Genomic DNA, 144,179 nt, shown 5'->3' with positions numbered 1-144,179 from the left:
AAGCCGTCCTTCTTTGTCATCAACCGCCATAATAGCTAAATAAGAGAAATAAAAATCACAATAATTTTTTACCATTAGTAAAGCGTAGCTCGTTACATTGATACAATTCCTTTCATGCATGAATCATTAATTAGGCAGAATTAAAATACTTAAATAAACTTCAATCACCTTTACCTTGTTCCCTTATTGACTGAAGCTAAAACTTAAGTTGCCTTTTATGGATTTTTCTGCCTTGCTGTTAACCGTTTCTTTCTTTGCAGTTAACCTTCTCCGGTAGCTCTGTTGCTCTGTTACTATAGATACGTTATACAGAATGTTACCAAAATAAAAGCATTGGACTTTAACGGCAGTTACAAGAAACAGGCTGCAGCCTGAAGTGACCCAATTCCAATTTTTTGACGTAATGCGACCCGTATCTGACCTTTTCACTTTCAATCTGAACATCACAGGTCGGAATCTTTTCGAATGCGACCCATATCCCATACATATCTGATTCAAATGCAACTTATTGTTTATATTTAAAATGGGCAGCCCATGAGTCAGTGGGAAACTGTTTCACTGCAGCTTTCTTCTCCCTCTCATGTTTGTCACTCACCTTTTGGCCAAATTCCTGCCTTGGCCTTTCTTCACGTCGGTTTGCCTCAAAAAGAGTGGAGTTGGCAGCTTCTTTTCTCTTTATTTCCTCCAGATTGTCATCTACAGTCTTCTTACATTCCTCTTGAGATGGGACCTTTTCAGGAAGCTTAGGCCCCGTTTACACGCCAACAGATTCGGGGGGGGGAAGAGTTTTGTTGCGTTTGTAGTGCGCATTTACACGAAACCACCAAACAGCACAGATTGAAAACGAGTTCCAGAGTGCGATGTTTCTGAAACGTACCGTTTTCCGTTGTAGTGTAAACCTAGAAAACGGATCTTTTCTTCCAGAGAATCCCCAGCTCATGCATAGTATGACGCAAAACATAGCTGCTTCCTACAATCCACAGAAGAAGAAACTACTCACAATGCTGGTGTTACTGTTTCCCCATCAGATACGGTTCCCTCAGCGTCTCTTCACTGCTCCGCACCGCCCAGATGGCAAAATACACGGCTGCTTGTTCAGCGCTCTTATCTAGAGAACTACGGACCAGCCCTGACTCCAGACGAGTTTAACAGGGGGGCATCGACTTATTTTGGGGGACAAAATGAATCTACGTTGCTGAACATAAACAACAACATCAGTAGCCTACAGGCTACTTGTTAACAAGCTTAACGTCCTGTATTGATATTAGCTAGTCATCTTTTAGCTACCATCACCTGCATCCAACAGCTTTACTCAACTCAGTCGGTTAGTTCGGGGAAAAAACTGTGCCAAGTTATTTACGTTTTGCTGGTTTGCTGCCATGATTCTAACACACACCTGCGCAGCAGCAGCAGCAGCAGGTCTCCTTCGCTGCCTCAGGTGTAAACCCAGCGCAAGCGTCTCAGCTTTCATGTTGCGTTTGAAGGCGGCTCGGAAAAACAAGTTACGACTTGTTAGCAACGGATTAAACTGTTTTAACTGCTGAAAAAGGTAACAGAGGACACGGATATGGGACGTGCGGGAACTCCTATTTTATCACATTGATATAGGAATAACAGACTGTTGGCCATTCCAAGGTAAAAACAATAAACAGCTTCCAGTCCGGCCGGGGCCCGCTACGGATACCGTGAAAGCTCAAACAAGGTGTTTCAGCAAAGTTATCCCACTTTTTCCAACTGCATGCGCCCTAATCAGACGCACACAATGCGTGTTTTCTCACGCAAATCCACATGCCTTCAAGTACAACTTTTTTTAAACACATGCGCACTTTCAAAGTTTCAAAGAACCTAGCACCAACTAGGCGCAGCGAGAGCATTACACGTTTTCGATGTGTACCGTTACTGTGTAAACACAGATGTAATTAGAACGTTATCGTGTAAACGATCCAACAAAAACGGAACAAAAATTTGAGTCATAACAGGTCAATTGAATATCACATTTATTAGGGTTGAAAAAGAAAAAGTTGCCAAGTTTAGATTTAACAGAACTGATTACGGTAGTTTCCGAACAGTAACTGTAACAGTAAAAGTGCTGATCCTTCGTGTCTGCTACTAGCACATCAGTGGTCCCCAACTTTTTTATTACTGCGGACCGGTCAAGACTTGGGAATTTTTTTGCGGCTCGGGGGAGGGAGCAGTCAGATAAGGCTTCTGCATGTTGGTGTTTCCACTAAATCCTGAATATGCCGTATTTGGGTTGTCTTGGCCCTTTTATCGCAGCCTTTGGGGTTTTCCCTGACTTGGAACGAGAATACGACCTGTTGAATGTGACAGGTTCTTACGTCAGAAAGCGCAGTGACATAAAAACAGAGGGGAATCCCAAACAGCTGACATATCGCGCAACTGAGAGTCCGGTGGATATCGGAGACGATATGTGGAAATGTTCATTATTAAATCTAAAGGTCTTTATTTTGTTTATTAAGTTAAAAATGTTAACTGAAAAAACACAGTCACCTCCAAATCATAGTGCAGCAAATAGAGCGGCTGCTCCCGTCGTCTTTCATCCACCGCCTTTTCTATTTTATTTTTCTTTTCTTTTTATTGCGTCTTTTATCTCTTAAAATAACTCCACAAACTATCACTATTGCTTCTCCATCTTCATCCGTGTTTGGTTATTCTAAATTCCCGCTATGTTGGGGGTTTTACTGGATTATCCTCTGTAATCAGGATGTTCGTGACTGGAATCGGTTCGTGTTGCTCCTGCCTTGGACACACGAACCGATCCAACCTGTTGTACTTTTATCAGCTCTGTGGTCACAGAGGTTTGGAGAATCGGCCGACAATTCTTAAATCTTGCTGTCTAAACCAGACTTAAGACTCACAAGCTCTACTAATCTCCTCTCGACCACTGCCCAAACGCTCTGACTCTGGTCGCTATGGTAACGTTGTTATATCCCTTCGAGACGGTCCCATCTGGGAGTGACGAGAGACAATGACACCCGAAGTGTTGCTTGAGCACAGCGTGTTTGGTCTCTACGTGGCAAAGCAGCTTGAAGCTTCATTGCCTCTTTAGCAGCCGGTCGCTGCATGTCATGCAGAGCGGGCTTGTAATGTGGGAGTCACCTACCACTCCGGGATAAATCCATTCTCCTGTCTCTTCTCTGGGCCTTTTCCCCTTTGCAAAGAAACTTTCCAAAGACATCTAATCTGTTTCTTACTCATTTTGCTGCTTGTGGGCTCAATGTTGGCGCGAAAGTAACCGAGACTTCCAATGATTCACTTCCTGCTAAAGACCCCCTGGTGGTTGAAGAAAAATCCACATATAAATGGCTTTTTGTCCGGAAAATACGGTAAATGAAAAAAAATCTGAATGCTCTCTGGTATTGTTCAAGGGGCCGGACCAAATGTGGAGGCGGGCCAGATCCGGCCCACGGCCGTAGTTTGGGGACCCTTAAAGTAAGGTAAGGTAAGGTAAGGTAAGGTAAGGTAAGGTAAGGTAAGGTAAGGTAAGGTAAAAAACTTTATTAATCCCATAGGGAAATTAAGATAAAGGTAAATGGACAAGAGATGGCGAGTTGGTCAGTCTTGCTTCTCCGCAGAGTAAATATCATGATGTCGTGGCTGTGGATGGAAATATCGGAAAGGTGAGGGTGAATGAGAGGATTATGGATGGAGGAAGTTGGAGCGAATTTGGAACAGCGGAGGAAGACAAAAAAGGCTAAGAGGAACATGGATCCCAGGATCCGGTCTATGAGATTTGTAGAATAACCAGAACGCAGAGTGGAGATGCATCTGCGTAGGAGATCGGATGTGAGATGGAGACGCGGAATAACGCTGTTCAGTTCTTGCTTCTTGCATCCTTTAATGAGCATGTTCACGTGACAGTGAGAGATGGAGGGGCAGTTGACTCCTGCAGAAAGCTTGAAGAAGAAGTTAATGCCGGCTAGATAGGTCTGGATAGTGGAAGTACGGATCTTAAGGACTATACGAGAGTATGTAATGAAGAGGCAGATGGTGGAAACATCTAGGGACGGAAAAGGAAGTTTATAAGCGGCATGAAAAGATTTAAATTGGTTCCAGCCGGTCGAATAGACAGAAAGCATGCGAGGAGCTAAGCTGCTGAGGATTAAGTCTTGGGACGCTCGGTGAAGATCATGTACTGGAGGATTCAGTTGAATGTGGTCAAGGAATATGGAGGAACCGGTGTGGAACGTGCTTCTGAATTTCTGGAAAGAAAAGCGAGAAAGAGCTTCAGAAATGCGGTTTTTTGATCCGGGGATGTGAGCAGCTTGAATGAGAAACTGATGTTGGGCGGAAACTAAAGTAAGTCTGCACATAAATTGCATGATTTCTGAAGAGCGAGAACGGCCTTTATGAATGATTTCTACGACTGCCGTGTTTTCTGAATGAATGAGGATGGACTTTTTAGACCATTTGTGACCCCAGAGGATTGAAGCGATGACGATGGGGTAAAGCTCAAAAAGTGCAGAAGAAGGAGAGCTTGAGGCGTTCTGGAGAGACTTAAACTTCTCCTGAGAGGGGAACTCCCAGCTGGGAAAAAGCTTGAGTTAGGGCATTAAAACCGGATCGAGGAAGAGAAGATGGAGAAGGGTCGAAGAGGTCGTCCGAGTCCGAGTGGTTGAACTGGAGAGTTAGAGCATCTTCCATTGTAAGTAGATCCAAATCTTAGCAAGTCTGCCATGAAAATAGATTAATTGATGAAACAATGTGACAGACATGGAACGGTTCTCGAGCGGGGTATATATGGGCTGCTTAGGAAATTAGAAATGTGGTTTGAGGCGTGGTCCTGCTCCCGAACCTAAGTTGACACGTTAACTCCATTTTCTGGGTGTGGCTTATCATGAGGTGCGCTCTATAGTCCGGAAAATACGGTATCCTGTTTTTCCTGATGGAACAGAGTGGAGTCCAGGGTGACATGATTAAAAGCTCCAGATATTATTACGAGGGTTTCAGGATGTTGCAACGGAAGTTATGCTGTGACACTCTTTTGACAGACAGCAGCTGGCTCCACCGTCGGAGGGATGTAAATGTGATACACCATAAAGTGGGAGCATTTAATTATCACTTGTTGATAGTCCAGAAAATCTGTTTAATAATATAAGCCACCACATAAATTAATAGTATTGCAATTTATTATATATATGTTTTTTACACTTAAATTGACCAAAATACCCTGTTAAATAAATAAAAAAATGTAACCAAGGTTCGGGCATCGTCTCAGCAGGAGACCGGAAGTGAGGAGCCCCACCCCTTGCTCTTCAGACAGAGTTCACTGACGCTGTTCATCGTTACAGGTTCTCCACCAAGATCAAAGGGGAAGCAGAAACACATCAGAAGAAGAAAAAAAAAGAAAAAAACTAAACATTTGTTACAATTGTCCACTATGAGCTGAGACGTGTAACATAAACACAGATGGAGATCACATGACTGAACTCCAGGGGATGGTAGGACACAGGCTGACAGCCAATAGCTCCAGATCAGGGCTGTTAGAATTATTATGGTTGTTATCATTCTTACATTTGTAATTTTATATTACTAGGTTCTATGTAGAGGTTTAGTGTTCAAATTTGTTGAAACTGTGGAGACACAATTAAATCTTCCTTAATCGAGCATGTTTTTACAGATGGTGGCTTAGATCTTCCTGGGATAGTCCTGAGCTGTAAAACCTGTCTATGTGTTAATTTAGCTTCTGTGTCTCCCCTCTGTCTGTATGAATTCACATCCTACTGTGAAGATAGGCTGTAGAAGAAGTCCTTTTTTCTCCTTTCTCTCCCCTGCTAATAAAAGAGACAAACAAACTGAAGGTTTTCAGAACACATGGTGAGCGGCTTAGAGGAGCAGTTCACTGTGTCTTCTCCTTCTGACTCTGTAGTCAGCTCTTGACTCTGTAGAATCAAGAGCTGACTCTTGTGTGTAGACCTGCTGTTTCCAGATATAGTTTAAACGAAGGTAAATAAAGTAAATAAGACAAATAAAGTGAAGAGTGCTGAGGAGCGACTAGAGTTGCCGCCGTTATCTACAGCGCATTCCAGAAGAATGGAATGGCCACAGTTTGAGCTGAGTTAATAAAAAACTGTTTTTAATGAGAAAAACACCGATGAGCAGATTTAATGGGAAACCTGCTGATGGTGTTTTGCACATTGTAACGCCTATATCAATTACAGCCACATTGATAGATTCTAAACAATTTAGAATCTAGTCTAAATTGTTTAAAAAAGTTACATTTGTCTTAATATGAATGAGTTTTTGATGGTTTGAAACATTCTTTTACTAGAAAGTGTGAATCATTTCAGCACTTTTCCTGGTAACCATAGCAATAGCAACTTTTTTTTCTTTACACAAATATGTACAACAAGCAATAGCAACTAATGTTCCACAATGACCTAACTGATGATGGCACTAAGATCAAAGGATTTGTGTCATACATTCTATGATCAGCTCTCGAAAATCTCAGCTTTTTAATACCTTGCTACTTGTGTTCAGAGGTTGACTGACTTACAGTGAACTGTATTTTTTCCACCGTGAGATAGAAACGGAAGATGGATCCCCGTCGATTACCCAGGAGGCCTTCCTCTATTGTAATGACAATGAAGACACAACAAAATGAAGATCTGAACAGCTGTTTGGAAAATGAAGAACAAACTAATTTTTTAAACAATGTGGTCAGCAGTCCCCAAAATTTCAACCCTTGTCCCAATAATTCAGACTCTGACACTGTCAAGGACAAGACACATCCCGAAAAGGTACAAGGTACAAGTAAAACAGGTACTGAAACACCTCAGAGTGCCAGCAATCCTGGCACGCGCAGATGGTATGAGAGATGTAGAAATATTTTGCAAGACAAACTAGAGGCTATGAGGAAGAAAAAACCTGAAAACAAAGATCTATTGAATGACAAAGATCTATTGAATGACAAAGATCTATTGAATGACAAAGATCTATTGAATGACAAAGATCTATTGAATGACAAAGATCTATTGAATGAAGAGCAACATGAAGAAATGGAAAAGCAGGATTTTTGTCCAAAAGTTACGTTTGTACCAAAACAACAGGAGAAGAAAAATAAAGCTGTAATGCAAAAATCTAATGCACTATTGAGTGAAAAGCAGCATGAAGAAATGGAAGAGCATGAGTTTTGTCCAAAAGTTACTTTTGTACCAAAAAAACAGGAGAAGAAAAAGAAAGTTGTAATGCAAAAATCTAATGCACTATTGAGTGAAAAGCAGCATGAAGAAATGGAAGAGCATAAGTTTTGTCCAATAGTTACTTTTGTACCAAATAAACAGAAGAAAAAGAAAGCTGTAACGCAAAAATCTAATGCACGCAAGAAGAGGGGAATGGAGGAATTTAAAATGTTTTGTCCAATTCGGAAAAAGAGACCAAAACCTCTCTACTTGCCCACAGCTATATTAAATGATGATTCTGGAAAAGACAAACATGATGAACAGTTTAAAAGGCCTTTGTCATGTAAAACAGAACAGAAACTTGTCATAGATGTTACTAAAGATGCAGAGGACCAAGTCGTAATGCAATGGCAAAAATATAAGAGAGTTAGTGAAGGCATTCAGTCAGAATATGTACATGACGAGAGGGACAAAAATGTTCCTGAGGAAGTTGAATTTCAAGAGAGATGTAGGAAGATGGCCTATGATAATCTGGAGGACATAAGGAGAAAAGAATCTGTCAAAGACGCGTTAGAGGAGGAAAAGCTTTATAAAGAAATGGTCAAGCAGGAGTTTGCCCAAAGGTTACTTGACAAACAGGAGAGAGAAAAGAAAGTTAAAATGCAAAAGGCTTTGACTGATGCATGGGATGCCCAAGTTGAATATAAACGGCAGAAGATGGAAATGGACAAGGTTAGAAAGCAAGCGTCTTATTCCTTGATGGAATCAGAACGGTTGCATCGAATGGAGGAAATTGAGAAGAAGGAGAAGCAACGGAAATTCCACACAGACGAGACTGAGCAAAACATGAGGGACCAAATGATAGCACAGTGTGAAATGTATCAGAGGGTTGGTGACCCAAATGAAGGCTTTCAATCTAAATCAGTGTTTGTGCAACACGAGAGTGAGATGAGGCTTCCTGAAAAGGTCCCATCTCAAGAGGAATCTAAAAAGATTATGTATGGCCAACTGGAGGAAATAAGGAGGAAAGAAGCTTCCAGCTATTCTCTTTTGAAGGCCAAGGAAAGTGAAGAAAGGGCAAAGCAGGACTTTGGCCAAAAGTTGCGTGATGAACAGGAGAGGGAGAAGAAAGGTGCAATGAAACAGTCTCTGACTGACTCATGGGATGCCCAAATAAAATACAAACAGCAGAAGAAGATGGAAATGGACCAGATGGAAAGGCAACAAATGGCTGCCATAATGGAAGCAGATAGGTTGTGTCAAATTGAGGAAATTGAGAAGAGGAGACAAAATAAGGAGAAAGTCCAGAAATTTTTCAAACAGAATGAGACTGAGCAAAAAGCCGAAGACCAAGTCCCAATGCAGTGGGAGACGTATCAGAGTGTTAGTGAATCTAAATTAGATTGTATACAACACAAGACTAAGATAAAGCTTCCTGAAAAGTTCAGTTCTCTAGAGGAATGTAAGAAGATAGTATATGACAATCTGGAGGATCTAAAGAGGAAAGAAGCTGCCAATTACACTCTTTTGGAGGAAACGCGATGTAAAGTCAGGGCTAAGCTGGAATTAGGCCAAAAATTACGAGAGGAACAGGAGAGGGAAAAGAAAGCCAATTTGAGAAGGTCTCTAACTGACACATGGGATGCCCAAATTCAATATAAACAACAGAAGAAGAAGGAAATCGCTGAAATTGAAAGGCAACGAATGGCTGCCATAATGGAGTCAGATAGACTGCATCAAACTGATATATCATTCAAACATCAATATAACCAACAAAGGAAAAGGGCTGAAAGGCAAGGGTTGCTTCCCAGATCAGACAGGTTACAGAACAAGACTAAAGAAAATATGGACAACCCAGACGTAATGCAGTGTGAAATGTATCACAGTGTTACTGAACAAGGAAGAGATGATCAGTATGAATCTGGCTTTCTAGACCATGAGAGTGACAGCGACATTCCTGATAAGGACAGAAGTCGTGAAATATGTAAAAAAATAGTGCACGACCAACTATCACTTATAAAGAAGGAAGAAGCTACCAAAAGGGCTTTTATGGAGGATAAGTTGTTGAGAGAAATGAAACATCGGGAATTTGCAAAGCAAAAGCATGAAAAACTGGAGAAAGAGAAACAAGCTGCAGCTATCAAGTCTTTGATTGATTCATGGGATTCCCAGATACGATTTAAACAGCAACAGAATAAGGAACTTCGTGAAATTGAAAGGAAAGACATGCTTTCCTTAATTGAATTGGAAAGAGTGTGTGAAAGTCAAAAGATCAAAAGAACCCAGCTTCAGAAACACAAACGGGCTGTTTATCATGAAGTTCAGGAGACTCTAGCAGAAGCAAGATCAGGGAGAAGTTGCTCCAAGTCCTATTTGAGAAGATCAGTATATTCTGCTGACAAACATGACGCAAAAACCAGCAATGTTTGCAGAACTTTACTGAGTCGTCAGAAGGTTAGCAATACCAATCCTGTCAGATTTCTCTCACTGAACTCCAACTCTGAGCACCTCCCTGAGAATTGCCAACAGCAGTTTGCATTGTCGAATGAGAGTGACATTAATGCAGCTCTGAAGACGAAACAATTCCCATCCATTCACAGTCCCAAATGAATAACTGCGTTTCTCAGCTGGCCAAGGAATGCAATGGGATTCCCCTGGAGGAGCTGGCTCAAGTGGCTGGGGAGAGGGAAGTTTGGGCTTCCCTATTTGGCTGCCACCTCGCAACCCGATAAGCAGAAGAAAGTGGACGGACGGACCTTTTACTACCTGTCTCCCCCCCCATTTGAGGTTTGGTCAGTGCATTTTTGTAATTTCTATGCAGTATCTGGAAACTATTGGACGCAGAGGCTCTTCAAACCACTCTTTGCTTTTCTCTTCTTAGTATGTCTAACTAATCTTACTTCAACAATAGGTCAGGGTGCTCCAGTGTCCCTAAAACAACTTGAGGAATGTAGGTAGATAGATGGGTAGCTAGATATTGCTGTAATTTTCTTTACTAACATAAGTTCTCTCCGGGTGCTCCGGTGTTTCCACAAACATGAGAGACGAATGAAAATGAACTAAAAAAGCATTTTTCTAAAATGCCTGGCTACCTACCTACCTACATAGGTCGGTCAACCTTTAAACAAAAATTCTCTCCGGGTGCTCCATCTATTTACCTACATACATAGATATATAGGTAAATAGATAAGTATTGACTGTAATTTGCTCTTTTAATATGATGAACTTATTCTGCTATTATCTATACGTGTATACACACACACCCACACACACACACATATATATATATATATATATATATATATATATATATATATATATATATATACACTGCTCAAAAAATAAAGGGAACACTTAAACAACACAATATAACTCCAAGTAAATCAAACTTCTGTGAAATCAAACTGTCCACTTAAGAAGCAACACTGATTGACAATCAATTTCCCCTGCTGTCGTGCAAATGGAATAGACAACAGATGGAAATTATTGGCAATTAGCAAGACACTCAATAAAGGAGTGGTTCTACAGGTGGGGGACCACAGACCACTTCTCAGTACCTATGCTGTCTGGCTGATGTTTTGGTCAGTTTTGAATGTTGGTGGTGCTTTCACACTCGTGGTAGGATGAGATGTACTCTACAACCCACACAAGTGGCTCAGGTAGTGCAGCTCATCCAGGATGGCACATCAATGCGAGCTGTGGCAAGAAGGTTTGCTGTGTGTCAGCGTAGTGTCCAGAGGCTGGAGGCGCTACCAGGAGACAGGCCAGTACACCAGGAGACGTGGAGGAGGCCATAGGAGGTTCACTGAGGTGTGCAAGATACGTGACTTTATTTTGAATCAGTTGCTGGTTTAGACTAATGAAAATAAACTATCACCATCTTCCAGTCTGCACTATTCCCATATAAGTGTTGCTCTTCCTTACAAAACTCAATAATGAGGATTGAGCCAAAAGGAGACCTTAATGCTTTCCGTGCACTGACAGAGGAAGAGTGGAGTATGTGAGAACGAAGAGTGCAGACAGACAAAAACCAGAAACTGTGAGAGAAAGTGGCTGAAAAGTCATATAACAAACAGATGATTCACCCTGATGGAAAGCCTTGAATGAGTAGGAGCAGGAAATGAGAACAGTGAGCATAAAGGGAAGCAAGGGACATTCATGTGAGACCACATGTGGTGCATTTATCTTTGAGGCAAAAATGACTTCAGACTAGGGATGATAGGTAACCTGCAAGGAGACTGGGGAAAGCACCACGTTCCCCTGACCCTGTCAGAGAGACGCTCCTCACAGTGGGAAGCTGACGGAAAAGAAAAGGGAGATGGGGGACCGAGAGGCTGAATCTCGAATTTTTTTGGGATTTCTAATTGGCTCTGATCCCTTATATTTGGATACATGTTGAATTTTAGTTCTGCAACAGGATTAAATCTGTTTCTGCTGTGCAAGACTGCTAGATCTTTGCTAATCAGACTACAAATAATAGTGGAACTTTGCAGAAGGTGAGAAATTGAGAGGTGGAGGGTTAATTGTTATCTAAGAAGAATTTTATTGTGAGCAATCATCTCAAAGTATTCCCAGATGTCAGATTTTCCTCTTGCTGGCTCCATTTCAGACAATCAAGTTTATTTGTGTAGCACGTTTCAGCAACAATGCAGTTCAAAGAGATTTACATCATAAAAATATAGTTATAAAAAAACAACAATCTACAATTGAGAAAAGCGGTAACAAACATTACATTTTGATGAGTACCATCATCAATACACATCAAATATGTTGGTCAATGTTAATTTTATTTTGGCCACTGAAGACAAATAATCTCCTCTGATGCGCGACCAAACGAACAACCCATGATGCAGCGCGGCTCATCGCGCTTTTATTTTGAAAACCGACACCCAAAATGAAGCAGTCACGTGACCCATGCAATGCGATGCCTCGTTTGTTGTCAATCACTTAGTTTTCAGCAACCCGACACAAGCCTCGAAGCGGGGCTTTATCGGACACGCCCCCTTTTTACTCGGTACAAGCCTCGAAGCCTGGATTCAGATAGCCCATCACTAGTACCCTGTACATGTCATCACGTAGGTAGTGATGGGTAGATGAGGCGTCATGTATCGTTTCGACACATAGCAAAACTGTTGATACAGTCACTCAATAGTGACACCTGCTGGACATTAAAAATTCCTACAGGCATCATAGTGAAGTTTTCTGGAATTTTGTTCCAAATTTGTGGTGCGTAGAAACTGAATGCTGCTTCTCCTTGTTTGGTTCTGGTTCTGGGGATGGAGAGCAGAACCAGAAGATCTGAGGGGTCTAGACGGTTGGTACAGCAATAACAGATCTTTAATGTATTGTGGTGCTACACCGTTCAGTGATTTATAAACTAACAGTATTTTGAAGTCTATTCTTTGAGCTACAGGGAGCCAGTGTAGTGACTTTAAAACTGGTGTTATGTGCTCTATCTTCCTGGTTTTAGTGAGAACGCGAGCAGCAGCATTCTGGATCAGCTACAGCTGTTTGATTGATTTATTAGTCAGACCTGTGAAGACGCTGTTGCAGTAATCAATGCGGCTAAAGATAAACGCATGGATGAGCTTCTCTAGATCGTGCTGAGACATAAGTCCTCTAATCCTAGAGATGTTCTTCAGGTGATAGAAGGCCGACTTTGTGACTTTCTTAATGTGGCTTTGAAGGTTCAGGTCAGAGTCCATCACTACTCCCAGGGTTCGGGCTGATCGCTGGTTTTCAGTTGTAATAACTGAAGCTGTGCATTGATTCCAGTTCGCTCATCTTTAGGTCCAAAGATAATAACTTCAGTTTTGTTTTTGTTCAGCTGGAGAAAGTTTTGGCACATCCACACATTGATCTGTTCTAAGCATCTGTTCAGTGAATGGATGGGTTCAGAGTCACCTGGGGACATCGTGATGTAGAGCTGTGTATCATCCGCATAATTGTGGTGGCTGATCTTATTTCCTGTTATAACCTGAGCCAGTGGGAGAATATAAATATTGAAAAGAAGGGATCCTAGGATTGAACCTTAGGGTACACCACATGTGACCTTTGACCTCTCTGATGAGAAATTTCCGATTGAAACAAAGAAATCCCTGTTCTTTATGTAGGATTCAAACCAGTGGAGCACTGGACCGGAGCGTCCGACCCAAGTCTCCAGTCGATTCAATAAAATGTTGTGGCCAACAGTGTCGAAAGCTGCACTGAGGTCCAACAGAACCAGCACTGGTTCTCACACAGTCTATATTTATATGGATGTCATTGAACACTTTGACAAGGGCCGTCTCCGTGCTGTGGTGAGCACAAAAACCAGACTGGAGTCAAAGCGATTCATTATTGTTGGGAAGTTATTTAATTGTTTAAAAACTGCTTTTTCAATAATTTTGTTGATGAATGGGAGGTTGGAGATCGGCCTGTAATTCTGCAGTAGTGATTTGTCCAGATTGTTCTTTTTTTATCAGTGGTTTGATAACTGCTATTTTCATAGCCTGGGGGAAAACACCTGAAGAGAGCGATGAGTTTACTATTTGGATCAGATCATTAGCAACAACAGGCAGAACTTTCTTTAAAAAATGTGTGGGTAGGACATCCAGACAGCAGGAACTGGAGCTTAATTGACTTATAATTTCTTCTAGGGTTTTATAATGAAGTAGTTGAAATTGGGTCATTGTTCCTGCATTTGTTTTGTTGGGGCACAGCATTAGTACTGTCTTTGGAGTGGATGTACAGATTAATCGTCTGATCTTTTTAATTTTCTCTGAAAATTTTTTGTATAGAGTTAGTGTCAAAGTTCGTTTGTGGCCTTTTACCTCGATTCCAAGATATTCAAAAGACATAAAATGACCCAAAGAGATTTTACTACAATTCATGGTATTCTTAAATATTGAGGCTACGCCTCCTCCTTTTTTGTGTTTTCTATTTTCACTTTAAAAAATGTACGTAGGAGGCGTTGATTCAATTAGTACGATTGCTTCATTAAAGCGTCTCCTCCAACTTGCCCCGCGAGATTCACAGCTGTATCTATGGCAAAGCGATGGATCTTGTCAAGCGAGCCTCCGGTCAGGTTTTGTACTGCCTCTGGCCACAGTTTTTTTCCAGCTGGCATCCAAAGTTTCAGTTTCCATCTCCTGAATGGCCAATCTGTATACCGTAACATTATTGGCACTCAGGTAGAGAAGAAGCGCGGAGACTGTTTTTACCAATCATACGGTAAACTACGAGTCAATTTCAGCTGAATTTGGATTCAGATAGATCAAGTACAAACTGACAAGAACCGGATGAAACAACAAAAATGAAAACAAATTTATTTTCCAATACAAGATCAAATCCCAAATTGTGGGGCGCGCCCCCCTTCGGGGCGCGCCCCACAATTTGGGAACCTCTGCCCTAAGGGGACATGGAGAGAAAAAAAAAGAAAAAGAAATCCCGACTTATTTTCTTGAGATCCCGAGAAACTAAGTCGAGATCCCGACTTTTTTTTTTCGAGATTCCGAGAAACTTTATCCAGATCGGGATCAGTACATAGCCTGGACTTTGTGTGAGTCAAGATGATGTGCGCTTGGTGTTGAAGGAATTGGATCCCCGAGAAACTAAGTCGGGATCTTGACTTAGTTTCTTGGGATCTCGAGAAAGTAAGTCGGGATTTCTTTTTCTCTTTTTTTTTCTCTCCACATCGCCTTAGGGACTCTGTAGATATTTACTGTAAAATGTAGTGGAGTAAAAATTGAAAGTATCCAAGTGACGCTACTTAAGTACAGATACACGAAAATTGTACTTAAGTACAGTAACTTTGTTACTTCCCACTTGTATACAGCTATCATATGTGGCGTTTTGCTACATATTGCAAAATTGACAACTTTACATCCTTCAGGAGTCATTTATTTTGTTGAGCTGCATATTTGCAAACCTAAGTCAATATTTTGTTTTTACAAAGAAAGGAACTCTTCTAGTCAGACCTTTAGACTCTTTTTTTAATGTATTGTCATGGATGATAAGTCTGTTCCTAACCAGAGGCACCAGGGTTCTGGTACCACCGTGGGCCTATTTGAAATTTCTCCAAGCGTTGCCAAGCCAGACTTCAGGTGAATTCTGGGAATTTCACTCTAAGGAATTCCCTGATGACAAACAATTCCCTACTGAAAAACAACTTCTGAAACTCCTCCTCAGCTGATTTGGTCACACGTAAAATTAATCAAGTGTCTGTTATCACCATTACCAAGCTGATATTTTTCTCCTTCATAAATCATTTTAAATCAGGATAAAACGCTTTTTTTGTCCTTCTGGTTTTTCTTTAATAAATGATGATAATATGGAAAATCAAACATTTTGAATATGTGCAGATTCTATAACACTAGACTTGATTTAAAAAAAGAACAACTTTGTCTTTATCATATGGATGAGTTCATCTAGCTTTACTTTCAAGGCTTCCCTCAAATCCAAAAGGAAAAATCAGTAGCAGCAGTACCAAAAAACGCCACCAGATGGTGACAGACAATTACAAATAGAGCCGAAGCAAAGCGCTAGTTTTTCCTTGCAGGTTTTTCTTTCTGTAACGCCGAACTACAGTGGAATGGTGCAGTTGATATCCATATTTCGGATATAACTAAATGACCATCCAAACTTAAGTGTATATACGTTATGAAAACATGGATAAATTTTTTTTTCTAAGTGGCAAGTTTAGTAATTTGGGAAACGATATTAGGGGGGGAAATTATCCGTCTCAGTATTTCTTCTGTGTTGATTTCTTTTGATGGTCTTCCATCCTGTATCATCCTTATACCCAACCTTTGGAAGGTAAATATGCCTCTTTCTCTTCTTTCCACCTCTTCTACATATTTCCAAATTTCTCAGCCTGCTTTTTCCATATAATTGTACAACTCTTCCAGTAAGACTGAGCTGAGTGTCCGAGCTGAATGGCATTTGATTTGGTATTAAATGTTTCTAACGCATTTCTCAAAGCTTACTGCACAAAAGTAATTGACATATTTTTGGATTTTAGATATATTTTAATTTAAAACTGGTGGGAAAAGGAGCCTCATTTGCATATGTTGCACGCTTGAAAATTTGAGGCGCTTTAAGTCTCCTGCCCCATGCTTACCTGGCATTGCACACTGCTCATTGTTTCTTTAGTCTGTTGAAAGCCTTGCTTCTGTATGCGCGTTCTCATAACAGCTTTATTATTCACTGAGTCTTTGCAGCGCACTCCTTTTGCTCTACAGAGCTTTGTTTGCCAACCAAGGTCGCCTTAAGGCTGTAGTGAAAGCAATGAATAACTGAAAGGGTCGTGTTTACACTCTGTATACACTTCCCGCAACAGCAACTGACTGAAACTGGAGGAAAAAAAATTAGCATATTGCTAATTTGACCTCTTGAGTTTTCATAGTAACCTGCTAAAGCAGCTGAAAGCTGTTGTCCTGACGAACATTTATTTTGTCCGGATGAACATTTATTTTGTCTGGATGAATATATTTGTCCTTCACAAAGAACGCCATTGAAATGTGAAATCAGTGTTTATCATTGCATAAATGATGCCCTGAGTGTTATGAAATCTTAATTTACAAGAACTTTATAATATTTTAATATTTCTGACATCCTATAATGTGCATATCATGCCCATGTCTCATCTGGTGATGAAAAAAGCAACCAATTTTGTGTCTTTTCAGGGTTGTTTTGTTTGCTTTGTTAATCAAAAGGCTTCTGCTTCCTGCCCACTGCATGGCGCCCTGGGTGGAGAGCCAATTTGCCATTATTAAAAACTGACATTGAATACACTTTTCTAAAGTTTCAGGTCAGTGTGTCTTCATAATAATATGTTTTTATTGCTTTATGCATTGTGAAGTAAGAAGTGAAGTTGACCAATTTCATGAGGCCATAAAATTTTTCCCAAAAAATGTCTAAAACTGAAAAAAAACATTAAAAGTGGTTTTGAAATTGTCTTTTCAATTTCAAACTTGTTTTTCAGTTTAAGACTTTTTTTTTTTTAAGAAACTTTGTGGCCTTTATTTAGCGTCATACAAAAGTTTTAATCATTTCACTTTCAAGTTGGAAGTGGGAGACACAGCAGGGTTTTCTTACTGCTATTATCAAAAATCAGTTCAATCTATTTCTCTGTCCTGTACCAAGAAGTGAAGGTGAATTGTTGAGACACAAAGTGTTTAAGCAGTATTGTTTAAACTGTTATAAAACTGTGTCTTACTGCAGCTATCAGGTTTTTAAAAAACATGAAGCCATATGGGATTTTGAGTTGGTTGGCGAGAAACCTTCACTTCTAACATATCTGATTTCAGGGAACTTTTCTGCTCTTTTTTTTTTTGCCAACTTGGAGCTCTTTCTGACTTCTGAGCAAAGCTGTACCCTTTTACTAAACATGCAGTGCCAATGTTCAGGCTTACTCTTTTCTTTTTTGGACCCGCTCCATTTACTTCACATCCTGTTCTACTAGCAAGTTAAAATGTTAGTGTGTATGTTGTTATCCAATTTACATTTGAGAGCAACTAAATTGGATGTTTATTTCCAAAAGCAAAAGACCGAGTTGACCTACTGATGTGAAGCAGAACATATTAAACGTGTTTATGGGACACATATTTACAAGAAGTGAATCCTTAGATCAAAGACTAAGGATGTAAACTCCGAGGAAGTTCATGGCGACTTTCATGACATTGTGACCAACGGATGAACCTCTCAGCTCCTCTGCAGTTCTTGTGGTCAAGCAGTTAAATAAAAGCATCTGCTTGTAAAAATGTAAAAAAAAAAAAAAAGAACAAAAAAAGTGCCTCCACTTCTCAATCCATTGTATCTTAATCAGCCAACAAAGTGTTGTAAACTGGAACTGAACTGCTTGATTGCTGTTTCGACACATAAATAATTTATCACTGATTGATGAGCTGGGATATGCATTTTTCATTCATGTAGCAAACAAAACCCCCGTACAGTTAACGTCTCTCGGCAACATCGCTAATGCAATATCTTATTGGATCTATCGGCTGTTTATGCCACGTCCAGCCAGATGAAAGCTATTGGTGGGATCGAGGGGATAAACCCCCCTCCCACCCCCCCAAAAAAACCATCTCTATAAATCAAAATGTGGCACGATCATTAATAATTGTTGGTTCAGATCTAAATGTTTGTTCACATACACATGTTGATCTTTGTAGCATCGCAGACTAAATACTGAAAAGCGTACAAAAGCCTGTGTTTGTGTGCGTATCTTTATGTATTACAAGATCAGAATTACAAGGCGTGGGTGGCTGTGAGCCCACGCGCTCCGTCTATCCACGTAACCTCTCACTGTGGCCCCCACCTCCAACTCCTTTGGCAGTGGGCTAACATGGCATATCTGCTCCTATCCTTCTCAGGCCAACGGCTTTACAGAGGCTCATTATCGTATTCGCTCGCTGCTGAAGGAAATTATAGAAAGAAGGCACCCCGAGGCAAAGGATGGGAGTCTGGGCGTTAACACTCCCACTGAAGAGGCAGATCGTTAAAAAAAAAATAGAAAAAAAAAATAAACGTGCCTGTAAATCAAAGTGTAAACAGTCATTACCTGGAGCTGTGATTGAGTCATCATTTTCACAGGGATTTTGAAGAGATATTAAGTGGAAGTCTGACACATTTAAAGTCGATCCCTGGTAACCATGAAAACAAATCAGATTTAGAAAGTTTATGCAGCTTAAACACCCATCCACACCGCAGCATGTTCAGCATCAAGACCCAGCATGCCGTGATGTATACAGTAATTTAATAAGCTAGCTGCAGGCAGCATCTTTAGTTGAAAGGAAAGATTTGATCTGAGAGGGGGGGGGAAAAAACTCCCAGTTCTGTTAGATGTTCTGTTGTTTCATCAGCTTTGTGGGAAAAAATTCAAAAACATAATATTTGCTTCATGCTGCAATTAATATTACAAGATTAAAGGTTTGGTTTACCATGTGTAGGTTGTAAACATTTGACTGATTAAACCCGACTCTTTATGGTCCAAAGGCATTTGTTTTGTTGTTTTTCACAAATGTGTGTTGGATCTATTCACATTGATTCTAGCATTTTAATAGAAAATGACTTTTATTTTATTTGTTTTCTCATGTCAGCCAAAAACAAATAAAAAAGCTGAAAAAAAATCTGTGAATTACCAAGAATCATTCCCAAGGTTTAAAAGGTTTAATAAACGTTACTTCATCAGGATTTTTCAAATAAAAAAAAAAGACATTGCAAGACAAAAAAAAAATACACACACACACAAATAAATATATACACTGCTCAAGAAAATAAAGGGAACACTTAAACACTTAAGTGAATACTTAAGTGTTCCCTTTATTTTTTTGAGCAGTGTATATATTATATATATATTGTTCATTCAGATATGGATGTTTTGAGAAAATCTCAATGTTTTCTTCAGGAAATGAACGTTTCTGTTGGGACGCTTCAAATGTAATGCTTCACTAAATCTTGTTTCATCAACTACAAATTTTTTTACTACTTTCTCCTTTCTAATGTCATATTGAAACTCTACGAGTGAATTCTGATCTGAGACAACAATTTGGTTGACGGCGACTAGTAAATTTTATGGCGTTTTTTTTTTTTTTTGTTGCTATTTTTAAAATACTTTGAGAACGGTTTCAGTGTTGCTCTTGCTTAAATTCATGGTCACGAATTAAGCAGAAAAGAAGGACATTTTTCCTCCAGACCGGAGATATCTGCCTCAGGAGGAGGAAACCAAGTGCATTCACTGGCCACTTTATTAGGAACACCCTGCCAGTGCCAGGTCTGACTTTCTCTTCAGCCCTGCGATGTACGTTCAACGAGAGAAAAATTAAAACAGCGTTTTGCAGTCCATGCTGACATGAATGATGGTGTTATTTTCCACAGCCTTAAAACTGCAGTTGCCAAACCTCTTTTAAACAAAACTAAATATAGTTGTATCAATTATAGATAACTGCAGGCATTACATCAGGTCACTTTAACAGGTCTGAACAGATTTACTAAATCCTGCAACCTATGCATCATTCCTGTCTATGTTGTGAAAATCTCCTGACTTAGTTGTTGCCTTGTCCCTTTTATCTGTTTTTAGCACAACTATATTCATTCAACATAGGTTTTATGCATTCACCATCTGATTTACTCATAAGTTAGGCTTATTCTTCAGTGAAACATCTCTCCATCCATATCCATTATTTTTCTGCCTCTTTAAGTTTGTTAATCTGTTCCCATACCAAAAACAGTCTGTTACTTAATTTATCTCAGAGGTTCTGTGTGATTTCTGTTTGACTCGTATTGCTAAAGAGTCCTAAGCACCCGCTCAACTAAATTCTGTTGGTGCTGATAATCATAAGAGGAAGTTGATTTAACCTACATTAACATTTAACCCTACAACTACTATCCAAGAAACTGTAGACTTTTTGACTTCATGATTTCATGAATTCAAACAAAACAAGTTCAGAGGAGGGTTTTTTTCTGTGATTAATGCAACAGGAAGTCTAAAGTTTGCTACACAGAAGGTCCAGTGACAACAGGTAACCCCCCTCTGAAAGCAAAATATCTAATCGTTTCTAAATGTTCTTGTAATCTTTTGTTCCGATGCAGCGCTGAGCTCCTGGTGTACAAAAGAGGGCTAATTGTCTGCATTGTTGTGCATCTTTTTCACGCACAGACATCAAGGCTGGGATGATGTCACGTCTCGAGCTGTGAGTGTGTCATTTTGCCTCCGACGTGCACTCGGATACAAACGTAGAGAGGCATAGAGGTTGAGGAACAGAATAGCCGCTCATTCACTCCAATCAGGGCGGAAAATCGAGAGACAAGAGAGCCCCTCCCTGCTGGAGCTCCATCAAACACACATGCAAACACACACTTGTGCTCTGATGATGAGTGGCTTCCCGCAGCCCTGGCCGCAGTAGAAGGTTGTCGGTGGGATCAGACGAACCGAGTTGAGCTTCTATTGTGACCGATGACTAGAGGAGTGTTGTCATGGCTTTGGTGCTCCCCGCCAGCCCCCTCCGCAGTGCCGTGGGCTGAGATGGTCAAAGTATGAGCTCATGTACATGATGATCTGTTTGGTAGCATTGACAAAGCCACCAATGTCTCTGAAAGGATCGATATTAAATATGAATGATTTAAATCACCTCTAAAACAGCTCATGTCTGTGGGACATATTCCTTTATTGGTAATTATTGAACTCCAACACTCCGTCTGTGTTGCCACATAAAGTTGCAGTCATACGTTGCCAATCTTCTGTTCAGAGCACTAATGTAAAAACTTTACTACAAATGTGGTGGGAAGGGGGCGGAGCTTAAAACAATCAGTGACAATTATTTGCTGAGATGTGTTTATGGACGAAACTCAGCTCCATTGCACAAAGAAAAGATTTAACTCATAGCATCAGATTGTATCCATGACAACACAACATCAACACTTGTAAGACTTTCTTCTTTTTTTTTACATTTATACAAAGTAAACGTTGCAATTCCTTCAACTGTTAAATGTTTCAATTTATCAATGCAAAACAAACATTTAATTTGGGTTCAAATAAGAGTAATTATGGGATTTACAGCCCACCTGATGCTCTGGGTTACCCTAAGCAGTGGCTTAGTTCACTTATGCTTTGGGCCGGATCTGAGTCCATAGATCTGGACATAATAACTCCATCAGGCCACTTTAAAAACAAGTACCAAGCCTAGAAAAGTACATAAAATTTACAAGGGCATATTTCCCGCCTAAAATTTTTTTTGAGCTTAATCTAGAAAAAACAATTTATAGAAAAAAAATTTGAGCTTGAAAAGTCAAACATATTCTGAGTCTAATCTCAAAATTTCTGAGTTTTTTGGCGGAAAGCTAATCATCCATTTTTTTCTGTCTACAACGGCCCTCATACGCCGTCCTATAAAATATCAACTTTGATGTTCTTGCACAAACTGAAGCCTGACGCAAAATGGGTTAGTAAGGGATCTCAGTGACGATAACCTTTCAGAACTTCACTTCAAAAAAAAAAAAAGAAAGCAGTCTGTTGGACTTATTCAAATTCAAAAATACTTGATATTATCACCAAACGCTAGGCAAGAAGAGTTTGAATGCATGGAATCTGAAATATTACAGATAGCATGCATTGCTTGCAATGTCAATATTTCACATATTGACATTGCAATGATGATAACCGGAGAATATATTATGCAGTTCTGACCTTAATGTATAAACAGTGTTGCATGTATTGATGATTCTGCTGGAATTAAAAGACTTTAATAAAACAAAGACCCAAAGAACATAATCAGAATTCATACTACCACATACTGGACTAAATAACAGTCCCAAAGCACTGATAACGTCGACACTGTGAACTCTGGTTTTGGACCAAATGCATGCAGTTTATGCAAGCTGAAACGTTTCTGATCCAAAATACGTTTACAAGCAGTTTTATAGACACTAGGTGCAAAACTCGCCAGTACGACCTGCAGAATCCAAGCCCCTCTCTCTTCTGAGTCTTGTGTGTTTCTTTGTCCTCTGGTCTGTATTTTACTGGAAGTGTGTCGTCCAGTAAAACACTCAGGTTTACTCAGGTGGCTTCATTGGTCAAGGGGAGACAGTAATGGGTAATTAGTTTTATTAGGACAAACCAAAAGGCACTGCAAGAGGGATTTAAAGAGCAAAGAAAAGGACGGATTAAACCTTAAAAGACGGAGAAAACCTTAACTGAGCAATCATGACATTATAAGCTAAAAGAAAATGTCTTGCAGTTGATCTGAAACCCTGGTGTGAGACAAAGCTGCTGGAACTCATGGCTGATTGTGGAACATAATACACAAACATTATTAGAATATTGATTTTTGAAGGTGTTGATCATCTGGACAATAATTAAGGTAACAATTCAGGAGATAATCTAAGAAACGGGGTCCAGATTAAATGGATATATTTGTAATTGTGTTGAGTATGCTGAAAAAGCATTCTGAGGATCTTGTTGGCACTTGTAGTAAGGATGTGTAAAGAGCACTGAAATAAATTATTCTCTAATTCCAGTAGCATAATCCCCTGCTGAAAACCACCACAGACGGAAAGCAGTAGAGTTAGCTAAACTCTGGAACATTAACTGGAGCTGAAACGTATCAAGCCCACTGGCACCGAAAAACTAAAGAACGTGTCAAACAGTAGAGATTCTGTTTGTTGCTAAAAGTTATTTTGTGAGAATGAAAAAATGTGTGAAAAGATACTAATGCTCTCCCAATGTTCGCTTCGGTGTTATTTTCATAAATATGTTAGTCCAAGCATTTTCTTTTGTTTTGTAAAAAAACTTTTTCCTTTCGACTGTCACTACATGCATGCAAATTCTAAGTAATTGTTGCTGTGAAGGTTCTAATGGTTCTATGGGGCAAAGTGTAATTATGTTGGTCTTGGACTTGGGTTGAACAGTTTGAGGACCATTGATAAAGAGATTGTACAAAGATGAATGTTGGAAGAGCCCTCGCTCTGCATACTGCCGCCTTGTGAAAGGTTACAGGAGAAGACTGAAAACAGCTGACCCCAAGTGTTTGTGGGGGTTAAGTGGTACAACTGACCGCAAATAGCTAAATATCCACAGATACCCTCTAAAAACGCAGATAATTGCAGATTTCAATTGTTCAAACACCAAATACACTTTGACAAGTTTTAATACAGTGGAAACTGTCTTGGCATTACCGCAATAGCTAGTAGTGTGTTCAATTTACCTAGGAAGTTGGAGCGTGGAGCTAGGTTTGACGTCACACCTGAGGAAACTGCGTTCCAGTTAACATAGTCAGAGAAGTCATCCAACATGGCGATGGCCAAGAAGTTACTGTCGGCAGTACATCTTACAAACAACGCTTTAAGATTTGTTTCCATAACCTAACACCTATTTCAATTTGTTCAGTTTAGAGTTGAAGATATTATAATAAAATTGACTTTAGTGTCACTCTTACAAGTGTGTCTTGTAAAATAAAAGTGTCTTCGCCACATTTTACCACGGTTCACTCAAGGAGCGGACATATTGAAGCTCAGAGTTGGCCTACAGAGAGGGAAGTCCAACTTCAGGAAGGGAGTGTGTCAGTTGATTTTATTTATTTTTTCTCCAACTGGGAAGTTGGAATTTCTGAGTTTCAACTACAAAATGAGTTCTCCATAATTCATAATTAAACGAGTTACAACAACATTTAGCTTTCTTCTGGGATCAGTAAAATATTATTGAATTGAATTAAACATCCACAGTCTTCCTCATTTCTGCTCTGTGGGGTTCAGCCAATCAGCACCAAGAAAGATAAAAGGCGCTCCTGAAATGGCTTCTTGGCCAAAGTATTTTACCTTCCAAGCTGCTTTCTCTTTTCAAATTTTAGATAGTCAATATGTACTTTTAGAATTTGGAGTCAGATTACACGGAAGAATCTCTGAAAACTGAATCGCTAACAGGTTGGGATCCACTGTAAAGTGAGTTCTACAAAGTAATAATCAGCATATTGTGCCACTGTTGATTTCATTACAAACACGTTTGTTTTTTACACATCATTATCAGATTACATCTGATGAAAACATGATCTGATAAAGATAAAGAAAAACCTTATAGTTCTTCTGACTGCGTAATATCTTCAAACCTTTTAATTACAAGTAATTTACTTGTAATTTTGAATGACTTATGTTTGTTTACAATTCCTGGAATTTGCCTAATGTCACTTAACACTTAATATCACCATCAGACAGAAAAAAAACTACTGCACATTTTAAAAGGAGTATGTCACGTTAGAGTATCAGGTAAATCCTCAGTAGGATTGGTTTCACACATAGGAAGAGGGGTTGGCTGTTGGCTTCTTTAAATCAAAAGGAAATCCTCTGAGCTCCAGAGATGACAGCATAATACTGGATTACTGTTAGGTTTTAGGCAACCATGCAGTGTTTCCCTGTAGAGAAGCTTATATGTCAGATTATAGCATCTTTTATATTATTGCAAGTGGAATAATGCACCAGTGTCTAATTGATGATTTTATTCTGTTTATTAGCCGACCATATAAAGCGGTATGAGAAAAACTCTCTGTTGGACGGTAACCAGACCTTTGTGGTACAACCAGATTGTAAGTTAAAACTAGCTTCGTTTAACAAAAATACCCCCAATTCTCCCTGTTCAATTCACTGGAGTTTAGCAAGACATAAAAAGTGTGCAATGTAATGCATATAAAAAGTCCTCATTATTATGGAAGTAAATATGTGCCATCAGAATTTGAATAAAAAATGCATCTGAAACTTGAATGTTGTATACATTATCATACATTATCCTCTCCCCTGACTTTCCTGTCAACTGTTATTTGAACATTAAGTATTATGAGAAGCACAGTCCACCATCTTACCTTTCAATCTTCTTATCTTAGAATTAATGCATTTTCTCACACCCTGTCTGCTTATTTTAAATCTTAGCATTACCATTTAGAAACCACCTCCCTTGATCGAATCCATTGATAAACAAGGACCCATTAAATGGACGGTAAACACAGACTCAAATAGGTTGATTTGTTTTTTTATAGTGCTATAAAGCTCTGCTTAGTGATTCCCCTGGCAGCGTTCCCTTATGCTCTCACCAACAGATTGTGTTTCAACAGGCTGGGAAAATGCACAAGGATGACCTCATTAGTCGGTTATCAAAGAGTTGCCGAGAATAAAATGTTAGCCTTTGAGAACAAGCCGCTGAAGATGAAGTGTGCAACTAACAGTCAGTGACGTTACCGACTTTAAAACTTGTTTGAGTTTATTTAGAAATGACAGAAATTGTTTTTCCTTTATAATAAGTTGCATTTCTCTTGTTCTCAACGATACAGCCTTTCTTCCATTTAGATTCAGGGCATACAAAGCCCAATAGAAAATATGACTATTCATTATTTGCTGTGGATTGTTTTCAACAAATGTTGCTTTGTTTTCCTGCCAATCCAGCCTTTGATTCTTTGATTCTGGCCGATGGTTTGTAATTCTCACGTGCATCCGGCATAAGTCAGTGTTTTACGGCTGTGGTTTTGCTTACAGTTGCTCCAACTTTCATCAGCAGACATACACCCACAGAAGCTTCATCATCAGCCAGCTTTTTGCTGCCATTCAATTCACTTAATTACTTCTTCTTTTTTTTCTTGGGAAGTGTACAACAAGCAGACGAGAGCCTCTTAAGATAATGTAATAAGACATGTACAAGATCATCTAAGCATGTGTTACTATTGCAATCGGTTTTTAATTTTTTTTTCATTCACAAAGATGTACTTCAAACCTCATTGGACAGCAAGTACAGAATGCTGATTTAATGTTTTTTTGTTGTTGTTTTATCTGCTAGCACGTTGATAAAGCAAAGATGGGCCCCATCAGTACAGCAACTTCCTCCAGCTGATGGTCGGTTTCAAAAACACGTGTGTTCACAGGCCGTTTGTAAAAAAAATTTTCATCCTCCTTGTCATGATATGAGAAAAGACAGGATATTATCGCCAGGGAAACCTCTCTATTTAGCCACAGAACAGGGTAATAACATCAGCTGCTTCTTCTCAAACCAGTCCAATATTTTAGCTCTCTGGTGCCACCCAGTGGTGATAAAAACAAACTTCAGTGGTTCTGGATACACAATAGAAACTATTCTCACAACCAATGATGTCCACTATTTTCAGTAACAAGTCATCTAACGCTTTGATATTTCAAATCCAGTAAGCACATTAAATTTACTTATCCCAAATCACTGCGTTACTTTTGTGTCACACATTTTCTCTACTTATTTAATTTTATTTCCTCTATGAGTCTCGGGGAGTGACGTCTGGTATATGCGACAATTCAGTCACCTTATCAGCACCTGATACTCCGCTGTGACAGGAACGTAAACAATGGAGGGAGGAGACAGATAGGCATTTAGTTGCTGGAAATAAAGGAACTATTTTGAGTTTCTGTCAGTGAAGGACGATAACATAAAAGTTCGCTGTACTCTCTGTGCTGGTCAGAATGTCCAATCCACCTTCAAACACACAACCTCAAAACTAAAGAAACATTTGGAGTTGCAGCACAGGACAGTCAAGCTTATGGAAGTTCCACCAGATGGCTCGACACAGAGAGCCTTCACAGGAGGTCCCCAGCCACTCAAACAACAAAAGCTCAACTTGGTGCCAAACCAGTAAGTGAGCGAGAGCTAAAACAGTTGACCAGTCGGTATGTAGTAGAAGAAATTATGCCATTGAGCGCAGTTGACGCGCCTGCATTTCGCGCCATTGTAAATCGAATCCCGACCCCCGTTGATTCCGAACTGCCTCACAAGGAGCTGTTTTAGCATATCTGGAGAAAGAATATGTAGAGAAATCTGAAGGCCGTGCTGAACGAGGTTGATTTTGTGTCAACTGCTGTGGATATTTGGACTGCTAATGCAAATAACAGAAGCTATATGGGAGTAACGCTCCACTGGATCCATAGATCTACATTAGAGTGTAACAACTCGGCTTTAACATGTAGGAGGATCCGCGGCAGACACACATACGATGTTATTGGTGCAGAAGTATTGGCAAACCTCAATGTCATTTTTATATCGAGGTGGCAGAGGGCTGTTGTCAGCAACTGCTGAAAGTAACTAATAAAGTTACTGTTGATGTAACTTAGTTACTGTACCTTAGTAATCAGTAATCTAAGTTACTTTTTCAAGGAGTAATCAATAATCCGATTGTGAGCAGTGATGGCATAGTTACTTTACCATCACTGCTCACAACATACTGGAAAACACAAAAAAATGCCCCAAAATACTATATATATTTTTTTCAGACTTCCCAGACATGTAGCTGGGGCCTAACATGGATCATGGGTCACACAAGCATGTAAAGCCTCCACATAAGGCAGATGCAACAAGAAAACAAGAATGATGAAAAAAAAAGGACGTGCGGAGGGTTTTGTGTGAGGTGATGACGAAGTCAACCTTCTTCAGGTCACATTGTACTACAAATAAATTATGAGACGGCGAACATTACATCCGCCATTGTTTTTATGTATGACACTTGGGATGATTGATCAGTTTAATGGTTGGGCTAATATGTCAGCATGTTTAGAAAATAGGTGTTTTCACTGACTAGTCAAGTAATTTGGTCCCCTAAAATATGAAGGTAAGTTTTTAGAGGCAAAAAGCTTCTACCTGTAGTGTTTTTTTTTTTTTTACCTTCTGAAAGATCCTATGTCTTACGAATTCAAAGTTGATGCAAGCCAACTCTAAATTATCTTTTTTTTAATTTTTTTTTTTTACAGAATTATTATTTGTTCTTTTTGCTTCACGGATCTGCTTTTGACCACTGTTAGTTTGGGCTATCCTTCAGAAATCCTGCCAACATCTGTAAAACAGGAGCAGAACGACTGCAGTGCACACCCAGCAGGGTAAGACTAAGTCTACTCATGAGTATCTAGCCTGTTACGATCCTTTAAGAATTGTCAGTGTTCATCGACCCTGCAAAAAGTTAACCCTAACAAGCCCGAGACCACATACTGAAAAGACTGCATGGTGTAGCAACACCCTGCCCTATATTATAGACTCCTGGGACAATGGATCTGGGGTGTGCGGGTGTGTGGGGGGAGTAATCCTCTCTGAAATGATCTCACCTCTCTTCAGGTCACTTCCTCACTGAGACGCCCCCCCGATTCTTTTGTCCTCTTCTTAGTCGTTGTACTTCCTTGTGTGTTTTTCTCCTGATTGAAAAAGTTAATCGCTTTACCCACCAACAAACACACACATCCACACACTGCTGCAAGTCATTAGTGTAGCCCTCTCTGGAGGACGGTGTATCTGGAGTTTCTCATTCCGTCACCTAGCCTTGGAGGTCAAATGTCTGACAAAGTACAAGAACAGCCATAAGTTTTTTTAAAAATTATTATTCCAATTTCAAAACTTTTTTTTTTCCTTTTTTCCTTTTGCAAAATATAGTACAGCAAGCTGCAGGGCTCAAATTCTTGCACTGGCAATGAGACACTACTTAACATAAAGTAAATGACCTCCCTGTGGTTCAAAGTTCTATGTACTTTGCTTCCCTACCGTTTCCCTTTTATTTTGTGGCCCGCTTTACAAACAACAGATACATATTTATAGCTATATCAAAGACCGACCCTTGGACCCTTGGTTTGTCCGAGAGGCCACTAATTGAGATTCATGAGCAATAGTCGAGGCTTGAGACTATCTAGAGCTTCTAAATACAGCAGACCAGCTTGCCTTCTCCCTGTCACACCCTGGTCGGTGAACCTGCTGGATTTTTTTTTTCCTACTGGCCACTTGGTGTATTTTTACAAGAGATCTTTCCTTGACTGAGCTGTAATTTTCGGTCCGACATTCGTCTCGGTGTCTGTCTGTTGATCTCTGTGGGAGGAGGGAGGTCATGGCTGCTGGCACGGGCGGTGCTCGGTGGCTCTTAAGAGTTCCTCCTCTGGTTGATACAGTAACGCTCGTGTAACTTAAACCACCTCTGACGTAGTGTGGCCACAGATTTTTTTGCAGGGAGCCCTTAGATGAAAAGATCTGTTACTCCATGGTTTTATTTAAAGTAGGACTTTGAAGACATGGTTTCTTAAATAAAATATACAGTACTTGGGACAAGGACCATCTGCTGTGTCCATGGTCCATGAATAATTTGTAGAGAAGATCAAGGCACCTGATATATAACACGCAGATAACCTATCGTCACCGTCCTAAAATAATGGCTTAAATAATTTTTTGCCAAAAGTGATTTTCATCTCTCGGTAAAAAATGACTTGGGCCATTATTTTAGGAAAGTGTTTTTTTTTTTTGAGGGCATAAATTGGTCAGGACTTACAGCCAAGTCAGTGGGTTGTTTACAAATGGTGCATCAGCTCTCGTCTACTCAGTTTGAGGGATAAACCAGCACAAGACGCACATGTCTATGAAGTGCAAACACAATCCTGTATTACCTGAAATCAAATATCTGAAAGGTGTGTTGTTTATGTGTAATCAGCTCTCTTTTCATTCTTAAGAGGGGTGAAATTAAAAATGTACAATGGAAAGTGTCAGGTAGAACCGGTGCAAACTTTTCTACAAAGCTCCTTCTCGGAGCTGCAGTCTCTAGTTGCGGTTCTGCCTCAGAGCGTTCCCCTACACCACACATTCCCTTCAGACTAGTGACATTAGAAATTAGCAAATACCTGGTGGAACTGCAAATCTGCTGAGCTCGTCACATAAAAACCACTTCTTAGTCCAGCATTCCTACGAACGGCTGTAAACAGCCTAATGGAGTAAAGCTGACTGGTTGCCAGGGGAGATTAAGGGCTTTGGTTTTGATAGAAGCAGAACATTATAACATGATGTAAAGGTCAAAAAAGTTAATTTCATGTAATACTGCGCCTTTAAAAATAACCCTCTTGAAATACAATGTCTAGACGTATTAATTAGTGGTTATATTATACAACCACTTAAGTTAAAATAGGCTCATTTTTAGGAAGCTATAATGTCATTGTGCAGAGGACTCACTGTCCAATAAAAGCTGAGCTACAGACCTGAGGTCTGTCACGTCCCTTTTAGGACTTAAGTGGGCTTGATATGACCCCCCTCCCCACGCAAACAAGGGGCCAAAGGAGAACAGCGAGACTAACCCAGAACCAGGCTAATGGACCTGCAGTGACCCTGAGCCAGCAGACAGTGGGCCATGTGGTCACAGAGATGTGCTTAGGATGGAGGAGGATGAGGAATTGGCAGGTGGTTCTTCCCAGATGGAGAGATGAGGACTGTTAAATTGTCACGTTGTGTTTGTAGAGTCGTGAAAATCCAGAACTGTGAGGCCACCGCTCTCTGCCAGAACTCATTATCCCATCAGCTCTGAAGTGACTCACTGAGGCAGAGTTTTTCCCTCTGGTGGCTCGTACACTCCTCCACTGCTCCAGATCAGAGTCCTGCTTGGACCGTAGCAGTGCAGGACCTTTCACATAAAATTATTGCAGGAAATAAAATGCAGTTGATCACCATGTTAGATCTTCAGTCTGACTTTTTAAGTAAAAAAAACAAAGAGAGATGTATAGAAGATGAAAATGAAAGCAAGAACACATTTTCTCATAAACAAAAATTGTTCTGACACTTACCACATATTTCTGATTTGAAACACTGCAAAAAAAAAGAAAGTCCTAGTCCAAACCCAAAAAAATAATTTTAGGGTCAGGAAGTCAGGATGTTGTAAGGTTTTTGTGTTACCCTCTAATTTTGTTAATAAAAAATATTTTGGAGAGTGAAACCTGAACATTATAAAGTGGAATATTAGTCCCCAAAGTTGTCTTATAGCACAAAAGAAAATCAGCCAGGAGGAACATTGTAACTTAAAATCTACAGCTGAGGCGGGAGAAACCATCGGCAGGACAAGTAGCAATTAGTGGAAGACAGAGACTGGCTTGCTCTAGTGTTTAAAAGCTTAAAAAGACGATGCAGGAGGCTTACTCTCCTGCAGCATCATAACCTTCTAACTAGCGTTATGTCATTTTAGACTGGTTTTGACTTCAAAAGATGTCTTCAGATCGTTGACGTCTTGGTTTCGTTTATTTCTTGACTATATTTTCTCTATCACAAGTCAAGACCACAGCTGCAAAATGTGATTTTTAGTATAAAACTCCTGGCTACATTCAGATGCAAGCAATCTTTTGACTTCGAAAGCTCAGCAGCAACTACATTATAATGATTAAACTAATGGCGTAAAAACTGGTCTGGCATTGGTTTGATCTTGGTCTCAGGTTACTTTTTCTTCACTAAGCACCACTTTCACAGCCCCTTGTTCTATGCTTTGATTTGTACAGAAGATCTGTACACTCAACTGTTGAGGAACGATTACTTTCTGGAGGGTGGACTATGTCAAAGCTTTAATTGATTGGATCTGATTATATCCAATTGATAATGGTTGGCCATGATACTGTCCCCCACTGCGAAGAGAGAAGTTCTGAGTTGAAAAGCAATCTTTGCCTACATTTGAATGTCTTAAACATTTCTCTTGGTTTGACTTTAATCGCTCAATATTTGGAAGCGTGGCCAACACGGACTTTGTTCACGTCCTCTGCTGCCATTAATAAAACTACAATCTGACATAAGCAGTTTGCAATTCTAAAACAGATCAGAAACTCAAGGTCATCATTCACAACTCCTTCTTCTGTTTGCTGATTGGCCAAGATGAAATTCATCCTCAGAAATCAAGCTCAATGGGAGAAATTCCAGATGTAGCACTGTAAAGAGATGGAAATCAAGTGGAATTTTGAGACCACTGAGATAAAAGGGCTGATACACAGTAGTGTGACAGAGATATTGTGACAGAATAATCAAAGTCCAGATCAAAATCCATTTGAAAATCAGCGACTAACTTAAAAATGTGCCTTTAAAGATGGTCCTCCTCCAGTCTGACTGGTGTGTTACAAAGAATGCACCAATAATTCAGTTTCTAGAAGTGCAAACCTGATAGAAAATGACTATACAACTGCTACGCTATACATTCTTTTCATATTTAAATAATATTAATAAAAGAAAATGTAGCTTTTTCCGTCTACCTCAAGACTGGGCCTTAGTTTGTTTAAGCATGGCTGAAAACAAGCATTTGAAACGAGCCTCCAGGTCCACTCTGTCAGCGGAAATTTGGATTCTTGTTTAAACACCATTGGTCTGACGCAGCACTCAGCAGGTGCAAGACTAAGTCGCTGTCAACAAGAAGTCATTTTGCATATCTCCCTCCTTCAAAGCGAGTTGAACAGCAAGGTCCCCGGCAGAATGCTGTAATCCCTCTCCCTGCTGTCAGTCTCGCCGCTCGTCAAGGTGAGCGACGGCCGCTAAGAGTGAAAACTTTGCTCACTGAAAGACTAATAACAGCTCCAAGGCCAGACGACTTTTTTAATTCCCCTTTGTTTGTTGATGTCGGCAGCTGTTTGATCGGTGTTGACTTACCGCAGGCATAGCTCAGCCAGATCTTGTGTCTCACATTAACCTGAAGCTTTGTCAACCCCCCCTTTCACCTCTTCCATCAAACGATGTAGAAGAAAAAAAAAAGAGGAAGCAACTGCTTCAGTGCTTCTCAAAAGACCTAGATGTGAATGAAATAGTGCTGACTGGAAGGTTTTGCCAAACATTAGCTCCTTTTATCGCCTGCCACCTGACGCCTGCTTCTTTTTGTTTGTCCGAGGCTATTAAGTAGGTATCTTAGGCTTTTTGGGCGAAAACAATTGCCTTTCTGTTCCCTGTACCTGCGGCTCTTTTGGGGAAATAAAATGAGGTAATGCCGCTCCGTTTACATGATACGTTAGCATGCAGATGCTATCATAACCCTTCACCGTCTGGTGGATAAACAAAGCTGGGGGTCCTGCTACCTTCCCAAGGCTAAACCTGCAAAGGTTTTTTGCAGCAGCTGCTTTTCCTGCAGCGCTACCGTCTTCCCTCCAGTTCATACTTGCCTTCGTCTTTGGTAGCATTAAGATATCAAAGGATTATCCCCATTGTCAACATTGTAAATGTTTTAGTCCGGTGAGGGTTTATGGAGGACTTCCTCTAAGAGAGCAGATGAAGGGAGACCCGACAGCCGCCTGGCGTAGTTTATACCTGTAGTTCAGCGTGTCATCCGTCTCGCTGACCCAAATCCAGGCCGAATGTTCTGTTGAGTCATCTCTTGATGCGGCTTCCATGTGTGCCAGAGTTCCTATTTATATGTGTCGTTGCACAATCTGGTGCAGGCAACAGTAAACATGAGCTGCAGAAATTTTGTGATCTACTGGAAACACATTGGCAACGGCAAACACTTTTCATGTTTTTTTCCCCTCCCGCCCCAAAATGTAAACCCCCTCCCCCAAAAAACAACATGGGATCAACGTTAACTCTTTCGATAAATTTCAAGTATTAAATCAGACCCCAAAGATGCAATTTTATGCAGCGCGTATTGTTTTAAAGTCATCAGTGGTGTAACTGAGAGGATTAAAATGTTCTGCAAAAGCAGATGGGTTTCAGTCCAGATTCGGTGGGTCTCAGAGACTGATCCTAGAAAGCCTCGTGAATTTACAAGAAGTTTAGCGAGGTTGCACTGAGCTAGCGGAGAAATTAAGCAAGACATTAAGTCTTTGGGTAAATGTGGACATGAGAGCGTAAAGCCTGAGAAATCCAATGCAATGATCATCAAACACACCAACAAGTAAATGTGCAAACAGAAAACAGAGATGCGCGTTCGTAGGCCTTCCCTTGTTTTGTGGTGAATAATGGTTGTGACCAAGACAAAGCAGAAGCTGAAGATAACACTCTGTTGTAAAAAAGGTATTGTGGTAGCCTTTTGTAAAAAAAGCATGTGGTAGCATTATCTAGCAATGAGAAAATAGTTTTAAAACATCTCCCTGTTATGAATGCAGAGCCTTGTTAAGAAATATTTTTTGTCCACATTGGTCTTCCTATTAAACTCCATAAAGTGTAACATTCAGAAACTTGGATTGACATACTGAACCATTTCAATTGTCATCAAACCACTTAAAGGGACAGTATTATGCATCTCATACCTCAATCAAGTAACTATGTTAACTTACATTGTTATAAAATTGCTGTATATATCAAATTTGACTTAAAAAATTACACTTTGTAAACTCTTGATTCAGAAAATCATCGCAGCATGGCTCCTCTATTAACCCTTTAACGTTTTTAACAGTGTTACATTGAGAAGTAGCCAGTTAGGTCTATCCAGACGTTTAGCACAGCCTAATGGTTGCCACTGGAAAGTAAAGGATTTCTCAAACATGCTTGAATCAAAGCAACACTCTAGGTATGTTTTAGATGAGGGAATGATGTTATAACTAAATGCACAGTTCAATAAACTCAACTTTACATAATATTGCCCCTTTAAGCTGATTGTCAGGCTTAGGTAGGCCAGACCACCAAAAGACATACCTGAACTCCTGCATGTCAGACACCTGCTTAAGGCATCATATAAAATCAACACTCAGTTCCACGTCAAAGAGAAAAACGTAGCTGTATAACTGAGGCAAGACGAGATGCACAAGTTATTCAAGCTGTTAGACCTGCTTTAGCAACATGGTCCTTCAGGGATGTTTTATTGAATCGTTTTATTTTAAGACAGTTTGGGGAAAAAAATAATTTTTTATTATGTCTACTTGTATGTCTCTCAGCTGTCTTTTGTTCAAAAACATAAACGTTTCATTCAGGAAAGGATTGAACCCCAACAGACGCAGTATTCTATCAGTTTTATTTGTTTTTCGTTCTCCCCCAGCCGCCACTCCAGAATGCCAGTTCTTTTTATTACTTTTGCATCAACGCCATTTGTCGCAGTCTTGACAAAGAATCCGAGGTATTCTCATTTCAGTGGCCGAAATGAAATGCCTGCATCTTAATTTACAGGCTTTAAAAACCTAGACGACACGCACACATCAGGCCAGTTAAAGAATTCCTAATTACAACGAAGCACGCAATGCGATTGTGTGTGCATGTGTGGGAGCATTGCCACGGAAACCCAAACTCCCACGGGCGTTACTAGACCAGTTCATCAAGCAGCGCCGTCGTCTCTTCGTCCTGGCCGGCTTCGTCTTGCTTGGAAGCTCCGCGCGCTGCCGAGCGAGCTCGAGCCGTACATCTCATTCGGAGATAAGTAGGTGTAAAACCTGAGAGGTGCACACCGTGTAACCGAGAGGAATGCAACAATCCTGGGGTGAGTTTTAGCTAGGGACTAGTTAAAAGGTTGGATGCCGCGCACTTCTCGCAGTTCAAAAAGACACTAAACGAAGTGCTCGCCTGGTGTTTATAGACGACTAGCAAGAAAAGAACCAGTGTGAAGTGGAAAAGTGTAAGAACTCCTGTTCGCAGTTAGCACGAGCCTTACAGGAGGCACAGAAGGTCAGATGTTCTGCTTAGACAACATTGAATTTGAACCCTTTGGCCAAAACGTAGAACGGTGTTTGTGGTAAAGAAAAAAAAAAAAAAAAAAAAAGGCTTTCTGTTCCTGGTAGTGACCACATCAAGCTGTGAGCGCTGTGTACATTTCAAAAATGGACAGAGCTAAATACAGGATGACAATATGTGGACGTCAGTTAGAGGCTTCAAATTTTAAAATGGGGCAGAGATAAATCTTCTAGCATTTTCCAGCTAGACCAAAACATATTCGTGCTTTAGAACTGATCAGTCCAAGGGTCTCCCAAGAAATTTGCTGTAAAATGTACAATAGAGCAACACATCATTTACTATCATACTCGCTTTAGTCGTTTCCATTTCAAATGCTCACAAAATTTTGTTGATATTCCGCTAACCTGTAAAAAGCACAATTTCACAATTGCCATGTTTTAATAAGAAATTAAAATTCACACGTGAATGTGCAATAAGTCATTTAAAAAACATGCTGCAAGGTATGGATGATATGACTGAAAAACGTATCACAATGAGCGTTTAGTTACTTGCAAATATTTCAAATATCTGAAATTAGGGGTGTAGTAATACAATAATTTCACGATACGATATGTATCACGATATTTGTTGAGCGATACAATTCGTTACGATTCAGTGCATTTTTACGATTTTCTGAAAGAATTTAGAAGGACAGAGTGATTTTAGTGACATTTTAACTGAAAACTGATTAAAAGCACCAACTACACAATACCTGACTCTGATTGGACAGTCTAACAGTCTGCAGCTGGACAAAACAAATCAAAGATGCAGTGAGAGAATTAGTTTCTGTCATTTAATTCATGTGGATTTAACATAAAACTCAAAAGTTTAAACGGTAATCCAGGAGCAGAGTGGGAAGATTATCAGCCTCTGTAGACTCTCAACATGCAAATGATTGCACTTATGTTTTTTCTTTTGGACTCTGTGGCTGCATTTTGGAGTAAAAATGCAGCCACAAATGCAGTTTTTTGGACTATGGGGAAAAAGGCTTTTCTACCTTGGCTCCCGGAGTTAGCCGTGGCTGTAAGCTGCTTTCTTCTAACTGCTGAAGTAGTGGCTCCGCCTCACCCCGTAGTGATCGACTCCCTGCAGCTACGCAGCGCCGCTATTCCCCTGCTTGGGTCTCTGAGTAGCTGCCTCTCAGACTGCCAGGATCTCACCGTTCTCTCAGTCTCTGATACTCTTTGTCTGTTGCTAATAAGACTGATCGATCAGCCATTGTTATCATGGAAATCCTCACTGCGCCGCGGATTCCGGCTGGGGTTGTTTTCCTCTTCGTCTTCCTGCTCAAAACACAGCGCCGCTGCGCGCCCGCTTCGGATGTTAACAACCCACGTTCATTCTTCAGGTAATCCTTTATATACAGAACAGAAACCACCAAGCTAAAAACTAATTACGAAGTGAATGCTACCAGTTGAAATTTGCATTAATTTCGCGATTTCACTGCTTTTGCAGCTGCTCCGTTCGCGCCGCTACTCCTTTCCGCTTCTCGGTTCCGCTTCTCTTTCACGGTTACTTGCGCAACTTTACTTCGTTTCTCAGCAACAAAATACAGCCCATCGTTATTTATTGAAGATTTTACATTTCCAAAAAAACACAGGAATCTAATGTTTCGTTTCGTTTTGTACGTTTGGAAGCTCATTCCTTCCCACATAATCGAAAAAGCCGGGGAATGGCGGCTCTTTTGACATTTCTCTGACATTTGGAAAAACATGGTTTACTAATTTTAGCATAACTCCGGTTATACTTGGTCTATTAACACAATTTAAAAACTGGTGTGTAGTTTATAATGTGCACTTTAAGCTCAAGTTGAAAGTGAGACTGCTGCTGCGCCCTTAACAAACTAGACGTTAAAAAGAGCTATAAGGTTATGGACCCCTATGGTTTAACGGATCGATACTCGCGGATGAAAAATCGATACTTTACGAGGGCGGAAAATATCGATCTATATCGCCAAATCGATTTATTTATACATCCCTATCTGAATTACAGCCATACTAGTGGTGTGACTTTTCCTGTTTTATTCACTCTGCTGTTTTTTTTATTTATTTTGCTTTGTTTTGTTTTTTATTTTAAGCAGATATGAGGCCAGGAGGTGAAACTTGAAAAGTTACTCAACAGGTTGTTGCTAGGTAACCAAGGAGTGAGTTAGTTGATGTCACCAACCTTTCTTAGCAAGCCAAAAAAGGATGAGCTGCTAAATCTTTTCCTCTGCCTACAGTCCCCAGAAATTGCTGTTAAGCAGATTTATATTAGTATTTCCAATTTGCCCAATTATACCGTCAATGGTAACTCGGCGACACTTGGCTTTTAATTTTAAACATTAACTTATACAACGTAATAAATCTAAAGAGTATCTTAAGGGGAAGGACTTTCATTAAAAAAATCATGATGAAAAACAGAATACGCCTGAATATTTTTCTTCAAAGGTGACAAAATGCAGCAAGGTCACCTCCACAGGAATGTGTGTGCAGGACATAAATTTCAGGTGCTGATTGGAGAGGAAATGGTCTCTGGCTCTCTGCTTACTCATGGCACCTGGCGTCACCTGATGACATCCCCCTTTCATAATAACGCCCTTGGACTTCAAAGTGAAAGTGGGAAATCCCACCTGAGTGGATCTGCAAAGGTTAAAGAAATGTTTAACCTTTCCTCCTGCAGTCTGACTATAGAAAGCAGTTCCTTTTTCTCTAAATGTCCTCTAGATGTCAACCCCTAAAAATACGGCTTTTAGAGAAACGTACGGTTGAAAGCAGATATTCTCATACACCGAACCAAGAGACACATACACATTTTTTTTCTCAGCATCTGAAGTTAAATCAGGTCAAACTTTTCTTGTTTTAAGTTACAATTACCAGAAATATTTCTATTTGTTTTCTGACTTAAAGCATTTTTTTTTTTTGAAAATTTTCTGAGACTTTCTTCAAATTCAGAAGTTGACCTAGATTTGGTCAGTATCAGGGATAATTGTCTTTTAAACTGTCTGACTTTGGTCAAACTTCTGGTTTCATCTGTATGTGTTTATTTATGTATCTCATAACAGAATCAGAATCAAAATCGGCTTCATTGGCCAAGATTGTGATTGCGACAAACAAGGAATTTGACTTTGGTTTTCAATCATTCAAACATAAAGTATAGAACATAATCTGTACATGTATAGTAATTTTTTATTAAACAAGGCGAATAGTACCCTTTTGAGTCAATAGAAAACTGCAAACAGGACTTCTAATGGTGTTTCAACAATCTGTCTTCTTGGTACTTTTGACATTTGTGAAAAAAAAAACTGTGGTCTTGTATCAGATCTTAAAACCTTTGGATAAAGTTTTATAATCAAACTCTGCTTTAAACCTCTTAATGAGTTAAAAGTGGTATGAAAAGCTTTGCAAGGCAGTTTGCTTGTTGGTTAAATGAATGAAAGTAAAAGTAAAAAAGCACATCAAAAAGATCCCTTCAAAAGCCCAAATTAAAAACACACAAAAAGAAAATACCAGAGAGAAGAATAGATTAGACATGTCAGAATTAGAATTATAACTTTTTACAGGGGGGTTTTTAAAATTGGTGATTTGAAAAATGGGACTGGCTGTTTTATGCGCTGTAGACAATTACAAACTTTTTCTTGGTGTTGAAGCAGACGGAGGAAACAAATAACCCCCTTTAAACACGCATTTTGTGACGTCGCTGCTTCGGCGCCCACCGATTTGATTTTTTCTGGCATGGTATAAAGAGAAAGGAAACGTCTCATCAAGATCCAAAATGCAGAAGGAGAAAAAAAAAAGAAGCTGCAATAATCTTCAACAAGGAAACAACAAACCCAAACAGAACACAAACAACTAAATCCCAAAGGGCTCGTATAAATCTACGGCACAACACGCCAAGGCTGTCACCAAAAAGCTCATGGAGATGTCGTGCATGTGTGAAACAGAACGTTGAGAGTCAAAACAAGACTGTCAGTCTCGATAAGTAAAAAAAAAAGTCTGCCTTTGAAGAGTGAAGGGATTTCAGTGGTGTTTATGCATCCAGTAATTATTATTTACACATTCAATAATGAAGTTCAACTGTGGCTTGCCCTGGTCTAATACGGTCCACATGCACTTTATTCTCATGCACTGATCCATCCTGCTATACCTGCTCCAGCTTATTTAGGATTACAGGGATGGAGCCTTTAAGTTTGGAAGAGCTTTGTGTGCCGTTCCGTCTTTGTGCAATTAAACCCGGGCCTTGGAAAGTAATTGGTCATGCTTTGACATTTAAATACTCCCGATTGGTTGGTTTTATGAAAACATACTGGTTTGAAAAAACAAATCTTTTTTTTTTCTTTTTCTTTTTTTTTGCTTACGGATAATATTGTAATGAAAGCAAAAAAAATGCATGTCTGAAATTAAATATGTTATTTTACATGTTTCTTATTTTTATTTCATTAAAGTGGAAGTACTGTGTAAAAATTTACTTTTTGGAGCTTTACATCATGTTAGAATTTTATTCCTTCACCAAAAGCGTACCTGGAGTGTTGCTCTGATTCTTTCATGTTAGCTTGAGAAATCATTAGATATTTGAATCTCCCGTGGAAACGCTTGGGTGGACTTGACTCCGCCTTCGGGGTATAAACTTCCAAGCTTCCACATTATAGTGCAGCCCTCCCTGGCGACTCCCCAACTTAGCTCCTTCAGACTAGCCAGCAGTATTTAGCAAACACCTGTTGGAACTGTGCATCTGCCAAGCTCACTGTAGGAGCGACTTTTCAGTGCAACGCTGGTAAAAACATTATTAAAGAGGAGCCATGTTGTGACGACTTCCTGAAGGCAGAGCTTCAGAAAGAGCAAGAGTTTTTAAAGGGACACAGGCCCAATTTCAAGGCATTAAATTACAAAGTCAAATTTCTTTAAAGTCATATTATAAAATTAATACTTACTGGATTGTGCAATAAAATAGCTTAGTGTACTTAGAAAATACCATACACTGCCCCTTTAAGATCGGTTTTTATGCAAAACCTCAGTATTGTCATGATTTGAGGTTGTTGAGGTGAGGGGAGAAGCAGGCAGACCCAGGATGAAGATGAAATGATGATGTTTGATGAACAATCCAAAAACTAAATCCAGCAGTGGCAGCACGGAACAAATTTACTACGTAACACGACGAGGATCCGACGAAGGACAGAGACAACAGCTGGGGTTAAATACACCGGGACACAGCTGGGATCAATCAGGACAGGACAGCACAGAGACTCACAGGGGAACAAAACACAGAAAAAACCTCAAAAGAAACACAGATTGTCACAAGTATTTCATATGTCCAAGAATTCCTGTTTGGGCAAATATTTTGATAAAACTGCATTCAGCTTACTAGTTACACAATTATCGTTAGGTTCTTTTTCACAACACACCAAGCATTTTGTGGAAAACACAGGAAAAAATGAGAACTGTGAACCATGATGATAAATAGGCTGACATATAATTTTCTCACTTCCCTTATTAAATTTGCACAGTAAAAAAATCCTTTCCTTATGTTATTAGTCATGTGGCATGTCTGCCTTCAAACTGAAACTACCCTCTTTCATAAGTCAGAAAGCGCGAGAAACCAAGATTTCCGTCAGCCACATTAAACAGCCAATATAACCTACAATTTTAGGAGACAGCAGTGTGTTTGTGTTTGAGCTTCAGACCACACCAAAAAGAGCCAAAACTGAAAGGGAAGCATAAGATGTACCCTTTTAAACAGATCATAAATCTTGGTAGGATGGAAAAAAAAGCAATTCAAACTCTGATCCCTTTATTGGACTCTTAAAATGAGACCAGGGGGTCCGGGGTGGGGGCATCACTCAGGAAATAGAAAACTTAGAGTTGACCATTCTAGCAATTAATTAGCTTCAGTTTATGTCAGTGGTACCAGCTCTTACACCAGAGTTATACACGGAAAAAGCTGAAAAGGTTCATCACGGTTCAGTTAATTTCAGTCCATTTCTAATCCGTCTCAGTTGAGTCAAGTCAAAGTTTATCCCTCTTTTAAAGGGGCAACGTTTGGAAAGAAAATGCATTTGCGGGTTGAGTCTGTGGGCTGAACCCATGAAAAACTTGCCAGATCGTCTCTGCCAATGTTCTGCTATTGAGTCTTGCTTGGTGTGCGATACGCAGTGATGGATACTTGAGGCTTAAAAACTAAGACATATTGTCAGTTTCAAAATTTGCGCGATATTCTGTGATATTCATTGTGATGATGAATGTTAATGACAAAAGTATTTCAAAATCCAGTGAAGTCTGTTTTATTTTTTGGCAGCAGCTTTTATGGGTGTGAATATGTGCTAATGTATCAACAGCAAACACAGAAATGCTGATGTTGAAGGGAGGAAAAAAAAAATAACACAAAAATAAAAGTTACCGATTTATTAATTTGGCCACTTTAGAACGCAGGTTATTGCTAAAAAGCACATAGTCTCATGTGATCATGGTGAGTCTTTTAGGTTACACCTAAAATGAAGAGGTAAATGACAGCAGGTTTAAAAACAGATTAACTATTAGAGATGCACCAATCCGATATTAATATTGGTAAAGGTCCCGATAATAGAAAATAAAATCTAGATCGAGGATCAGTGACAGTGTGCCAGATCCATAAGGGTAAATCTATTCAGTCTAATCCTATGCTTTGTAGTCTTAACATTTATTATCTATATTACAATATATTTAGAATTCCTGATTGCAGTTTCTGAACCCATTGAAAAAGGTTTGTTGCAGTTTATTTTTATGCTTTACCAATGCAGGCAACCTATTTTTATTGTCAGTTTTAGTTTCTTTATTATTTATTTTTACTTCGGCTGTTATACTCCTAACTGCAATGGCTGAACATATTAAAGATGTTTTTACTTGTTGGACCAAGCTCGTAAAGCTATTGGTGTATTTAAATATGATGTACTGGTGCACAAAAAGGATGACTGATATCACAGATGTTGGTTCAGACTCCTAGACCGGACATCTGTGATCCAAACCATACCGCTTCGTGTGTTTGATGCCGGATCGTTGTGGAGTTTTACTCCAGAAGGTCAAAACTGCAGCGAAGGTACTCAGTGACACCGGCAAAAATGGACGTTTTCAAAGCACCTTCAATCCACTTTTGTTATTTCAAGACGTTGACACTCATGCAAACATGCAAATCCTGTGCGTGGTTTGCCCAAAGTCTGTTTATTTCTATCCACATGGATGAGGTTACATGGGGCAACAAACAGCAAGACATGAGTGGCAGGCAAACAGATGCCCGCCATTGTAGCCACCATGGACGCAGCTGGAAATAACCACAACCACCGACACAGTTAAAAATAATCCAGGACAGATAAATAGTCGCATATTGACCTCAAAAACTCCACCGATTCAAGCAGAAATGAAATTACTGGGTCTGAAAATGAGGAGAGGATGCAGGCCAAGAGGACAGAACGGGGGCACCGCGTGTCGGACGGGTATTTTTCTGGAACACATGCTGGAAACAAGACGTGGCCCGTGACAGGCTAAACAAACAGAAAAGATCAAAGACAGAAAAAATCATCAGCAACCCTATCATGTTCCTGACGTTGTAGAGCCGTCAGTGTTTTACCCTAAAACAGGGAAACTGCCCACAAGTTGTTAAACTTGCTAGCATTTCAATTTGTAACATTTAGGTTGCAGACCTCGATAGACTAACACATTCCAATGACCAACTAAATGTATACGAAGCATCAAAATTTATGAAGAGTAAAAAAGTCTAGAGTTCAGGGATAATCTTTAAAAACAAAGAAAATTTTTTTTTATTTCTTCAGGTTTAGCCAAAGTTTTGAAGGAAATAAAACCAAAAAACCTCAAGTTATTTATTGGGGTTGCCACCTTACGAAAATCATTAAGATCATGATGTTGCAATATACTGTAGTTCTACTATTATGACGTTGCTTTTCCTTTCTATCTCAATTACTTTAAAACACCATGAAATCTTGGATTCTTCTCATGGCTCTTTTCACCAGGACGCCACAAATCTCATGTTATCTCAAAATGGTTTCTTGAACGGCTATTTCAATGACTTTTCTCGAGGGGATACTTTTTACATTTACTCAAGTAAATATCTGTTGAAGTTATGCCACTCTTACTTTTTACCTATATCGCTGATCAAATTAAGTCACAAGGATATAAAATTTTGATTTAATTTCATCATTTTGATGTGCATAGACAAAGATATTCTTTGTCTATCCTTCCATTTTTTGAGCCACTGTAAACACCTGATATAAAGTGCTCTAAATAAAGTATATAGACTGATTTATGTTACCCTGCACATAAATAAAATCTGTTGTCCTTCGATACTAGCCGTTTGTCCCAGTGGGGACTCTACCCTGTTCCCACCCTGCAGTGTCTTGTTCCTAGGACTGGAGACTTGGGGGGAACTTGTCGCAGTATGGCCTCTAAATCCTAAAGTCTGTTTCCATCCCTGGCCAGGAAAAGCCAGGTACTTATATTTCCAGCTGCAACTGGATATGTCGCATTTCTTCTCGGTAACAAACATCAGACAGGTCTGACAGGCACTGGTAACTCAAAAACTCAACTGGGGCAAAGACATTACGGAAAAAGAAGAGACGGCTAAGGGCTTCAGACAGTTGGTTTAGTGTCCCATAAATAAGCACGTCGTCTGTCAACACCGTGGCACGCTGCAATAAGCTATAGTGTGCCAATTTGTAACACTATTCAGATTTTGGATATAAAAACATCAGTAGTCACTGCTATGTGAGATATTTCTGCAGAGAGAGACAGATGAACGGCAGAGCCACAACAGTTAAAGTAGATTCTGGGTCAGAAACCACATCAGCTGCACTTAAAAATGCCTCTTGCCCTAAACGTCTCCCCACTTCATTATGGACATCTGCACATGGAAAGAAAAACTTTGGGCAGGACAGAATAATACGGCACACAGTTGGTGTGTCAAACATGGCCACTGAGTATTTTTTGGAGCTCATAAATTCTGTGCAGCTACTCAGGCATTGAGTTTGGGCAAACAATCTAGAATTTAGGATTAAAAAGAACAACAGCAAGTGAAAATCACCAAAGTCGCTATGAATTTTAATGTCATCAGTAAATATGATGAGTAACGTCAATGCCTGTCATAATACAGAGTGCATCTTTTCTACTTTATCCAACCTCAGGAGGAAATATATCAGTTCAAAAAAGACTTTATTAAACCTGCAGTATATAACTTTTATAAAAAATGTTTTCACTTATTTGTTAAAACTGTCTCCATTTCGTGACAGCATAATTTGCAACGAATAATCTGTGAAAAAAATCGAGCTCCTCTGCTTTCCCCCTGTCTGGAAACAACCAGTCAGAGGAGTGAGGCGGGTCTTTGCTCTGCCAATCACAATCTCATGTGACACTCCGTCCCTCCCCCTCTTGTTCCCTGTTACACAGCCTGTCATAAATGCTAAGGCTAATTAGCATGGCCACCAGTGACAGCAAATAAACAGCAGATAAAGGTTAGTTGTTTCTCTGCCATCAGCAAAGTTTAGTAGCAAGTACATGAGTATGATTGACAGTTTTAAGCCCCTCCTCCTGGCTCTGATTGGTTGTTTTTGGTCGGTAGCAGTGCATTTCTTCAGATGGCAATAATAGCTCAAGCAGAAGGTGGAGGAGATTAATTTTTTCAGAAATGATCTGTCTCATATTGCACATTATGAGACTGTCAGTTTTAACAAGTATGCATATGTTTTATAAAAGTTACATACTGCACCTTTAATCCAAAACATTAAATATTATCCAAATTTCTTCTTTTCTCCTTCTTTTTCAGTTCTTCCCGGAGTTCTAAACAAAGTACTAACCGATCAGCTGCACTTAAAAATTCCTCTTGCCCCAAACGCCTCCCCACTTCATTATGGACATCTGCGAAGTGAGCAAAGCTTTATTTCTAGAGCGCATGTTATGTTCTAGAGCGCATGTTATGTTGGCTCTAATTTGCATGTTACAAATAAATGCAAATTAGAGCCAACATAAAGTACAACAACTAAAAGAAACAGTCAACAAATGCAGACAGAATCCACAGTAGAGTCAAACATGGTCCAGTTCAACAAGTAGACATTTGGAGAAAAGCTTGTCTAGAAGGTTTGAACCCAGAGACGGAGAGAAAGAACAGTCCCATGGCTTTTCAATCTGGATTATGATATACTGTATGTCCTTTTGTTTTATTGCAGTCAGCAGCAGCTGACATAGTTTCTTCCAAGATTTTAAACAAAACTGGCAGCTACTAGGTCAGTAGTTCAATAGCAGCTAAAGGTGCAGAGGATGTTTTTAAAGAAGCGCTTTAACTTAGGGTTGTTTTTTTTTTGTTTGTTTTACTCGGTGCTAAGTGATTCCTTTATTATGACCTGCAGTTGATTTCATTACATTACTGGATTTTTAGGAACTCTTGAGACCCGACTATAAAATGCGCTCGGTCTATAAAGGGGCCAGTTCGCTTTGTAACAATCAATAAATTCTGAGTTCGCTTTTTGATGCTCTTCTTTCTACAATGAGTTGTTTTTTTCATCAGTCTGGGTCTGATGTTCCACCGGTGTCATTGAGCGGAGTTTCATGAATTTCTTGCAGTCTTCTCTAGCATGTGGTGATAAAACATGGAGAACATCATCTGACATGTTTACATGTCAGGTAACAGACCAGGTTTCTGTCCTTGATCTTTATGGAGAAAAAGCTGAGTTTCCAGTCTGTTTGTTGTGCACTGCATTTTCCAGTTGGTAGTGAAGTTGAACATGTTTCCATTCACATCTGTTGTTTGGTACGCTAACATTTAATTCTATTAAGGTATGTTTCACATTGACGCTTTGTTGGTGAATAAGCACTCCTTCTGTTCTTCTACATGGTTTTATTTTGGGGAAAGCTTTTAAAAAAAAAAACAACAACAAAATAACATTTTTAAGCAGTTACAAACATTACGACAGGTTAATCCTTTTTTGATACTTTAAAATGAATATGCTTTCATCTAACCCAACCCATTGTGGCTGGTATTACGTTTAGATTTGTTGTCCTCCTTGAAGATGAACACTCCGGTCTGAAGTCAGTTTTTCTTTCAGGGTTTCCCACTGTATATCTTCCCATTAACTCTGACAAGCTTCAATGTTCCTGGTGAACAAAAGGTAACCCACTGTTACCTTTTGTAACTGTTTTGTAACTGTAACTGTTACTGTCACCACCATGTTTTACCACGAGAATGCTGTATTAAAGTATAAGATTTTTACGACATATTTATGTGCAACAACTATATAAACAGTAAGTCTAGTCCCATTTTTCACATATAACCTTGTACAAATAAACATACTCTGTACATATCTTGTAAGTTAAAAATTGCCTGTATCTTCTGGTTTCTCTTATTTTATCTTCCTTTTTGCTATTATTTTGTTTATACTGCTTTTTAGACATTTTTGTATTTGGTCAGTTGTATGTTTTTACTGTGCTGCTGTGAATTTCACCACTGTGGGATTAAAAAAAGACTTATTTTCTTTGTAGCACTTTTATTTTATATATTATAGAATTAATAATGCAGTTGTGTACTTTCTGACTACTAGACTAAGTACAATATTATTTATTTATTTATTTATTTATTTATTTAAATAACATCCTGAACGAAAATCCTTCTTGTTTACGCGATGGGATGTCTGGACTTCCATCCATCGCCTTCATGGTTCGAGATTAATATCTACTTTGAGTTCCACCAGAAATACAAACGTCCGAATTAGTGAATTAGTTTTCGGAAAATGTCACAGTAATTTCCGTATTATTAGATGACGTGAAACATTTACAATAACCTTATAACGAGAACGTGAATCACACGTATTTCCTCAACTTGATTCAGCGTGAAAAACAGAAAAAACAGAGCCCTCTGAAGTAATTATCCTCACTTAGCGTTCGAAAGAAACATTTCCGAGCTGCCTCTGAACGTAACGTTAATAGTTTGTCGTTGCCATGAGGAGAATCTCTTTCCTTTTCATCTTCGCGAGGCAGAAGGATACTGCGAGCTGATTGGCTGCCTGCAGCTGACTTATGGCTCATCCAGCACACCGACTCTGGCAGAGCCGAACTGAGTGCAGCTCTCAGTTAGCGCCTCTCCCCTTGATAACCCGCGCTACTGCGGTCCGCTCCTCATCAAAACACACACACTCTCACTACTAACACACTCACACACACACTCTGACTACTAACACACACACACACGCACTCATGAGCGCTCCCGACCGGCCGCTACAGCCAGCTGACTTCACCTGAACTCTCAGAGCGGAGCGGAGCCACCAAACAATGCGAGTTTACTTCATTATGCGCTGCCGCAGGTTGTTGTTGCTTTTGCGCTTTTTTCGGAGGTAACCTCGGAGGTGTCCGCTCTGCATGCCATCATCATGGACTGCCTGTTTCTATTGATATGGACTTTACCCGTCCCGCCGGTCGGCTGCAGCAGAGTCAAGTTTCTCTCCACCTTCTTGACTTGGAACATCGTTAAGGCATGTCGGCAAGAGTTATTTTCCTCACCTTTATACTCAGGACGTGTGAACTTGAAACGTAGAGAAACAAACATCGTTACTATTATTATTAATTTTATTTTTCTGTGGCAGCTTCACACTGACTTTCATTCATTGTGTTGAAAAGTGATGCCAAATTAAGCTTAAGTGTAAAACTCATATTGCAGCAGAGGAACTCCATTCATCACCTCTTTATGGTATCCAGTTTCCAGCTCTGCTCTCAACCTGTTGCTACCTGTCCACTGATGGCTTTTTCTCTCTTCTTTTTGCAGACTCTGCACATTTATTGCACACACGCCTCCCATTCTGCTACGGCCAGCTATTCTTCCAGCCATAGCCACGGATTAAATTATGGTAGGTGCTTGTCTTTTGACATCTCTGGATGTTGTGTCCCAGCTGGCACTGTTCCACGGTTATAGAGCAAATGGGAATGAAGCGACGGGTACAGCTGGCTGGAGTGGTGGCAAAGAGAAAGTCTGAAGTGAAAACAAGCTTATTGTCTGGGTGACATCCCAGCTACTTGTGTAATTAAAATTCAGCAACCCCCGTTAAGATACGTTATGTCTCCATTGCTCCATGCAGTCTGAGAGGCAGGTAGTGCAAAACCCATTCAAGGATCCCCTTTTCTGGGAATCTTTACATCTGCTTTCTAGAAACTGTGCAGATGATTTGCACACTCTGACTTAGTCCCAAGCACGCAGTGTTGAAGGACTTACCCCAAAAAGATAGAAAACATAATAAAAAATGTGCTTGTGTATCTATGTGCTGCATAGACTGTGTGGTTTACAGGAGACGTTCACACACCTTGAGTTTTTCTAAGTTTTGTTGAGTCAGAATGTGTTTGATTGGGATTTTATGTGAACTGGAAGGAAAAGTAAAAATCAGGAAAGTGAAGTGAAAATTTGTATCCCTCACCTCAGGTTTTACGCAGGTGTAAGGGTTTTGGTGTATGTCTCTGTCACCTTTGCAGTTTCAAGTAGAGTTGTATTGGCTGAGAGGTGTGCCGATCGATCGGCCACCGATCATAATCGGCCGATTTCCGTGAAAAAGTGTATGATCGGTGATCGCCGATCATGGTCTCTTGTTGCCGATCACACAAACCGATCACCTGCATCTCATTTCGCAGCCTGCCTGTGCAGCTGGTCTCCTCTTTCCTTCACTCTGCGCAAACGCGCAGCAACAAATCCTAAGCAATGTGGAACTATAACGCTCTGAGTCAAAGGGGAAGTTTGCATGTTGCGGCGGAAAATTGAAGCAGGTCAAAATGCATCAACACAACGCATCTAAAATGGCATCAAAACAATACCATGTCACACTTAACAGAGTTTGGCTACATCGAGGCTCACTGCAGTAAAAAAAGACATACATCAGGTAAAACAGCGTGCAGCTACAAACACTCACCCGGATTAGCATGACTGTCGGAAAGCTAAACAAATAACCCGCAAAATTATTTAAGTCTTCGAGCTGCGATGTAAGACGCTGGTTCTGCTCTCGCTGTTGAATCGCTGCTACGCGCTACAGGTAGTAATATTTCACAGACGGAGTGCCGCTTCTGCTCCACCTGGTAGTGACTCTCACACCAAACCTCTGTTTAAAGCTGCAGCATCTAACCTAAAAAAATACATTTTATATACGTATTAAAACTTTCGCTGTCCTAACATGAGACAGATAATCTCTAAAAAAAATAATTGATCTCCTCTGCCTCCTCCCTGTTCTGCATAATTACTCCGCTCAGTCAGAAACAGCCACTCAGAACTAGCAGTAATCAGCTAGCCGCCATGCTATCAGGAAGGTTTCATTCAGTAACTCAGGTGGCTTAAGGTGGGTCTTTATTGTAATGGAACCTGTATTTGCGTTTGAATGTTAAGTTTTATACTTGAATTTGTTGGCAATGTTGAGAGGTTTTATTTGGACTCTTTGCATTATTTAGCCTCTTCAGAGCCCTCATATGTTTTCAGTCTTAGAGATAGTATTACAGATAGCAGTACAATTTGCACAATGCCTGTTTTGTTTTTTTCTTGGAAAAAGTTATTAAAAACAAATTTTTGTCTAAATTAAGGTGATTTTATGGTTCCTTTTTCCACATAATGTAAACGGTAGTGCTTATGATTAAAAGTATAATAATTATGTGATTGGTGATCGTATCGGTATCGGCAGGAAAAAACCTGATCGGCACATCTCTACTGATAACCAATCTTTTCTGCCAGTCATTCCTCTCTCTTGGCAGAACAAAAGGGGACAGCAGCTGATTTTCAGACCTTTGCGGAGGTAGATAGGAATGGTGGATAAGATCGATCTCTCGTCAGTGTCGGCTGATCGCTGACCTCACCAAATTAAGGAAATTAGTGATTTGCACATCTAGTCTCACATCTTTGTTGGCCTCCAGCAGTTTTTTCTTTCCTTATCAACTCCAACCAGTTTTTCTTGCCAAAGAGAAGCACCCTCACAACATGATATGGCCAGCATTATGTTTTCTCATGGAGATGATTGCAGAACACCTTACTCCAAGTTTGGTGTCTGCCCTTTATGACTTGTGACAAACTGCAAACATCACCTCTTACTGGTTTAGATTTGTGGAATGGAGACTTATAGTTCACCAGTAAACAGACTCTTCCACCTGAGCTCTTGAGGATCTCTGCAGCTCCTCAAGAGTTATGTGATCATTGGCGATGGATGCCAGCCCATCCTGCTTCCCTTCAAGGAAAAGCGGATGTAGACAATGGATGGGAAAAACTGTGTATAATTTTCATGCCATTTAGCAATTATGTGCTACTTTGTGTTTGTCTGTTGTATAACTGCATACTTCTATGGATCTATTTGACTTGTCCATTCCTTTCCTTCAGACTACGTGTTTGTAACACCAGTGGAGGTGGACTCCGATGGCACATATCTGACGCACGATGTCACCAGGAGAGGCCGTCGCAGCAGGAGGTCTCTGTCTCTTTCCTTGCACTATCAGCTGTCTGCCTTTGGGCAGGACATGCACCTGGACCTGCTTCCGTCCTCTGTGGTCGGGCCGGGATTCACCGTGCAGACGGTCGGATTGGACGGCATCTCCACGGTGAAGAGCGATGAGGGGCTCCACCACTGTTTGTATCAGGGATTTATTCGCAACGTGTCAACCTCCTCGGCCGCCATATCAACGTGTTCTGGACTGGTAAGTGGACTCCTCGGAGCTGTGGTAAAAGTTGCAGAGATGGAAAAACTCCAGTGTGCAGTTACCCCCCTCCCACCCACCCTCTCCCAAAAAAGAAACAGTAGTGCAGTATTATTTTAAGTTTTAATATTGTCACTTATAGTATTTAGGAATTAGAGAACAGCTGTTTGGGTTTTTAAAATACTTTGTGGACACTTTTCTCCAGGTCAAGGTTATTGACTTGACTTCCTAAGACATACTGTCTTCTGCTACTGTCTGTACAAATGTCAAAGTGCTAGGCTTAAGTAATATATATAAAAAAAACCCTGGAGCATTCATCCATCTATTGGCGAGAAGTCATTGAGCGAGAGGTACACCTTTTTGCTGCAAGGCAACAGTGTTAATAACTAGGTGTACACCGATTTATCAGCACCAATTTCCTTAATTCTGGGAGATCAGTAATTGGCCGATAATTGCATTGCTATCCCCTGAGCTTATCTGTCTTAACAAAGGTCTAAAAATCAGCCTATGTCCTCTTCTGTTCTCCCGTGAGAGAGGTTTGACTTACAAACCGGCCAACCAGGTTATGTCTGCACATTTGCAGTTAATAATCACTCCAATATTGCCAACTCAGCAACTTTCTTGTTATATTTAGCAACATTTCAGACAAAACAAGTTGGTATCAACCAAAATCGGAATTGGCATGTCAGGATTTTCAAAGATTGGCAATCAGCGCACCCCTACTTCCAACTGCTCCAAAGTGCACGCCAGGAATTTGAACATCATAAATCATTTCAACAAGTTTTTTTTTTTTTTTACATAGTATGGCATTCAGCCAATACAATTCAACTGAAGACCAAACAGATGGAAACAGTGCAATAACTGAAGTGTGCACACCCTTAATTTAAAACTCAGTTGAAGCACCTCTTGTTGGTATCCCACATCACCATTTTTACTTGACAATATGTGACCACTTTACCTTGCACTTCTTTTGAAATCAATCCCGATTGTGATGACATCTCTTGTCCAAAGCCCTCCCCAGATCACTTTAGAAACTTGCTGTCTAATTTAGTTCTGGACTGTGGGTTTTGTGTGCTTTCACTCAATGATTCTGAAAAATTAAACTCCACTTTTTTAGCTGACACCTGAAGGTTTTTGGGGATTTTAAAGACATTTTTTTTGCTCAAGTGGCCTTTATTGTGATTGTGAATCAAGATCAAAGTGGCTTTGTGGGAGAGGGGAAAGACATGTGGAAAAAGTCAATGGGCCGGAAATCGAACGGTTGACGGCTGTAAAGAGGACTGAGGGCTCCATATATGGGTCACAGGCTCCAGCCCTGTACCACCACTACTCTCAACTTGGGTCAGAACTTAATGGTGTTAGTAAAACAAACCAAAAACAGATAATGTTTTTGATCCAGGTTTACATTTTTTTGGAAGATTCTGGGAGATTTTAGCTAGACTTGAGTGTTTTCTATAAAAAAAACAACAAAAAAAAACAACGCATCTCTTACAACCCTACTTTTTAGTCGATGCTTGTGAAGAATGCAGGAGACTGAAAATTTCTTCACCTCTTTCAAAGTCTGTCGGTCTGTTAGCAGTGTCTCTGATCACAGTCTAACTTCTGTTTTTATAATATTATTCTTATACCTCATTTTTTTCCCTCCAACTATTGTTGATATAAATAATTCTGGTTTTTTTTTGTACTCTTCTCCTGATTGATACTTTTGTACAACATTGTTTTGATCTTTTGCAATCCATAGTTTTAGTTTTCCTAACTTTTGATGGGTGAGTGTTTTTCAGTACATCATTTAAACTGGTTGATCATATTCTGATTTTATAGATGTTACCCAAGAATTAAGAGCATTCTACATCGCAAATTTTTGCTCTAAGTTGTTGCTTTACACACCAAGAGCCTCCTCCTTCTCTCTGATTTATTCAGACTCTTCGAAATCAAGACATCTACTTCCCCTTAAACCACAGAGACGCTGTAATTACAAGGTCCTCGGCTTTCATTTGTGGTTTACGAGGTGCCGGCAGAGCTTCACACATTCCTTGACACATCCCACACCAGCTTCAACCAGATGGACTCGTCAGAGCGCCGTAAAAGTTGTTCCTCCATTTTTCATCCAGCCTCCACAGATCTTCTCACCCCCTGCCTGTCTTCCTCCTCCTGCTCTGCTCTTTCTGTCCTCAGTTTGCCCTCCCTCTACATCTCCTCTCGTTCGCAGCAATTAAAGCCAGGGTGACGTTTGAGTCGCCTGGTTGGCACTGCTAATCTTCACATTGTCCCTTTCATTTGGTTTGCTTCCACTCACAGTAAAACACCACTGACCCGTTCACTTACGGCGATGCGAGGACACATCCGGGCAGGGTTGTGATTGGGTTTGAATGGGCCATAACGATTGTTTTGATCTGGGAGCTATCTGTATTAGACGTGGGCTGGTACAGTATCTTCAGCATATGCCAACGTAGGATAAACACTAGGCATGCACCGATCCACTTTTTTCACTTCTGAATATTGAATAGAATAAGACAGCACTGAATTGAAAGTATTTCTTTTTTTTTTAAACACAGACATAAATGTGTTTGATTTCAAATTTATTTGATTACTCTGCACCAGTACAGAACTTAAATACACCAGTAGCTTCACAGGTTTGGTCAAACATGTAAAAACAACAAAACTTTAATTTGTTCATTCAATGCAATTAGGAGTATAAAGGCCAATGAAAAAGAATAATAAAGAAAATGAAACTGACAGAAGCAACTAACTTGGTCAAACATATAAAAAATAAACTGCAACAAACCTTTCAAATGGTTCAGAAAGTGCAATTAGGAATTCTAAATACAATGTAAAATAAATAATAAAGCATGATGTCACTAACAGCACAAAGCATAGAATTAGACTCGATAGATCTGCCCTTATGGATTGGGCATGATCTAGAATTGTTTTCAATATCAGGGCCAATACCGATATTTATATCGGATCAGTCCATCTGTAATTAAGATATCCACAATTTCTCTCTATCACTGTAAAAATGTATCTTCAATGCATAAAAACCAATAACAGTATTGAAGCTGCTAAAATAATTTAAAATGAGGATTATTACTAGGGGTCCACCCATTAGGTGGCCCTGATTTCTTTAATTTTAGGAAATTGGCAATCAATCATTACTTACATGAGACACTGATCCTATCCACCTCCTCAAAGGTCTTGAAATCAGCCATGAGAAAGGGCTGACTGACAGACAAGACAACCAGATTCTGTCCTCGGTTAACAGCAGTCACCCCACTGTTGCCAACTTAGTGACTTTGTCTGCACATTGACTTTTCAGACAAAAAATTGGTATTGGTCTAAATCTGATTCAGATCGGATCAGAAAGCTGCAATCAGTTCACTTCTAATTATTACGGTTATTCAATGTATTCAAAAAACATTTATTCAGTGTTGGGTTTTTTTCATGCATATGCTAAACATAATACTCAAATCATGGGGCGGGTCTTACTATGTATAAATAGGCAAAAAAGTTCCTTGCAAGCGAGAGAAAAGTGTTGTTCAATTCTTTCAGCCAGCTGACCAGCAGCATAAAGCAACATGTAAAGAAGGGTCAACACTATTATCTACTTTGTACTTCTAGTCCCTCCACAAAGTCTCTGGTCTCCCAATAAAAGGACTTTGAACTATAGGAATAAAAGTATGGAAAGTTTGGGCAGTTTTAAACCATTAACGTTTTAAACCCACCTTTATAATGAGTTACCCCATTTCTGCCAGCTTGGCAACTTTGTAGCTATATTTTGACCTGTCAAAAAAAATAAATTGGTATCGGACATGTTTGGAATAAGGCTTTTTAAAGATCGGTTAAATTAAACCTCAGTTTGTGTACCCCTACTTGAGACTGTGGCGGAGGTCCTTTAAATCTGCAATAACAATAGAGACGTACCCCAAAAGCCTTGCCCTTGCACAGTGGTTCCATGTGCCAAAATCTGTAGATGACTCACTTCACTATTTTGTTTTAAAAACAATTTTACCAAATAGAAAGAAATGCTTTCTCTGAACTCTCCATCTCTGTCTCTAGTGATAGGATTTGGTCAACTCCAGCCATTTAACCCCCGTTACATCCGGCCTTCTGCTTGGGGTATTTTACTAAGTACAAATGAGGGACGGAGAGATATGAGCCTGCTCCGTGCACTGATGAGTTCAAATAAAAGATTAAGTTGGGATTAAGGCAACACACTGGAAGATAGGCAGTCAGAAAAAGGAGAGATTACAAGCAGAACCCAACAGAGAGAAAAGCAAAGAGTGTGAAGGAATGAATGAGAGGTGATCCAAGCTGGGCTGTGGGGGCTGAAAGAGAGAGAGTGAAAGTGTTGTGCGAGAGTAATGTGAATTTATTGTCTGGGGTAGAAACTCCCTGGGAGCCTGGATGGTCTCTTTACAGAGAGCAATGAGTCCATCACTTTCTTTACCGAGAGCGGTCGACTCAGTCGGCGTCAAAGGGTAGTGGAGCAGAGGGGAAGGTGTCGAGAAAAGGAGAGTCTCTGATCTTCATTTTTATTGTCTTCTTTCAACAACGAAGAGGAAAGAGGGGCTGGAGAATGTAACAGGGTTCCTGAACCCAGCCCACTTTGTAACAACGGAGGTGTCAGCTCCAGCTACTGCGCCAAGCTGCAGCCAGTGGTTTCATTTAAACAGATGGAAGCTGTTGAAATAAAGACTAGGGCAAGGTGGCATTAAGAGCTCAGCTAGATGGATTGATGACAACGTGGGATTTTCTACTGTAAATCCTCAACGATAGCCGACCGGGCTCTTTGTTTTTCACACGCCCCGTCTTTAGGGAGCACCGCACTCACGCCTCTCCTCTCAATAAAGTTGTCTTCCTCTGTGTTGTGCGAGAGATAAAAGGATGTCATTGCAGGCGTAATGCTCTGTGATTTGTAAGAGAAGTGGATGGGGGGGTGCTGTCGGTGGGGGTCTTCTTTTTTTCCTTGGGGTCGCCACGCTGCTTGACCCCAATCCTCCCTGCTTGGTTGTTTTGGGGGTTGGTGGGTGTCAACCACACAGGTTCCTACTATGTAGAACAAGTTCAGAGCTGCTCAGCGCTGCAGTAAATGCAGAAAACTGAAGTGATTTACAGCTCCCCTTTGTGCACCCGGCCCCCCTTGCCAGGGTAGGATTCTTCTGGGGAGACTAGAGCTGATCTGATTCCTGCACTGCCAAGCCCTTCATAACGTCAGAATATATATCTGAGGCACCTTGGCTATTCCTACAACACGCTTCTTGAACAAATTTAAGTTCCTACAAGATGAACATGTCACATGTCAGTCTTCCAACTAAAAACATCCCAGCCTTGGAAACACCCAGCGTCTGTCTGTCTGATCGTGGAAGAGCCCACCATGATTCTTAGCTGTGACCTTTTCCCAGGCCCTGACAGGTCAGAGACAGGTTGAGCAGTCAGATCCAGAGTGAGGAAAGTGCAAATGAAACCATTTGTTTTCCGCTTCCACCTCCTGAGCCCTGACATCGATACACCGTGCAAAACATCATCTAATGACTTTTCAATGCACGGCTTCCAGTTGTGAGTCAAAGCAGAAAAGGTGGAAGGAACTGTCCAAGGTTGTCCAAGGCTTGCTATTAAACCATCTGTGTTTGAGAAATGTTCCTCAATGAACCTGGGTGTTTTTTAGATATCCCCCTATTTACTAGAACCACAGAGCTTCAATTCTTATATTCTGCAACATTCATGAAGCATCAAATGAACTAGCTAGGTTGTGAGCGGGTCAGGTAGCTGTTTGTGTAGTTAGTACATAAAATTATGGTGAATTTTATCCTTGACTATAAACTATGGCTGGGCAAAAAACAATAATGATGTCTATTGCTATTGACAATAGACATTGTTCATGCGTCTATCATGTGATAGATAGATTGTTCATGTGATAGACCCACATGATAGACACATGTGTCTATCACATGTGTGATAGACACATGAACAACATCAATAGAAAACACATCCGATAGAATGTTCAATAATTTCACTGAACTCCAATCCAGAACCGTACAGCATTCTGGGGGACGTAGGCAGAGGAAAAGCTTTGGTCGATCAATCTCTCATAGCCAGGTAATAAAGGTTGGTGCCATCAACTCACTCACTCTTTGGTCGACTTGCAACAACTTGTTGATTCATTTGTGCAGTAGCATTTTCATGCTGTCCCCATGTCACTCCATGTGTGTTTGAGTGTACTCTAGGCAGAACAGTGCAGACTCAAAGCGGACATCCGCTGGACATGTCTGTGCAACAACTTACAATAAGTTCGTGACATATAGCATTTGTTTAGAAATGGTCAGACATGAGAGGGACTTCGTCAACGTTGGTCCTGGTGACACATAGTTTGTTAAAAAAACTGGTAACTGAAGACAAACAGAAACTGTTAGTCTTGGCCTGGACTTGGTTAGTCTGCTGGCAGTTTGTGACTCGACAATGTCTGCTAAATAAGGATGGTCAGGAACGGCTTTGCCTATGTTCTGATGAAGTTCACAGCAGAGTGGAAATGCCTGCAATAAATCTGGGGTAATTGAGAGGTGGTTGCATTCATTGAAGCACCAAGAAGGCCGACCTGCAAAGTCATATATTCACCTCCTTGGCAACTACCAGGAGGTGGAGACGCAACTGCACCATTCACAAGCCTCACAGTTACTTAAACACCCAACTGTGGAGTTGTTTCTCCAGCTCCGCCCATCTTCCTTTCAGCCCGCATGTAGCAGATTGTAATGCTCCTTCGTTCATGTCGGTCAGTATGAATTAACTTCAGTTAAAAAAATGCATCATGAAAAGGAGTGCTGTGGTGGTGCAGAGGCAAAGCACAACCCACGTAAGGAGGCCTTAGTGTTTGACCAGGCCATCACAGGTTCAAGTCTCAGCCTGGTGACTTTTGCCGCAAATGTCCCCTCTCTCATTACCCACTTTCCTGTCTGACCATTTTTGAATAAAGGCCATTAGAGCCAGTAAAACCTTTTAAAACAACAAAAAACCTGACTATAAGTCGCAGCACTGTCCAAATTGAAAAAAAGTGACTTATACTCCCAAAAATACTGTAGCTGACTTGTGAAAGTTGGTCCTTGGTTTTGCTCAATATTAGCTATAGATATAGATATAAGTAAGTAACATTTATTAGAAAATGGCGCATAAATACTTTTAAAAGGTAGGTAGGTGTAGTGCACATACCGTGTCATACCGTTCGCATTCAAACACAAATTGCCTCATTTAAGCCCAGCTGTTTGCACATTGCATTTAAATGCATCCAAAGTGATGCAATCTGATTAGCGTCTCCTCATGCAAATAAAGACACAGCAACATCACAGCAGGAGCTGTCAGCCAAGCAACAGTCAGTGATAGACAAACGGTTTACTGACCTTTCTAAGTTGTTTCCTGCCAAAACGTCTCAACCAACTTTATTATGTGGCCTCAAAGTTGGAGAAGGAAAGAATTAAAGTTGTCTGCGACTTCACAGATCATAGTGTTAGTGTAAGGGCATGATTATCTTAACACATCAAAAGTCCCTCGTGGTAAAACATCCCACGCCTGTTGTGTGTACTCGTATAACTTTGCTGTAAACATAAGCAGTGTGTGTGGGCTGGTGTGCATGAAACACAGTTGGAGCCTCAAATTCTGACACAGTATGTTAGGGTGACCGCTGTGGTTAGCTTGCAAATGGCTCCAAAAACAAGAACAAGAGCATCACACTGCAGAGAAAGTTCACAGAGCGACCTGGTAACCCACAAGTCCGGTGGTGTTTAAAAACACAGACTTTCCCTTTTTATTTCCGACTTATTCCCATAAAGCTTTTCATGAATTATTTGTGTCAGCATTCTAATATGTAAAATAATATAATATAATCCTAGTAAGGCCTTTTTATTTTTTTCTTTTCAAAGATTGGGAGAACGCCATAAAGAGACGACCTCTGATGATGTAAGCTAGCATTTCTAGCTGCATGCCAGCTTCATTATTTTGGATGGAAACTTGAGATAAAAGTGTCATTTGATTCTATGACCTGGTGCTTTCTATGTTTTTAAATCCACTGGTGTATTGTTCGGTTAATTGTTTTAAGGGGCAGTTTGCCGCAGTAGGCTGAGAATCTGGTCAGGGATGAAAAGACGGGGATGTGATGAACTGATTGCAACCCCTCCCTGTATCGCAATTTACTACTTCACTGTGTGCTTGCACACTTCCATGCAAGACAAAATAAAAAAGGCTGCCGAAATAGCCCTTCCCCCTCCATGTCGTCCTTTCAGAGCGCTCGCATCAAACTTGCAGTCTGACGGCTGTCGTTGACACGGTGCCGCGTGTTGTGGCAACCAGCGGTGACTGTTGTGAGAGGAGAGTTCTGAGGGGCTCCCTGTGGTGTGAAGAGAGCCTCTGCTCTTTTCCCAGGACTTGTTAGTGATGCTTGATGAGGTTTGAGGCTGCAGAACACAGTGCAAAGGGAGCAATCAGGAGCTGAGATCCAGTCGGAGAACTACTGTTTTGATCACAGCATTTCAGTTTAATTAGGCATTTCAAAACCAGCTCAGGGAAAGACAGAGAAATGATGCTGTGGCAGAAACAGTCACTCACAAGCTTTGTTTGCATTGTCTGGAGAAAGTATATTTATACCCACATGTGTGTTGTCATCTTACAACAACGAAAAGGAAAGAGGGACTGGAGTCTGTAACAGGGTTCCACGACACATTCGCGTGTCAGTTGGCCGAAGAAATACAAGCAATTGTTACCTATAGGAAATTAATAGAGAGGGAGTGACATCGCCTCCCGCTTGTCGTGCCCCTAAGACTGTAGATCTGAATATGTGTTACATTAAAACCTTAAGCATATGGCAAATAATAGAAACAAATGGTGTTTCTACTGTTTTGGGCAACCTACTTCCGATCTTGCAGGTTGTTTCCAAAGTTTTTTTTTTTAAAGGTTTTGTTGGCTCTAGTGGCCTTTATTTGAAAGTAGTTCAACAGGAAAGAGGGCAATGAGAGAGGGGGAACACATGTGGCAAATGTCACCAGGCTGGGAATCGAACCTGCAACCACCACCACGAGGACTGAGTCCTCAATATGTGGGTTGTGCTTTGCCCCTGCGCCACCACAGCACCTTCCAATTGTTTCCAAAGTTTAAAAAAAAAACATAAAAAACTCAAATGACTGATTCCCAGAAAGCTCTCAAGCTATTTGTACCTGTCCACTTTCTCCAAAGGCCAACAAATTGGAATGTCTCCCCGCCTCCAGTCACGTCTCCAGGTTGGCCATAATTCTATGACTTTAGAGCTGGGGGCTCGGTGATACAGCAGCGGAGTGACCCGGAGCTTTTCCCTGGTGGTCTGGATTCTGACAGTGATGTAGTGACCACCGTTAGATGCCAGCAGGAGAGGAGGGTCAGGCTCTCAGCGTGGATGGATATGGATGGTGTGTGCATGAAAGGAAGAGGGAAAAAAACTGTGTTTGTAGGGGTGCGTATGTGTGTGTGTGTACGTCTGTGTCTTTTTTTAAGCATGTGCAAAGTCTTTCTCACACAAGATTAATGGCCAGCGTTGAAGTGTTCAAGTGTATGCTGTAGCTTTAACAAACAGTGCTCATGCATCAAATCTGACCCACTATTGTCACTTTGACACTCAACAGAGTGTTGCAGTTGGAAGATAGGGAAATGGCAAGACTGACCAGAAGTTTGGTATATTTTTTGAAAACTTTTATTAAAATAATTTCATATGCCTTTTTTCCAATAAAACATTAGGTATTTAATCTGAACTGTGACGGTTTCTTAATGGAGACACTTCAAAGACCAAAACGAACTCTCAATTAAACTGAAGGGAATCCTCTGAGAGAAGAAGTAATGCAAAAAATATTAACAATATTAGGAGAGTCCACATTATGAATTTTGGACTTTGCAAATAGGGCTGTTGTAAACATTGTAAGTGCTGTTGTAAACAATTATTTTAGTAATTGAGTAATATATCAATTATTCCGATGATTAATAAAGTAGACAGCAGTATATATAGTGGCTATAAATATTGACCCAAATTTTCATATCTTGCCCATGTCTAACAATTACACTTCTGCAGCCTAGAAAAATAACCGTTAACAAAAGTAGCTCATTTTTTAAGTCAACTTGGACAAAAATAACACAGAAATCTGATATATTTATTTTAATAGTAAAAATAGAAATAATAAAGTAGGAGGCTCACAAAGACACATAAAAATGTGTATAGTTTTTAGTTTACGTATTCATCTTCAGTCACTTTTAATGAACTCTCACTTTGCCCTGCCATTTATAGCTTTCATGTCCGAAAACACATATGCCAGCTATACACACCACGATGTGCTCCGTTACCCATTTGTTGCGACCAGCATGATATGAAGTCTATGTTCTGGTTCGTAATTAAAGCTACACTTGCACTAACCACTAGCTACAGCGACTTGCTGTGTTCAGTGTATCTGCATGCGTTTCCGCTCTACCTTTATACATAAACCCGTGGTGCGCTTCGCCACCATTCGCTCTGAAGCACCCAGTAGACAGCAGCTGCAGAGTACATGTAATTATAGAAAGGCTGTTGTATTCTATGCATTACACCAGTCAATTTAAGGATGCTTGTTGGTCCCCCAAAAAAACGATGAAAAGAGGACGTTTGGTTATTCTATGTTGTGCTAATTGCGCTTAGCAGTCTCCCAACAACTCATTGTCGAAAATGAGCACGTAGCGCACACATGAAATGTTACAGCCTTAAATGTGCGAGAAAAACAGTTTGCTTGCCAATTTAGCAGCATGAACAATACGTTCAATGCAAAAATAAGACAGCCCAGCCCAAAAAAGAATAATTTTCAGTCAGCAGGCATGTGATTATCTAAACGTACCATGAAGAGAAGACTAGAAAGGGGAAACAAAAGCTTGACCGCGAAGAGCAAAACCATTCATAAAGCCCAAGAATAGAAAGGACAGCATGGGATTCCAAAATGACCCCCCAGCACTTGTAAAGCTGCACATCTTGATTTAAAGCACATTTCCGCTGGAGGAACCTTTCAGGAACCAGAATGGTTTTCACCATCCAGGGTAGAAATGTGTTCCAGAAAATTGCCCTGGTTGGGCTGTAGTATTTTTGCATGGCATTAGTTGGAGGAACGGTTCTAAACATTTTAAACTGTTTGAATTGATCCAGGTTTATGATTCATTCATATTAATTTTCAAACAGTTCACAGCTAACATTTTCTTTTAATTTTAACTGTTATATATTTTTAAATCATTGACATCTGTTTACAGCAATTTATGGGTTCAGAGTGAGTTCACTCTTTATTTTTGAAATTATTTAAATAGTTAGAATAATATATGCTTGCTTTTTTCTGCAGGCAACATGCACAGGCCGCTGGGTGCTGACGACTGATAATCCCTCCATGCTGTACAAGACTGTAACATGTAAATCCTATACGGTTATCAGAAGTAGAAAATTCAAATTCAAGACTTGGAAATAGGACGAACAAGAAGGTTTGCAAGTACTAAGCACCTTGCGCAGAACATCCATATGTTGGAACACACGACGAACTTGGACCAGTTACTTTAAAGCAACTGGATTATTTGATTTAAGGCAGAATTGAAGATGGATTGTTTTTATATACATAGACCTGTTTATTACCGATCATGGATTTGGAGGTCTAGATGTCCAACTCCAACCCTTCATCTTCGGGCCTTTCCTCCACAGGGACGTTGGAGTCATTGTCGCTTCCTGATTAATACGGGTCAATACATAGGGTTGCAGTTCTTCAGTAGAACCAGCTCCCTCTTCTTCATCATCACTCCACCCAAGCTTCTTCTTCCAAAAGTGTAGACAAATCACTCAAATCTTCCCTGAAATCGCTCTCAACTTCCTCTACTTCTGTGTACTCAGCCTTGGTCGTTTACGTTTTGACTTACCGTCATTACGTCACAAGATGGCACTGGCATTTGACCCAATCACTTCATACAAAAACCGGAACACTCTGCGATGCCACACAACTGATATTTATTATCCAAAGTTTTTTGTGTGCGCAGAATGAAAGCACAGCCGTTCATCTTTTTAAATCACGCGAGTGGTTTTATCGTGTCAGTGACAATTTAAGTCGATGTGATCTTGAAGGGGTCTATAAATGTCTTTCTTAAATCGGGTGATTAGAAACTGTGCCGCTGAAGCTTAGCTGTCCAGCTATTTTAGCATGAATGCCATGTTGTGTGTTGCATGGGAAAGTCTGTGTCCTGCCCTGTCATTTCAGCTTTGCTCTTGTCTCGTTCTGATCCAAGATCCAAAATTAACATCTCCTCTTTACCCGATTTCTACCCTGTTTTAAAGACACGTCACTGACATAAGCAAACTGTAATTACTCCGACTATGACTCCATTGAGAATGCTAGATGCCTGAGGGGCCTCCTTTGCTCCCCCCCTTCTCCCTCTTCTTCTTCTTCTTCTTCACCACACACTGTGCTCATGTGGTCTCCGCTGAGCTGGAGTGCAGATGTGCTTCAGAGCTCGGTAATCACCAGCTTGGGGCTTCTCACTGCTCGGCCCCAGTCTTTAACAGCATGTAAGCACTTAGTCATTTGCCTCGTAATATTATGGTAGGAAACCCTTAAGAGAGACTAGTTTATACAGTTATACAGACACAAGCTTGACTGAAATGGCTGCAATGCCAAGCAAAAGCGTTTAGCAGGTTACAACTTTAGTGAAAAACAGACGAAACGCCCTGTTTTTATAAAATAATAATAAAAAAATTTCCAGAGAGCTTTTCCAAACAGGACGTTTTCCTCTCTAACCTCTTATCTCACCAGGAGCGAGGGTGAATATGTGACAGGAAGTAAAAAGGTGTTCAGCTAACATAGTTGGCCCTTTAATCTCGCCAAGTCCTACCCAGCGTTAATGTCAGGAGATAACTGGAGGTTTTTTCTGGTGACATTACATTATGGTCTTTTAACGAGGGCCCCTGTGAGACTCTATATGCAATTTAACCTTCTTGTAATTATCAAACATATAAACCGCCACCTTAAATGTGCATATCTATGGTAATTCTGTAAAATATTTAAGATAAAGCAACACTATCGCCTCCTGGTTGCTGAAATTCTTAAAAGGTGGGATACATTTCTCAAATTAAATGGAAAATTTAATTTATTTCAGTAACGCAAGTAAAATTATATAGAATAATTACACACATGGATGTTTTCAAGACTTTATTTCTGTTTACTATGATGGTTTTCCACTTACACCCAATGAAAACATGACATTTAAGATTTGAATATTATGTCAGACCAATAAACAAACATGTTTAATGCAGAAATGTGAGCTTATGAGGAATTATGTTTTGCACCTGAAAAGTTATATTGTAAAAATACTTTTAATCTTCCAAACAAGCCTCATTGGAATGCATATTCAAATTCATTAAATTTTTCTGTGGATGTGGAAGAAGGCACTTTGGTGAGGTAAGAGTTAAACTCCATTTTTTGCCAAAGACGGCAAATGGAAAACAAGCTCAAGACCCAGCAACACTGTCCAGTTATCTAGAGCAGGGGTGGGCAATCCTGGTCCTCGAGGGCCGGTGTCCTGCAACTCTTAGATGTCTCCCTGGTAGAACACACCTGGATCCAATAGCTGAATCACCTCCTCTGTTCAGGCAGGTTCTCCAGAGTCCTGCTAACGACCTTATTATTTGACTCAGGTGTGTTGAAGTAGAGACACATCAAAAGTTGCAGGAGGCCCTCGAGGCCTGGAGTTGCCCACCCCTGATCTAGAGTCATGGTGGAAAAGTAAGAAAAAGAGTTTGGAAAATGTGGCTTATCTTGACGCCATTTCAATAATCAGCAATTGAATCACGTTTTTCTAATCAGTCCTTCCAGGATTTTGTGATAGTTTTGCATGTAATGCATGTATATTCCTTATTAGAAGTTGTGTTAAACTGAACAGATTAAGTAGCACACTTAGCATGATGCTAGCCGCCAGTAACTAAACTGTAACTTAAAAAAATCGAGTAATCGTGTAAACAGGGCCTAGAGCTCAGGAAAAGTTATGAGAGGACTTATGATGGGGAAAATGTGAAGAAAATCTTGGTCTATCATAAAATCCACCTACATATATGACAAAAAAAAAACTGTAAAAGGTTTTAAAAAGCTCAATGACCAATATGACATTATTTTATTACTTTTGCTGCTGTGGGAGTTGGACCCAGTTTGAACTCGTCCATGTGGCACGGCTGGGAAACTCCCGCTGAAGCGAAGGAGACGAAGAAGAAAAATCACTGATACACAAATCTGTTTTCAGTTTTTGAGCTTTCATTCAGAGCAAATCAGATGAATATTTATTGCCACGCAGCCCTGTGATAGGGAAAGCTCTGTGTTTTACCGGAGCTGTTATCGAGTCGACGAACTATATTGCTGCATTTCAAACATGAGCATCCAAACAAACAGAAATCCGAAGATTAGGGATAAAACATGTTGGGAAACAGACCGCCCAGGCAAAGGACGGAGTAAACCAGGTGACGACTGACCGAACGCGAGAGAAGAGCAGTCACACCAACAGGTTACAGGTGTGCAGGGAAACAGAGCAGAGGAGAATCCACGCATGTGTAATCTGCTCACCTAAATATCCACGATACAAAACACTCGCTTCGGTATTCACTGGAACACAAAAACAAATGCTGACAAAAGGACTTTTAATTCAGACACACACACACACAAAAACGCACACGCGCACACACACACACACACACACACACATGCTCATACACTTTAACAAAGCCCCGTTCTAACTGTTTGCTGCAGATGGAATTGATTTCCTGTCATTATCATCACAGAGCTTTCCATCTGCTCGCTGCTGGGAAAAGAGAGCGGGGAGACGTGGTAGACGGGCAGATACGTTAGCGATGCGGCTTTTAGTGTTGGATGGTTGTGCTTCAGGTGGGTCAATAATAAAACCTTTGAGTGATGGGAAATGAGAGGCAGAGCCAAAAGAATATGTTATTACACCGTAGCCTCAAACGGAGTAAAATATCTGATCAGCCATTTTTGTTAATCTCTTAATGCGCTGCTAAGGAAGAAGAATGAAAGATAAAGTTCATTGTTTCCTTGTTGACTACATCGTCTGGCAGAAGGAACTGTTGGAGTGTCGGAATGCAGTCCTGTAAAAAATGTATTTACACCCTTTCAGTTTACTGTATTATCTATTTTAGTAATCGATTATTCTGACAGTTAATAGGACAAAAAAAAGGCATATTCTGCAGATTTTTCATATGAGCCTTTTTTAGACAATGTTAAAAATGCGTTAAAAGGAATGCAAATTAATCAATTCTTTTTTTACATCAGAAAATAAGCATTTCTTTTGCTAAAATACAATAACACAGCATTTCTTTGGGGAACACTTGATCATTTGCAAAAGATGCATCTGCAGCTAAAAAGTAATTTATGAAAAGCCCAGCACTTTCTGCTTGATTTAACAGCAATATAACGTAGGGCTGATTTATTGATTAGTTTTTGATTAACAAGTTAATAATTAAATGTAAAATAAACTGCTAAAAGGGAGATTTTTTTTTTTTTACAGAATTTGAACAAGGTGAAGATAAACTTGATTCATCACAATTAATAAGATTCATTGTTTCAGCCCTAGATTTGTTACGCATAAATGTTTTGCCTCAACAAACTAGCTTAAATGTGAGATAAAGATTGGTCGTGTTAACTCAAAAATAAGTTTTTAAAACACTATTTAATTTATTAAGAAAGCAAATCTATCCAAATCAACCAGGCCCTATGTAGAGATGTAATTAGTTCCTGTTTTAAATCAACAATTTAGTGTGATTAACTCCTTTCTTGGTTCAGTTTCCCCAGCCTCAGGCTTATTTACTGTCTAACACGAATTAAGAAACCACTTCAATAGAATCTGCCTGATTGTCATGTTGGCTTTAAGGTTGCGAACCCACATGCAAGAACACAATCAGACAGAGCGAGTCAGAAACAATGATGTTTATTGAAGAGTCAGGGAGCTGGTGGCGAAGCCGAATCGGCGGACCGGTTCTTCTACTGCCAACGGGAGAAAGCAGGGTTAGCGGGAACTCAGCGGAGTTTCTCCAGGAAATGACTGAGGTGAGCTTACTTTGGGTGGAGGTATATGGGGCGAAGCGGAGCGCGAGCCAAGAGTCCGTTGACGAGCGATAGTAGCTCTGATGTCGGGCACGGCCTGGAGCCTGATCCGTCCAGGCGGTCCTCCGGGAAGTTCGGGCGTGGGCCTCCTGGCCCGTAGCGTCCCGAAGGGGAAATCCCGGAGAGGGATCGACGAGGGGGAATAACGCTCACACACACAGGGAGTGGCCTCTGACCGGGAACACCGGCAGGGTCGGGAAATCACACAGGAGGGAGGTGATCCACAGCGGGGAGACAGACTTACACGAACGCGGGGCAGCTGGTTTCCGGGAAACAACTAGGAGACGGCGGGAGAATCTGGCGAGGGAGACAACAAGGGTTAGACGAGAGTAATCACAGAAGGCCTCTTTCTGGAACGCTGGTTACCGTAGTAGGCAAACACTCAGGCGGTGAGACGGAGTGTAGCTGTTGCTTATATCGCTGGTCCACGCCCTCTTAACCAGCTGCAGGTGTGTGTCCGGGTTGAACCAGGACACTTCTCAGGGGTGGAGCATGGGTGACATCTGCTGGATGTCTTGAGAAGTGGTGGTTCCAGGGACAGGTGGAAATAAAACTAACTAAAGGAAAACAAACTAAGAAACTAGGACGAGGGGAGGACAAACAGACCCTGACAGTACCCCCCCCTCAACGGACGCCACCTGGCGGCCGAACAGAGGACGGGGTCTGGGAGTCCCTAAAGTCTCTAATAAGGGAGGGGTCTAAAATGAATGATCCAGGAACCCAGGAACGTTCCTCAGGGCCATAACCCTCCCAGTCGACAAGGAACTGGTGACCCCGACCTCGTCGCCGAGTGGCGACAATCCGGCGGACGGAGAAGGCCGGATGGCCATCGATGACCCGGGCGGGTGGAGGGGGTTCGGCCGGAGGGCAAAGTTCACTGGAGAGCACTGGCTTAATTTGGGACACGTGGAAGGTTGGGTGGACACGCAGAGACGGGGGAAGGTGGAGGCGTACAGCTGAGGGGCTAATGACTGCCAGCACTTCAAAGGGGCCAATGAACCTTGGAGACAATTTTCTAGACATAGATTTGAGGGGAATGTTGTGTGTGGACAACCATACCTTTTGTCCCACTGTATAAGCAGGAGCAGGGGTTCTACGACGGTCAGCCAGGCGTTTATTGGTAGCGGAGGTGTTGTTGAGGGCAGTGATGGTGTCCTTCCAAATCTTATGGCTTCGTCGGATGTGGTGTTGTACAGACGTGATCGAGAGGTCCTCCTCGTCGGAGGGGAGGAGTGGTGGTTGGTACCCCAGGACCACTTCAAACGGAGAGAGACCTGTGGCTGCAGAAATGTGGCTGTTATGTGCATACTCGACCCATGGGAGGTATTGGGCCCAATCGTCGGGGTTCGTGGAGGTCAGGCATCGCAGAGTCGTCTCTAGCTCTTGGTTCATACGTTCTGTCTGGCCATTGGTTTGTGGATGGTAGCCAGAAGTGAGGGATACCTTAGCCCCCAGAGCCGAGCAGAACTGACGCCAGACCTGTGATATGAACTGGGGGCCGCGATCCGAGAGGATTTCCTGCGGGATGCCATGTAGTTTAAAGACATGTTTAATTAATAACAGGGCAGTCTGGGCAGCCGTGGGCAGCTTACGTAGGGGAACAAGGTGACATGCCTTGGAGAAACGGTCGACGATGGTGAGGATGGTGGTCATACCTTTACTGGTTGGGAGTCCGGTAACGAAATCTATGGCCACGTGGGACCAAGGGCGCTTAGGTATGGGTAGTGGTTGTAGGAGTCCTGCGGGGGGTTGATTGGAGGACTTGTTCCGGGCACAGATTGGGCAGGCTGAAACAAACTCCTTGACATCCTTGTGTACGGAAGCCCACCAAAACCGTCTGTTTATTAGCCCAATCGTGCGGCTAACGCCGGGGTGACCTGAGAACTTAGAATTGTGTATCCACTGGAGAAAACGGGATCGGACAGAGGATGGAACATACACCTTACCCGGTGGGCAGGACTCTGGGGCTGGTTCTGTTTGCTGAGCTTGATGGACGATGTCTTCGATCTCCCAGGTGACCATTCCCACGGTGCAACTGGGAGGCAGGATGGGAGCTGGGACCACCTCAGCGTCATCTGGGGAATAAACTCGAGATAGGGCATCGGGTTTAACATTCCTTGAACCTGGGCGAAATGTGATAGACAGGTTAAATCGAGAAAAGAACAGAGACCAACGAGACTGGCGGGGATTGGATTTCTTGGCTGCTTGCAAGTATGTCAGGTTCTTGTGATCGGTCCAGACCAGTACGGGGTGTTCGGCACCCTCCAGCCAGTGGCGCCACTCCTCCAAGGCGAGTTTAATCGCGAGGAGCTCTCTGTCGCCCACGTCATAATTCCTCTCAGCTGGCGAGAGTCTACGGGAAAAGAAGGCGCATGGATGGAGCTTATGGTCGTGGGTAGACATCTGGGAAAGAACCGCGCCGACCCCGGTGTCGGAGGCGTCAACTTCCAGAATGAATTGCTTCTTGGGGTCAGGCTGGACCAGAATGGGAGCGCGTGCAAACCGGGACTTGAGCTCCTCGAAGGCGGCTTCTGCTTGAGGGGTCCAGACGTATTCTCTCTTGCTGGAAGTGAGAGCGGTGAGGGGTGAAGCAGTCTGACTGTAATTGCGTATGAACCTCCTGTAGAAGTTTGCAAACCCCAAAAAGCGCTGTAGTTGTTTGCGGTTTTCGGGTTTAGGCCAGTCGAGTACTGCCTTGATCTTGTCCTCGGATGCTCTAACCTGTCCCCTTTCGAGGATGTACCCTAGGAAGGTTACTGAAGGGCGGTGAAACTCACACTTTTCCGCTTTTACATACAGCTTATTCTCCAGAAGGCGTTGGAGAACCAGACGGACATGTTGTTTGTGCTCCGCGAGGGATTTGGAATATATCAGGATATCATCCAGGTAGATGAACACAAAGACATTGATGAGATCCCTCAGGACGTCGTTCACCAGGGCCTGGAAGAAAGCAGGTGCGTTAGACAACCCAAACGGCATGACCAAATATTCATAGTGGCCCATGGGGGTTTTAAACGCCGTCTTCCACTCATCACCCTCCCTTATGCGAAGGAGGTGGTAAGCGTTCCTGAGATCTAGTTTTGTGAATATGGTTGCCTCTTGGACGGGCTCAAAGGCTGAGGATAATAATGGCAACGGGTACTTATTCTTGATGGTGATCTGGTTGAGTCCACGGTAGTCAATACAGGGCCGGAGAGAGCCATCTTTTTTTCCCACGAAGAAGAACCCTGCTCCGAGGGGAGAGGACGAGGTGCGGATAATCCCTGCGGCTAGAGACTTGTTTATGTACTCCTCCATGGTTTGCCTTTCTGCTCTAGAAATGTTGTATAGCTTACTGTTGGGTAATGGGGCGCCAGGCAGTAGATCGATGGCACAGTCATACGGTCTGTGGGGTGGCAGAGACAGGGCTTTGTCCTTACTGAAAACAGGAGCTAGATCATGGTACTCACGGGGAATGGAGGAGACGTCGGATGGGTCGATCACAGCTGGCTCTGTAGGCGTAGTGACGACTGGAAAGGCGGAATGAAGGCAGGTACTGTGACACTTAGTGGACCACGACTCAATCTTGGTCTCGGCCCAGTCTATGTGCGGGTTGTGCTTGTATAACCAGTCGAAACCAAGGATGATGGAGGCACTAGCGGCAGGAAACACAAGGAAAGTAATCTCCTCTGTGTGATTACCTGAAGTGAGTAGACGCACTGACTTGGTTTGATGGGTGATCTGTGGCAGGTTCCCTCCGTCGAGGGCTGATACCCGGAGAGGAACTGGAAGCGGCTCGATATCAATAGACAGTTGCTCGACGATGTCTGAATTAATGAGGTTCTGTTCACACCCTGAGTCAATGAGGGCTGATAAAGAATATGGTTCGTTAATGATTATGGAGACAGGGATGATGAAGCGAGATCTTACTGTTTTAGTCTCCGGCAGTCTCCCCGTCCTTACTGCCGGACCTGCGGGTTTAAACGTACTGGACAGTTAGCGATGACATGATTGGGTTCACCACAGTAAAGGCAAAGCCGGGATCGCATCCTCCTCTGCCGCTCCTCTGGGGTTAGCTTAGCGTGTCCCAGTTGCATGGGTTCTGGTCCTGTAGATGAGGGAAAGGTGGGTGGAGGTTGGACAGTCGACTGGTTACTGACCTGTGCGGAGCGCGGAAGGGCGGTGCGGCGGGATCGCTCACTCATCCTTGACCGAATCCGGTTGTCTAGTCTTATGGCCAAGTTAATAAATTCATCCAGAGACTCTGGTTCATCTAGAGTAGCCAGTTGGTCCTTTATCTGCTCATTTAACCCATGAAAGAATGCGCTTTTAAGCGCAGCAGGGTTCCAGCCTGAAGCAGCGGCCAAGATTCTAAAATCGATGGAAAAGTCTGACACAGTCTTCTGGCCTTGCTTCAATCCGTGTAGTTCACGGGAGGCTGAAGTCTTTTCAGCCTCTTGACAAAACACCTGCTGTAACTCCTTCAAAACTCGGGGAAGGTACACCCATAGTCAGAGGCTGAAGAGAACCGGGCTTCGGCCCACTCTAGGGCTCGACCCGTCAACAGGGATAACACGTAGGAAATCTTAGCACTGTCATGCAAAAAACTCTGCGGTGAATGATTAAAGATGATATTGCATTGGAGAATAAACCCCTTGACCTTCCGGACGTCACCTGAAAATTTCTCTGGCGCTGAGGGTCGGACGTCCGAAAACATGGAGCGGGCTGGTGGATCCGGAGCCACTGTCGGGGAAGGTTGAGAGCTGGGAGCCTGCTGAACTGAATTCCGTAGGAAAGTGGTTAATTCTGTTAGTTTATCGTTAGTCTCGGCTTGACGACTAGCTAACTCCCGTAATGCGGAGTCATGTGACTGGACTAGCGCGTGTTGTTCGGACAGCGCCCGTCTGATTGCGTCTGCTGAGGTTCCGAACTGGCCTGAGTGTTCTGTCATGTTGGCTTTAAGGTTGCGAACCCACATGCAAGAACACAATCAGACAGAGCGAGTCAGAAACAATGATGTTTATTGAAGAGTCAGGGAGCTGGTGGCGAAGCCGAATCGGCGGACCGGTTCTTCTACTGCCAACGGGAGAAAGCAGGGTTAGCGGGAACTCAGCGGAGTTTCTCCAGGAAATGACTGAGGTGAGCTTACTTTGGGTGGAGGTATATGGGGCGAAGCGGAGCGCGAGCCAAGAGTCCGTTGACGAGCGATAGTAGCTCTGATGTCGGGCACGGCCTGGAGCCTGATCCGTCCAGGCGGTCCTCCGGGAAGTTCGGGCGTGGGCCTCCTGGCCCGTAGCGTCCCGAAGGGGAAATCCCGGAGAGGGATCGACGAGGGGGATAACGCTCACACACACAGGGAGTGGCCTCTGACCGGGAACACCGGCAGGGTCGGGAAATCACACAGGAGGGAGGTGATCCACAGCGGGGAGACAGACTTACACGAACGCGGGGCAGCTGGTTTCCGGGAAACAACTAGGAGACGGCGGGAGAATCTGGCGAGGGAGACAACAAGGGTTAGACGAGAGTAATCACAGAAGGCCTCTTTCTGGAACGCTGGTTACCGTAGTAGGCAAACACTCAGGCGGTGAGACGGAGTGTAGCTGTTGCTTATATCGCCGGTCCACGCCCTCTTAACCAGCTGCAGGTGTGTGTCCGGGTTGAACCAGGACACTTCTCAGGGGTGGAGCATGGGTGACATCTGCTGGATGTCTTGAGAAGTGGTGGTTCCAGGGACAGGTGGAAATAAAACTAACTAAAGGAAAACAAACTAAGAAACTAGGACGAGGGGAGGACAAACAGACCCTGACACTGATAACATTAATTAGGCTTAAAATGTTAAAGAGAAACACATTCTGCCCCAATTTGTAAAAATTCAAGAATAGGTGAGAATGTCCCCAACATTCATCAGCCTTGAAAAGGTTACAGAAGTTATATCTGAGTCCTTGAAATTGAATCTGAACACATTGATCGCCTTTATCCACAAATTGGAAAAAAAGGTTGATGAAGATTACTCCAAAGGTTCCTGAGATAAAACCAGGAGTATCAAAAGAACCCTAAAGCACTGGAGAACTAGCACTTAGCATGGAAAAAAGTCAGAATGGTAAAAAAAAAGGTATCCATGGAGGAGCTCCAAGTCCCAAAACAATCTCATGACTACCAAGGACAAGAAAGGTCAATATCAAGTTCATGGGATTTCTTCTTGTTGTAGGAAGCTGTAATCATCTTTATTTGCCAAGGCCATTTCCTTACTTTGAGACCACACTTAATGGCTGAAGCTTGAGATTCCTTACATAAGGAGAGTTTGAATGCAGTCAATCACTGATAGGACAGAAGACTTGACAACAAATGGACCTAGCAAGTAACATCAAGGAAAATCTTCATACTGAGTCATCAAGGACTGGTACAATCAGCAGATTTCTACGGGATTTGATGGATGGTTGGAGATGGATGGTTGGATGGATGGATGGAGTGATGGTTGGAGTGATGGCAGTCTGCCATATACCCAGGCAGTGTTTTGACAACAAGAGCCTCACCATGGCTTCCCTTTTGTCCTGCCTAAGTTTATTTTGTCACCTGCTAGTCTAAGGGGAATGGGGTCAGTTCAACTGGAGCATAGAGATCTTTCACACAAACACACACATACATATACACAGTCCAGGACATGATACACACACCCAAGCGCACACACGCACACACACACCACTCACATATGGGTCAGGGGGTGCATGGCAATGCATGTCTACTGCAGCGCTACGTTGTGTACATTTGTTGAGGTGAATTATGTAGACGTCTGTGATCAGTTGGAATGTTTAAGATTCAGCTGGACATTCTCTTCAGAGGACAGGTTTGGGAGACCTTAGTCAGCAGTGGCTGCGTTTTTGTTACAAATGCGCGCAAAACTTTGACGATGTTCTACTGATGACAAAAAAACACAATTTCGCAATTGTAGTATTTTCATTAAATAAGAAATCACACCTGAATAAGTTTGTTTTCGTGATAAGTCATTGGAAATCAAGTTTTACACCAGATGTGTTCATAATTCAGCCATAGTGCCAGTGCTCATTATTAGCCATCAGAAAAGACTTCTGCGTCTTATTGAGGCGTTGGAATGTCAATCTGATACGCAACTTGCGGCTACTTATGTATGAGGCATTTTGGGGAAATTGTAGTGAGTAGTGGGTTCAACACTTTCGAATGACAAACTCAACTTTTGAGTTGCGATGCTGTGAGATCTCTGGTGGAGCCGGCTGGGTATTGTCCAAGGAGGCCAGTCGCTACAAATAATGGCGATGCTACTGTCTACAAGCCGACATGATGCGACAAAAATATTTCCATTGAAGCTTTGCGAAGTACACCAATTTTGATAAGGCTGAAAAAACACAGCATCCTAGCTCAAAAACATTTAATCAAAAAACATGAGCTTTTCTTAAATTGGCATGTTTCCAATAAGCAAATGTATTTTTATTAGCGCAATTTTATGCTCAATGGAAACGCAGCTAGTTAGTTAAAACAATGAGATATCGGTCAGAAAAGCTGATTCTTCAGTTTCAACAAATGTAGAGAAATAACACCTTCTTAGACTTTCACATGACTGTCAAAGTCATGTCAAATGGACTTTGACAGTCCATAATAAACCAAGACATTATTTCTTGGTTTGTCTGCAGTTTTGCTGAGAATTACAAATTATGACTGTGGGGCAGGTAGATTTCTTTGGGTGTCCAAGTCTTTGAAAGACTTGGTAGTTTAGAATATTGTCTTTCTACAGAAAAATAGAATTCAAAATGTTTGGAAGTGGCCTTCATAACCCGTCACAGGTTGATGAGCAGCAACAATTGCTTCTTGATGGGAAGAACTTGACACTTGAGCAGTCTATAACAAAGCTGGGTTCATGGAAAACAAACATTTGATTACAACCAAACAACCAACCAATCAAACTTTGCTTTTGATTATAACATTGTGTCAAAATCAAAGTTTATGCGTTTGATTATAGCCAAACGTGCAAACTTTAAGATTGAACTAGTTGTGAAATGTGTGTGTATGTGTGTTGTGTGTTTTCCAGGCAGGCCTGATCCGTGTCTCTAACGAAGAGTACTTGATCTCTCCGCTACCTCAACACCTGGCCGACCAGCACAACTACAGCGCCCCCTATGGCCATCACCCGCATGTGGTCTACAAGCGCTCCGCAGAGCACGTTGTTCACCAAAGATCGAGTAGCGCTGAGAACCCCTACGTCTCCCGTCATCATCACCAAGCGCAGACTCACCACGACTACCAACACGGAAAGCTGCAGCGGCAACACTTCTGTGGGCGCCGCAAGCAATGTATGTAAGGGAACTTTGTATTCCTTCTGTCGTCAACTATCCAGTGCGTTTTAGTTGGTTTAATTGCTGTTAGTGTGGACAGAGGTCAGGGGGTTTGGAAGAGACTCTTTTTATGTTCCACAATCACGTTTAATAACTTTGGGGAAAAAAATATTAAGAAACAACAAATGTTTTTAAATATGGCTATTGTAGCTAATGCATAAATTATCTTCTTCAAATGCACAACAAAAAAATTCTAATTTCTGTTCTCATTTTCACAACAGACTGACACAAAGTACTTTTTAGATATATTTTTCCTGGTTGCTAGGTAAGAAACATGCTTTTTATCATATAGTTTTCCACATCTACTCCTTATATAAAGAATTAAAACCAATAAATACAACAAAGCACACACAACAGAAACCATAAATAAATTGGATTATGATGTCTCTACAAACAAATTACTCTTTAAAAAAAATGTAATCTTCAGATTAACTCCTGGTAGACTGGCAACTGCTCACACTGAATTTCTGCAGGGGTGTCATATTAAAGGAGACTGGACAGAATTCATATTTTTATTTCTAAAATAAACCGGCAACTCTTATAATTCCCCTCCACTTAATTGACTCTTTGTGTCCTTTATATTTTGTCTTCTTAGATGCTCCCCAGCCTCCCGTAGAGGACCTCTTCATCTTACCGGATGAGTTTGCTGTGCCCGAGGTGGAGGAGCCCGGGCGGGCAAGGAGATCACCCATCAACTCCAACAGGGTGGGAGGTCTGAATGTGGAGACCCTGGTGGTGGCAGACAGGAAGATGCTTGAAAAACACGGCAGGGAGAATGTCACCACCTACGTCCTAACCGTCATGAATATGGTGAGTACTGGAGAGGTGAAGGAGAGAAAGGATGGGAGGAAATAATAATAGTTAAATAACACACACAAAAGTTTCCCAACTGCACCTGGCCTTTAATTAGAAGGAGCATCTGTAAGGAAAATGGCCACTAAGCAGACAGAGCTAATGCTAGAGAGCTGTTTACTCAGTTCAATTCAATTCAATAATACTTTGTTTATCCCAACGGGAAATTAAACATGGTAGCTCTTTCATCACTTGTCCAACTTGAAAATGCAAAGTGCGGAAGAAAAAACATGAAACACAACTGTAACGTGGAGATAACTTAAAAGTTTAACAGCAAAAGTTCTGTATAGTTTAGGCTGTGTCCACAAAAATTGAGCATCCCAGGAGACCAGAAATGATCATTTTTGAAACTGGGTTAAATTTCCAAATTTTTGTGTTTCCATGTAGCCAGGCGATTTTTTAAACTTTAATGTAGTAGCTTTGTCTTTCTCTGTCCACCCCACCTGCACTTCACTCTCACAAGCATCAAAAATGGCTCCGTTCTGTGTAGTTCGTGTAATTTTCTGGCAGTTTTACAGTGACGCCTATTGGCCTGGCATGCCTACTACAGCGTTTCTTTATGTTTCTACTGTAAAAAGCAAATGAAGTATGAACGAAAATGAACAGGAGTGTGGCAACATAAAAATGTTATGGAGTTGTCAATGGTTTGATTTTCTGCTGCTAACGATCTCAATGTTGTTGTAGGTTTCCAGTCTTTTTAAAGATGGCACCATTGGATCTGACATCAACATCGTGGTGGTCAGCCTGCTCCTACTGGAACATGACGCCGTAAGTGAACAAAAGTTGATTTAACTTTAAATTATTCCATGTTTCACTAGACACTACTAAAAAACTTAGCTACACACTCTCCCTCTTTTTCTCAACTTCCCGCTCTTCTTTTCCAGCTGGGCTTGAATATAAATCACCACGCCGACCAGTCCCTCAACAGTTTCTGTCAGTGGCAATCGGGTCTGGTGGGGAAAGGAGGTAAACGGCACGACCATGCTGTTCTTCTCACCGGACTTGACATTTGCTCCTGGAAGAACGAGCCCTGTGACACCCTGGGTATGAAATGTTCAGTATGGTAAAAAATATGTTTTTATATTATTTTATTTCATTTTATTTTATTTTATTTTGGTCGCCAATAACAGTTGGAGTGACTTAAGAACAGATGTCTGTCTTTACTGAACTCCCACTTGGTACTTTGTTAAAAATGAAGTCACTGGCAGAAAAATAAAAATCCGTATGATATGAATTAGTATTTTTGTTTTATTGTCAGTACTGATTGTGTCAAATTTAATGTAGCATTTTACCCCTGCAAGCAATGTTTTATGAAAATTGCCATAAAAACATGAGCATGTTTACTCTGTCGCTCTTGTTACGCCTCTGCTGAGCTTCACTTTACTCTGCAGAGTGCTTAGATAGCTATAGGCCTGTCACGATAACAAATTTTGCTGAGCAATTAATATATATATATATATATATATATATATATATATATATATATATATATATATATTAGAGATGTGCCGATCAGGTTTTTTCCTGCCGATACCGATCACCCAGGAGGGCCTATCACCAATACCGATCACATAATTATTATTTTTTTAATCATAAGCACTACGGTTACATTATGTGGAAAAAGGAACCATGAATTCACCTTAATTTAGATAAAATTTTTAAATAGCTTTTTCCAAGAAAAAAACAAAACAGGCATTGTGCAAATTGTACTGCTATCAATAATACTATCTTTAAGACTGAAAACATATGAAGGCTCTGAAGCGGCTAAATAATGCAAAAAGTCAAAATAAAACCTCTCAACATTGCCAAAAGATTCAAGTATAAAACTTAACATTCAAAGGCAAATACAGGTTCCATTACAATAAACAATCCTGGATTACTGAATGAAAACTTCCTGATAGCATGGCGGCTAGCTGATTACTGCTAGTTCTGATTGGCTGTTTCTGACGGAGCGGAGTAATTATGCAGAACAGGGAGGAGGCAGAGGAGATCGATTATTTTTTCAGAGATGATTTGTCTCATGTTAGGACAGCGAAAGTTTTAAAACGTATGTAAAATGTATTTTTTTAGGTTAGATGCTGCAGCTTTAAACAGAGGTTCAGTGTGAGAGTCACTACCAGGTGGAGCAGAAGCGGCGCTCCGTCTGTGAAATATTACTACCTGTAGCGCATAGCAGTGGTTCAACAGCGAGAGCAGAACCAGCGTCTTACAGTGCAGCTCGAAGACTTAAATAATTTTGCGGGTTATTTGTTTAGCTTTCTGACCGTCATGCTAATCCGGGTGAAATTAGCCGATTATGATCGGTGGCCAATTGATTGGCACATCTCTAATATATATATATATATATATATATGCTAACAAAAATCTGAGCGATTAATTGCCTAAAAAATTAATGCGATGAACGATATTGTTTCAAGACCTTTTGACACTGATTTAATGGAATGACTAATAATGCATGCGATTTCCTGCCTTAGATAGATACACTTTATTTTCAAAAGAACACATAACATTGGAACCGATAAACTAAATAAACAAAACAACCAAAAGCAAAAATAAAATGTATTCTCAGGCTCCATTAACAAAAAACGTACTTGAATAAAAACTAAGCAACATAAAGCCAAAGTGGAAATAAATACTGCATTAAACCAAAAAGAGTGCAGATTATGAAGTCTGTATACTATATTGCCCTTCAGTAATCACTAGATTTAAATAGAGAAGATGGGCACATTCGACTACCTAACGCAGTAGTTCACACTACACGATTTTTTGCCCCAATTTTCCCCTTATGACAATCTTAGAACGTTGGCCGATCTAGGATTTTTGCTGGTGATTTCGTAGCTGATCATCCTGTAGTGTGTGGTGTGTTACGGTAGATTGTCGTGGCCGCTCCGATCTAAATCAGGGGTTTAACGCTGGGAGTTTAACGCTGAATGTGACAGGTAGCCAATCAGAAAGAGCGGATTCTCCTCGCGCTTTCTGAGGGGAAAATACGGAGGGGAATCCCAAACAGCTGACCCGAAGTCCAGCGGACATTGGAGATGACATGTGGAAACAACATTAATATTTGTTCAACATTTCGTGCAAAGAATATAGAAATAACAAGGGGAGGAGTTGGAGCCAAATTGCTACCACAGTTGATAAACCCGGTAACTTTTCAGCTGTTCTTTGTTAACGTGACATAAATAGTTTATAATAATTTTTATTCAGTCAGGACTTTACGCTGACTCTAGCCACATGCATCAGGTAGATTCTAGTAAAGCATTGATTAATGCCTGGTTTTAAAATTAGTTAACTGGACTTGTAGCCATTATTTTGTGACCTTGTGGCTGGACACCACACGGCACGACGAACCCGATCGAACCGTTATACCTAGGATTTCTGTCAGCTAATGTGTGGTCTCTGAGGTTTTGAAAATGGGCCGACAACACGTGTAGTGTGCGCTGGGCATTACACTAAGGAAATGAGGAAGGAGGGTCAGTGGAGAGCACCGAAGAACCTTTTTTCATTCAGTGTCATCAACAGAAAGAAAAAAAGGCAGGAAGAGACAATAAAGACGATAATTAAAATGAGGTCGATAGGTTTAATTTATCGTGCAATTAATTGATTTATTGTTTATCGCTGTAAAAAATCCCAATATAATGTTTTTTTTTTCTTTGAACATTGTTGCAGATACATAGTTGGTGGTAGGAAGGGCTTCTTTGGGAACCTAAGATGCAGCAAATTGTCACTGCAGGCACTCATCAGTTCTACAACAGCTACATTCATCAGTTGGGAAACATTATTTGACATTTGAGACGTATCTCGGGCCAAAAGATCTAAGATTCGACTTAGACTTGTGAAAATGATTTTTATATACGCAAGCACATGAAAGGGGACTAACATGTTCAATACTGACCACGCAAATTGTGGCAACATGTCTTGCTAGGTTGATGCAGACAAAAGCAGGGTGTCCGTGCATCCTTAAGAAGTCTTAAATTCATGTCTCTTAAATTAAGACCTTAACATGTCTTAAATTAATTCAAGAAAATGTAAATTGGCCTTAAATACGTCAATCACGGGTCTTAAATTTGGTCATGGCAAACCTAATTTAGTCTCATATATTCTATGTAGCTTTTTTTTTCTTAGGTCTTTTCTATCAGACAAAAGTTTGAATTGCTCCAGATATCTTCACTCACTGTCTTCTGTGACTCAAGGCAGTTAAGGCTATCGGTAACAAGCTGCTAATACTTGCTAGGTAGCTAGCCATGAGAGAAACACAAAGCTGCTGACAAGAGCCATTAAAAGATTCCAGAAACTTCACCGTTTTAGTCCCCTGCATTATTTGTACCTCTCTGTTGTGATGAAGGTCTTGCATTTTATTTAATTAGGGTCTTTAAAATGTCTTAAAAAGACTTAAATTTATTTCTGTAAAACTAAGGCCTCAACAGTCTTGAATTAATTGAAAGACACATGTAAGTTGGTCTTAAATACCTTAATCAGAGGACTTAATTTTTTTCATAATGGTATCTAAAAGGTCTTAAAAAGCCTTAAATTTGTTTTGGCAAAACCTGCAAAAATCCTGATTAGACCAACAGGTAATCAGAGTTGACTTTAGTCAGGGAAAAATTTATTGTAATGATGCTCTCATCTGGACACCTTTAATCTGAATTCCACGGGACGATCCACAACCATCAAGTTGGGTTTATTGCTCTACATATTGTTTAATACTTTGTACCTTTGGAAGAAACTATTCCTAGGAAAAGTAAAAGATGAAAACAAAAGGGACCAATACCAAGTATCTGGGCTAGCCTGTTGAAAGTTAAACCCACAACTAGGATTTTTTTCCCCTAAAGCTGTCAGTCCTACTCCTGCTCAGATTGTTCTCATCAAGGAACAGGATACAGCGAGATTCAGAAAACGGAGAGGCTGATGTCGGATCCAAAAAGCAGCCGTGGTTCTTTACTGATCGACATTCACAGTCTAAAGAACAACACTAAATAAATTGGTTCTGACTTGTGAGGCTGCACCTGGACGCTCGTGTAAAATTCCCCTTCCTATAGGCAGCGCCGTACATATTTGACAAACGGTTTCTGCCTGCCAAACCTGTCCCAACAGAATGTGCCGAAAAAACTATGAAGAGAAAGTTGAGAAATTCTTATGTTTCACAATGGAGACTTGATGTAGTGAAATATTTGGTGTTAAATCATCTGATGATACCAGCACTTGACCTTTGATAATTTTTTTTGTTTTTTCTCTTCGTCTTGGAAGGTTTCGCCCCTATTAGCGGCATGTGCAGTAAGTACAGGAGCTGCACCATCAACGAGGATACAGGGCTGGGCCTGGCTTTCACTATCGCTCACGAGTCTGGACACAAGTATGTTTTTAAAAAAAATGTCACAATGAATTTAATTAACTCTTGTTTTAGATGTAAATCATTCTGCATTTGTGAGGCTGTTAAAATACATCTTAAAGGGGCAGTATTATGTAAAATCAACTATTTTGAGCTTTACATCATGTTATAATGTTATTCCCTCTTCAAACTCATACCTGGAGTGTTGCCTCGATTCTTTGATGCATGTTTGAGAAATCCTTTCATTCCCAAGGCAACCATTCATCAAAGCGCCTGAATGGACCTAGCTCCTCCTTCAAGGTTGGAGCTCCTCCGCAGAGCTGCAATTTCCAGGCTTCCAGTCCTCCCCATCAAATCACCCATTCAGCTCCTTCAGACTAGTCAGCAGCAATTAGCAAACACCTGGTGGTACTGCACATCTGCTGAGCTCATTATACCAGCTGCTTCTCAGTCCAACACTGGTAAAAATGTTGCTAAAGTGTTAATAGAGGAGTCATGTTGTGATGACTTCCTGAAGGCGGAGTTTCAGAAAGAGTGGGAGTTTCTTAAAGAGACGGAGGCCCAATTTCAAGGTGTTAAATTACAAAGTGAAATATATTTTAAGTCATATTTGATATATTATAACAACTGACGGTTACTTCATTGTGCTATAAAATGGCACTATGTGACTGGAAAACACGTAACACTGCTCCTTTAAGAAAGACAAAACTGGACCTGTGCTGGTAATGAATTGAGGGAATCAGTATTAAATGGGCATATTTACAGAAACAAATGTCCTCTAAAGGCATAACATTACTTGAGAACAGATATTTAATTTTGCTGTGTGGAGAAAATAAAATGTCAGAATGTTTATGTATGTAACTGTATTTTCCTAGTCAGAGCTCAACTTAATTTTTTTCTGTTTGTAGTTTTGGGATGATCCATGACGGGGAAGGGAACCCTTGTCGTAAGACAGAGGGCAACATCATGTCTCCCACTTTGGCTGGGAATAACGGGGTCTTCTCCTGGTCCACCTGCAGTCGGCAGTACCTCAGCCGCTTCCTTGGGTAGGCTCTACGACTTCAGTTTAACTTCGCCGCTGTTGCTTTTTTCATATTTCTGATGTTGCTCGTGTGCCATCTGCTCACCAGAACAGCCCAGGCATCCTGCCTCGGAGACGAACCCAAACAGATCGGTCAGTACAAGTATCCCGAGCAGCTTCCCGGCCAGCTGTATAACGCAGATACGCAGTGCAAGTGGCAGTTCGGATCCCAGGCCAAGCTATGTGGCCTTGATTTTGTAAAGGTAGTATCTCAGTGCTTTATTTTTTCTCTTTTTTTAACACTCGGGAGGGAAAAGGTAATTAGTTACAGTCATTTTCACTGCTTGCACACTTTTGTGAAAGCAAAGCATGCAGTTCTTGTTGTGCTACAACTAAAAATGTAATATATATGATTAGGATTTAATTGGTGTACAATTGTAAAGCTGAAGGAAAGTGACATGAAGTTTCCAACGTGTTTGACTAAAAATCTGAAAAGTAGGGATGCACCGATATGAACAATTGTTGCCGATACTAATATGCAATTCTAACATAGCCGTTATGGCCAATAACTGATATTTACCAATATTGTATATATATTTATTACCTACCAGTTTGGCACAAAACCACCGTCACATGATTGAACAAAAACCACATTACCAACACACACCTCTTTCCCTCAAACAGCGTCAAGGTGGAAGTAAACCATTGGTTGTTAATATCGGCCCAATTTTATTTAGCAGACTGATATGTATGTTAATGTCAATATATCGTGCAAAAGTGTGGCTTGAATTTGTATTCAACCCTTCCTCAATCATGGGGATTCCTGCAACCTATATGCGGAAAATCAACAGATCCCAGCAGTTTTTCGCACTTTTGAGTTTTTGAGTTCATTGTAAGTTTTCCATAAAAATGGTGAAATGGTTTAAGTGACTGTTAACTCCCAGTCCGTGATCGATTTGGCCAGTAACAAAAAGTCACATTTATTGTCGTTCAAAAGGGGCAAAATTACAAACTTTGCTAAATTCGTAAAATTTCTTGCAAATTTTTTAAAGTAGCTCCACAAAATCACAGAATTTTATTTGCAAAAACGTTTGCAAAAATCCTGGAAAAGTATGAACACTTTTACTCGGGACCTTAGCTCTGAACTTTTACTAAAATATCCAGATCTGTGATCCATATAATCATTCGAGGACTCCTGAAGATTCATCCGTCATTTTTACAACCTGAAGTCTTTGGAAGCCCTGATGTCAACTCTGAGCTTTAAACCACGGCTAATTAAAGCGGCCCTCTGTGAGCTGTAGGGAAAATAACCTATAGAGGCGGATTAGTGCTGTTTTCATTCTGATTTCCTATTCATGTGTCTCTTTGTCCAACTCGAAGGTCCACTAGACCCTGCTGTAATGAGAAACAGCAACCTGTGATCATACAGGAGCTTAAACTGTCTGCTCTGCAGCTCTATAGCGCTCCAAACTGGAACCCTATTATTTATCATGATCTGGAAACCTCCCACCTTTGAGCCCACATTACAAACATTGCCCGCTCACGCAACCGCCGCCCCTCGCCCACGATCGCCGCTTTGACATAAGCCTTTACAATCAAAGTGCATTGAACGTCGTTCATTCACATGCAAATTGGAAAACAAGCATTCCTCTTGCTGCGTTGCTGGGAAGTTGACTCCACTAAACCGTCCATCTGGAGATTAGCACACGTTCATGTCGTCCCCTGATCGTCGCCGCGTCTCCTGCCGTCGGCCTTTCTTAGACGCGTATGAGACGGTGGGTGGCAGAACCTTATTAAAGCTGGATTTGGGGCACCCCCGTTTCCTGTCCTGTGTTGGTTTTGCCGTCACCCAGCTGCTTGATGTCAGCCGAGCCGAACCGCGTGAGGACAAAGAATCAAACAAGCAGGTCTATTTTGGTCCCGTCACTCCTTCCCGGATTGTTCCTCTGTCGCAGCCGGGCGAACCGCCAGCGACTGTCGCCTGTCTTTCGACCCCAGATCTTCTCCTGCGCTCACCCTGCCTTTGTTTTGTCGGGTCAGATGACACATGCAATTATAGTCGCTCTTCATTAAAAACGTACATTGATTTGGTTTGACACCGAGTCTTTGTGGAGATGCCTGGTGTAGGTGGTGGGGGGCCTGTTGACAGGGTTTGGTGTGTTTGTGTTCTGGTTGGGGAACAATAAAAGTAGGTGACATTAAACAGGGAAGCACCGATCCACTTCTTTCACTTCCGATACCAATGTCTACATCTGAGGTTTAATATCGGCTGATACCAATCCAATACAGAAAAACTGCACTGAATAAATTTTTTTAAACACAGACAAAAATGTACTGAATTACGAATGTATCTGATAATTATGCACCAGTACAGCACACTTAATTACACCATTAGCTTATCAAGCTTGGTCAAACACTATAAAAATAAATGATAAAGAAACTGAAATGTACAAAATCAATAGGCTGTAAAAAATAGACTGCAACAAAATTTCTTTCAAATGGTTCAGAAAGTGCAAAGGACTTCTAGATATAATGTTGAATAATTAATAAAGCCTGACATCGCTCAGAGCACAAAGAATAGAATTAGACTGAATAGATTCATTCTTATGGTCTGGGCACACTGTCACCAAAACCCAATTTAGAACTTTTTTTCAATATTGGGGCCAATACAGATATTAATATCAGATCTAAGATTAAAGACTGCAGCCAGCTATGTCTTATTTTGGAATAAATGTCAAATTTTTTTTTTGTTCAACAGGACATCTGCAAGTCTCTTTGGTGTCACAGAGTGGGACATCGGTGTGAGACCAAGTTCATGCCGGCTGCAGAGGGGACCACCTGTGGTCCGGACATGGTGAGCATCCACTTGTGAAGGATCACTTTTAGACATTTCTAGCAAAAATCTTCTAACATTTTTGTCAGAACTTTAGTAATTCTGACAAGTTGCATGTTAGTGACATTGCATGTTATAATCTAACCTGTTAGATAATTACCAGGTTGCAAGTAGGGCTAAAAGAGAGCAAACATTTAGTTAAAAAATGGCATCTTAACTCGGCCTGTTCATCAAACTTAAGTCCTTAAAAAGAAAATAACGTTTTGTTTTGTTATTTTTTGTACGATGATCACGCTCTAATGAAAGAAACGTCTTAAGTCAATTCAGTTCTGTTCTTCTGTATCAGATCGGTATCAGTCGATACTAAACCTCAGATATCGGTATCGGAAGTGAAAAAAGTGGATTGGTGCATTGCTACTTATTTTTTTGTAACTTTCTTTTTTTGTAAATTCTTTCTTGATTTTACTTAATTTTAATACAGAAGATAAACAACACATTCAACAACTTGCTTGGTAACAACATTTACATCAACTATTTTTCTATTTAAATGTCCTATTTTGCCCATTTTCTATCCATTTGTAATTCTGAAAGTTTCAATCTGTATGTCAGTTTCTCCATCCTAGACATTTCGACCACTATTGAAGTCCATAGGTTCCTTGATGGTGTTTCCACTTTCCTTCAGATTTTCAGTATTACTTTCTTTGCTGCCATCAGCAGCATTTTTACTAAGCGTTCATCACTTTCTTGAATAATACCCTCCGAAAATACTTCTGGTCTTACTGGAACTTCAAAACATTACTCAAGATATCACTTGATATCCACATCTTCTCCAACAGTTCTGTTGTGTTTTTGAGCTGATTGCTTTTAAATTTTGGTGTTATGAGGCTCTTCCAGGCAAACTCTCTTCATGTCCAACAGAGTCTGCACATGCTCTGCCATTTTATATCCTCGCTGCATCCCTACCTTACCGTATCACTTCCCATCTACTTTACAATCACGCGCCGCTCAAGCACCAGACCGTACGCTGAAGTTTGCGGTTGTAACGTGACAACATGTGAAAAAGCGTTCAGGGTATTGTAAACACTAAGCCCGACCTTATTTCAAGTGTAGTAAGTCGATATTTTGACAAGTAGAAAGGTGGTGATGTGTGAGAGTGGCTCTTGGCTTCGGTCAGCTGGGGAGTCATGCACAATGGATGTGTGTTGTGCATGTTTTGGCTGTTGCTGCAAAAAAAAATTAAAAAGAGGGGCCTGGGTGTCCAGGTGTAGTGCTGGGCATTTGTCCAACTCCTGAAACCCAGACGAGACACCCGAGCGCCGATAAGTATGAGCTATTTCTGTCCTCTTCTCCATTCTGTTCCTCTGGTCTTTTTCTTCCAGTGGTGTCGGAGGGGTCAGTGTGTGAAATACGGCGAGCACGGCCCCAGGGCCATCCACGGCCAGTGGTCAGCCTGGTCCCAGTGGTCGGACTGCTCCAGAACCTGCGGAGGAGGCGTCATGTTCAGAGAACGATCCTGCACCAACCCCAGGTTCGTACGCACACGCACCCAGACGGTCCTGTTTGATTATGAAGCAGTTAATCACATCCACTTTCACTGCTCCGAAGCCGATTAGGTTGCCAAACAGATGAGGAAATAATTCATCCTGTCACACAGCTGACAGGAAAAATCTGACTCGCAGTTGTACCAGAAAGTCATTGCTCAAGCCCCTTTTGTCACTAAAGCGTTCCTTTTATGAACACCTGAAAGTCCAGACTGAAGATCTGACTCTCAGAAAGTCTCCTGATGGAACGCTGACTTCAGAAAAAAAGAAGCGTTCCATCAGGAGACTTTCTGAGAACTTGTTCACTCGCAAGTACAAGTCCAGGTCGGATCTGAGAAAGTATGTCTCCCTGTTAGCCAAGAGCTCTGTGAGCGTCGTTACAAGAACAAAGGGCATTGTTAGCTTTAATGTTGTGTTGCACAACAGATGTGCAGTACCTTGTTGGTACAGAGTACGCATCTAGATTTATGCGATGTTTCAGATCTTTGTCTCGGGGTCAAACAGAGTGACAATCACGAAAAAGTACTAGATAGATTGCGCTCCTAATGAGTTCTATTTGTGGGTATTTTATAACAACCAAGACTCACATTAGTTAAAATACTTTATGCTATAAACCCCTGATGTATTTTGTTGGGATTTTATAGGGAAAGAGCAAGACAAATTAGCATAGCTATGCTTAGCAGATGTAAGAAAGGATACACGGTTCCGATCTTTTTACAACTTATAATCTGAAACACATGGTGTGCATTTGTCAATACTTTGTAGAACCACCGTTTTGCTGCAATTACAGTTGCAGGTTTCTTGACGTACAAGAAAATGTTGTCCATTCTCATTTGCTCATTTTTGTCTGCAAAACAGTTCAAACTCAGTCAGACTGAATGAAGATTAAGGGGAGATGTATTTTTTATTGCAGACTACATGAAAATGATGCTGTTTTTCCAGCGCTAATGAGCTAATAGCAGAGCTATTTTTTCCCGTAGCGCTTTAGCATTCTCGCTAACTTCATAAACGTTTAGTGCACTTAGGATCAACTAGGCAAATTTTTCCAGAGAAATTCTAGAGTGCAAATTTTCTTGACTATTTTGTAAACTCTCAGTTCAATAAAGTTTGACGTTTTGGTTATCAACTGTTCAGCATTCTTCATGTAGCCAAATGGCTATATTCATGTTACTCTCTTTTTTTCATTAAAAACAAGAAACACAGACACGAAAAACACATACAGTACAAGTAATAATCATAAGTACAATATCTAATGCCTTCATAGAACTTGTAAACTATAAAACTAAAATTACATTGCTTGATAGTTTTAATCTTTTAAAGTCTTTCCTGGTGCAGTGTTTTAGTGTTAGACAAACTAATATTTATGATTAGTGCTTTAGGGTTAACATTTTAGCAGCTAACTTTTTAGTTAACCGTGCCTACCGCTGTATTCTTCCACTTATTTTTATCTTACCCAGTGAGTGGCTTTTACCACATTTTGATATTTTTGATTTGCCAAGATGATGTGAGCTGTTTCAATTCAGGTTCCCATAAATTCGGATTTCCTAATTTTGTCCATTTTAACACAATGCCTAGTAATGTACAGGCTTTCTACTACATCTTTCTCTTTGGTTCTCTTTACCGCTGGGGCCGACAGACTGATGGGGCTATTCTGTCCATCTCAGCCGACTCGTCTCCTAATCCCCGTGAAGGATCAAAGACGCTTTCCGAGGCTGGCTGCTTCTCATATGATACACATTATACACCGTGACTGGCAGACCGAAAAAGGGCCACAAAGCCTTCTAAACCGGGTTAGCTGTCAAGTCCATTTATCATTCCTGTGGCGTTAAACGGAACTCCGCAGGAGAGCCTGCTGACTGCAGCTGCTAAACTGTGAGTTCTGGGATCAGCAGGACAAGTTGGTGGACGGACGATGGTGAAGGGTAAACGTAAAATCCAATGAGGCCAAGTCATGATATCATTGTAAAAGCTCTGGTGGTTTAAAACCATGATAAAATAGTCATGGAAAAAAATAGGACACCCCATTAAATACGAGGTTCCTTTCCTTTAGCCACCTACCAGTCTCTGACTTCGCTTTGTCGAAGGTTTTGTCCCATTTCTCACTCTGACAGCTGTGAGATGTTTTAGGCGTTTTTTCAGTACAGATCTGGGCTCTGTCTCCATTCCAGGACCAATTCTTTTTCAGCCAATCATTGGTTGATTTACTGGTATGTTTTGGGTCCAGCTCCCATGTAAAATCCACGGCGAATTCTGTATTGCTATCATCTGCCAGCTCAATGCTTCACACTTGGTATGTGGTCCTGAAACAATGGATTTGATTAATGTCAAAGATGTCCTCTGTTCTGTTGTCCAGAAAATATTTTGTCCAAAGAACATTGTTGTATAAGTCCTGGTTTTTGTCCATGCTCTCTCTGGTCAGTCTGATACTCGTCTTTTTCATAGAGGTTTCCTCTTGTGTCGTTTGATGTGTGCCGTGACTTTCTGATTATACCTGCATGCGATGTCATACCGACATAGCAGAACCCGCTATTTGTCCTGTGATGGCATTTTACAAATTTTAGACACTTCTTTTGACATCCTGTCATCTGCTCTTAAGGTTTGTTTGGCATTTTAGCAGATGTTTTAAAGGTCCTTCACTTGTAGACGGTGGCAGTTCACCAAAAGACGTGTAAGGTGCACAGCAAACATCTGAAAGAAGGTTCTTGGTCAGATGAGAATAAGATTAACCCTTGTGTTTAGAAATGGGGTCCAACCGACCCCACACACGTAAAACTTGTATCATTTGCCACAGTCCACTACGTTTGCCTCAGTCCTCGCACACACAAGGGTTAAACATTTTAACCAACACCAACAACCAACAACTATGACGAAGATTAATTTGCACTGAAAATTGGAAAACCGTTTACAATACCTTCATCTTCACAAATACGGACATTTTTCTGTTGTCTATTACATGAAATCCATATAAAATAAATTACAGAATGGACAGTTGTGCGTGATAAACTGTCACTGTAAAATATGCCACTTTCTGAAGTGCTGTATTTTAATTTCTATGCCCAAAGACCACCTTTCAGGTCAAACACTGTCAATTTATCTCTCGTAAACAAACCTGGGAGATTAGCAGGTTCATGAATTTGACCCAGCTTTGTCGGGAACACATTTTGTCAACACCTCCTTTTAGCAGTGGCACATGACGACTCTTACTTGGACCCTGCTTTAGTGGAGCTTCCCAGTCGTCTTCTAAAGCTCTTTGCTGTTTTGGGGCCATGGAATGTGGATGTATTAGCATGTGTAAGAAGTGGAAAATCCTGAGAGGGACCGGGAGGGAGCAGGTGAGTCACAGAGAGTGCAAGAGCAGACACGATGACCCTTGACCTACAGGGGTTTCCGCTTCTGTCGCCGGGCAGATTTACCAGGCTACTGGGACATCTAAGCACCCTTTTGGGGTCATGAGGTTTGCACACTTGAAAACTTGTTGAAGGCAAAGAGGATAAGGAAGAGAGAAGATCCAAGAAGTTTGGCAAAACAAGAGTCTGGAATCAGGAAGGAGGATCTAACGCTCCTTTCTGATCAATTGAGCGCTCTAATTAGGAGGACTTGACTGATGGCGTATACGGGGGAGTCCCCCACTAGCCAGCAGTAAGCACCTTACCATATGGTTTGTGTTTGTGTGCGGCTGAGTCTTAATAGGATCAGAACTATGAAAACCAGGGCCAAATCTCCCGTCTCACTAAAGGGAGGAAGATCGGCGCAGAGCAGGTATCGCCCATGCTTCCAAACCTTTCAGCATCTCCATCACCGTTGGCAGCAAAGACCTTCTGTGATCGAGTCCAGCTCTAAATGGATCCAATAAGCAGCTGAGTTGGAGGGAAAAAAAACATACGCTGTCATCCTGAATGTGTGCTTCCCGTTGCTGTAGACACAGATATTTCAGAAAATTAAAAGGGCTTCTCTTTCTTGTCCTAAATATTTTTTTACAAGCAGTTACTTTTTATTGGACACAGTGCGGTTCCCCAGGCTGTGTGGGTGTTTATGTGCATGTGCAATCCACTTTAGTAAACAAGAAAACTCAATTTTCTCTGTTGGTGGTTGTTTGAGAATGCCTAGCAGGACTGAAGAGGGCCTGGGAAGTCAGACATGGCATCCTGGTGTTTTCAGACAAAAGGCTCCTGCCATTTGTCTAACAAGTGGTGATTTTTCAGATAAAAAGAGCTGGTATGCATTGCTACGATACTTCAGATGAAAATTTTTCTCTTTCTTTTTTTATCAACCGCTGATGAATTAAGTAAACAACTTCTGAATTACTGCATTCACATGCTTGAGTCAGAACAATTTTAAGATTGAAACTCCAGAGGTTTAAAGTAAAAAAGGTTAACCGTTTCCTAACAGACTATACGATTGTGTAGACGTATACCGTATGTCCACAAGTGAGAATATTCAATACTCCCAAGTATTAATTTTCTTAATGTTCTTGACAATCACATTTTTATTCATTGTTACAAACCATATTTTAGTAGATTCCAAAAGCAATACCAAAACCATTTATTTAGCATATATTCCTGAGTTGTCAGTAACATCCTCTCTTTTCTGTAACCCAATCATTTTGATTCAAGTTGAGTTAGCTCTTCATTAATGGCCATTGGCAGACTGCCAGAAATGCATTGTTAATAAAACTTGTATCCCCAACCCAGGCCCCAGAACAATGGTAAATTTTGCCCAGGCTCGACTCGTCTCAACCAGCTGTGTAACACCAGACCCTGCCCTGCCAAAGCCTTGGACTTCCGGGCCCAGCAGTGTGCCGAGTACAACAGTAAACCCTTCAGGGGCTGGTACTACAAGTGGAAACCTTACACCAAAGTGGACGGTAAGGTGGTCTGTTGAGGAATGACATGCACTTGTATTGTTCTTTTACCTTGAATGTACAGAGAGTTCTACAAAGCCCAGGGCCTACTCTTTTATGTTCTGTGTTCCTCTGTTGGTCCAAATCTCTTTTCTAAAGTGTTTACTCCTTGTAATGCCAAACTCTACTGTCTCAATGATCAGAGCCACAAAGCTGCAGGAAACTATAGCTATGGGTAATGTGCATGGGAAACATGTAGCCACCTGTACACTCAAACAAGGGGAAGGATTTAAAAAAAGGAAGCCTGCAGGCCAGCTTTGTTACACAGAGAAAGGAGAGAGAGAGAGAGAGAGAGAGAAAGAGAGAGAGAGAGAGAGTGTGTGTGTGCGGTTAGGAAGAACAGCGTGTTGGCTGTCATCCCAGGCCGGTTTTAAACTGTTGATGAATGGAGGGGACCATGTGGAGAGGAACAGATTCTGAAATGCTTAATAGGACGCTGGGCCAAGTCACCTTCACCATCATTTGTTTTAATCAGAGGCGGCTGTAGAGGCCTCTGTCTGATAACTGATCTGAATTTTTTTTTAAATAAACCAATGAGCCCACCAGAGTTGCACAAAGTGTTTCTGTCATTTCCATTTTAGTCCCCTGGAAAAGCTGCTCAGATTCTGCAACAGCAAAACTCACCAGGTCTTAGAAGAACTTTAGTGCATTTACATGTTCTTTCTCTTCCCTGCAGAAGAGGACATCTGTAAACTGTACTGCATTGCAGAAGACTTTGACTTTTTCTTTGCCATGTCCAGCAAGGTGAAAGATGGCACCTCCTGCTCTGACCATAGAGAAGGTGTCTGCATTGACGGAGTGTGTGAGGTAACTTGGTTTAATGTTTTTTGGGGGGTTTTTCTGCATAGGGTCGGATACAGGTTGAACTGACCCCATTTACAGTGTTTATTATGGGCTATATGGGTGGTTGCCCAGGGCGGTATTAGAAAGGGGTAAGATCCTCAAGAACTAGAAAATATAATACATCTTATCTGTCATGTTGTGCCCTGAACAAGTTTGCTACTACTTGTATGCACATTTTGATTGGTCGAGGGCATGGCAGAAGGAGGGGCTTGTCCTTCCTTCAGGGTATTAGTGATGGTTCTCACAATTCCCATAAGGGCCATCACTGATTGGCCCTGTGGACTCATTTCAGGTTAGATAAAAAAATGTCTACCTGTTATCCAAAATTATGTTTATATATAGTAGTTCTAAAAGTACAGTATGGGAAGTATATATTTCAAAATCTGTTGCACATGTCTCTGTGACATGTCCTGTTCAATTTTAGTTACGAATGAACAAATCTTTTAGAAGGGAAACCCTCCCCAACACACACACACACACACACACATATATATATATATCAGTGAGGTTCATAGCTGGTGAGGCACCGACTTAATTATAATCGGATTTACAAATCTAGACCCCTGCATGTTATTGTTTACATAAGGAAATTTCGCGCACGCGTACAATGCTGGAGGGCAAAAAGACTATTCTTTAACGTGATGCTTAGCCGCGCCGCAGAATAATTCCGTTATCTCAATCAAACTTAGACAGGTAGATATTATTAATTTCGTGCTGTGCTTAACAGCAAAGGGAGAAACCGTTAAAGTACAACTCAAAACCACGTTTTTCTCGCTCTCTGTATCAGCGCAGCTACTGTATGGCTATATATATATATATATATATATATATATATATATATATATATATATATATATATACTCCTCCCCAGGGAGACTGAAGGCTGGAATTGAGTTAAAAGGGGCAAGCAACTAGTTTCCTGTTTTTTTTTTTTTTCGTTCAGTTGCACATAATATCTATCACACATATTTGTGATTTCATTCTCCCCCCCTCCCAAAAATCCTTTGGTTTTAGCAGCTGTCTGTACGTTTTTGAGAGCTGCTTTAGTGAATGTTTGACCCAGAAACCTGTATAATGGAGCGAAATGCCCTTTTCAGGCTGTGGGTTGTGACCGTCTCCTGGGCTCCAAGGCCTCCCTGGATGCCTGTGGGGTCTGTAAGGGAGACAACTCCTCTTGCAAGTTCTTTAAGGGCCAGTACACCCTGCAGCACCGGGCTAACGGTAAGCTCCACTAAAGTTGTGGTTTTTCTCTTGCCGCTGGTAGTCATACACCAAGTATTAGCGAATAAGAGAGAAAGACTTGCATGGACTAAAAGGCTGTCTTTAATTTTCTTTTTGCTATTGAACCTTAAGTGTGTTTCCTGTCTTTGTTCCCAGAGTATTACTCTATGGTGACAGTGCCGGCTGGAGCTAGGGGCATTCACGTTCAGGAAATGGAAGTGTCCACCAGCTACCTGGCTGTACGTTCCCTCAAGAAAAAGTACTACCTGACTGGGGATTGGACCGTGGACTGGCCAGGGAGGTTTTACTTCGGTGGGACCGTGTTCGACTACCAGCGCTCTTTCAACAAACCGGAGAGCCTGTATGCCGTCGGTCCCACTAACGAGACTCTGGTGTTTGAAGTAAGTCACCGCTGCTACTGTAGCTCTGTTTTAACTCTGGGCGTGATGTGGCTTTGAGGTAGGAATAAGTTTGGCTTTAGCTTTGGCTGGTCTACCCCCTACCCCACCACCCCACTCAGTTATATAAGATTGATATATTTAACAAGAAGTATTTTACAATAAAGACATAATCAAATTCAAATTTCTCTACTTTTTGTGCTTAATTTAGAGGTTTTGCCAATAATTAAATTTTATAAAGATTAATCTCTCAGGGCAGGGATTAATGTTTTTAATGCAGGATTGTCCCGTAGTACTGCCAGCTCCAGTGTTAACACAATCACTACTTCAGGTTCATGTTCTTGTTCACACAAAACCATAGATACGTCCCCTCTGGCCACCGACCTCCTGTGCTTTGTTGAAGGCATGTAGCTAATGGAGCGAGTAAAGTCCTTAAGTCAACTGCCCTGTCCAAGCAGGGATGAAAAGTGTAAAATCAGATGGTTGCCTGGAGTGAGATGTTCTCCACAGCACACCCGATGATTTATGAGCTTTTTATTTATTTTTTTTCTTCCTTCATTCACATTTGGAGTCAGTGGTTTGTTACAAACTAGAGCTTGGTGAGGAGCACTTGTCTGTACCTGTCCTAAAACAGCCTATTACGACGCTGGACAAGCGCATTCCCTAGACGACAAAACCGACGTTCCACAAGTGGCCGAGTCATGCAGAGGTTTGAGCGAACGGCGCGGGGTTGTGGGGGAAGTTCCTCTGCATAACTTTGTCAGCAGAAGTATCTATTTTCTCTTGACCCCTGAGCCCTGGCCATGAAAACAGAAGTGGAAACCAGCTGAAGAGCAGACAGTGAGGTGATATTCATGTAAAAACTGGTCTGCACTTTGTCCCTTGGGCTACCGACATGGTGCGGTTAGAGCTGGAATGACTGGCCGCCGTGAGTTATATTTATTTCTAACATGCCTTAGCGGTCACTTGTTTGTCTGTCTTGAAACATCCGAGTGCTAATGTTGCTATTTTGGTGAAGAGAGTTTGGTCTGTGGCTTAGGGTGAGTTGCTGTTTGAAAAGTGTAGCATTGTCCTTGGTGACCCTTATTGAGATTTCAAACTCTTTACCCAAAGTTTATTTCCACCTCAACAATGCCAGGTTTCAGGGTGCTGTGGTGGCACAGGGGCAAAGCACAACCCATATATTGAGGCCTTAGTCCTCATGCCGGTGGTTGCAGGTTCGATTCCTGGCCTGGTGACATTTGCTGCATGTCTTCCCCCTCTCTCATAACCGTTTACCTGTCAAACTACTTTCAAATAAAGGCCACTAGAAAACAATGCCAGGTTTCATAGGCAATGTCAACCATACTGCTAATTATTATGAATATACCGCAATATCATACTGGAAGCAATAGTTGTCCAAAAACAGAAAACTAGAAGTATTATTCCATTAAAAATATTTGTGGAATAAAATTTTTATTCCACAAATAAAATATTTGTGGAATAAATGTTTTATTCCACAAATTTTTATTCCACAAATAATAAATATTTATTATGTGAGCAATGGTGCTCACATTACAATATGTGAGTACCATGGCTGTAAGGTGCTGGATTGTTTATTATTGCCACTAGGTCTGTCATGATCGCAAATTTTGCCGGACAATAAATTGCCCCAGTGACAGCATTAATTTAAATAAAATATTTAAAGGTTTAGTCCAGATTTCTTTTTTAAGAGAAGTTCAGTTCAGTCAATATTGGTAACAGTCCACTCACCTGTAAGTCAAGTTAAGTTTACTGTATAGCACATTTCAGAAACAAAGTGCTATAAATTACAAAAATATATTACAGTCACCAGTACTGAAATAAGTAATACATTATATTCTGCCACTGTGAGCTTAACAGACCTTCAGACTGGTGAAAGCTAACATGCTAATTAGGTTCTAAGGCTACATGCTAACATCTATCTCTTAGGCAGGGATTAAAGTGAAACAGCTGTGTGAACAGTTGAGCCGTTACTGAAATTCTTCCAATCGACACTGGAGACTTCAGTGGTGTTAAGTATGAGGCGGAGAACGGCTGGAAGACGGCACGCGCTTCCTGGATGGCGGCACTGTAACTGACAAGCTAACTGTGAGGATGCAGGAGCATGGCGACATAACCTCTGAAAGAGTCAGCTAAGATGGGGAAAAATACTTTACATTACATATTGTTAAAATACCCATCATACTTTAGAAAGTGATGTTACATCAGACTTGGCACATCCGGGCTTATGATGCCTTACAAAAGTATTCATATTCGTGTTACAACAATCAGCAAAATAGATTTTATTTTAATCTTAATTGAAAGATCAACAAAAACACATATATTTGAGATGGATGGAAACTTCTTTTTCATTATTATTATTACTTAAACCTTATTTTGTTAATCATCATTTCGATCACATACTGTATATACCATGACATCAAGTAAGGCAGCAGTTTAGTAGAGGTATGAAACACTGCCACCTGCAGGTGGGAGTTAGCATCGCTTAAACTTGATGTTTTTGACAATTTTGCGAAAAATTTGCAATAAACTCAAAATTGGCGTGAAAAAAAAACATGAGGATCTCTTGATTTAGCGTCAATTTCCACGATCCTGGATGTAATTTGGCAGCATACGTTAAAAAAATACTTTGATTTAATTAATGAAATATTATCTAGGCACACAATTGTTATATTGTGTCCCTCTGGTGTATTGAGGGGCCACACAACAAGCTGAGGTGAGCCTGATTTGACACATGGTTTTAGATCAAAACATATTTATGTGTTACAATATGCATATGTGGAAACTATTCATATACATTTGAAGTAAGGCAAAAATAAAAAAGAAAACCGTTATACATTATTTTTTTTATGTGTGAGTCTCAATCGAGTATCTATACAGCGTAGCACCCGGAGATCATGCAGATGATGTAAGCATAATCTGCATTAGTACATCCAGTAATTACAAAAAGGAGACAGAGGTTGAAACAGAGATAAGAACGGACAGACGGGACGGACGGAGAACAAGATTAAAAGATTAAGAATTCTGCAATTGAACTTTTTGCTTTTTGGATGTGATGAGTTAAGGTCAGAGAACAAGGTCTTTGGCTGGGAAGTTAAGAGTTCTTCCTAATGCAAATCTTCATCTGCTTCACACATTCTGCCATACTGATGCTGTGACATTTAAAAGAAAAAAAAAAAAAAACAAGGACGGTGAGGGAGGATGTAAGTGCGGATCACTCACAGTTCCTTATTCAGTGTGAAACACTGAAGGAAAAAGCACATGTTGTGGAGTGTGAGTGTAAGCTGTGACAAGGTGCTCACATCTGCTCAGCTGGCGGAGGAGTGTGGGGGGGAGGTAGTGATGGGGGTTTATTGGGGTGGTACACGAGACAAGGAGGAATTAGCCGCTGCCGTCGTGTAACATATGGCTGCCTCTGGACGTTTCGGTGGACGCTAAGCGGGATTATTCCCTCGTGAAATTGAAATTCTTGTGGTTTGGCAGGGCAAGGTCATGCCAGTCCAGAACACAACTTAGTCAGCCTGATGTCTGCACCCGACAGATTGTAATTCATCTTCATCTCGTGTGTCTCGGCGATGTGTGAGGTTGTCGGAGTTGTGAAAATCACGCCACTGTGATCTGCTGTTGCTATGCAGTCAGATTAACACCAGCATTACATCCTCTCTAATTTTACACAGGCAGTGCAATTTTTAATTCTTTAAAGACGATTTTTTTTTTTTTTAGTTTCTTGATTGTTTTATATGTATTGTGCTGTCATCTTAGCCATATAGTCATTTTGTAGGAATTGTCCCCTATGATCTATCTACTGTGTCCCAAGTGGTGTTGTTTTATGCGACATGCAAATCTAACCTGCTAAACGACTTCAGATTATAGAGGAGGCTTTTTCTAGCGCCCATTCCAAACAACGTTATCTGTTCGATCTTTTTGAATTGTTATATGATCATTTAGATTAAATACACCAAGCAATGGTTGATAAAGTTTGACGTGGCTCTTTGAGTGCTCATGTGGACACCACCTGAGCATCTTTAATATTTTCACATTAAAGATGTGAAAATATCTTGTTTGCCTCACATTTAAAAAACTTAAACACTCAAATGTGTTTTAGATATGAACTTGGTTCACTGATTAAATGTGTGATACCAGTGCAGCAAGTAATGCGGAAATAGAAGCACTGATGAAGAATACTGAAAGCTAGCTAGTTATCTAGGTAGACGTCAACAACTAGCTAGCTAGTTTCATCAGAAGAACTATGAATGCCATGAGTTAGCTAGGTAGTTGTAAGAACTGTCTTCTTCTGAGCCAATTTTTAAAATGTTTTTAATACTGTGTATTTTGTTTATTTATCTCAAATCATCTGTATCTGTATGTAAAAAAAAAAAAAAGCAATTACTGTTGCTGCTAAAAGCCCACGTTTGCATACAACTGAGTAACATCACATTGAACACTGCTTCCTGCCACAAGCTCTTCCAGAGTGTGTGTTTTCCTTGCAGAAACATGGAGCTGGTTTAATGAAAGCTTCTTCTTTCACAGCAGATTAACAATTCTCACTTGACCCTCTGTCTGGCAGCTAGCCAGAGGGTCAAGATGGTTGACCTGAGTAGGTGGAAGCGCCTCAGGACTAGTTTCAGTGTACAGCTCCAGTGATTGTAAGTTAATTGGTTCTGCAGATATAACTGAAAGCTGTCCGATGTTAAAGGTCTGGTACATACTGGTAGTCTTTTATTTATCACTTGAATGTAAGAGGAAGTTGACCTTGACAATAAAAAGTATCGCAAATAAATATGTCCTTGGTTTAATGGTAGGCATGTCTGCTTTCCTTCTTCTGTTAATCTATGCTGGAGTTGGAGGTGGAGTAATGTTCTGCAATGTTTCCTGAGTCATGTTTTCAAGACACGTGACCCGTTGGTCGTTAGTCTCTTCTAATGGGTTATATGATAGAATGGTGGATTTTGGGGTTCAAGGACCTGGTAAAGTTGTACTAAGATGTGGGTTTTAGTTTATAAGAGAACTGTGTTTTATTTCTCCTGAAACCTTTCTGAGTGTTTTCTTGCCTGACAGATCCTTCTTCAGGGAAAGAACCCCGGGGTGGTTTGGGAGTACACTCTGCCCCGCACTGAGAGGAAACCTGAGTACAGCTGGGGTGTGGTTCGCTCTGACTGCTCTGCTCCGTGTGCTGGAGGTAAGGCTGATTCTACATCACCTCATAACAGAGATGCAAATCTTTCAATGTCAAGCGATTCGATTGAATTTCGATTTTTTTTTAAGGTCTCGCTTTAATTCAGAAACGATTCTCGATTCAGAAGCCAAGTTTTCTATTCAAACGGTCTGGATTGAACATTTATTTTAAACAGTTCTGTAAGATTCCATACTGTATCAAATTCCATCTAAATAGGTTTGTGCATGAAATCCTGCAACTTATATGAGCAGTATTAGGTTAGCTTACAGGTTCTAAGGTAGGAAAACCTGTTAGTGGGTTATGGACACGGGAAATTTTACATCAAAGTATATTCATATGTTAGAATGGACCAGTCAAAGGGGAGATTTAAGCCCGATTGAGAATTAGAACCAACACTTAGAAAAATCTAAGGCTCTAATACTTCAGTTTTTCCTAACATGTTGTTTTGGTCTATCACAGAGAATCTCAATTAAAGTTTGTGCTTGTCACAAAATGTAAAACACATTTCATCACGCATATCATTATGCAGTGTGTAATTCATTGCATAATGATAGAAAATGTAATAATTTTCCAGCTAAACAAATTAAATAGAAGATTAACAACTTTCTTATGTACATCGTTTTAGAAATGTCCCATCAGTGAGTCACACTTTATCTACAGTTTGCTAAATGCTTTCCCTCAGTTACTTGACTTTTCTCACCAGAGGTCTGCTGTATCAAAACTTCCTCCTCACGTTTTTCAGGTCGCATCTCCAGCAAGGCCATCTGCCTGCAGGACCACCGCACCCAGGCCAACTCCAGCATGTGTAACCCCCACACCAGGCCCGCTCTAGGTTCCCATCTCTGCAACACGCAGCCCTGTCCAGCCTAGTAAGTGTTCAGACTGCGTGTGGGTCAGAGGCGCTTGTTGCCTCTATTTGCTTGTGGGTTCTGTGGCGGCGGCTCTAATGTTGCCAAATTTTCAGGAAGCCGTGGAACCGTTTTATTATAGGTGCGCACACAGACGCACGTATGCACTGCGGTCGCACTGCTGGCTGCGGTGTGCCGCCACTCTGCACTCTCTGTGTTCGTCTCATTCCTCGGCCCACTCTGTAATTTTTCCTTTTTCTCCTGTTTTTTTCCCCCCTTATAAAAGGAAACATTCTTCCCACGCAAAGACACACGCAGGAGCTCTCTGCATTTGCTATGCCTGCTTTTCTCTGTGTTAATGCGGAAGACAGTTGTTGCTGTTTGATGACTTTTATTTACAGTTCAAACCAAAAGTTTATGTACAGTAAATAACACACCTTAGAAGTTAGAGTTGTAGTTATTTTGACCTAAAACGAGAAAAGTTTGGTCTGATTTAACTTCAGGCAGTGAGATAAAAAGATATGCAGCTGCATTTCCATTACAAATGTGCGCAAAAATTTGTCATTATTTTGCTAATGTTGAAAAAACGCAATTTGGCTTTTGTGTTTTTTCATAAGAAATAAGAAACGGAGTTAAAAATCATATATGAATAAGTTTGTTCTTGCAGCAAGTCATTAAAAAACATCATGATACTCCAACTACTTCCTGTCTTTGTGGTTTGCACCGCCAAAAGTTGTTGTATTTTCATTAAGCAAATTTTTATTTTCGAAATGTCAAATTGTGCAATTATATAATCAAAGGAAGCGAAGCTAACATCTTTTTATTCGGTCTTTGCAAACTTCTGGTTTCAACTTAAATTTCAGCCTGAGAAAACAAAGGACAGCACCTTTGATTGATGAGAAAATAAGAAAAACTCCTCTTATAAATAATTTTTTAATTTGGTTTTGAAACAATTAAGGCAATTAAATCTTGTAATTTCTGTCCACCATTTTGCGTATGTCTCTGGTAATTAGCTCCAAGTCTGAGGTTGGAAGGCCTGCTTTCCACTCTAGTTTCTTAATTTCTCCACAGATTCTCTGTCAAAAAATAAATACATAATCTTGAGCTTAAATTTAAATAATGCTATTTTTAACTTAAAAAAAGCTTCAGCAAATAACTTAAAAAATAGAATTAATAGAACAGATAATATAACTGGAGCCAGATAAACAGATTTGAAGAAGTCATCTAAACCTTGTTAGACTGATTGTTGCTCTCTGAGCATGAAATCATGCATACAATCCAAGTTGCATCTTGGTAGTCTAGACAGAGCACTTCAAGGTATGCATTTTTAAAAGTCTGCATTAGGACCAAACACAGAATTCATAGGAGCACACCGGGTGAAAGTGCACTGGAGTAAAGAGTTGAATAAATGGGCTCTCTCTCTCTGTCTCTTATAGCTTGTAGGGCTTTTGGCTGGGGAAGGGAGCTAGCTTGATTTACAGCACTGCCCCAAAAGAACAGGCAGGGGTCAGAGAGAGTACACACATAGACACAAACACAACTGCACTGCGCAAAATAAAACTTCACATGCACACTTTATGTTTGAGGCTTAAATAATAGATTTTGAGTTTAACCACAAGGTAAGTATATAGCCTGGCATCCTAGGAGGAACTCTGTTCCCTGCTAGCCATGCTACCAAGGAGTAATGCTAACAGAGAGCCATGCTAGCAAGGAATAATGCTAACAGAGAGCCATGCTAGCAAGGAGTAATGCTAACAGAGAGCCATGCTACCAGGGAGTAATGCTAACAGAAAGCCATGCTAGCAGAGAGTTTTGCTAACAGGAAACATGTTAACAGGGAGTCGTGCTAACAGAGGAACATGCTAACAAGTAGCCATGCCAGGGGTAGTCTTGTTGACAAGGTACCATACTAACAGGGAGCCATGCTGTTAGCATGGTACCCTGCTAACAGCATGGCTCCCTGGCACCCTGCTAACAGCATGCTACCATGCATGTTAAACTTGTTTATGGGCTAAACAAGTCAAACTATCAGTTACCTGAGAAGAAACTGCTCCTAATCTTTAGCATACAGTTTCTCTTGTCTCAGTGAAAGCTATCAGACGGCCTGGTTGTTGGTCCTGAGCTTCCCAACTTTTTTTGGTGAAGAAAATAACCTTGGTGTCAGAAGAATTGTCAGTTCAGCTAAGAGTAGCAGCTTGACACCCATGAATTATCTTATATATAGGGGTAGAAATTGTTTCTGAAGTTTTTTATGTGTGAAACAGCCTGGTTTATGCGTGCTTCACCGGAAGAAAGTTGAGTTGAGTGAACAGCATGAAAGCTCTAAAGACTGCATTAAGATCTCCAGGATGTATGGGCTCGCATTCAACAGCCCCAGCAGAAAAGAGAAGCTGACAATGAGATGGGATGCACTCAAACTGTGTGTGTGTGTGTGTGTGTGTGTGTGTGTGTGTGCGTGCGTGTGTGTGCGTGTGTGACAGGGGGAGACTGTAAGAATGCCTGTTTATATCTAAGGAGTGTATCACGAGTGCTGACAGCCCTCTCCATGTTTCATTGTGCAGAGACAGAGGGATTCCTGCGGGGCCCAGTCGGTCTGCTCATGGAGAAGTTAACCCCCCCAAACACAACCCCCGATTCCCTTCACTCCATTAGCTCTGTAGCTTCAGGCACGCTTTTAGCTTCTTCTTACACCAACACAATGCTGAACTGTGGTGTAGCAGCATTTCTATCTTAAAACAGGGAGGCAGGGAGAATTATTTTCTTTAGAAAATTAGCTCCATCATTCTGGCTCGCTACACTTAGATATATGTTGTTAGTGATTTTCTTTCTTTGGTTTATTTGGCCAAAATAGAGACCAAATAAACCAAACCCACATTTACTGCATTTTATTTTTCCTAAACAGATTGATGGCAATGATCACATGACTTATCTAACTATTTTAGAAAAGTTAGAATTCTTTAGATTCTCAAATAGTAAAATTTTCAAGGGAGTTATTTGCTTTAGTCAGATCCGGGACGTTAATGTGTTAATTTCGATCAATTATTCACATAGATTATAGTGTGTTAAACATTTTAACACAATTGTGTATTTTTATTTTATTTATGCTAACAAGGGTGGAACATTTCAGTCACATTTTGATTACAATGTGATTAATTAATTACAGCCCTTGAAATTAATTCAATAAAAAAAAATCTACGAAAGAAACAAAAAACATTTCCCACAAATGTTGAATTATCTGTGAAATGTTTCAGACCAATCCAAACTGCTCCACCCGTTTGTGCTACCAGTTCTGCAGATGTGCAATCGACTGCTAACAAAAGTAGGAATTTGGCTCCACAGAACCGCACTTTCTGGCCCCACCTTAAAATATACATCAGTTTCGTGAGATATTTGAGATATACAAATTATGGCTACATCTGTATTGGTTTTGCAGCAAAGCGGAGTGGCACATCCGCCACTTTTCTCCAATGATATACTGTTATTTATAAGTCAGGGAAACAGATGGGGGAAAGAGAAACAAACAGCCCTCAGGCCAAAAGTCCCGAACTGATGCTTTCGGCTCCCAGTGGTCCACAGCCTGCTAGCGTCCAAAGTGCGGTTCAGTCCTGCTGCTTCATTTTCCTCTGCCATCTGAAGAGGAATGAAAGCGTTTTTTAATTTATTTTTCTTCTTCCCCCGGAGCAGGTCAGCAGTGTGTAGGAACGGTCTCTTTGGTAGTTTGTCGTCTCCGAAGTGGACAGATTGGTCGGCTCATCTCCTCCCTCTGCCTCTCTTTAGCATGAGATTGTCACAGTTTTCATTTTGTTGAAATTTGCCCGTGTGTCATGGTGCCAATGTTTTTGTGGTTTTAATGGCAAAGCAGGAATTATAGCTATCCAAACCCAGTAATGTATTAGTCCAGTATCACAAGCCATTTTCTCATCACTTAAATAGAATAGAATAAATGTCGTCCACATATCCTTAAAAAGTTTCAATTTCATGTTTCTAAGCTTGATGTCTTAAATGTAAAAAAAAATCACAAATGTAATTTGGCCTAGAATACAAATAGCCAGTTCTTTTCTGTCAGGCAAAATTTTGAGTCGCATGCAGACATCTTCATTGCGTTCCGTTATCAATAATTAGCTACTGATTTATCTGTACTAACTAGCTAACTTTTTTTTGCGTCTATAATTGGAGTCAAAAGGAACAGTACCAATGATTTCAACTAAACATCTATAGTAAATTTGGCAAGTAATGTTATTTATATATATTCATATATATTGTATAACAAACCCTATAAAATATGTGATTTTGCTTTGTACATCTGTTGTGATGCATCCGTTAAACTTAAATACAGGTCTTTATATTTCATTCATAAATGCCTTCAAATGGTCTCCAAAACTCTGAAGTTTGAATTGGTGAAACCCTGGAGTAGAATAGAAATATCCTTTATTGTGACATTGTGGGGAAACGGCTGCAAAGTGACATTCTATTACGGCATGTTGGTTAATATAAAATAGAAATATAAAAATATACTAAAAGAACAAAATTATGAACAATATACTGTCCAGTACTGACAAAATTACAACATAAAAATACTGTTCAGTTATCAAAACAAGCATAATCAACATTTAATTATGACACATTTAAGTGCAACAAAACAGCAAAACCTGTCGGGTGCAAATCCTCATATTTCATACGCTGAGCACTGCGGTCGGCTCAGGAAATCTGGGAAAGCTTTCCTGCAGAGTTGTGTATAGTATGGTTTTTTATGTTTAGTTTAATAGGAAACGAAAGTATAATGATGCATAGAACGGCTGGGTCATGCATATATAAATTAAGGTCAGCATTTCTGCTCCATATTGAATCATAGGTTCGGATGCCAACCTGTTTGAAGTGTTTAACAGCTGGATAATTGGACGTTTTAATGCGATTTGGAGGTTTTTTTTACATTTTTTTTATGGCAATCACTGATGGTTTACGTTGTGACGGTGTTCTTTAAGGACGAAAATAAGCAAAGCAGACCGAGGTCTAAACCTGTGGTTGGACTCTCTGATTGGGAGCTCAGTGATGTGGTCGGCTTCCTGATAACAGAGCCCGAGTTCAGCCCGAGAACGCACGTTTAGACCCAACTCCTCCGGTCGCTGTCGCTTCATGCCCTGCTCTTCCTGTCCCTCTGCAGCTGGGCCCCGGGGGACTGGGGGCCCTGCAGCCGCTCCTGTGGGGGGGGCCAGCAGACCAGGGCGCTGCGCTGCATGAGGAAAGTGACCTACCAGCGGGATGAGGCGGCGACGCATTCCCTCTGTCCCGTCATCTCTCCAGCCCAAATCCAGCCGTGCCACACCCAGGCCTGCCCGCCGGAGTGGAGCTCAGGGTCCTGGTCCCAGGTGGGTCCAAACCAGCATCTTATAAGAACCGAGCAGCTTTCTCTGTACACAGCCTCAGTTTTTATTCTATTCAGCTCCATTTTGTGTTGAATCTATAAACAAGTCTTATTTTCTTTTTATTTCTTATTTATTTGCTTCCATGAAAGTGAGAACTAAATAGGTTTCTTTGATAGTTGCTGTCATTTTTCATGGGACGGATCTGAGGTCTCATTGATAAACTGCTGCTGAAACGAGGAGCTTTTTGTTTGTGCTGCCATCAGTTTGAAGATATTTATAAAATGTGGAACGTCCGGTTGAACTTTTGACCTTTAGACTTTCAATAATGTCTTCAAAACAAAAGCAGCACAAATGAAAGTTTTAACAGCGTAAACCAGCACAAATTCACTTTGGAGACAAAATTACCTGCGTGAGAATCTATCATGAACTGTCAATACAAGAAAAAGTATTAGCGGTTTAATCATCACTGTAAAAGCCTTTATCACCTGCACATGTAAAAATGATACAGCGCCCATGTAATACAATATCCCATCCTCTGACTGAACATAGCAGATCCATTAAGAGCAATGACTTGACCTATACTGTTGCAATACATTTTGATGAAAAACATTATGGCTCACCTTTATGTTTTATTGGCGCTGATGGCATTTAGCTGGAGGTGGTAATATTAATTTAACCAGGAAGTAGAGAAAAACTCTGGATATTCTATTTCAATTCCTTTGCTGCCCTCTGCTGGACGTGTGGGAGACACTGATAATCTGAGACTAATGATTTGCCATACGGCAAAAAAGTTTTTTTCTTTTTAACTAAAAGTAAAATGTAAACGTTTCTATTGTTAATTATTCTCTGCACTCTTTTATTATTGTGTTCCTTGTGCTGTTGGTTTAAAATAAATTCAGCATGTTTTAGCTGAAAACACTTTGTCTCCTATATATATTTAAACTCAGCAGAAACCTCCAGTCTCCACCTACATCCACTGTATGCAGTGTTTACTGCCAGGAGGTTCATCATGATTAGCTGCAATTATTGGTCCAATAAGAGATGCACCAAGTTCATACTAATATCTGTATTGCTCACAATATTGAAAAAAAAATCCAGATTAATTATTGGTGACAATATGCCCATATTGTCACCAAGGGCAGATCTACTCAGTCTAATTCTGTGCTTTGTGTCCTGAGCATCGTCATGTTTTATCGTTTACTTTACATTCATAATTACACTTTCTGAACCATTTGAAAGAAGGTTTGTTGCAGTTTATTTTTATTTGATGAACATAGTCAGCCTATTGTTTTTATCAGTTTCATTTTCCTTCTTACTTATTTTACATTGGCTATTATAGTGCTAATTGCATGATGGTGCAAAGTTATCTAATAAATTTGAAATTCAGGATATATATTTGTCTGTGTTTTTAAAAAAGTACTTTTAGGCAATTCAGTACCATTATATTGGATCAATATCGATTAGAGATGTGCCGATCAGTTTTTTTCCTGCCGATACCGATCACCCATGAGGGTTGATCACCGATACCGATCACATAATTATTATTATTATTTTTTTTTATCATAAACACTACCGGTTACATTATGTGGAAAAAGGAACCATGAATTCACCTTAATTTAGACAAAAACTTGTTTTTAATAACTTTTTCGAAACTCCGTCAAGTAGGGCATTGTTTTTATGTCGTATTAGATTCGTTGTGTTGATGCATTTTGACGTGCTTCAATTTTCCGCCGCAACACGCAAACTTCCCCATTCACTCAGTGCGTTATAGTTCCACATCGCTTAGGATTTGTTGCTGCGCGTTTGCGCAGTGTGAAGGAAAAAGGAGACCAGCTGCACAGGCAGGCTGCGATGCAGGTGATCGGTATCGGCAACAAGAGGCCGTGATCGGCGATCACCGATCATACACTTTTTCACAAAAATTGGCCGATTATGATCGGTGACCGATCGATCAGTACACCTCTAGTATCGATACCGGTATCAGCATCGGTATCATAAATTAAAAAAGTGGAATGGTACTTCCTTAGGCTTGCAACACTAGTTCAGCTGGCGGTTTTCCAGAGGCGAAAGCAACCTTTGCTGAAAAACTGCAATATGCATGTTGATCTACAAGTGTGTGTGTGTGTGTGTGTTATATGATAAATGAATAGGTCGCTGTTGGATAAAAGCCTCTCTGGCTGCGTCCCTCGGTCCCCGCGGAGCAGTTTGACTCTGTCGTCCGTCTCTTTGCAGTTCATGTGGAGTTTACCCCGGCTCTGTCTCCTGTTGTTGGACATGGGGGTCACATTCGTCTCACAGCCAACGGTTTATCGTATTTCATAATGCGATGCCATCAAAGCGGTGACCTTCTGTTTGCTTGTCCAACCACACGGGGAATAACAAATTCACCCATAATGTCTGTGCCAAGGATTTTACCTCTTAATGTGAAGTAAACTGAAGGATAAAACAAAGACAAGACGGTCGAAGTTACAAAGCCCGAGCATGAATCTCTGACAGAGTCCACTTAGTCATTAGATCGTTCCCTGATGGGTCACTAACAGCGTCAGGATCTCTACCTTGCCTGATTTACTTCCTCCTTCTCGTCCTTCAGTGCTCCAAATCGTGCGGCCGCGGTCTGAGGAAGCGGACCGTGTTCTGCCGCAGCACGGATCCCGGCGCCCACGCGGTGGTGGTGCCAGACAGCATGTGCAGGCAGCACCACAGGCCAAAAGCCCAGGAGACCTGCGTCCTGAGGCACTGCCCCAAGAACGACAGACTGCAGTGGATCCCGATGCCCTGGGGAGAGGTGAGACAAAAAGTTGGCTCCGAAGAAGAACGACGCCCGGCAAAACCAATCCCTGAAAATTTGTAGCATACTTAGCTTCCCCAAAACTAGGTTTTCCGAATAAGTTACAAAGTGCCAATTGACTTTTCCGTTTCTTGCTTCAGTTTAACAACGTTTAACATCTGTGAAGTTTTGGTTATGGACTGTTAAGGATTGTTCAAGTAGTTTGATGTCTGTAATGAAGTCTGTTTACGGAGCAGTTTCATTTCCTCTTTTCGTGTTACTTAATTTTTGAAAACTTTATTGACCCAGTGGCAGGTGTACAATAATTAAGTGCTAATTAAGCAAATCAATTAGCTGTAAAATCTACTGGAGTCCTGCATTCTTTCTGATAGAAGCCCAAAATTAGACAAAATCATAGACAGTGTTAGCAAAAGGCTACTTAAGATCTATAAAACTGAAACCATGAGCACTTTAGCTTTAGCTTCTGCTAATTGCTAGCAGAACACGCTACACCAAAGCTGTTTATCATTAGAGCTGTGGAGTTAGCGCAGCATTTTAGCTTGTGGTCCCCAACACAGGTGGAAATATTAGTTATCCACTCCTCACTTATTTCTCTTTATAAGTGAGCCAACAAAACAGTTTTTCTCCTTGAGCAGCAGTTTGCATGCTTCCCTTCAAATATAGCAGACGTCTTAGATGTTTGTTGTTTTCTCGTTTTTCAGACACACTTATCAGTCATTTATAGAGAGATTTGTTTCAGAGAAATGTGTCTCGCTGCTCCAACAGATTAGCATGCGAGGCGGCTCACTTCATTTGGAACTATCATTACTGCTCAGCTTTACCTCCCTGTTAGAAGCTTGTTGAAAATAATACAGGCTAAAAGAAAAAAACAACAACCTGAGCAGAGAGAGAGAGAAAAAAAAACATGTTGCTCAGATGAAAGCAACTCGCAATTAGTGTTTTAGCTGACTGCAGTCTGATCACTCCCCATTAATTTATTCAATTTTATCAAGCAAACAGGATTTTCCTCTTTCTACTTTTTTGTATACAGTTGTTAATTGGTTTCCAGTTGGCTGCCTTTTCTGTCCTTCTAGCAGCACTTACACAGCTGTAATCATTTCACTGACTAGATGAGTAATTGTCTGATTGTGAAAAATAATGAACATGATGATAATGAGCAATCAGTGATGGTGCCAGTTGTTGATTTCAGATTAAGGCATTAATGATAAAATAGTAGCAGGTCTGTGCATCAAATATAGCAATTATTATATTGTGAAGTGTTATATACTATAATACTATGTAAAAAAAAATTATATCATAAAGTTACACTGCTTGAATTTTGTGTAGTGGAATGAATTTTCAGACTTTTTTTCATTGTTTTGCTAAGTCAGGAGTGACTTGTATCTGGCTCATTTTTTTTGACAGACACCATGTAAAATAAAAATATCTTACCAAGTATTTTTAGTCTACCTTTTAGTGGAAATATCTTGGTACACTTGAAAGACGACAAAACTAACATACAAGTAACTTGCAGCAAGAGAAATAAGTTTTTTTTAAGTAATTAATTGATATTGAAAAAAAGTTCCACTAGCAGATTATTTCACTCATGACAATCATTTTTCCCAGGTTATACGTTAACTAATCTATCAGTAGGATTAGTACTTTTTCATCAATATTAAGAAATAATTGACTTAAAACAAGCTCCTGTGTTGTGCTGAAAAGTAACTTTTGAGTAAGAGTTTTGTCGTAATTCAAGTGCACTACGACATTTGCACTGAAAACTAGACCAGAAATACTTGGTAAGATTTTGTGGTTTTGCAGTGTGGGACGACTTATAGTCTGGAGAATATGATAGTTTTTCAACTAAAAATCTCAGAAGTGTGACATGCTTTCATGATCACCCTTTTATTGTGATAATGCTAAAAAAAATTCTACCGGCTCCTTTTCAAAGTCATCTAATTAGTATATGTCATATATGAGCATCTGTCACCAGGACAACTAGTAGTTTTATATCCCACAAATTTGCTCTTAGTGGAAAACTTGCAAGAAAGAAGCTAATGTTGAAAGACAGCTGGGCCTGTCAGGGTGACACATTTTGCTGGATGATGAATTGTCCCACATAACAATATTATAAATGATAATATTGTCATTCTGAGATCATGTTCTTGGGTAGAATTCAAATTTACCAAAACGATATAAAAAGTGCAAATGTCAAAGTGTCAGAATGAAGTATCTTGTGTTAAGAGCTGCGACAGGAACCCTGCTGGTTCTAAGGTTCTCCCTCCTGCCTGCTCTGTCTCAGTGCTCCAGGTCCTGTGGCTCAGGCGTCCAGAGAAGAGAGCTTCGCTGTGGGGAGAGAGACTCAAAGGGAGGGTATGTTGGCTCCAGCTACACACCGCCACTTTCATCACACTTTAGTAGGGCACCGCAGACACTGGAGGCCCCGCCGCGTCGTCTGGATTCAGACCTTCTGAGTAGACGGTGTGGCTCTTTCTGCCCAGGTATGTGGAGTATCCCGTGCGGCGGTGCAGAAATATGGCCAAACCTTCACTGGATCTCCAGCAGGTCTGCAGGGGAGCGCCGTGCCCAGAGCGCCCCCGGGTGGTTCCTGCCAGAACAGCGTCCGGCGCCGCTGTGTCAGGCTGGTTCCCGTCTCCCTGGCAACAGGTGCGGCAGCTCACACTTCACACTGTGCACAGGAAAGACTTTCAGGATTATGAGGGAATCCCAGTAAAACATTCAAATTAGGACAATAACGACTAATCGGATTAATTATGATTAATCGATTATTGAGATTGTTGTCAACTAGTTTTGTAATTGATTAATTGTTATCTAGAGTATACAGACTCAAGAAAAGGCTGTTTGATAAAAGAACAACACACAGCAGCAATTATGCAATTGTATATATATATATATATATATATATATATATATATATATATATATATATAGTGGCACCTGGTTCAAATTCTGCTGTTTAGCACCTTTTGCTATCCAGTTATTAATGGGTTAATCCAGTCAACAGTTTAGCCTTCAACAAAATTATTGTTTTAGCTCTAGATACATCATTCGCTACAATCAGAAATGCTGTTTTTGATTATGTGCTTATTTTCACCTCTTAATGTATTTCTAATATTGTATAAAAAATATTTAAAAGGCCAAATGAAAAATCTGCCAGTTTTTACACCCGATTAATCATCAGAATGATCGCTCGAATAATCAATGACCAAAACAATCTCCAGTTGCAGCCCTCGTATGAATAGTTTGATCTCAACACAAACGTCTGAGAATGAACAAAATCTGTCCTCCCCCTCAGTAAAAGTGATAATGCATTAATAAAAAAAAGTAAGTAAAACTCCTGAACGTGAAACTGATGAAACGTATTTTCCACCCGACTTCTCCCCTGTGATTGATTTCAGCTGATCAGGCTGGTCTTCTCTGGAAAGCTCCAGCATAAATAGTTTCATTTTAAAGCGGCGCTGCAGTTCAACACGTTGGACCCTGTGAACTGTGTCCTCTGTGTTCTCATCTCGGAGACGGACTTCGCAGTGTAGGCGGTGTGTTGCTCCGCACATGTAGCCAGCAGGATAATAACGGCCACGGGGAACGGGCCTCAGATAAAATCCTGAAGCTGCTCTCTTACCGAGCGTTTTGGAGCAGAGGGTTTGTGTGACCTAACTGTTGCGTCATCTATTATGCAAAAAGTCTTACGGGCACAGAGTCTCATCCTGCTTGATCTCAGGCCTGGGGATGCTTGTACGTTTGGACCAGAGGAGATGTCTCCTGACAGCTTTGCTAGAGGGCAAGAACATGCTGCCCAGGATGTTTGTATTCATCTGTTTTTGTTCTCTGCAAAGACCTTTCCACCACCCAACCCCTCTGCCTCCCCACTGCGTCTGCTTTCATCGCAAATGCTTTCACTGCAGCCCTGCAGAATGTCTTGTGTTTGCATCTCTGTAGCCGTCTCCTGGTGATTGCCTCTTGGAGATGCATGTTGGTTTGTTTTTGCCGTAGTGCTCCGTGTCCTGCGGAGGAGGGGTTCAGACTCGAACCGTCCAGTGTCTCCAGCAAGGTCGCCCCCAGGCCGGCTGCCCGGCCCACCACAGGCCTGTCACTTCCAGGGCGTGCAACACAAACTTTTGCCCCGCGGCTCCCCCAGGACCGGCACCTCGCCTCAGTAACCGGGTCCCGGCCACTGGACCCAGTCTGAAAGGTAAGGCCCTTGAAGGGAACTAACACCACCTGGACGAGGTTTTGTTTTTAAAGTATGGCTACATCTCAGAGTAGAAAGCAAAATGTAAGTGGACTTAGGGTGCATTCACAGCAGCCCTGCTCAGTCCGATTTAATTGACGGTGATCTAGAAAGTCCGGTTCGTTTGGGGACGTGTAAACTCATAATTGATGTGGACCAAAAACATTTTTAGTCAATTCGGCACTGTTGTTCTGTTTTGGAACGATAATGGCCGATATTAAACCTCAAATATCGATATTTTCACTTCCGATATCAGTATCATAAATGAAAACATAAATGATCGATTCAGCAATCCCTTGTAGAAACCCTGTGCTCTCCTCAAACTATTCTCTTCTGTCGACAGATGAGCGCTGTGTCGATCACTTCAACTGGTGCCACTTGGTTCCTCAGCACGGCGTCTGTAACCACAGGTTCTACGGACAGCAGTGCTGCAAGTCCTGCTCCAGCAAGAAGCCGTAGATCCGTCTGCGCTCTGTTTTGTGCCGTGCTGCTTGTGAAGGAGACACCCCCGTCCCAACGGGAGCCATTGCTCACTACACACACAGAAACTCTGCCCCAAAGTTGTGTGTTTTCCTCCTGGAGTTCTTGAGTGACACAAAGCGGTGAAGAAGCACAAGAAACGTTGCACCGACTCAAGTCAAGGTCTCCGTTACAGAGGGGGAAGCAGCTCCTGGCACTCCTCTGCCAAAGCAATGACTTCATATGTATGTATATATATGTACATGGTCACAAATCTTCTGTCGACGGACAGAAGATTTGAGATCTCTGAAACTAGAAAGCCCTCTAAGGAACAGAGCTTTCTCATATGTTGTATATTTAAAGGCAAATGGTGACATGTCTTTTTTTTTTAACTTATTATGTTATATCATTTTCTATTTTGTCCATCCGTGCAGCATGTCCAGCTGTATGGCAGACCTGGGCTAGTCATCAGGTTTTAGTAATCGGAGATGATCGGTTCATCGCACATCATCTACATCTGGATCACAACAGGACGTTGTTTTTTTTTTTCACCCTTGTGTCAATCCAATGAAAACCTGTCTGCACACGTAAACATTTCCTTCAGCTGTGCTGCAACGGTCACCTGTTTCCTTCCCCGCATATATCTGTGGTTAAAAGAAAACAACAAAAAAAACTAATAACTTGGACATCTATGCGTCGTTTCTTTTTCCTTCCCGGCGTTCTATCGATTGCCGGCAAAATGAGGTGCAAAATGAGTGAGGCTATCTGTAGGCCTCAGGGAGGGGAGAGGGGAGGAGGGTGAAGAGCGAGAGAAGAGGATGATTGCCTGACAAGCGTGGGTGCAGTCTAGATAGCAAGTGCTTGTTAAGAGAGAAAAAAAACAATGTAGGTGTGTTCTCCAACAGGAGTCTGCTTCAAAATGCGGGTTGAGATAAGAGATGACGCACGTTCAGTTCGACGGACGGAAAACACGAAAGGAGACGATCTGAATGCTTCTCTTTACTCCTGGACGGAGGCATGCCTCCCCGCTAACCGCTCGCAAAAACAAACGGACATGAGGTTTAGATCAGAGCATACGCCTCATGGTGAATAATGAGCATCTCTACCGCCAAAAACACAGCCTGCAAGCTGTTTGGCTGAACGGATTTCAGTGATACTAACAAATACTGAGTCTTGCTGTTGAGATGCCATTGGAGGAAGTTAACTTTTTTGTTTAATAAAAAAAAAAGAAGTGAAAACTGCAATGCAATAACAGAAGCCACAGTAAAAGTTAAAACGGGAGTTATGCTAATATGAACTTTATGCTAAAACATAGCTACGCTAAAAAAATGTCATAAAATTTTAGTTTTGCTAAACCAGAAATTACGCTAAACCAGGATATATGCTAAAATTAGAAGTTATACTAAAGCACAAGTAATGCTAAAATGGAATTTACACCAAAATAGAGTATATGCTAAAACAGAAGTTATACAAAATCTTAACAGAAGCTAAAGACAGAAGCTATGCTAAAACAGAAGTTGCTAAAACAAAAATTTTAGCATAACTTTTATGCTAGCATAAATTCTGTTTTAGCGAAACGTCTGCTAAGGTATAAATTCTGTTGTGGCTTTTGTTGTGTTACAACTTTAACATTTTGTTGACCCTTCTGGGCCACCATGCAGTGTACAAAATGTTCACTGTAACACTCCCATTCATTTTGTGTCTATTTACTTCTTCTTTTTTTTACACAGCCTGAGTGGCTACAGATGCATTTTTGAAAAGTTGGTTTTCATCAGACAACATTGAGGTGGTTTGTGGCACAGACTAAAAAACAGATGTCTTCACACAAGAAAAAGTATGTTGCTGGTACAAAATAAATAAAACTAGAAATATATCAATAAAAATAAGAATACAATATGTGTGATATCTTTTTTATTTTTTGAAAGTTAATTACTTACCTTTGATGACCTGGTAATTTTGTGTGGCTCAAAGCAGATGGATTTTGTATATATTTATATATTTTTTCTTCATTATAAGTTGCTCAGGGGATTTACAGAGTTAACAATATTCAGTTCTTGTTACTGAGAAAAAACAACTGACAAAGCAATTCAAAGTTCATAGTGCTTATATGATCAAAACATAACACATGAAACAAGCAACACATTACATTTTGTCAATTGTCATCATGAAAATCATGAAGATTTTTAATCAAAGGCAGCTCTAAAGAGGTGGGCTTTTAGACTTCATTTAGCCTAAAAGCCAGTGTTTCAAGCAGTTCTGCAATTTTCTGGAAGTTTGTTCCAGATTTGTGGTGCTTAAAAACTGAATGCTGCCTAATGTTCAGTCTTGTTGATTGCTCTTTATTGGCTTTTGTCTAGTGATATTGTCTTGTGTCTTATGCTTGTCTGACCACTTAGTGGGGAGAACTGCCTGCCAACCCAACCAACGCATTAGATAAAGTTTTATCTCAAGAAGCCAGTCAAGATTTATGCTAACCAAACACTGTCTCATGGTGATTATGGCAGCCTTTCTTGCTCAATGGGAGCCGCGATTTCTCTTTAATCAGAAACGCCTGCGTGAGTCATTGAGCTCGGGATCCTCGCATCGTCGCAGCCGCCACGCTGTGACCCAGACACCACAAGCTGTGGCTCACGCACCAATCCGAAAGCGCCACAAATATCCATACAATTCAACATGATTGCTCTGCTTCTCGCTGATTTTTTTGAAGGTGCGCTTTTAAAAGAGAGCTTTTGCTACATTGGTGTGACTGCATATTTGAACTGCTTTCCCCAATGCTGGCATTTACATGAGTCTGTTTTAAAGGCGCTGAGGGGACGTTTGTGCAGTGTGCACTGCAAAACACCAAATCTTATCAAGTATTTTCTGTCTTATATAACATAGGAAAAAAAATGTGTTATATGTGAAATAGTCTGCTAATGGAACTAGTACTTTTTAAAATCAAATATCAAGGAATGAATTACTTGGAAGTCAGTTTTGTCTTATTTCAACCATACCAACATAGTTGCACTAAAAACTAAACCAAAAATACAAAGATTTAGTGTGTTTTTCAGTGTGTGTAGCGTTTTTAACAGTTCACCTGATGGGAGAGTTTCTCTTATCTTACATCTTTTTGCATATGTTTGTCAATTTCTTTCATCCATATTGGTTCATAATGACATATTTTTAATTATCCTAATGTAGGAGCCCACATCAAAGCTGCATAAGTTAAATGTTGATTCAGAATGTTTATTAGAACAATCACGTTAGCAGGGAAATGTTTCTGCAGCCAAACGTATTAAAAAGGCCAATCTACTGTAAAAACCCTGACGATGAATACATAGAACACAATTAAACTAAGAGGTTTCGCAAATTATGGCATTATTTACACATTTATTTCTCTCTATTTTATTGCATGTATTTTATACTCACAAATATTTGTTCTTCTGTACCAGAACCAAACACAGAAGCGACATTCAGCTTCTAAGCTGCACAAATCTGCGGAAAAAAGAAAAACGTCCAGAAAACTGCAAAACTCCTGAAACACTGAATTCCTTTAAATGAAGGTCTGCCTGTTTAAAGCAAACTGTTCATAGCTGCTTTCTATTAATAACTGAAACATTGATCAGAATATATTTGATATGTATTGATGATTTTGATAATGGCAAAAAATGTTTTTATTGCATTGGTGATTCTATGATGTTTTTATGATGTAAAGCAGTTTGAACAGCCAGGTTGACATACAAATCAGTTTGACTCAACTATATGGGCATGTTTACACTGGATAGTTTCATTTTAAATCTATAGGAGATTCATATAAATCCAATTACATAATGCTAAAGTTATTTCAAAATTGCTGGTTATGTCCATTTTCATGGATGTTTTTACATCCGCTTCATTGGGGCAATATTATGTACAAATTGACTTTTTTGAGATTTACGCCATGTTGAAATGTGTGTTTGAGAAATCATTAATCTCCCATGGCAACCGTCCAGTTTAGCAAAGCACCTGGTTGAACCTAGCACCGCCTTCAGCTCCTCGTCCCAGCTTCTTCAAACCAGCTTTTAAAGCGACAGAGGCGTTAATTATGTTGTGAAATTTCTTTTATGTCATATTTGTTACATACAGCATTTTAATGACTTAATTCTGCCATAAAACGATTCTACGAGGCTGGAGAACTCATAATACTACCCCATTAATATCTGTGTTTACTAGAAATTTCGGCAAAATCTAAAAAGGCTCACAGTTGCTCACATTTATTTTGTTTAGGAGAAACTGGGACACACCACGTCACGCCAAAGTAGATACCTTGGTCTGTCAACTCCAAAATAGGGCTGTCTCCCTTAATCCCTTCTCTAGCCAGGCTGATCGATGCAGGTATTTCTTTCTTGTTTTCAGCATGCTCTGAAGCTCCGTCCATTTTTTTGTTTATTTTTTTTCCAGCTGGCGAGGCCCCATTCGTTGATGGGTCCGGCTGTAAGTCAGGGCTGGTTGTTATTTCCAGCCCTGACATCTCTCCACTAGCGGTCTGTCAAGCTGGCTGGATAGGAACGTGGTTTGTGAGCTCTTGGCGAGCAGTGAACCTTGATAGGACCCTTCACTACTGACAGTCAGCCTAATCACATCTTAACAGAGTACCATCTTAGTGTCTCTGCTTCCATGTGCTTGTGTGTGCGTGTGCAGAGAGAGAAAGTGAAAGTGATCTCTTCATTTCTTGCAGGGCTAACTCCAAGGACTGACATCACAAGTGAGAGTTGTCATATCTCAGTGCCACCTCTCCCATCAGCACTTGTGTATCAGACAGAGTTCACCAGACGTGTCCACACCCACCAACCTTCCTTTCTTTTGACACACACACACTCATGCGGTTGCAGGCTGCACAGAGGATCATGGAGGTATTGGCAAGGCTTTAGACGTGTGCGGTGTGGGTGGGAGTCTTGCTGCCAGGCGTCTCAGCCAACGCTACGAGATCTGCACCTCACAGATCTCCCCGATTAAGAGATCAAAAGACGACTGGCAGCTCTGCGTCGAGGCAAGGCCACTCTTTGTGTCTCTGTCACACTGGATGATTTAGGAGTGGAGCAAAGACTCTCGGATCGCTCTCTCCCACCTCGATAAACCTCCTCAGCGCTGCCGAGCTCTCACCTGTGAGCTTTCCTCATCCTCACCTGGCTTCTTGTTAGCTGTTCCTGCTTCATCTCGTTTCCGTTTCTACATCCACCGCTTCCTAGCCCGCATTCTTCCTGTCACCTGAGACTGAAACTTGGTTAGCACGTCTTACATCTGTTTACTTTGCTTCTTTCTGTAAACTCCAAAGAAAATATAGTAGTTTGGTCTTATGATGCTCTTCTCCAACATGGTTCCTGTCTGCAGTGGGTTTTAGCCACCGCTGTGGTCTAGCCTGGTTTAAAGGAAGCTTTTTTTTAACTGTTGTACAAACTGAAGCTTCGCTGACCTTTCTAATTCTTCAAAACATCAGACGGTAGGTTTTTAAGAGACTTCCAGAGGTCTATAGGGCTAATTGACTTTCTAGCTGTTGCCACAGCTAGCATAACGGCTCACCGACAACATACAACTTTTTCGTGAACTTTTTCAACTACAGGTTCACAAAGACTCTTCTCTAAGCTGGGCTGCATTTTCATTCATTTAGTTGGTAATCATACAACCTGGTGAGACTGTGTAGAGCATCAAGTGCTCATCTCGTTATTATTAAAGCTGCAGTATGTATTTTTTATATTAAAAAAAGAAACAACAAAAACATTTTTTTGTTTAAACTGTCACCATGTCGGGTCAGTAGTATGACACAAATAAAATATGAGCTCCTCTGACTTTTTCCAATTCTTCCAACAACCAATCAACGCCAGGAGGAGGGTCTTATCGCTGTCAATCATGCCTATGTGTGCGCAAGATGACATTTTTAACAAATATGTAAAGTTTTTTCTTTTTTTCTTTTTACAAAAGTTATGTACTATGACTTTATGTATGGATAAAAAACAAGACAGCAGGTAATGCAGAACATCACTGAGTTTCACACCCTTCAAAAAACACACTCCAACATTTGTATCCAGGAACACACTCACTGTGTGGACATGAAAGGACTCGACGTTCGTCTCTTCAGCTCTAGACCCACACCATATGTATTTTTAGATGCAGCAGTATACACACCGGTGAAATATAGTCCACCTGCCATTTTTGCCCATCTCCTCTGAGAGTATCCGCTTCTCTTCTTCTCTCCTGCTAATGAAAGTACGCGTCATCTCTCGCTCCCTCTCAGGACCTATAAAGATGCTTTTTTTCTTCTTCTTCTGAGCATCCCTCAGATCCTCTAAGTAAAAAGCTTTTACTTGACGCATTTTCTCCTCAGAGCTATGAATACTATTGATCTGTGTGTTTACAGTGACTCTCTCCCATCCATCTTCCTCTGAGTGTTGGACTCTCATCATTTTTTCCACCCTCTGCCTTGAAATGGAAGAATTGATCATGGATAGTGTGTGCAGGCAGCAGCTGCCACCTCGTCGGCCTGCCTGTTAACCCCTGTGACCTTGGGGGGTGAAACGGCAACGACGTGACCCCAAGTGCCCTGTTGTATATTTCTCTTGGTCCGTTTTGTTCAGAGCAGCTGACACCTCTTCTTCTCTGTCTCTCTTTCTCTCTCTCCGATCCCAAGAGATGTATCGCTTTGCATTCCATTGACTAAAAATGGCAGCCCTCTGAACAGTAAATATCCACACATTTATGAACATCGGCTGCTTTTGAAACCTTTTTTTCTTGCCATTTTTAAAGCACAGCACTTTTTAAACCTGACCAGTAGAGGGCAGTGCTCACTCATTTATTCCATCGTCTTCTTTCCCTCATATTGTTGTTGGGTGGATGCAAATCTGCCTCCAGTAACGTCCTCCTGTCCTCTTGCTTCCCAACATCAATCCAGGCGTCGACCTCTTTGACCTCCATGTCGCACGGCTTCATTCGGACAAGAGTCCAGTCAACATTTCTTGATTGAACCGTCATATTTTATTCAGAATGCGACGCAGGAAGCAATTCTACAATAGATATGTAAATTCTGCAAACCTATCAATTTTTCAGACCTCTTAGTCCAGAGCGCCGGTTGAATCTCAGAGGCCATCCTTCATTTAATTTTTTTTTTTTTTTTTTGTGTCCCTTGCGCATAAAAAGATGAATAGGCAAATACGCGTCAAGCCTGATTGTCAGGGCCACCGATGTTTTCCTGCAGTAAATAAACTGCTCCGCGGTAATCTGAGGTGAATTTCAATTAACGGGAGGAAACGTCACCGTCAAACACCGAACAACAGAAACAAGGTCAGGACTCTTTACCGATTAGCAAGGACTTTTTTTTTGTGCCAAGCAAGCAACAAAGGTAAAAAGAAGATGAAATGTTCCCCTTCGGTTTGAGGGAGGAGAAAACCCCCCCCAAAAAACGAAAGGTAGTGGGGGTTTTTCTGCAGGTAATTGGCCAAGGTTACAAACCTTGATAAATCAAAGCCATGTTAGCACTTCAAACAAGGACGCAGCAGTGGTCACATTATAACAACTACACGCATTTCAGACTCGCCTTACCCTCATACATAATCACTATACTTCCCCCCCCGGTCTTCACCTGACCTCTCGCTGTACGCTGTGTTGTATGAAGTGGTGCATGAAGAGCCTCCACATCAGCCTCACCTTCAGCAGGGCGTTTATCTAAGCAGAGCCTCTTCATGAAGCCGAACAGATTCAAGCCCGTCTGCTTGAACGGAACATCTCAGTCAGGTGAGGGTTTCACTTTTATTCGCTTCTGTTTCAACCGAAGCTCTACACGCTCTGAAACAATCTGCCATGACAAATGTGGGATAAAGTTGAACCTTTAGCTCGTATGGCTTTAATAGTGGCTCGCAAAAGTATTCGTACCCCTTGAACTTTCTCCATATTTTGAAAAACACATCATTTTGTGTGAGCAGGTGGACTCCGGTCATTAGAAGTATTCAGAGAAAAGGGGGCTGAATAATTTTGCACACTGCACGTTTCAGTTTTTTTTATATGCAAACTGCTTTCAGTAAAAACTGTTTTGAATTTTCCTTCCACGTCACGGTGGTGGACCACTGTGTGTTGTTCCTTCACGTCAAATTCCAATGTCTGTGGTTGTAATGTGACAAAATATGGAAAAGTTCAAGAGGTGTGAATACTTTTGCCAGCCACTGTAGATCAGAATAACCTTACAGAGTGAACAACTCAAGCAGTATTCAGCAAACAAACAAGGATTCAGCTGCTGCTGTTTGAGAACGAATCAAGAAACTGCCATTTAAGTTATTCTTAACTTGCATGTTTAAATCTGATAGAGATTGTTATGATTAATACAGAAGCGTGAGTGCTTCATGTAACATCTCCCTATTTGTGGCTGATGCTTTGATTTATGTTCACATTGGCAGGAATTTGAGCGAAGATGCATGGGAAAAAGTAAAACATTGTATATATATTTGACAAAATTGCTTGCAGTTTTCAAAAGTATTTACAGTTCCTGGACTTTCTTTTTGATTTTATGTCACACACCAATGTCAAGCAGTGCATAATTGTAAAATGAAATGAAAATTATACAATTCCATCAAATTAAACAAATTAAGAGTACCATTCAGTTTCTTTTAATTGCATACACCTCAATAAAAATCCACTGCAAACTGCTTTCAGTTAGTCACTTAATCTTTATGAAATGATTAATAGTATCAAGTTAATATTAAGTAATCAGGCTGCTCTGAAATGGATTCAGAGGCTTTTCAGAACAGTGTTTGCTCAAAGTGCGGGCCACCAGGGGGCAGCAGGGAGGCCTCAGAAAGTTATGGGGAAGACGAAAAAAAAAAACATTGAATCCCATTCAATTTTGAATAATACATTTTAAATATTTAAAATAATTTTTTTTTAAAGTAAAATGTTATTGATTACTGATTACTATTTTTCAGTCATTATTATAAAATATAAGTTAAAATAAATTATTGAAATGTTATTTGCCATGTTCATTTGATCAAACTGCTGAGATTAATAAGCCCAGCAACCGCAAAACAGACATACACGTTTCTATACGTGATGAAAAATATTATTATTACATAAACATCAGATTGATAGTCATAATATATTACCTGATAATAAAAATTTCAATTCAAGTTTATTTGTACTCAAGTCATTTCAGCAACCAAACAAACAAAGTGCTTTACATCATAAAGACATGACATAAGTACATATCAAAGTCATCAGTACATATCAAATAAGTTGATCAAAGTTCAACATAATACTAATCAGAGGCAACTCTAAATAGGTGGGGTTTTTTTTAGCTTTGATAAATTTTAAAGGAACTCAGTGTTTCAGCTGTTTTGCCGTTTTCTGCAGTGCATAGAAACTGAATGCACTCCATGTTCGTTTCTATCGCAGAACTCCTCACCAACTAAAATCAGGAGGTAGGAGGCAGAATTTAGGCTAAACAAACCTAAGAAAGACCAAATAGTGAAAAAAAAACAAAAAACAAAACATCCAAAGAGTTGATGTTTTGAGCATATAAAAGTTTGAGGACCAAGGAGCTCAGCAGAAAAGTCCAGGAGACAGTACATCAGTGTGGTTATAAAATTGCATCCCAAAGCGAAAGAGTACAGCACAACTGTGAACTCTACCAAAACATGGCCGCCCGTCTAAATGGAAAGGTCAGATGAGAAGCTGACCTCAGGGTTATCTGCAGAGATCCATAACTCTGCAGATCCCCCAATTGCTGAAGGACGTGGACTGAAAGACTTCCAGCTGTCACTGCAATGTTAGGGTGCTCACTTGGGGAGTGAATTCAAATGTGAGCCAAATGTTTCAGTTATCCCCCCCCCCCAAAAAAAATGTCAAAAATCACGTATCAATGTTTTTTCACTTTCACTAAGTCTCACATAAAATCCCTGAAAATATTCTGAAGTTTGCAGTCATAGTACCAGAAAAACATAGAGGTGTATGAATACTTCTGTTAATCTCAACCCAAATGAAGCAAATATGGGTATTCCTTTCCCTATATGCTTATGTATACATATATAAACGCTCGCTGGGATGCGTGTGAGTGTTGACAGTGAAACACAGTGAGTGAGACAGACTGAGACGGAGTTTGAGAGAGGAGTCTGACAGATTTCGGTGACAATGTGCCTCAGAGACTCTTCCAGAGTGCTTTAAACCCGTTGCCTCTGGTGAAGTACACATATAAAAGAGAAGCAGGCATCGCATGGAGCCGAAGCTGCGAACAACCATATTACAAAAACAACTGTCATCCAAAGTCGCAGCCTGTGCTTCTGACGTCTCCCCTCACTTTACCTTCAGCGGTTTGTTTACAGTCATTTTAAACAGACAAAGCGGCAAGGAAGGCGAAGTGACCACAAAGGCCACCAGAAAGACGACCACTTAAAATGTCACAACCACCTCACATATTTCGATTTTTTTTTTTTGCTTCTCTTGTCACATTTATGTTTCAAACTCATTTCATTAACCGACAAATATAACCAGAGTGAATTAAAAAGAAAAAAACAGGCGGTTTTCAGACAGTTATTTCATCTTCTAAGGGAAAAAAACTATCCAACCCAATCTGGCCCTGTGTGAAAGTAATAGCCACTTAAAAGTAATAGCTGTTGTGCCTCCCTTGGCGCCAACAACTGCCATCAAGCTGCTGTAATAACTGGCAATGAGTCTTTTGCACCTTTGTGGGGTGATTCTGGTCCTCTTTTTGGTGTAGAGCTGTTTGCATATAGCCAAAAGTCACCCAGGTCCTGAAGCAGCATCACACTACCTCCACCGTGTTTTAGTGTTTCACACCAGATGTGATGAGACACAGCTTCAGAAGGGTTCCACTTTCGACCCGTCATTCATCAGCACATTTACCTCGTACTCTTGGTGGTTATCAATTGTGAAATTAGCTTTGGAGTTCTTTTTGGTTGGCTGCACTTTATGTCTTTGAACTTTGCCACAGACTTGTTGAATCTTGAACACTGACCTCAGCCAAGGCAAGTGAGGTCTAAAGGACCACAGATGCTGTTTTTGGAGAACGTTTGGTAGGCTGACCACTCCTGAGAAAGTTCACCACTGTTCCATGTTTTCTCCATTTGTAGGTAGTGTCTCTCCATGTGGTTCTCTGTAGCCCCAAAGTCCTAGAAATGTTTTTATCCCTTTCCAGACTGATAATTGTGAGTGACTACTTTTTACCTTTATTTAGATTTTGCTATGCAATGGACTCCCAGGATTCCCAGGGGTTATGGACACCAATCATCTGCAAATGGCCAAAATGTGCAAATACTTCAGACCTTCTATTTAAACCTTTATCACTGCCTCTTAAGGGTGCATTCACACCAGGCCTGTTTAGTCCACCTTAATCTAACTCTAGTCCATTTGCCTACAAAGTCCAGTTTGTTTTGGGAGGTGCAAATGCACAATGGAACTATGACATGGACCAAAAAACCAAACTGTGGTCCGCCTAAAAACCTAGGTCTTGATTTGATTGAAGTGAACTCTGGTTCGGTTCAAATACATATATGAAGTCAAGCAGACCGAAGACCGGTCAGAAAGTACAAAACGAACAACAGCGCAAGGCATTCTGGGTAAATATAATCCTAACAAACACGAGCGTCTAGCGCTAGTGGGAGAAATGGCTTGTGGTCTTTTGCCAAAGACAAGAGAGAAATCCTACAACCACTAAAATCTGACGCTACTCCGTTTTTGTTCACATTTTGTGAAGAAAGAAGTTTCGCTCATGTTTTCTTCTGAGATTTTCCTGCTATTTCCTTTCTTGGTGCAGCACCACCACAGGCGAGGTTTTTCAAAGAGTGTTTTCAAACCTGATGGTTCAGTAAAAAACAAATATGCCTTAATATACATTATCAAGCACAGTCGTAACTCTTACATCACTACTGCAGAAGGTAATGCAGTCTGTAGGATGGCGCTCCTGGTTTGGCTGATTGTGCCAAGATATTTCAGCTTCCAAATCTGCATTTTCTTCCAAATATTTTAGATATGCTGGATGAAAATAAGCAAATTGTTCACAAATAATTTGGAGTCATGTTTCATAGAAAAATCTTTAAATAGTTGAATCTACAAATACTGAACTGCGAATTGGTGGGATCCGCTGTTGAGTTGCTTTCTGGAGAAAGCAACTCCGGAAAGCAGTTCTGGGGTTTCGTGCTGCCTTCTTCGTGACAGCATGAAGAAGGCTTTATGACAGCCTTCTTCGTTCTGTCATGAATAGGCTAAAACTTTATGGCAACATGAAGTTTTAGACTACTAAAACTTCATGTTTTACTAAAACTTCATGTTTTAGTAGGCTGTGATTTCTTGATTCCACACGTCTGGCAATATAGGTTTCCAATTTTCAAATAGAGCCAGGTTTGTTTGGTTACCCTTTTCTCCTTCATGAATCATTTGAGATCTGCTTTTTGTATTTACCTGTCTTTTTTATATTGTAAGGGGAAAATCCTTTTCTTTGTACAACACTGTAGCATTGTTGTCCTATTGACAGCAAGTCAAAGGCAAGTGAAGCTAATCAGTCAACCAGCCTGGCTAACCCAGTGCAACCTGCCTCCCATTAGAGAGGGAAACTGCTCCGTTAAGAGTGGATTTCCAGTTGAAAAGTTTGCTTCATTGTAGATTGGGTTTCCTTCCCGCAGCTTTGGGAGGCGAGCGAAGTAGCAGAGAGAGGTGGGCAGGTGTGTCTGGCTGTGCTGGTGAGATTCAGTTTTCTTGCAACGTTTTCTACACCTCAGCTAATCATCTAACTCAGTGGTCGGTCCACCCGGCAGGGGACTCCAATACGTCACCCCTCCCTCTGCCTTTCCCACATTGGCCTTAATTAGTGAGGAATTAAAGTCCTGTTTCATGAATAGGATTCATGGGGGACACATCTTCTTAATTACAACAGCTCTCCATGTGCTGCCGGGGACTGATTGCGAGGCAAGACATCTTCCAACTCAGCATCCTCCGCCGCCCCCACAGCCCTGTTTGGGGGGTGTCTGGAACACAGTGTTGTTGAAATCAGCAGGCAGATGCAGATTAGCTATTCAGATGATACAATGGTGCAGTGCTACAAGTGTCACTGTAATTTTTTCACTTTCTTATCACACTGCCTACAACAAGTCCAGGGAGGGAGAGGAGTCTTTTTCTCCCTCATAAAACTGAAAACAAACGACAGCACAGCTGTGAAAAAGTTTTGTTTATGGAGCTCGTGTTTTGTCACAGTTTATACAATCCAAGCGGGGGGGGAATAAAGGTTGAGAAATAAGGCCAGGATTCCATTCAGCTGTACAGAAGATTCATTTATAAATGATAGATTTTCAAACAGTTTTATCAGCAAACTGTGGTACTTAGTTTAGAAAACTAAATATGTGGCTGGCTATAACATATTTAGCTTCAAACCTAATGTTTAGCTTGCTAACTAAATATTTAGTTGGAGCCAAATTAGCTCCATATGTACTTAGTAACCAAGCTAACCATTTAGCTCCAAAATACATATTCACATAGTCTGAGATAGTGTTAAGAGAATAAAATCATTAACTTCTGGCTCGTCATATTCCCTTGTGCTCCCGGATTCAATGATTCCACAGAGATGACAGTCAATGCTCCACGTCATACACTTTCAGAGTTTATTCTAACATTTAAAAGTATAAAATCACATTGACAACACAGATACTGCAAACACAATAAAATGGACATTCATTTACCTGAGACAAATAGAAAAGAAGAAAGAAAGAAAGAAATGAAGAAAGAAAGTGAAAGAAAGACCAAGACGTCTTTGAAGAGTTGCAAAAGCAAATCTGATTTGTTACTCCTGTGCGCAAGCTTTTGTAGTAAAAGCGTATTCTTCTCTTTAATTTATTCAAATAAGGCGTGTCTTTGCTCATCCAACCAGGAGCTGTCTCTGACCCTCCTAAAAGTTAGAAACTCCCTACAATTTGTTTTCAAGATCAAACACCAGTTGTCCCCATTATCTAAACAAAGTGGAAGCAGAGACTCTCCTGAACTCCTGCTGTTTTATGGCTTTTCACAGATCAGTGTGAAGCTGGAACTTCTCCTGATTTTTTCCCACACAGACAAAAGGCAGATCAAAAGGTCTTAGCAAACAATCTGCTGTAACTACAGGTAACATAAAGGTCAATAGGGCAGAATAAGTTATTAATCTGAAAACTAAGTTATTAATCTGAAAACTATAATTAGGCTATTTCAGTCAAGACATGTTGCTAAGTTTTAAAACTAGCATATTTTAAATTTATTTTCTTAACAATAGCTAACTCTGAGCTAGCTAAAACTTTAGATAGCTCAGAGATAGCTAAATCTGAGATAGCTCCTTTTTTGTTAGCTCTGAGATAGCTAAAGCTCAATTTTTAGTTAGCTCTGAAATAGCCAAGTCTGGGCTAGCTCTGAGTTTTTAGTTAACTCAGAGCTAAAAGTTTAGCTAAACAAGCAGTACAATGATTCTAAATATACAAGTAAAAGGTTCAAAAAGCTTTGCTTTGCTGGAAACAAAAAGTGTCACTGAGCATCTCTAGATGTGAAAAGAGGAGTTAATGGTCGCTTCCAATGCAAAGTAGAGGAACTGCAGCAGCTTCATTACCCAGACCAAGTCACTGCATCACCACTCTTCTGTGTGCATGCTGTTACTGAGGGAAGAAGTATCCAAGTTGGCTCTTTTCTCGATCAACTGGGTGTTTAAATCAAGTCAGAGTAAGGAAACCAAAAAAAGCAGAGATTTGGAAAGTTATTTCAAAGGAAGTTCAATTTTTCATGTCTAGATATGTCTACAGTTTGTGGGAAAGATAGAATGAGAGTCTTTGAACTTTTATAGAAAGGTAGAGCTGATAAAGTTAATTTTTTCTACCCTTTTGATTGTGTTTTGGAACTCTAAGAGGACATATACAAACAAACTGCTGCTTTAGAAATGGTGCTCCTGCTAGCAGCACTAATTGCTAATAAGATGATAAAGCCAGCTTAAAAAAATCTTTTCTCTTAGACATGTGAAGTCACCCCTGCTTTGAAAATAATTAATGACCACTTGTGGCATGAAAGGTAGAAAAACTCCAAGGACAGTTAATATGAATAACCTGGCTTTCCATTTTACAGTATCAACTGACCGCTGATAAAAGAGCAATGCTTTATAAGTGGTCAGAAAAATATTAGCTGAATAAACCAAAGTATAGCTAACAGTCAGTATGCATAGACTGAAGGAGATTTAAACCTGTAAGACGTTCACAAGAAAGAAAATTACACCTCCCGTTTCCACAGCCCACATCTCCGCATGGCATTTTGTGAAAAGACTGGAATAATTGCTTTATGTCTCCGCACCTTTATTACACTGAAAAACCAAAAACCCTCCTTGAATTTTTATGAAAAAAAAAAAAAGCCCGTGAGAGGTGCTTGTGCCACGGGAGCATAAAGTGGTTGCAATATGCTGGAATTAGCAGTGATAGCTAAATGCTCAGGGAGGTAAGTGGGTACGCATCATCTTACCGTATTTTTAAATTTCATGCTTGAAAGAACAAGCGGAGGGGAGTGAGGGGGAGGCAGTGTTTTTTTTTCTTCCTGGAAGTGTTAACTACCACCTTACACCAAGTAAGTGATTAACAAAAAAGAAAAATGCTGGACATAAAGATAAATCCCTTTCCACTTGTGAGTATTTAATAGCTGCATTGTTCTTTCAAACTTCTCTTTGAACCGTTGAGCCTTTGATAAATAAATGATTTCAAAAGAACTGGCTTTTTGTAGCCTCCCAAACTGCAAAGATGATCTATTTTTCTTACTGGAAAAACCCAAATGAAGGAAGGCTATTCACTGCAAGACAAATGTCACCAGGCTACCTTCCGCACTGGATTTAGCATTTAGTATCAATAGTTAAGGAGGTTCCATAAATCAGCTGAGACAAGTTTTTTTTCCCCAGTCTTGTCAAGAGTTAAGATTTACAGTGGTGTCACTGATGCCATGAGGGATGAGCGCTATTGTCATTTTTCCAGCAAAAGGAAGAAATAAAGAAAAAAAAAATCAAAGATAGATGGATATATGCTGGGAAAGACAGAGGGGGCCAGACAGAGCATTTATAAGAAGAAGAGAGGAGTGTCTTTGCAATATGGCATCAATTGAAATGCTGTTTTTATTTAATTTTATTTTTTAGCTTTTCTTACCTCTCTGACCTCTCCAGGTCTACAATTCAGACTGAAGTAGATTAAAAGCATCTGCATTATTTATACAAGGCCTTTGATCCTGTTCCCGAATGCATGTGTGTGTACATTCGAATATCAATTATGCCCTTTGCAGATTAAGGGCACATTTCAAAAAACCCCTTCAGTCCATGAACGATGCCAGCTGCTACATTAACAGGGAACTTCACCCTCATACATTAGAACTAGCTATACTAATCCATCACTTTTTTGTTTTTTTATCTTTCACTGTACCATTTTGTATGTTTGTCAATTGGCAGCACAAACAGAACGCTGTGGTAAGAACGTGTGCACCACACCAAGAAGGTCTGGGTTTCTAACGCTGCCTGGAGACAGCATTCTAACACGGAATATGCCAAAGGCCACATGGGCGGTTACCCAGAGCGCCACCTGCTAAGGGGGATGCTGCTGCAAGTGATACAAAAAAAAACAAAAACAAAATACAGAAATTATGAAAAAAAACATCACGTACTTTTGACTGGCACCATTTAATTAACTTCTGTATTGACAGTAAAATTTCTGAATACATGAACAACACCTGCTCCCTTTTTTTTCTATCTATCTAACAGACTTTCTACCTTAGATACTCCATATTAATTTCACAGGCTATGCTAACATTTTCCTTGAAGCTGCAGTATAAAAAATACTTTTGTAGGTATTTGTTGTAACTGTTGCTATGCCGTGACAATATGGTACCAGGCAGAATCTGTGGAGAAAAAAAAAATGGAGCTCCTCTGCCTTCTCCCTGTGCCATCTAGAAATAACCAATCAGAGCCAGGAGGAGGGTCTTAGTGCTGTCAATCACTCTCTGTGTGTTTAACAGCGCTAGCAGAGAGCAAGCTGCAGCCAGCACAGCCAGTGTTGTGTTCTCCGATGACAGTGGCTGAACAGTTTTTCCAAAGCAGTAAGTTGTTTCTCTGCTATTAGCAAGTTGAGCAGCAGTACCAGAGGTTGACTGACAGCACCAAGACCCTCCTCCTGGCTCTGATTGGTTGTTTTGGTCGGGAGCGATGCATTTCTCCAGACAGCAACAGTAGCTATGGGAGGAGGTGGAGAAGATTAGCATTTCACTAATTATTTGTCTCACAACAAACTGTCACAATGTGGTGAACATATTTTAACATATATGTAAGAAGAATATGTTTCATAAAAGTCACATGCTGTGGTTTTTTGTTACGGTTTAGCTAACCAGTGCTGGCAGCCGGGTTCTGCGTGGAGCTTTTTAATGAGCCGTTTCACTTATTTCCCTGCTGAACTGGAAACCGTGAATTCCAAGCTAACTTCATGTTTTCCATCTTCTCAAATTCTGATGAATCTACTTTGATATTTGGCAATTTTACTCCATTTAATGTGCAGAAAGAAAAATGAAACTGACTAAAGGAAACACGGGAAATACCCTCAGCATGTTACAGTCCTCTTAATGTTAATGTTTAATTCAGCCTTCAAGTCCTTTACCAGAGGTTATTAATCCTCTAAAAACTCATTTGTGTTCCTTCAAATTTTGTATTCTAAAAACTTACCCATGGGAGAATCTCTAATTGCCATAAAATCTCCTTTTTTCTGCTTTGCCGCTTGGTGCATGAAAACCCCATTACTGCTATGCTTGCTATGTGAAAGTTTGCAGTTATTATAATCATAGTGTTGGAGTTTGATCCTTACAACATAAGGGCAGCAGCCAGTTTCAGTCATCCACATCCTCAGGTTTTAATTGTGCACAGCTAGCGGCTAACTCACAGTTTGTATGCGCTAAGGAAAAGTGGGAAGAGGGAAAACAAACAAAAGAATAAAAACCCGAAAGAATGCACTTAGAGTTGACTGACTTGTTGACTATAGACAAGCTGCAACATGACATCACATGCACAAGATACAGGAACCCAGGTTCCTGCTGGAGTGCAAAAAACTGTTCGCTGATGACTACCCTTGGTTTTAGCGTTCAAATTGTCAACATAACTCACTAAATACTAAATGTACACGTGCTATATTTAAGAAAAATAAAAAATGACAACTAGATCGCAAGGTCCAAGGGTATCACATTTCATTGGTCTGTGAAAAATAGGTCAACTATGGTAGCTTGACTTTGACAAACTTAGCATGTAGATGTGCTGTGGAATTCCGTGAAAAAAAAAAAAGTAACCCACACACCGACTCTCTGACAGATCATCGGTAGAGCAGGTGTTTAAATGAGCTAAGCAGCCACTGCTGTGTTCAATCACTTATTAACAAAGGCAAAGCAAACATCAAGTCTGAAAGAATAACACTGTAACGGACCGAGGATACTGTTCTTTGTGTGGGAAATGTTTGCATGATTTTTGGTATTGAATTCTGATACACTTATGGCGCTGTCATCAGCCAGTTGCTATGGCAACGGGTCTGCGTTAGACATAGAATGTGAAAAAGGAAGAACACGAGTGGTTTGAGTTGTTTGTCAATGGTTTTTCTGCGTTATTTATCCCTCTGCTCACTGAACTAAATTAATAATACCAACATCTCCAGGTTTCATTTAGTTAATGGATCCATTCTACCGCAGCACCACGACTATGGATGGCAAATAAAGGAATAATCTGTTTGCCCTCCACCGATGTGCGCATGCGTAAAATTCCCAGATGTAAACGGTAACATTCAACGTGTCTATACTGTTAAATAAATGATTAAAATACCACGACTTTTCCCTGGCAGGTAAAATATGTCATAATTCACAGGTGCTTGCATTGTGTACATTTGTGGGTTAGTCAACAACAGACTGAATACGGTCAGTTAAAGAGCACTTCAGGGAATCAGACAGGACAAAGCCTTTCTTTCCCATCATTTTAAAATGTGTATTTTTTTAAACCCACAAATAAATCTGTCAGCACCTGCACACAATACTGCAGCATCAGCAGATTTAATGTGGAAGTCCCTATTCCACTGATTGTATCTGACATCCACAGAGGAGAGAAGGAAGAAACAGCAGCAGTTTGAACTCAGAGCCAATTTTTTGTCTTTTTTTGATCCAGGCAAAACAGCTTAGAAATCAGTTTTTATTTAAAGTCCTTTACCGTTATTGGTACAGTAACTGTCTGCACAACACCTCGCCACTTGTTGCAGCCCATAATGCTCTCAAAACATGCTAACATAGCAAAATTAGAAGTCCAGCAATATAGTTTAAATACACAAATAAGCTCTCAGGTGGCCCTAAAAGTGGGACTGAGTGAGGCTTTTCAACCTGTCTGATCGATGACGCAGCGTTTTTCTGCAGGCTGAGATGAAGAACTGATTAAGAGGATGTGGCTGCAGACGAGAAAAACAATAACTTGTATTTGTTTGGCAACTCAAGAGCATTTCAAGTTGCTCACACAGCCTTAACATACTCTGAGCAAACACTTCACGAGGAACAAGCACAAATTCACAAAATCAAGTGACTATTCCCAAAGCCAGATACATCGTTATGGAACAAAACAACTACATTATCCATCTTGAATAGTGTTTTTTTGTTCAGTTTAACTGTTTTATACCTTAGCTTGCACTTGTAGCACTCACTACCACTTCAATTAAGGGGAAAAAGTTTTTTTGTTTTTTTTGTTAAGTTACTGTGATTTAATGTCACTGCTGTTGGTCTCGGTTTGCAGCAGAAAACACATTTTAAGCCTGATCCTTTAAAATGTCAGATCATGCCACTTGAATTCTTTTCTTGCCTCTGAGCTTTTTATTGGGGTTTCATATGTCAGACCAAGAAAAAGTACAAAAAGTGGAAAATCAGTTTCAAGGGACATCGGAAGCGGCCCAATTTAAGTAGTTGTTATTGCTTGTTGATATAATAGTAAGTTTTGAATTATGTGGTATTTAATTTCTGAAATCTGGGCTTTAATCACTAGTTGGATGAAAGACTTTGTTGGATTGCAACAGAGTCCAGTTACATTTCCAGCTGGTGCAGTTTGCTTTCACACTGCACTGTCAAACCTATTCACCTCCCTGCCTGTGGTGGCGCTGCACCAAGAACTACTAAAGGAAATGACACAAAACCCTCCAAAGAACATATGAACACAATGTCCTGCTTCATGAAATGTGCCATGAGATATTAGCAGCTGTAGGATTTTTGTTTTGTCTTAGCAAAAGACTACAAGACATTTCTGCTCCCTCTAGAAGTAGAGTCACATTTGTTTTCGTTGTATTTACCCAGAATGCCATGAGCTACAGTTAACTTCCTGTTTTTGAAATGCGACTCAGTGTTCACATATGAATTCAAACTGCATCAAAGTTCATTCCAGCCAAACTGAGCCCGAGGCCTTTAGGAGGACTAGAGTTCACTGTTTTGGTCCACATCGGAGTTCCAGAGTTTGATTAAAGCGGCTGGTGTGAAAGCACACTGAAACACACCACATTGGACTTTTTAGAGTCAGTCTCTTTACAGACAGATTTCTTGTGATTATTTTAACATTTTGAGAACACAATGTCAGGAAACAACTAAAACAGCTGCTTTTGTTCAACGGATAAAAGATCAGCTGAGAAAGAGACAAATTAAGCCCTGCTCTCCCACCATGATTAAACCCTGACAAAAATCAAGACAATCAAAAGGTGGCCTTTGTCACTGTGGCGTCTGAGAATAATGCCGCTCTCTCTTCCTCCTGCTTGACACTCACTGCTTCACTCTGAAGGAAGAAACGTTGAAGGTTTGACACTTGAGACAAAAACGAGGGGAAGGGAACGCAGCCGATTTGTTAGCAGCACAAAATTAAAATGTCATTATGTACGTCTATTCTTAGCCGAGCCTGCTGCGGGGATCTCCCCACAACTCTGCCTTTTGTTCCTGGAAGTGGCGTGTGGTTGCACAAAAGTTCACAGTTTTGTCTGACTCCCCCGAGGACTAATGTGCTATTGTCTAACAGGAATTTAATAACGTGTTCACAAAATGCAGCTCACATGGATGCACAGGCAGCAGCCGCTAATAATAGTTACAGCTGTGAAACGGATTATCTTCGACGAGATAACAGCAAGTTATCGAAATGTCAGCGTAAACTGTAAAGTGATGTTTTTATTGAACTTCTGAAATGCTTTGGTGACAGCAGATGGGGGAGATTTTATCAATACCATAAACAAACTTGCTGATAAAGACTGCCTTGTTGCTTCTTTTTTAGTTTGTCAAATATTTTTCTCGGTTGAAAAATGTATTTATGTTTTTGTTAATAAAACTTGTCCTGTTTGAAAACCTGTCTTTTACCCTTTAAATAAGGTTGACACATTTCAGAAACAAAAAGAAGGGTCAAAGTAGCTGTATCATCAAGATACTTAATATAATAAGTATAAAATAAAAACTAGTCATCCAAGAAATCACTCGAACGAGAGTAAAAAGGTATTTAGTAAAAACGCTATGCAGGTTCTGAGTAACACATCAGAACGTCTGATTTAATATTTAAAAATGTTATGAGTGAATTCTGGTATTTTAAAGACTAAAATTAGATTATTAATACAAACGTAATAAATATGACAAAATATGAAAATTCCAGCAGAAGACAAACTTGACCAAATCAAGTTTGTTTTTTTTTCCACTACAGCAAATTGTTCAGTGCCAGCATGTGTTTCACTATGCGTCCATCACAACATGATATTGAGTACCAGAATGAGCTAACCTGGTAAAAACCAGCTTCGTTCTTTGCTTTGCTTTTGTCCGGGTCATTGAAGGGAGGAGAATCGAGAGGAATTGCGTAGGTGGGCAAAGACCAGGCTAAGAATGAGCTCACCAGGTATTGGCAGAGAGGATTTGCACGATTTAAAAAGAAATTAACAGACTTTTGCAAAAAAACAGCGATAGAAATGTTAGCAGGGATTACCCACTCTTCTTAATAATTTAGCTTATAATTATTAGACCACTCCACTTGGAGGTACACAGAATATGTACAGAGTGTTGAACGTTTGGGCCTAAATGTAATCATTTAGAGCCTGACCTCACCACTCATGTGCTACACTGTCTCATTACATTAACATTCATGACAACATTAGTATACGAACACTGTGTTTTAGTTAAGATTCAAAAATGTAAATCATCCCTCAGATCTCTCAGCCCATTTATGTGTTAATGAACCTGTTTTATGCTAGTTTCATGTGTTTTCAGTGGAGTTTTACCTCGTAGCTTTCACTAGGGGAGCTTAAACACCATTTCAAACATCAGTGTGTGTCATTCACTCCCCATAATGTACAGAGAACTCACAAAGCCTGTTCATTTTATTTATTTTTTACTATTTTTTCCCCTTCAGTATTACCATAAATACAGACTGTCAGCTCCGTCCTTGTATTTTCCAGCAAGAGTTGAATCCTCCTCCCTTCTTCTTTTTTGTCCCATAGGCAGTGTCGTGGGTGTAAAAAGCAGCCTGTTGAGCAGCCATCAGTCTGCTGGCATTTGATCAATGCCCAGGCCCCTTTGTGCTGCTAAGCGACAGATAAAAGAGACCGTTATCAGCTCCGCCGCATCGTCTGCTGATAGCTCTGCCGCGATGGCAGAGGGTTGCCTACTGACGGAGGCGAGGAGGAGGGGTGAGGGCGTCGTTCAACACGGGGCTGAAAAGGAGAGTCGCGGGGAAAAAAAAAAACGGATGAAGGGGAGGATAGGTGGAGGAAAAGGGCAAGGGTTTGAGGGCCAACACCTTGATACGAGGTTTTACAGCTGTCACAAACCCTCCGGAGAGACACGCAGGTGTGGGAGGGGATGGGGAGATTGATAGAGAATGAAAGTGAGGCAAAGATTAAGCGGAGAAACAAAATGAAAGCCACACAGGGAGTGAATTGGATATCGCAGGTTTCTCTGAGCTGCGCCGTTGGCTTAGAGCAACGGCCAAAGCAAAGGGCTGATCAGAGTCAAAGTCATACGGAACGCAGAGCAATAAAAATACGTGCACGCACACACACACACATTTACAAAATCTCACAGTTGCAGGCTAATTGATGCCTGCCTCTGTATGGTCACCAAAAAAATACAACCAACGTTGGCTTTTTCTGATCACATCTATTTCTGCCGACATTCGCCATCTCCGGCGGCATCAAACGCTGCCCCCTTCCCTCCTTGAACAGTCGATGAGGAGCATTGATTAGCATGTTCACACAGTTTCTCTCCACAAAGATTTCTAGTTGACAATTTTGTAAACACCATCTGCCGTTTGATGGAGACAAATATATTCAATTTATGGCAGCCCCTTGACTAAAAGCAAACAGAAACTTTTGTACTCGCAAAACAGCCTAATGGATTGAAGTGTCCGATTACGCGGGGCGATGAATGCTACAAATGAGCGACGCCGAGGAATAAAACGGATTCTGAAGCAACGCGTGACAAGCGGAGTAATGACACAGTGCTTGGAGGGCTTTCTTGTTTGAAGTGGATTACTAGGAGCGACAAAGGAAACAATGCTATGACAAAAAGCTGACAAGACGGCAGGAAGAAGCTGCTAGACCTCAGACAGAAATAGATTTTGTCTCTCATTTTGGGAACGTGGAGGAGCGGATGTTAGCTTATTTACTTACCTTAGCAAGCTGAGGTCAGGAATTGTAATAGTCTCGATTCAAGGATTTTCTTTCACTGTTAACTGTCAAAGTAAAATACAATAACTCTGGAAAAAGTAAAAACTCCCAGAAGTCTTAAGTCTTAGGTTTACCTAGCAACCACGTTGCTTGAAATAATTGCAGAGATTGTCCGTGTTGTTAATCCCAGGGAGTCGACTGTCAGTAAAATTTCCTCCACAAATTACAACTCCGTTGTCATGTGATCATACTAATCCAATATGAACAGGTATCTCTAGCTACATTTGGCCTGTCCAGGCTGTATGCCCTTCTTTTCACCCGTTGACCACCGTAGATAGACACCAGACCCCCCCAAAAACCCTGCAAGAATAAACAGTTATAGGAAACTGATAGTTAGTGGTAATGCCCAGATTTGTTGTTTGGCAAACTCCAATTATGGTCCAAGAAGAAGCTAACGAGCTCTTGCAGAAGAGACTGGCAGAGAATAGACAGGCCAGAACCTGGGCAAACAGCGGCCCCAGTGACTGGATTCTGACTCTGAGCTCACCGTAAGAGACGAGGGCGTGCTTGTCGTTGGCCGAAATGTACGCACGGCTCGATTGTGTTCTCAGAGATATCGTTCTACCCTCTTGCAATGTATGTTTTCACTACCGAGTTCAAATCGATCACATATACGCATTTGATGTTTACCGCACGCTTACAACTTTAGAACTAATTAGACGCCGTGGGTGTCTTTTGAATTCTGGAGGAAATAACCAAAGTTCTTTCGTCTCTCGCTTCAGGAAAAATGCCTTGAGGCGGTGAGCTTCCACAAGACGCACAGATAAAGCTACTCCCATAACAAAATAACTAACTAAGGTCAAGTTTTGTAAAAGAAAGTTTTTGCTCTGCTGCTCTGTCCATATGACGACTCAACGTTTCGGCTCCTATTTCCTTTTTTTAGTTCCCCGCTGGATGGAAAAAAACACACACATCAAAGCAGAGCGTTAGCAGGAGTTTTGTTAAATGTTGGAGGCAAACGGCAGCACATTGGGAGAACGATTGCAAATGAGATGGACTGAAAGTGAGAGCACAGTTTATGTCCACATTTAGTCCTAATTCATTAAGTCTGTGAATGCACTCTGAACGTTCACCGTGCCATAATTGTCCATGTAATTGGGATAAATAAAGCGGATACATTTTCAGCTACACATGTGCGTGTGTGGGCTTCCTGATGACAGACATTCAAGGGCCTATAAAAAAAAAAAAAAAGGAAAACAGACGACAAGGATGACAGCTAGGGACAATAAAAGACGGAAGGAAAGTGGGAGATGAAGATGAGGAGGAGGGGAAAAAAACAAAGAAACAAAAGCTTCACACAGCCAGATGCTTTTAATGTTTGTTTTTCTAAATGTATTTCTCTTTTATTGTTATAGTTTCTCTCTGTGATAAGTAAGAATTTATATTTTGTGGCTGTAGGGATGCTGACTTCTGTCCCCTCCTCCGACGTATTTCGGTCTGTTTCAGGATTCCTCCAGCTCTCATGTGGGATGAGTTTAAACAAATTGGAGGTCATTTCTCACTGCTGGACACCTACATCTTCACGTATTTTTCTGTGGAACGTAACTTCTACTAACTAGCAAAAACCTACCTACTTGCAGATTTATTTCAAAAATGTTCAAAAGAAAATGCAGCTTGGGAAGAGGGAAATTCCTTGGCGCAATGCTGCTTGACACGCTATTAACTTATGTTCGCAAAGAGAATTAGCTCTGCTATTAGCAAATTAGCTAAAAAAAAGTGGCCACTACTGGAACTTGGCATATTCTGGGGTTTCCAAAATTGTTTAAAAGCATAATATTTTAGCATGTGGAAACTTCTGAATATGAATTAAGAGTCATCTCGAAAAATATAGCTCGCTTATTATTTTAACCTTTAGCAAATAGAAACAATGGATTTAATGGCAGACGGTGAGATAAATGATTTACAGTATATGGTATCAGGTTTCAGCTTTACCTGCACTGTCTCCACCTCCTTTCAGTCCAGTTTAATGTTCTGTTCCCACCTTTGGCGTAGCTGGTGATCGAATCATCTGCCAGAAAACAACAGCGTCAGCTGTGAGACTTGATGGCAACAACTTCCTCAAACCTTCAATATAAGGAAGCCAAGCTAAAAAAAAAATAAAAGGTGAGATGGCAGGTTTGTGTGTGTGTGTGTGTGTGTGTGTTATCCCGTCTCTGATATTTGTGTGTGAGACATGCATGAGTCACATGGAAGGTGGCGGATGGCTTCTAACGTCGCCTGGGAGATGGACGTCCTCCATCGTGCACGAGTTAGCTCCTGTCCGCTCATTTTCCACGCGCGTGACATGACCTATCACACCACTTTATCACAGCAGGTGAGAGGTTGTAAACTCAGGAGCACGCACACACACACCCACACACGCTCTCCATTTCAACTTTTAGATCAGAGTGCGCAAAGGGGAGGATGATGTCACGGAGAGAGATAAGGGGGAAAGAAGGAGCGAAATAGATTCTTATTCACCAGGGAGAAAAGTGAAGTGGTGGATTTGAGAGGCCTTTAAGAAGACAGAGCCAGAAAAAAAACAAAAAAGAAACTAGCTGCTTTCTATTCATGAACTGAACAAGAAGCACCTGTGTGAGGGCCAGAACACACGGAGCAAACGTTCTCTCTGACTTATAGAAATTACTTATTTGGAGCCCTGCTGTTAAAGCTCCTCAAACATCTAAGCATCAAAATAAATCGGTGAGCCCCGGCAGCCTCCCTGCCATCCTCCCAGTGTGGTTTTTTTTTCTCTTTCCTCTCTTGTATTCCTGCCAAGAGTAATTCACGGCTGCCGCTAGAGGAGCTTGTTGTACGTGTACGTCTTAATGTTTCTGACAGCGGAGCTTTTTTCATCAAACGCAGCCCACCCAAAGTCGAGTGTTAACAACACTTTTGTGCGTGTAAATTGCTCCGTCTTAATGCCAGATGAATGCAGCTCAGCTCAAAAAAGAGCTCTCTTCAAAAGGCTCATAAAGCTCGTTTTATGCCAAAGAGAAACAAAGCGGAAGTGACTGTTTCGCGTGAGTCGCGTCGGTTTTAAAGCGGCATCATTTAGCCTGAAAGCTGCATTGGTTAGACGTAAACAAATGTCATGAGTGGTTATTTTAGACGGAGAAAACTGGTTTACATGAAGAAACAAACGGGGATAACTCTTTATTTTTCTGATAGAGAGAAAAGTAGTTTTGCAACCTCCAAAGGTTACAAAACTAGTTACCTTTAGAGGTTGGCTGTAATAAACACATGGATGTAATAAAGCTTGTTTATTACAGCCATGTGGAGCATCAACATTTGAGAAAATCGCACTTTAGTAGTTATATTTATATCAAAACCAGACATTTTCTTTACCCCAAACGTTGCTATTATAATCCTAACCTTACTGCACCTTATGACTAAACCTCATCCTGACCCTAAACATGGGGGCCCACCATATTAGGATCGGGATTTGGTCTCCTTAGTGCAGTGTTTTTCAACCTTTTTTGAGCCAAGCTACATTGTTTTAATTGAAAAAATCACGAGGCACACCACCAACCAAAAATGGAAACAAAGATACTCTATAGCCGCCTATATTACATATATAGTCATTCTTATCAAAGTATCTTGAATAGGAATCAAATAAACACAAAAATGTATTTTTATTACATTTTACATTTCTTATTTCAAATTGCACTTAACATTTCCACTTCAAAAATGCACCTGACAGTGCCACAACACTGTGGTGTTAAATTTAAAGAAGTTGTAGAAAATTTCAAAGTGTTTTACAAACTAATCCACAAGCATTCTTTTAGAAGGAATACAGAAAATAATTCTTATTCTGAAAGAAGCAATAATATTTGGGAAAGATTTCACTTCATATTCACTGTTACAATATGAAGAGTTGCATGTACAAAATGTCAATATCTGTATATTTTACCCACCTAGTGTGAAACCTGTGCATGTTTGGATGAAAACAGCTGATTTCCTGGCAGAAATTGAAGAAAGACAAAGCTCTTCCTCAACAGCTCTCAGTTTCTCTGTTTTTAGTTTTTATAGTAACCAGGCTTGAGAAGCTCACTTCACACAGATATGTTGTGAGAAATGGACTCATGCTCTTTCCAATTACTGCTGAGCTTCTCTGTCTTTTCCATCACTGTCGTCACAGTCTTGCTAGATACAATGGTCTCACCGCTACCTGTAACAGTCATGCATCACTAATTGTCGTTTTAATGTAAAATGCTCTGTACCTACTGCCATCTAGTGGTAAGAAAATTACATGATTACGCCGCTAGTCACAACTACAGCAGACACTCGAAGATGGCATTATTTGCAGATAATTTATTTTCAAAAAACCAATTACTGTATTTTTTGGACTATAGAGTGCACCATACTAGCACCTTCAATTAAAAAAAAACAAAAAAACAAAAAAAAACTGGAAGCTGCTCTCGGTTTTCCATAAGGACCCAGTAGAGGGCTGCGTCCTAATAAATCTGCTGGACGCAGCACTCCGTCTCCAAAGCCAAACCATGGTTTCGTTCACACCGAGCTTAAGTGCAGCGGCTCTATTTCCCTCCTGTACTGCCAGATCGACAGCCCTCAACTGAAAAGCTGCATGATATGAGTTTGAAAACATTTCTCTGTCATGCCTGCTGCTAGCATGTGGTTGTTCTAAATGAAAATTAGCGCGTTTTTCTTTGATTTACAATTTTGACTTCTAATGATTCACTTCCTGCTAGAGAGCCCCCTGGTGGTTGAAGAAAAATCCACAGAAAAGCCGAACCGGGCTACAATCCGCATGGTTCAAAGCTTAGGAAAAAAGTAGCAGCTTATAGTCCAGAAAATACGGTACCGTTGGTGAAATTGAATAATTTCCACAGCACACCTGATGATCACTCACGGCACACTAGTGTGCCGCGGAACAGTGGTTGAAAAACACTGCCTTAAGGCACACTGGTCTTCAGAAGATAAGAAAATATATCAGAAATGGTCCTAAATAAGATGGCTAAACAAGTACACACACATACATAGATAGACATACAGACCACTATAATTTTTTCCTGGCCCTGTCTGGCCACTCCTCTGAAAATGTTCGGGGCCGCCAGTGTTTGATCACACTGGTGATCAAACACTGAATCTGTGTTCATTGCTGAATGAACACAGATTCATATGATGAACCAAATCATTCAGTCTCTGCTGTAGACTTTGTTTATGTTCAGCTATTTTTTTTTATCCTCCCCCTTAAACTCCTCAGAGCTGAAAGATGTTTGAAAGCTTTCTCGCATCCACTGCCCTTTTCAGATTCCTCCAGCACAATATTTCAAATGGATTAAAATCCGAGCCCTTGACTTTTTACTTTTCACAACTCTGCTTTGGTCTTTCAGAGGCACCTTTGTCGAATCCGCTCTTCTATTGAAGGGTCCTCCACAAATCCTACAGGAAGGAAATGCTTTGAACATCTGCCTCTTCAGAGAGAAGAATGATGAGCAGATGCAAAACGAACAGGAAGAGAAGTGTTTGAGGATTTTCTTCTGTTACCCTTTATCTTAAAATTCCCATCATCAGCGTGCGCTGAACATGAGTAGCGACTGTGGCTGAACGGTTCTACGTTTGATTTATTCTCTCAGAGAACATGTTTGGAGCAGACCTTGGTTAAATGAAAGCCCAATGTTTCTAAAACATCTACAAGCTCTGTAGAAGTTGGTCTAATTATTAGAAGAAAGGATTTCCAACCAGCAGCTGTCACAGCACAAATAATGACAAACTATTTCTTTACAATTCAATCATCTGAACAACAATCAAAACGGATTATGCTAAACTTAAACAACACTATTCGGCTCACATTATGCACAATTTCTATAAACGTCATTAGTCCCTTTTATGTCTTCCCTCTTTATTAAAACACCAAACCATAAGCTTCTCCTTATGAGCCATTTTGCCACAAACATCACAAAAGTCAATATAATGAGTTGAGTTAGTTTTCAACACTAACTTAGATTTGGAGATATGGTCATTTTCTGACTATATTCAGAAAATGTTTGACAGAGAAATCAACTATATTAGGTTAAGTGTCACAGCTATATTGTTAAGAATCTCAAGATTTGATTCAATAATGATTGAAATAGATAAAAGGTAGTATACAGAAAAATTATTGGCATACAGATGAATAATTCTAGGTATGACTTAATTTCCTGCCCATATGGCATACATTACTTTACCAGTGTATACATTAACATTTTTGAGCAGTGAAATATTTTCAAATAAAACAATACTAGAACTAAGTATGGAATCCTGTAATAAAATTGAAGTTAGATGTATGTAAATGTAAGCAATTCTCCTTTTCTTGTTGAAATTGCGATAATTCCTAGAATTTCTGAAACATCATTTTTAAAGAAGTTTGCCATTCTTGACAGACCAACAACATTAAACTTTAGTCTTGCATCTTCCTATTTTATTCTTAGCACGAAAAGCATCCCATACTGATAAATAGCTTCTCCAAATTAATAGTAAATAGACACATTCAGGCCAGTTTAATATCTGGTCATTCTTATA

General features: G+C 40.7%; 2 protein-coding genes and 2 long non-coding RNA genes across 14 annotated transcripts in view; 1 reads left to right on the top strand and 3 right to left on the bottom strand.

Annotated features, from left to right (window-relative positions):
- Positions 1–369, bottom strand: part of LOC103462220 (factor V activator RVV-V gamma-like) — a 24,512-nt gene extending 24,143 nt beyond the window's left edge. For 6 of the 10 annotated variants that reach the window (XM_081604977.1, XM_081604978.1, XM_081604980.1 and 3 more), the window contains exons 1-2: positions 175–307; positions 1–35 (exon numbers count right to left, since the gene is read on the bottom strand). The exon at positions 1–35 is cut by the window's left edge and continues 123 nt beyond it. The gene's annotated coding sequence lies outside the window, so the exon portion shown is untranslated. Of the gene's footprint in view, positions 36–174 lie in introns of all 10 variants that reach the window. The other 4 variants (XM_081604984.1, XM_081604985.1, XM_081604986.1 and 1 more) reach the window with 1 other exon arrangement.
- A 47,608-nt stretch (positions 370–47,977) lies between these two features.
- Positions 47,978–115,862, top strand: adamts18 (ADAM metallopeptidase with thrombospondin type 1 motif, 18). 2 transcript variants are annotated; one of them, XM_008404874.3, is made up of 24 exons: positions 47,978–48,472; positions 48,763–48,844; positions 51,334–51,647; positions 75,837–76,098; positions 76,736–76,950; positions 77,677–77,760; positions 77,877–78,036; positions 82,240–82,345; positions 83,230–83,367; positions 83,452–83,605; positions 86,101–86,196; positions 87,555–87,703; positions 92,408–92,580; positions 93,293–93,423; positions 94,557–94,680; positions 94,837–95,081; positions 100,158–100,278; positions 101,018–101,144; positions 106,285–106,489; positions 109,077–109,271; positions 111,556–111,626; positions 111,755–111,920; positions 113,268–113,466; positions 113,849–115,862. In XM_008404874.3, exons 1-24 carry the CDS (start codon positions 48,371–48,373, stop codon positions 113,962–113,964), a joined length of 3,735 nt encoding a protein of 1,244 aa, XP_008403096.2. In that variant the 5' UTR covers positions 47,978–48,370; the 3' UTR covers positions 113,965–115,862. The 2 variants fall into 2 exon arrangements, with proteins under 2 accessions (XP_008403096.2, XP_017159654.2); XM_017304165.2 differs by lacking the exons at positions 47,978–48,472; positions 48,763–48,844; positions 51,334–51,647 and having other exon boundaries at positions 75,840–76,102.
- LOC145551059 (uncharacterized) lies at positions 67,607–68,219 on the bottom strand. Its single transcript, XR_014086832.1, has 2 exons — positions 68,165–68,219; positions 67,607–68,095 (listed from the first exon to the last, which is right to left on the bottom strand). It is a non-coding gene; the product is annotated as an uncharacterized LOC145551059 (long non-coding RNA).
- On the bottom strand, positions 72,782–73,108 carry LOC145551060 (uncharacterized). The gene is made up of 2 exons (XR_014086833.1): positions 72,927–73,108; positions 72,782–72,853 (listed from the first exon to the last, which is right to left on the bottom strand). It is a non-coding gene; the product is annotated as an uncharacterized LOC145551060 (long non-coding RNA).
- Positions 115,863–144,179: the final 28,317 nt, after the last annotated feature.

This window comes from Poecilia reticulata, chromosome 3, assembly GCF_904066995.2.
Source record: "Poecilia reticulata chromosome 3, P_reticulata-male-v2, whole genome shotgun sequence".
Classification (NCBI taxonomy): Eukaryota; Metazoa; Chordata; class Actinopteri; order Cyprinodontiformes; family Poeciliidae; genus Poecilia; species Poecilia reticulata.
The sequence above is the reverse complement of the archived record's forward strand: the minus strand, read 5'-3'. Positions and strand labels throughout refer to the sequence as shown.

Excerpts from the sequence above, each read along its gene's own strand:
- adamts18 (XM_008404874.3), top strand. The coding sequence starts at position 48,371 with ATGGACTGCCTGTTTCTATTGATATGGACTTTACCCGTCCCGCCGGTC. Across the intron at positions 93,424-94,556 it reads GCATTGACGGAGTGTGTGAG|GCTGTGGGTTGTGACCGTCT; the intron begins GTAACTTGGTTT and ends TGCCCTTTTCAG. Across the intron at positions 109,272-111,555 it reads TCCCGATGCCCTGGGGAGAG|TGCTCCAGGTCCTGTGGCTC; the intron begins GTGAGACAAAAA and ends GCTCTGTCTCAG.